The following is a 144,179-nucleotide window of genomic DNA, read 5'->3' on the forward strand; positions in this document are numbered from 1 at the left end:
CTATTGTTTGGTATTCCTTTTAATGTGACACTACTGATAGCAAAATATTACCTTTAGAGAGCGGAGAAGAGTGGAACTCAGCTTGCCCTTACACTTATTGTCCCCAAATGCTATAGCACTTTTATTCATACATTAAGTTACCTTGATGTTAACGTGAAATTTTAAATTTCCTCCAGAGGCTATCTCTGCTTTCTACTGTTACTGTATTGTGGCAATTTTGCTTTGTTCTCTCCAATTCTATTTCTTCCTTGCAACCTCAGTTTGACGCTCCTGAATACTTCTGATGTCTACTGCCTTGTCTTTCATCTTCTCAGCATATACACTGTTTGACCTTTTCCTCGAATGCTTAGCTTCTGTTTTTGTCCTTGAGGATTGATTTTATAGTAATTATGAGCAAAATGCTGTGTTCATTTCTTCTGATTAATAAACCAATCAATCACATTGTCTTTGGTTCTTGGTTATTTTAAGAGGCTTCTCTCTTCAAGCTTGGTTACATAAAGAAAGATAAATATTCAAATACAGACATACAGAGAATTCCTATAGAAATTTATCCAAAGTTCCTTATCTGAACAATGAATGGTAACACAGAAAATGATGGAGTTACCATTTTTTCCATTCCCTAAAGTGCTTAGGGCATTAGGATCCACTTAATTCTTTCACAGAGAATCTGGTTGAAAAAGATTACATTTGTTTCTTTGTTTTTATTAGGACATCTTTTCAATCATAGAGTTAAAAGGAAATTGAGAAAAGCAATAAAACCACTCATCTCTCTGTCTGCATGTATCCTTTGTAATCATTTCAGTCAATGTGCTCAATACACCAAAGAATGTCTTCGTCTTTTTTTTTTGAAGATTGTGTGTTTATACATACAATCGGCTTGAAAAAGTCTTTATACTGATTTTTTTACAAAAATTATAACCATTAATACAAATTGCTTGAATAAATTTATCAAAAAACTCAGAAGAGGTCAATTTTCTAATTTTATATTTCTTTTTTAGTAAGGCAATAGAAATATACTTAGAAACTCCATATGCGTTCTGTGCTAGGTAGACAAGGGTAAGTGGCATAACAATGAATAGACATTGATGTATACTCAAAGATCCTATATTCAGGCTTCCAATTCTCATCTCATTTAGAAATGAAAAATACACACAGCTGTGTATTATCAACATGTATTATAAGAAGACTTTGAACCCTGAAAAGTTTTCTGGCTCTTCCTTTTCATTGTTTCAAGTATTGAAGAACGATAATCCTTACTATATAATAGTTACAATAGTAATAATAGCCATCAGTATTCACTGATCTTGTTTTCTATGTATCATGCACACCTTGGTTTAAGTAAATCTCACCGTGAGAGAAAGTCTTGTTATATAGGCCTTTAACTCACTTTAAGTCATTACACACTATTGTAAAGAATTAAAAAGAAAAAGGAAAGCAAGAAAAACATTAATATAAGTGCAACAGATGATTAAGTTCAACAATGCAATCAAAGAGTATATGTTGTACAGCGGTTGTGTCCAACAGAAATAACATGACACCAATGCAAGATGCATATGTAACTTTAAATTTTAAAATAGTCACATTAACCAGAGTAAAAGAGCTCAAATCAATTATACATCTTATTTACTACAGATAACCAAGATACTATTGTTTCAATATGTAGTTGATACAAAAATAACTGAGTAATTTACATTCTTTTCTCCATACTCTGCTTCAAAATCTAGCGCTTATTTTATGTAAACAACACATCTTAATTCAAACTTAACACATTTCCAGTAGTCCACATGTGGCTGTTGGCTACTGTATTGGACACCACAATCCTGCAGTGAGAAGTGATTAGAACAGTGAATTTGTCGTTCCCTCAGCAAATCATATATATAACATCATAACATATGTGGTTTGTATGCGGTTATACTACAACGCATATTATATGGTAGTATATACGGGGGGTTTTTTAGGTGCATGTGTACACATATATGTGTATATACATGTGTGTATACGCAACGTATGTACACAACATAGTTATAAATGCAAATCAACTTTCATCTACTACTCAATCCAAAAAAATGCAGCAGTGAAAGCAGTTAAAGGTTTCCTTTTTAAAAAGAAAACATGGAATCTAATTAATGCTGAAAGAAAAAGATGGCTGTGTTGCAGTTATTAAGATACAGTGTATCAATGTTTCTTCAGATATTTACAAGAATTAGGTTAACCATAGGTGAATTTCTCTTTATGTGATGAGATTAGACCAGTGGTTCAAACAGGGGCAATTCACCTCTCCCCACACAAAGGACATTTGACAATGTCTGGAGACATCTTCAATTGCCAAGATTAGAGGGGTGCTTACTAGCATCTAGTGGGTTGAGGCAAAGGACACTGTTAGATATCCTATAATGCCCTGGACTGGGCCCTGTTATCAGAGGATGTTAAAAACAAAGAATTACCTGGCCCAAAATGTCAGTAGTGCTGAGGTTGAAATACTTCGGTTTAAACCCTATGTACTATGTAACACAAAATTACAATATTTTGTTATGATTGTCACTTGAAAGGTGAGAACACAAGCTCAGGGATTGTAAGTAATTTGCCCCAAGTCCCAATAGCTTTTAAATAGCAGAGGCAGGGTCAAGTTCAGGTCTGCCTGAATCATATCTAGAGCTCTTACCCCTACTCCACAGAGCAGCGCTGCTCTTACTCTCTGTTAAAGGTTACTTTTCTTGTGCTTTGTTTGTAATTTTCAGTTCTCCACAAACGTGTACGTTTGTGAAATCTAAAATAAAAATTAAAATAATCCCTGTAAAATAAAATCAAAATAGAATTCAAAATGCACCCTCCTTCATTTTTACTAGTAGAAACAACAGACAAAATTAACCTGTTCAAGGGTTATAAAGGTTTCTTGATGTTTACTCTTTACTCTCAATTTCTGTACTTCTCTTATTGCTGACCAGTACAAATTTCAGAAGCAGGACAAGCTTCAGCCCACAACTTGAGTAGCATTGCAAAAAAGGATAATGGAAATTACTTCTTTGATTAAGAACAAATTTTAAAGAGTATTAAATCAATTACAGTTTTAATTAGTGAACTCTCAGCTTTATTTTCAAGCAGTAGTCTTCAATTTCAAGCAGTAGTCTTCAATTCACTGAAAAAATTAGTTTTCTCTAAGAAAACAACAGGAGAAAAGATTTGTATGTATATCAATATGAGACATTCCTGTAAGATCTAAAATTTACAATTTTCAAAAAGATGGCTCTTTTTCTGGAAGTACAAAATGTTAAAAGAGAGAAAAAGGAGATTTGTGAAACATAATTTGCTTTAAAAATGAAAGAGCACTCTGAACAATTCTTCCAAAGGAGAAACAACTACCTATAACCCAGAAAGCAACGTTGATTTTTAATTACACTGCAGACGCTCTGCTTTACATGTCATTCTACTTAACAACATTAAATCTCATTTAGCTATAGTCTCAATATTCCTTTCTCTTAGAGATTCACTATGAACCCGTTAATTTTACTGTCATGAAAGGATCATAGCCATTAATAGCAGATAAGATTCAACGAGAAGCTTCATACGACGTTCAGATTGTTCCTGTAGAATTGACAAAGCCACTTCAGAATCATGTGCTGGCACTGTCAAAATCATTAAATCAATATTACTTGGGCATATGAGGATAATTTGATTTTTTGAATATTTTAAAAGATAGAAGGCTAGACTCTCTGATGGATGATCATTATGGACTGAGTTGTGTCCCCCTAAATTCATATGATAAAGTCCTAACCTCCACACCTCAGATGTGACCATGTTTAAAGACAGGGCATTTAAAGAGGTAACTAAGGTAAAATGGGGTCATTAGGGTGGGCCCTGATGCAATATAACTGGTGTTCTTATAAGAAGAGATTAAGACACAGACATGCATGTACACAGAGGAAAGACATGTGAGGACACAGCGAGAAGCTGACCATCTGCAAGCCAAGGAGCGAGGCTTCAGGAGAAACCAAACTTTCCAATACCACAATCTTGGACTTGTAACCTCCAGAACTGTGAGAAAATAAATTTCTGTTGTTTAAGCCACCCATTCTGTGGCATTTTGTTAGGGCAGCCCTAGCAAACTAATACAATGATTTAAAATTTTCAGCAAACATTACCAAAAATATCACTCAAGTTATCAGTCCCTTTATATTAGGAAAACATTGACAATGGCTTGAAACTTGATCTTGGACATCATCAATCCAAGCCACTAAATACAAAGAGGAAATAATGAGAAGCAGATTCTCTATAGTAATTAAATGCTAATTATTCCTTAAAACATTCAACATTGGTGCATTGTCAACGTGAATCACTTCGCTAATGATTCAAGCAGTTCTCATTGGGAAAACCTTGAGTCCAGAATAACACTGAAGAAATTCAAGCAAAATATGTAAATAATGTGAAAAGGAATTTTAGGAAGGAAAAATTCGCCTGAATAAAATCAACAGTGTAAACTACTAAAATCACGTGGTTTTATAAAATATTCAACGATAACTGGCATCGCTAAAATTGAATAATTTGTTGGATGCATTAAAATGATCCATTATCAACTTAATCTACTGATTTTTTAAAAAATTTTATTCTTCATACTTGCAGTGATTGAGGGTTTTTTAAAATGTGTTTTCTGAATTTATCTCTCTGGAGTTAAATTTGACAAAGTGATCTCTCTGAATAAATGACATTTTGGAAACAGGTTCTAAAACAAAATTATATTTTCACTGATGCAATATGTGAGAACTTAATCAATGAAATATCAGAAATGGCATTATTCACGGTTCAGAACTTTCTCACTGAGTAATAAGTAGTGAAAAACTGGTACATTTTGGATATGAAGAAAAAAAGGATAGAAACAAAGGAAGAGAAATTTGTCTACACTGATGATTCCATAGGCAAGGCTAATGTTTTCATTAATTGGATTTTCTTAATTTAATGTCCTGAAGTTGCAAATGGAGCAAGAATTCTAAATTTTAGTATGAATTTAATTCTCTCAGCAAAGTCAGAAAGAAAAACACATGTAATCTAATATAGCACCTGTGTTTTAAGAAATGACTCTTCCTTTTTAGGACAGAGCTACAAAGATAAAACATTAAATCAATTAGTTCAAACATCACAACTTTTCATTTCACTGCCTACGCAATTGCTCAATTCTTCTTCTTTAAGGCATTTTAATTGAGGCAATATCTAAATACTATCCTGGCATTTTCGTAAGAGTAGGAATTTTAATTCATCTAAACCAACAAGAAATATACCAATTTTACAACTTCCTTACTTTCCTCAAGTTCAGTTTAAGCAGTACTAGATAATACCATAAAATATTTCGAGAAATAGGAATGTGTCAATCTGGCACTCAGTATCACAGTCATTCTCCGATATCTAAACTACCATTGATTAGGTTATCTTCTCTAAATTTAGAAGAATTTAAGCTCAAATATTGGGCTAGTTTCATACAATAGAGATAATGTTCTAACAAGACAAATTATGTGTTTCAATACGGCATCCTTTCCCCTCCCAGACGGCTTTCAGTGTTCATAATGCCTTACAACATTCATGAATGGTATTTTCTGTGAGCAATCAATAAATGCTAGCATTCACATATTAAGACAACACAAACAGAAAGCATCTGTTTTAGAGTAAAGTTTGTAAAATGTGTTTGTAGTTTCAATTTTTCTCCCTAATTTATGCTTATTTTCTTCCTGGATTAACAATAGGTTTGAACATTCAATTTTTGGAACTGTATCAATAGTGTATTACAATAGTACTAGTTAAATTCTAAACACTTCCTAAGGTAATGAGACAAAATGTAAAATAATTGAAAGATTCATTTATAATAGCTTTGAGGTTCTGCTCTGCTAAAGACTAGCTAATATGATTGCTGTAAAGTTATTTAAGTAGATATTTCAGGGGCTTCCATCTAAAGCTGTCAGTTGACTCCATAAATTTGGAGTGGGCTTGAGAATATATATTTAAAAAAAAAACTCTGAACACTAGTTATTGACTAGGCTGAGATTAGCTTCCTGGAGTCACATCACAAAACTCAAGGTGATTTTGGCTTTTTTGCCTTGTGGATGGGCTTAGGTGGTGGGAATCTTGAATCTTCTTTCTATGCTAATCCAGGACATTCAATGGGACTTCTATTCTCTTTTGTGCTTTCTACTTCAAAAGGATTCTCTTCTATTTTTTTTCTACAAAATAATTTAGATCTTCTTCTTTTCCTGGACAAAACTAACTTATACCATCTATATTCTTGATCCTGCATGATTTCCTCATCACCTGGAAAGATATTCCCATTAATTAATCCCTCTCTTACTCATATCTAACATTGCCACGTCTTCATGTTTTTATATTCACTTTCCCATTCATTTATTGAATATTTTTGAGCACTCATTATGTGCCGAGCACAGTCAGGCACCAGATATACTGCTGCGATGAAGAGGATGGATGCAGCCCCTGCTTGCACCAATTTTACATTCTCGTCGGGGGCAGGGGAGGTGGGGGCACCAAGGACAAGTAAATAGGTAAGTCCAAAGTGTAGTGTTTGAAAGGGTAACATTGGCATCATCTGGGAGGATGCTGGAAATGCAGAATCTCTGGCCCTACTATAGATTTCCTGAGTCAGAATCTGATCAGATACCCTGGTTACGTGTGTACATGTATAAGCTTGAGAGGTGCTGGACAGGCAGGTAAGGGCCTCAGTCAATGTTTATAAACATTCACGGGGCTCTGCTATCTAAAATAAATAGATTTATCTATATCTGCATCCTCATCAAATCAGATTTGTCAATTCCGACCTTTTCTTCCATTTCCTCAGTTTACATTTCTATCAACTATACTATTCACTGTTTCTTGAAATATTCTTGGTTTTCTGCATCTTTTATTTTTTGCATTATTTATTTTTCCATGTTCCTCTTTAAATCTAGACTATTATCTATCCAGATCCCTCTTGAATAATACTATTGTAGTAGTAATAATGAGGCCAGTTAACTTTGGTTGAGCAGATACTGGGTGCCAAGCACTCTTCTAAAGTTCTACATTGATCAGTTCATTTAACACTCACAACACTTGAGGAAGGTACCTTTATTGTTCTTTCTACAGATGAGGAACTGAGGCACAGAGAGGTTTAATATTAACTACCCCATTACAAAGCCCAGCTGGGTTCTCTCAGTGGGAGACAAGTCATTCCTCCTTTATATATTCTCGAAGCTTTCTCTGTGCCTCACGTAAGGAACCTATTACTGCTAACTAATGGCTGTTTCCATATTTCTCTCATTACACTTCTGCTACACTTTAATCTCTTCCCACTATATGTTAAGCTTTTTCAGGATTTAAATATTTCACTGCCACTGCACATGTTATCATGGGATTTTCAACATTGTAAGGGCTCAAATATAATTGGAGGATTGACTTAATGTTTGACTATATGTTTCCTAGTATCAATTATTATGTGTTAGAAGAGAAAGTATATGAGACAGAATTTACTTTGCAATGTTGTTGCAACAGTGACTTAGACGTTGCTTTAGAAACTTTTATTTTCTGTTCCTAAGGATGAAATTTCATATCAATATCAACTCATTGCTTTCACTTATTTTTTCTCATTCATTACTGCTTTTCTTAATCACTTTTATCTCTCCTGTTTATGACATTAAATTAAAATAAATTATCCCACACTTTGTGTGGTCTAGTTGGCTGGAAGAATGTGACCTGATAATGCCCTAAGGAGCCCAAAATCTAATAGTGTAAACATATTTAAACAGATTACTATGCATATAATCAGTGAGAAGGTAGAATCAGGTACAGTGCACAGCGTGGCTCAGGAGAGGGAGTGATGACATCCAGCGATGACTTTCCAGAAGAGGGATGGAGCAAATCCTGAAAGTCTGTGAAAGTGTTGACATTTAAGACAGAACATGAAAGCCCATGGTGGCTGTACACGCAAACAGGTGCACCAAAGGAGGAATAATAAAATACACCAAATCGTGCATGGATAGAATCATGTAAAGGCTTGTGATTTCAGGAAACTCATGGAGTTTGTAGTATTGCTAATGTATAGTCAGTAGAAAGGGCATCAGGCAATGAGGATGCCATACAGGTAGAGACCAGATAATGAAGAACCCAAAGCTTGGGGCCCACGTGGTTCAAGTTGTATTTACATAATCAGTTTCCTGGCCAATATTTAGCTGTTTAATAAAATTTTTCATTTATACACATTTATTTATATAAATTCTGGTTGATCCCTCCAGGTGATTCTGGTACACACTCAAGTGTGAGAACCACTGTTGGATTTATCTCTGACAGAGATATGAGAAGGAAAACTGATAAAGGACTTTTTGTAGGGGACTGTGTTAGGGATATCAAGATAGTTCTGAAGAATGTAGGAATGAAGAGATACCAACAAAGTTCTGACATTAAAAGGTACATACTCGGTGTATAAGAAGAGAAGGAATGTCAATGATGCTGATAGGAAGCAACTGTGAGGAAAAAATTAGTTGTGTTGTTTGGGTTTGTTTTAAGTTCTCAAATGAAATGACGATTAGAATTAGAGGAGGGGTAGTTATATCTGATTCATAAGTGAAGAGGTCAGTTATATAAGGGCAATCAAATACTTTAGGATTAAAGTTGAATTATTTCACAATCACTGTAGAAGTTGGCATTTAGCGAGATCAAAGAGAGATTCCCTTCTTTTTTTCTGTGAATTAAAAAAGAACATTGAATAGTCTATATGTTGATGTGATAGTGATTATAGAGGTTTATACATTTGTCAGAACTCATAGCATACCATTAAATGAGTGCACATTGTTGTATGTAAATTCTTTCTAAATAAAGCTGATTTAAAAATGGAAAAAAAATAAATTTCAATTGAAAATCTAGTGGCAACCTGTCAAAATGAAGTTTCAGATTAGAGACATGAAGTTAAATAACTCTTTTTATATTTTCAGGAATATCCCATGCTTTTTAAAAATAGTGATAATTTTTGTTTTGTTTTAATCAGCAAATGAAATTCATATAGGCCATTGCAAACCATCCCTGAGGATAAGGACATATCACTAATGAATCTGTGGCTCATGGAATATCCTGGCAACAAAGTAAAGTTAGACAACCTTTTAACAGGCTTCATTTCCCCAGTTTGTTCTATACAATAATCAAAATAGTGAATGTAGGATTTCTTATGTAGGACTCAAGGAGGACTTAGAGCAGACAATGCTCCTGCAATTTCTGTGATTTGATAAAAATATTCATAAAACAGTATTATATGAATCCTTTTATTATTTGATCACATTTCAGAATTATAAACTGTTTCTTTGTTTTTTTTCTCCTGGTCAAATGTTATAAAATATATGAGTGAAATATATTTCTATAGGTGTAGCATAATAATTGACAACTTGATCCATAACAGATAAACTACTCAAATTGTCATCAGTTTCAAAGAAGATAAAAATGTAATGCCCTTGAACAAGTGTAACATATCTTGCATTCTAATGAATAAGAATTATATGCAAATTCACTTTATGGGGATGGGAGTATGAAATAATATATCCATGTAAATTTAGTTTATAGCAAATAGTTTATAAAATACTTGATATAAAGTTCTGCATACCACTGGTGGAAGACTGAGTATACACATTTTTTGATACCGTCCTTAACATCTGGGCATTAACATTTGGGTCAAGTGTGCCTCTCAGAGATTTATTATTCTTTTTCATCTTTCCTGAGTTATCTCATATGTAGCCACATAAATGGAAGGACAAAAACAAGTGAGCCAAGTATTACGAAAAAGGAATCATGAACTATTAATTTGAAAAAGGAACCTCATCCCAGGAAAATAGGAGAATTGGCCATCCTACCAATGAAAAAACACAACAGTAAAATGTAAAGCATAATAATGACACATGTTAAAGAAGTTTGAAAAATATATAAAATATATATTTTTATATAGTGTGATAATTCATTGAAAGAAAAAATATCAAAACAAAAAGAAGGCCATAGCTCTCTGATTAAAATATTTTAAATCTGTAAACATTTTACATGGGTAAAAAGTAGATTTTCAACTCTGTATATATCTATGGAAAATTCAGATTTTGGATATTTCTAGTGTTATCTACCTATTTTACTTATAATTCATATAAGAACAATTCACACTGATATAAATAAAGGTATAATTTTGATATTAAACTGTCCCCAATATATATTGTGAATGTTTGGATGCAAGCTCATTAAAAATGAGATTATTTCCTTTGTCTAGTGTTTCTTTTTTAGCTGACAATGTATTTTTTTCCTTTTGAGGAAGATTAGCCCTGAGCCAACATCTACTGCCAATCCTCCTCTTTTTGCTGAGGAAGACTCACCCTGAGCTAACATCTGTGCCAATCTTCCTCTACTTTATATGTGGGACGCCTACCACAGTATGGCTTGCCAAGCAGTGCCATGTCTACACCGGGATTCGAACTGGCAAACTCCGGGCCGTCGAAGCAGAACATGCAAACTTAACCTCTGTGCCACGGGGCCAGCCCCTGACAATGTATTTTTATAGTAATAATTGCCTCTAAACCACGATTACCTAATTTTATCATCTATAGTTATGTTTAGGGAAAATGTTTAATTTAAGATCAGTCTTAAGCTCTATCTAGAGTATTAGTTAGATATATGTCAAGTCTCAAAGTTCGTTTGATATTCAGTTAATAAAAGTTTATTCGGCACTATTGAAATAGTTGAAATAACCATTTGATAGCCTATTTGCTTTTCAGTAGGGTGCATTGAAATTTAATAGGAAAACAGACATTCCTCCTCTCTTCATACATTCTAGATTCACTGCCAGACAATAGAAACATGTATTTTAGTTTTATACATTTTATAATATGTCTACTTCTCTCTTTAAAAGACAAGGCTAGAACCTGAAACTCTTTTTCCCAGAAAACTCAGCCTAGAATCTTCCACTTTGCGTTTCCTCCATGTTCTGTCCCAGTAACGCAGGGAGCTGTGCCTCTTCCCCTTGCACAAAAGTAAGGTTGAATTTTAACCCATAGGCCTATTTTTTGAGGTAATGGTACCTCAGGACAAAACATACACGTGGATGATGGGAGAGAAGGCAGTAAGTAGAAAGGCAGAAGTCTAGATTTAGTCTGGAACAAAAAGAGGGAGAACATGTGTTAGGTGATAATTTGAGAAAATTCAGCTAATGCAGGATTCAGCCTACACTTCCACGTCAGGGTCAGCAAACTTTTTCTGTAAAGGACCAGATGGTAAATATTTTAGGCTTTGCAGGCCTGGATTTTATAATTATGTCTACGAGTCCTTCTTCCTCAATTATATAGTAAATAAATATATATTGGGCATTAAAACTTGCTATTAGCACTTTAGTAGAAGCCATGGTGAGTAAAAAGTATAATGTTTTTTTTTTCTTCAGAGAGTTTGCAATTAAGTAGAAGGAAGAAAGGCGGATTCTCACCAACTGACAGTCGGATTATAATACGGCTTGAGAAATTCTGTTAAGTGCAGCCTCTGATCGTACAGAGTTTAGTCTCAGCTGGGTGGAAAGGGAGGCAGAGCAAATCAGACTGAAGAAGCCAGAGAGACCTGGAACTCAATTCCGGCTGCTGCTCAGATACCGAGGCAACGCAAAGAGAGCTCTCTAGGCAAGCAGGACAATGTTAGCCCAGAATAAACAGCACATCCATGGAAAAAGCAGTATATTATAGCTATTAAGAACATGGACTCTGGAGCAAAAAATGCCTGGGTTCAAACTACAGCTTTATCACTTATCTGATGTGTGACCTTGGGCAAATTACTCAAATTGTTTCTCTTTTAGCATTCTCATTTGTAAAATGAGAATGATTATAACTCACTGTGTGATAGGATTATAGTATGGATAAAACATATAGATATTTATAAACCCTCAGAACTGTGCTGGATGCTTAGTAAGCTCTAAATAAATGTTTCCTACTATTATTACTGCATTATTATTGCTATTAAACTATAAGGATACTAATCTGCTTCAAGCTGACGTACATTTGTATGGGCCCAGGAAACACACTAATTTCCCTTTGTGTCTGAAGGCTAAGGGAAGTAAGACTAATGAAATTAAGCTATGAAAAATATGTAAGAAAACAATAGCTCTATTGTTTTTTCAACCGCCTCTGATATAAAATGAGCAAATGGCTTAAATCTCAAATATTTGGAAGGAAAAAAAAATCAGATGAAATCATTGGCCAGCACAAAAACAAAAATCATTGTGAGGCTAACTCCTCTCATATCTATGACTTTCTTATTCTTAGGTAGGTGCAAACAAGGCTTATTTTTTTGTTCTGCTTTTAATTAATCTTTTACTTGTCTGTGGAGGGATCACTTGTGTGGTGATTATTAATGTGTAATGCATGCATGATATATTCTTTCTCTCACTTTGTTTCCTCTATTAGAGAGAAAGGGTGAGAGTAAGAGATAGAGTGGGGAGAAGAGAGAAAGAGAGAGAGATAGAGAACAGAGGTTTGGGGCATATTAAGACAGTTAAACATAATGTTCCTGTACTTCCTAAGAAGAATGATTTCCTAACCATTTCTAACTAACAAATGCAGAATGTAAATGCCTGACAATTCCTTCCAGGATAGTTCTTCACAGAAGAGATTTCTGATTTTGCAATTCTAGCATTAACAAAAGTGAATATCACTTGATAGGACTTATTGACAAGAAGCAAAATATAATTTTTACATTGATATGCTTACTTTTGCCACCTGCAGAATTTATATATCCACAGCTATATACAAAACAGAAATAGTCCAATTATCATTATAATGAAGACTAATGATCATATAATAATAATATTTGGTTATAATTTTAAAGCTTATACAGAATGATAAATATACCTTGTGAAATAATACAAGGATTTTTCTTTTCCTCTAAAAAAATAAAATAAAAACTCTCTCAATAAGAAGTAAAGACCTGTATATTTTTCAAATAATAGAATATTTGATTCAGGGGTTCTCCATATACACAGATTTCCTTTTTTACCCAAGTCACTACCGTTTGACTTCTCCAAGGGACAATGACCAACTTATCACAGATCTTCTTCATCTATTTGGAGAAACATGCAAGGAAAAGCAATGATTTTTGTTAGTTTTCCCATTTGTGATGATTCTCTCCTTTTTTAATTTTTAGTTTGTTTTTGAATGATTTGCATCACTCCATTTACATTCACTACATTGCGAGCAACCTTTTGACTTAGCAGCCAAAGCAACAATGTCATCAATTATCAACACTTGGGATTTCCATTCAGTCAGAAAAGATTTAGTAAGCATGTAAGTGATAAGTACTGTATTAACCATGGGAGAACTAAAAGACAAGTAAATCATGGACCCTGACCTCCAAAGACTGACAATCTTTGAGGGGTCAGACATTTATAAAATGTACATAAATACGAGGGAGACTCTAATAGGCTTTAAATAAGTTTTTAGTAATGTGATTGGTGGGTATGACAGACAGAATGAATAATTCTGCACCAAGATTTGAAAAGACTCCACTTACTATCTAACACATAGTATATTGCAGACCTCAATGGAAGAGATTGATAATATAATAATAGCAATCAGTGATAGCTCTGTAGCTGAGGCTTAGATATCCCCACCTCCTGCCCTAGAACAAGCATTCATTCTTTACTTTATCATACTGATGACTAGGAAACCTAAGGAAAGGGGTTCAGAAGTCCAGACAGAAGTAAGACAGAGTTTTTGTCAGCTTGGGCTGCTATAACAAAATACCACAGACTGGGTAGCTTAAACAACAAACGTTTATTCTCACAGGTCTGGACGCTAGTAAGTCCAAGACAAAGGTGCTGGCAGATTTGGTTCTTGATGAGGGCTCTCTTCTTGATTTGCAGATGGCCGCCTTCTCAATGTATCGTCACATGGTGGAAAGAAAGTGATTGCAAACTCTCTGGTCTCTTCTTATAAAGACACTGATCCCATCACGAAGACCCCACCCTCATGAACTCATCTAAACCTATTTACCGATCACCGGCACCACTTCCAAATACTACCACATTACAGGTTAAGGATTGAACATAGGAGTTTTAGGGGGACACAAACATTCAGTCCATTGAGGTATACTCAAGGATATATTCAGTCCTTGAGGTATACTCAACGAGCTAGAGATGATGACTACCAACTAGTATAAAACTAATTTGATACTTTAAAAACATTTTGATACTTTGAAAACCATCTGCAGCCCATATGGATGGAAATAAGCCAAATGTATGCCCTGCTATGCTAAGATGGACCCCAAAGTATGAATAACATTTTAGCAGTTGTATATGTTATATGAAGCAGAGAGAGGTTAGGTTTATTGAGCACCTCAATATGTGATTTGCAATCAGGCGAATTACATAACCATTTCATTGAATCCATGTCAACTCTGTAAAATTGATATGTTACTATCTCAACCTGCTGCTTCCAAATTCCATCATTTAGCATCTTCAAATATTGAATTCTTATTAGATCTCCTGCTTTCTGTGTCCACCTTCTTTGGTGATCTATTTTGCCCTGCTTATCTTTCTCAGTAATTATGGTATAACACCCCAAGGTGATGACTCTAACCATTTCCTTAATTCAGACAGCTCTAGCTACAGAATGAAGAAGAGTGAGCTCCTTATTCTTGGCCCTTAAAGAGCACCTCATTATCAAATAGAATCTGCTACAGGTCCACGAACCCAATGAAGAAGCTTAATCCAATTCTGATATTGAAATTTTGGTGAGAGTAACTTGGAATTGGCACCATAGAGAAGTAATTTTTCCCTTATTTTTTAACCTTAACTGTAATGTAATCCTACATTTTGCTTATTTTTTTCTGTTGAAATAACTGGCATGAATCTAAACACAATTACATCTTTTGTCTGTTTTTATTTGAATAAATATGGCAGGAAGTACTTACTTTATAACACTAGCTCTGCAGAACCTATTTCCCTTCCATGTTCAAATATCATGAATATTTATGAACCCAGGGATGGAAGCAGTAAAATAAAATAAATTGGCTTGAGCCAAACACTTTTCTGCGATCTTTTCCAGTTCATTCAACTGACTGCCACTTGACCAAGACCTCACTCAAATGAACTTACACATTAAACTACTCACTGAAAAATTGATTTCCCAAATGTTTTCCAATTACAAAAATCACTTGGAGTTTCACCAAAGCATTCTGCAAAAGCAATCAGTATTGGTAAGACAATTTTTGTACAAAATTTTTAAAATAAAATAAAATGTCTGTTGGTTCTCAGGCCCTCAAGCGCCTTCCTACAGTGCACTCTTATAAAAACTTGAATTTTTGCTCTGAAAATTTTGTATTTCCTTCTTTGTAAGAAAAATATACATCCTCCTCTTGGCCATGCAACTTACATGGTCTTCCTGTGGGAAGAGTGTAATTAATGATTCCATTGTCAGGTATCACCATTTGGCTTTCTTTGGTCAATAAAATGTGGGCAGAAGTGATACAAGTCCATTCCAGGCAGAAGTTTAACTAGTCATTTTACATTTCTGCTAACTCTCTTGCTCTTTCCCTTTGCCATGAGAATAACATGGCTCAAATAGAGCCTGGTTTTTTTTGTATCAAGCTCCAGAATGAGGAGATATATGAAACCAACACATATGAAACTCATACCTAATAATATGCAATATGAATAAGAAATACACCAGGCTTATAACCCATGGAGATTTGTAAATGAAGCATAACCTGATAAAGTTAGTACTGGAAATGGGATGCTTTCATATGATGAGCCTAAGCTACATGGCCCTGGCTTGTGTGGTCAGGGGAAAGAGAAGGCCAAAATTATTATTGAATGTTGAAAAACAGTCTCACCATGCTATACAGATGTAAAATAGTTTGTGAAAACCTCACTTGTGATGATGAAGGCAGATAATGTGTTGAATGAATTTTTGTTAAAGAGGTTGGAATAAGTAATGTTATGGATGAGACTTAGTTGTTATTAGCTACATTTGACAAGCTACTATGAGAACTTAGATTGGCTTAGAAGAGAGTTGACTGGTTTATTAGGAAAGGAAAAGTGAGGGATCCGGAAATTTCAGGGCTTGCAAAATAGGAGATGAAATAGACAAAAGATAAAGTAAGTTCCAGTCACAGGGCAAAGACCAAATCCAGGGTGTGGTTGTCAGTGACTTTGTTTAAAAAAGGAAAGAAAAAAGAAAGAAAAGAAAAGTGGCACCCTTAACATTCTTTTAGATGGTAAAATGTCTCAGGGAAAAGAGACTGAGGATGTGGAGCTCAAAGGACCTGTATCTTAATTTAGAGAGAGAAGCCAGCCTCAAAAAGATTGTAGGCCAAGCTATTAGGACAATTAGCCTGGAATCAAACAAATATGAAGCTGGCAAAGTTTTTAAGTGAGCTGTACTTCCAAAAACAGCTACCAGCCTGAATTAAAAGATATTGTGACTGTTCAAGATGTAAAATAACCTTTTGACTGCCAAGTTTCAGTGACAGAAAGAAAGCTGAAGAAAATCTCTCAGGTCCTAAATAATAACCCATAGTTTAGGCCAAAACAGCCTTTAGTCTTAAAGAAAGCACTTCTCAAAGAGTGGAGTCAAGAGCCAGGAACCAAGGGGGAGGTTATTCTCAAGAACTAGACTTAAGGCCTAATCAAGAAATACTCCCCACTCCCAACGTTATGGGCTGTTACAAGAGCAAGATTTTATAAATTCTATAGGCAAATAATTGCTATGTGCCTCTAGTTCTTCTGGTTTCTGAATGGAAGTAATCATTACTGCCATTTTATCTCTATTTTATCAGTGTCTCTTGGGTGTTTGGGGGGCAGAACCTATGTTTTTTTCTTTTAAAATTTTAGGTTTCTTAATCAAGATTTAGCTGATGTAGAGACTATTGTAAGACCTTGGGTCTTTAGACCATCGCTGAGATTGAATAGGCCTCTTAGACTGACTTTCCTGTGGAAAAGTTCTGCATGCACTTTGCATGAGAAGGGAGAAAGGATACAAGTGAATATTTGTGACCAAAAATGTTGAGAATGGTGTATTAGTGGCTAGTGTATGGAGTTATCATTTGGCTAGTATATGGAGTTGGCTAGTTAACATATGGCTAGTATATGGAGCTATCATTTCCAAATATGCTCCCCTCCGTTTACCCGCGAGAGGAGCTCACATCCTTTCCTCTATCATGTAAATCTCAGTGTCTTCCATTGGGGAGGATGAAATTCACCAGCCACATTGTGAGGCTTGGCCATATGATATGGTTGGCCAGGGAAATGTGAGTTTAAATGACAGGTCAGTTCAAAGCAGAAATTTTAAAAGCCATTATATGTTCCCACCCAAAATCTTGCTCTTTCACCCCGTCCCTGAGATTGGGATAACATAAATATGTGCGTATTACTCCTGCAGACTTAAAAAGAAAACACGTGGAGTAGAGCTTCAACCACCCCAAAGCTGCCAACACGCAACAGAGAAACAAATATACTATAATTGTGGTAAAACACTGACGTCCTGGGGCTGTTTGTTACTATAGTTTAACCTTAAAAAACTGACGTAGCTCTATTTTCCCGACTGCATCCTGCAAGACTGAAATCCTGAAAATTACGTTTCACACATTACCTTTCCAGCTGGGTTCTGATTAATTACTGCCAATTGGGGTTACTTTCATGAAATTAGAAAATAGAAGGATGATAGAATACAGTTTTCTACTTCCAGCAACAGCTCCAGCAGTTGTGGCTCCTAGTTTCCTTCATCATCATAAGAAATGTGGGTCTTAGTTTCCCAAGAACACTACTTTCTCTCATCTATACCCTCAGCCCCTGGTTCCTATAGTCAGATGGCATTGTCTTTTTCTCATTTTCTCTTGCATGCCTAGGGAATAGTAAGACTTTCTTGCTCTTAGTATACTCTGGGTAACATCACCTTTCTTCTTATTTATTTTTGTTTTTCTAGTCCTTCTAATTTCTAACACTTCTGTAACAAATTTCCTATATTAAATCCCTTTCTGATTGAAATACTTAGACTATTTTCCAGACTACATCTGACTGATATAAACAGGATATCAAAGAAGTTTAGAGTGTCTACTGCATGTTAGTTAAAAGAAACAAACAAAAACACTCTAAAAGAAACTAAATCTTGGGGAATGAGAAGGAATTCACAGAGATGGAGAAATAGAACAGGGACAAACACTACTGCATGTCAGGCGTTGTGTACTCAATCAACCATATGAAACACATCACTCTCTAAACTGTAACTAGGAGAACACTTAGCTTCAGAAATATTAAGTGAATACCCCCAAATTATTCATCATTGACAGGGATAGTGTTAAAATTTATGTCTGTGTGACTTTAAAATATATTTTTTAAGCTTTCAAACTCTTTTAATAATACAAATGTGATCCAAGATGAACTAAGTAATATAAAATACTAAAAAATAAATGTTAATTCATGCAGCAAAATAAAATATTGTAAAATGAGATCTATACAGAAGATATGCCCATACATCAATGAAGCCGGGAAGATGTCCTAAAAGAGATATTGTTTGAGCTGAATCATAAAATGTAGGTAAAATCCATGTAGGCAATAAGGAACACTTAAAATGTGTAGGAGGGGCCAGGAAAGAAACACAAAAGGCAAACTAAATGTGATTTGTTTCAGGAACAGTGAAGTTGCTGGTTTGATGGAAGCTGGCATTAGATTATTAAATTAATGGGAGATAAAGTAGAAACATGTTACAGAGACAACTAAGTGCCGGGTAAGTTTTAGCCCCAGGCATGGAAAATGTGAGAGTTTTTGGAGTTTTCCAAGCAGATTAGTGAACATTTATTTTAGTGACAAGATGGAGGACAGAATGGATCAGAAGAAATTTGAATAGTATGTTAGTTGGTATATTCTTGCATCAATCAAACATTGACTTGATAACGCCCAAATCTAGAGCGCTGCCAGTGGACGTTAACATTCATATAATCACATGTTGAGAGTATCTAAGAGAGTGTGCAGTAGAGATAATCTGTAGACTTCATAAACATATAAAGCCTCCTGGGTAGATGTTTGCTGTGATCTTGAAAAACTAAGATGAAAATTCCACTTCTCTAGCAATTCTCCCAGTATTTTATCACCTAAGTAATTCTTCCTTATACATAGCTAAAATCCCCTTCACTTTAATTTGAATTCCTCTCTTTTCTTTCGGTTTCTGTGGCCATGTGTCAAAATGACAAATAACTTCCCGTAAACCCATATGCAATTATATTCCATAGCTGCACGGATGGCCCAAATCCACAATGTACTAACATCTTACAAATCCTTTCAGTCATTACTGATAAGTGCTTCACGCTTAATATGTGTTTATCTTATGTTGTAAGCATTTTGAAAACCCTGATTCATGTCTTCTTTCTCATTTGCATTATCAGCAAGCAGAGTCTAATATAGACTTGGTCATAAATAAGCTGTGTTAGGGGCTGAATTGTGTCCTCTTCGAAATTCGTATGTTGAAGCCCTAACCCCCAAAATCTCAGAATGTGACCGTATTTGGAGATAAAGCCTTTAATGATGTGATTAAGTTAAAATGAGGCCATTGGCTGGGGGGCGGGGGGAGGGTTTCTAATCAAATCTCACTGGTGTCCCAATAACAAGAGGAAATTTGGATACACGAAGAGATACCAGGGATGTGCAAGCACAGAGCAAAGACCATCTGAGGACAGCCCCGGAGGGAGGCCTCAAAAGAAACCAGACCTGCAAACACTTTGACCTTGGACTTCCAGCCTCCAGAACTATGAGAACATAAATTCTGTTGTGTAAGCCATCCCGTCCGTAGGATTTCATTATTGCAGCCCTAGTAAACTAACAAAATATGCAAAAAATACAGTAACTAATGTATATTATTTGATAAAAATCTAACGGGAAACTTAATATATAAATTAAGATAAAACGTAAAATATTCATCTACAGCTTCTCTATATACATTAAATATACTCTTAACTTCCCTGAATTTTTATACTTCCTCTTTAATTTACTGCAAGTTCATAAAATGAGTACATTATAAACAGTCTCAAACTGAATTTGGTAACTGAAAGTGGTTATCTATATTGCTAATTTAATTTTAAAGTTATATCTTCAGCATCTGTGTACTGCAGTGACATTTCCCAGTGACATTCCAAAATTAATGAGTTTTCCATGACAAGGGATTCTGATTTGACTTTCTTCATTATATACATGATGAATTTAATACAAACATAAGGCATGCCATAAATACATTTCAACATCACATCACAGGATATAGCATATAAGGTGTTATTTCTAAAGATCAGTAAGAAATTCATAAAAATTCAAATCAGGCATAAGTTTTGTAAATCATTCTGTACTTTTACATTGCTTGCATTATTATTTAACTGCTCAAACATTTAAATTCTGTCTCCTGAACCAGCCTGTAAATTTTTAAAGAATTACTTCTTGTATCATTCACTGCCACATCAGAAACATATATACTATAAGTACTCCATAGTCTCTGTGGAAAGAATAACTAATAATCCTAACAGCTCATGGCAATGAGTCTCTAAGGAATATTATTTTTTTAATCAAATTCTGATCTGTTTCCACCTCACAGTTTGGCATATTGTCCCAGTGTATTTGATGGTTTTTCCAATAATCTTTGAGAGAATGATGGATTTTGATCTCTTCAATGCAACACATTTGGTCATGGAGAGGAGGTAAATTCAAATTGTAAATTAGTCTGAAATTTCTGTAACTAATGGTGATGAATAAACATTATTTTGGATTTTTAATGTGCTTCAATAAAATTCAATGTATTCTTAAATATCAAAAAAGAACCTAGTGTAGTGGTTAAGAAGTGAAACTCTAGAATCGGGTTGCTTGCACCTGAACCCCAATTTCACCTGTGAATTTCAGCAAGTTATTTAACTATCTTGTGCCTTTGTTTTCTCAATTGTAAAATGGGGCTAAAAATAGTACCTACCTCATAGGGATGTTAGGAGTATCAGATGCACTATCTTCATAAAGGCTTGCTGAAAAATGTGTGGCACAGAGTATATTCCATAGAAGTGTTTGTTAAATATGTAAACACGTAAATACTGTATTATCTGCAACAATTCTAACACAAAAAAAGGTATTCTTTCCTTCTTTCGTTAGGTTTTGTCCTGCACAAATAATTCAGTGTCACATTTGTTAATGTGAAATGTGTGACTATGAAACTACAAAGTCAAACTTTACAATTTTTAAAATCACTGATAATTTGTTTTAAAGTTAGAAATGATTGCAAATGATGGAAATAAGGAGAAGTCACAGAGAGACTTAATTTCCCCAGTTCTTAAATTGTATTCCCTGTTGAATAGGCCAGTATCACTCCCTTTGATTTCACTTAGATTCACCAAAAAGACATCTAACCATCTCAAGTATTTCATTTTTCTACCTTTACTGATTTTAACACACAAAACTGAATAACTTGATCAGGGTGAAGCACCCACAACAGTGTGAGAATTCTGCTGTTTCTGCCAAAATTTTGCCTCCCAGAGGCAAGTCCAGCTACACTTAATCTTTGCTATTTCTTTGGTCTTCTGATCAAAGTTTGTTCTGGCTTTTTGAGTAAATGCATCGGTCATTCTCCTTTGATGAAAACCAGTTCACAGACAAATCAAATGTATCCTGCTCTCATCTTATGCAACTCTATGAAGAGTCACATAAAAATGGAATCCAGTTCTGGAATATCAAAGAATCATCAAGTTAAAGGAGAAATTGATCTCTAAGGGAATAACTTCTTATCGAAAAAAACACAAAATCCTGAAGTCCAAGGGAAAAAATACACTTTAATAATTGCCTTGCCATCATTCAATTTATTCTTTTTAGCTTACTCCAGCCTCTCTTCTTAAAGGTCTCCATGACAAATTGCTTTTACTAAGGTAGAACCTCTGTAAGTGTATAAGTGTGAGTGCATCACAAGAAAATTGGGAATACATGTAATACCACAACTAATTAAGCACATAAAAACATTCTCTTTAACATATTGGTTTCCATCTTGTCCTAATTATAAATTGGGTTAATACATGAAAATAACTTAATGTTATTCACATTTTTATCTTCTGTTGGATATAAATTCAAGGACGTTCCATTAAAACTAATCTGCTTAATATTATAAGTAAGAATATTTGGATGCTTATGAAATCAGTTGTTTAGTGGCATCCATTTAAATTGCACTTATTTAGCTTAATCCTGCCAAAAATAAACTAGATCTTTGAAATTTTGACTTAAAACAATTTTACAGTGCCCCTCCCAGAATTCAAAAATATAAAAATTTTACGCATATTAAGCATCTCTTTGACAGGGAGCTTATAACCTTGAAAGGCATATTATTCTAGCTAACAAGCAATTTCAAGGGTATATCTTCTATATTAAGCCAAATATCATGGCCCTCTCAGTGCAATTCATTGGTCCTAGATCTGTTCTCTAGAGTCATGCAGGAAATATTAAGACACTCTTTTACATGTCAGACTTTTAAGCACTAAATATGCTACTTTGCCCTCCTAATTGCACTTTTCCAGAAGGAATACCAGATGACAGTTAAAGCATATATTCAATCTTTCATTAATGAAAACGAATCAAAGAGTGTCAATTTGATGAGCTATCTGTGTCCAATTTGGATCCTTAGGGAAGATTTCAACCCTGAGCCACATTGATTTAATTAAAGTATTCTAAAATATTAGCTAAATAAGCCCCTGTTTAAAGTCCTTCAAATTCACTTTTAAAGTCAGTTCAACCCTTTAAACATGTTGTTAACGTTTAGATTCCTGTATCTCTGCTGTAGTGGCTGGGTTTTTTGTTTTTTATTTTCCTCCAGCTGTCCTCAATATAAATTGATGAGGACAGTATACATACAATATTGTAAAATGCTCACTCCTGTGTTTGGACTGCTGGCCAAGCAATTCTTTCCCATTGAACACTGGCAACGCAATGTTGTTTCTTTTATGAATTTCCATTTTCATGACTTTTCTTTGCAATTGGGCTGGCAAATGGGATCCTGGGAAGTTCTAAGGAGTCTACTAACTAGGAGGAGCCTTCGGAATTTATCAGGGACAGAAATGACACTAACTCAAATGAAAGCATTTGTATTACTGTCCTCTTCAAAAATAATAGCATGTTCTGGGGTTCATTGTTTTTGGCCAGGCAGAGTAAGGAAATCTTGCAAATAGAGGATGCTTGGGGATCATAAATGCAGTAAACTTTTGAAACCAAAGCATTTCAGGTAGCCATAACCTTAAATTAAAAGTTAAACTTAAAATACTTACTGGCCAACACACTATTATATTCCTCCTCAACCCTTCATATAGTTAAGCAACTACAGTACACTGAAGATTCACTGTGACACCAACAGCAACAATTTACAATCACCTTTGTAAATACCCAAAATCTATTTACACTGTACTGGTCAATATGTTGATTTGGTAGTAGAACATTTCACAGCTAACCTTTCAAGAGAAGTAAGCCAAATACCTTTAAAAAACCATATTTATTTGGTTTTACTTATTTAATTTAATCTTTAATTTAATCAAAGCACAGTTTAGTGAATTTTCTTAAAATATACAATTAATTGAACCTTTAATCTAAAAATTATTTATTTTGGTTTTAATCTGTGTATGTAAAAATTTTATTTATTATCTTCTAAATGATTTGTAAAATGTTGTCTAGTTTTAAGGACCTTCTATGCCTTTATCAAGAGAACATGTATTTGCATTTCTCCGCCCGGGGCCAACAAACCAACTGCCTGAGTACCCAGTAAAGTGACGGATCTTACAGATTTTTTTAAAGTGTTAGTTTTAATTGACCATACAATTAGTATAGGCCCTAAGTGTGATATTAATGTCACATATCTTAAAGGGAGTGTTGATTTTCAGTTGAATTTATAAAGGTATACTTTTCAGAATGCAAATTGCAAATGTTGGCTTCATATTCAGACTACACAGTAGCTCTGCACTCAGGTCTAGATGCAAAATTTGAAAGGACTGTTTACTTTTGAATAGAATTGGATGATTTTAAAATCTTTTCCAATTCTGAAAGTCTAAAATTTTTAGGAATTTAACATCAAAATCAGTACGAAAAGCAATGGTAGAAGAGCAAAATAATGGATATGACAATCAAAATCAGAGACATCCATAATACAAGACCGAGGCAGAATAAGAAGTCATTGGGTTTGGAACTTAAGAAAGCCTTCCTGAAGGTCTGCCTTTGGCAATGGGTGGGATCTGTGACAGACACAGCTGAAGAGCACCTGGAAAGGTGGAAGGTAAAGAAGGACACACAACTGGGAAATTGGTGGCTCGTTTGACAAACCACAGGGGGAAGAGATAAATTTAAGTTTAAGGCATGTATAAGGAAATAGTGAGAGAAATATCCAGAAATTTGAAATGAGACCGTATTTTGGAGATCACTAAATTGTAAAGAGAAAAGTTTGACTATTATTTATGAGATAATAGGGAAACACTGAATTAGAGAAATATGATTACAACTGCACTTTGAGCTGATTATTTTTTCAATACTAGACATGCTAGTTTGAATAATGAAGAGAAACCAAAAGAGAAAAAAAACTCAAGAGCCTGTTACAGTAGTCTAGGAAAGAACTAATGAGCTTTTGAAGAAGGATGTTGGTAATAGGAGAGGAGGAGCGAAGGGAGAGGAAGGGACAGTTCTCTATCCAATTCCTTCCAGGTTCCAGGCATTAGATGAGCTAGTATAACTATAAATTTTATTGTGCTTATGACAACCATATGACATAGATATTATTACTATCACTGAACAGATGAGGCTATTGACAAAGATTTTAAGGAATTTGTCCAAGTATACACATAAGTGACAGAATTGGTATTGGAAACAAATTCTAGAATTAGAATCCAAAGCTTATAACCATTATATTATTTAACCTGAGATTTTTTTTAAGCTATGTCATATGTTACTCTTATATCCACCCACTCCAGTACTAATTTACAATTATGAGCAGAATTTTTAAATATCGTTGTGTATGTATAACTTGAAACACTTTCCTAGGTGGTTCTGACATGGTTCTTTCATTTTTAGGGGAAAACGTGGAAACTTCAAGTTGTGTCAATTGGTATGGAGGGATAGAAAAGAAGATGAATTTGATATTGAATTTGAAAATTAAAACCCTATTTCTCTAAACTTTGGGTGGCATTAATAGATCTGGTAAATTCGTGAGGATGAGTTAGTTTCAAAGAGAATATAGTACAATCATCGTTGGGTAAACTGAATTTGAGTGCTGACAGATGATATCTATTCTACCATTGGCCTAATATAAAATAACAGAATTCACAATAGTATAAAAGAAATTTATTGGAAGATACTAACTTGCTCATAGAACTTACATTAATGGAAAGTCCTGATTCTAAAGACCTACAGAGGCAGGATCTATAGCCAATGTCATTATTGGGTTTCTCTAAAGACACCCCTTAGCCACTCTCATTTGGTAACCATAATACTTAAGAATGAACACAGAAGTACTGTAGCATGCTTTTCACAAAGAATCAGGTATGTCCATCAGCACATTTTTCAAAGATCAACTAGTATCTCTCATGTGACCACCACTTCATTTACTCGCCTCCAAAACTGAAGTACATTTCACTAGCAGAACTTGCATCATCACCCTGCATCTGAGGTGCAAGGGATTCCTGGGAAAAAAATTTCCTGACTTGTAACCTAGGAAGGCAAGGTTCAAATGAGGATTGTTTCAAATACAGACAGGGGATTTAAAGATGTTAGACAACTGAAAATGATGAATATCCATTAGAGCCCAGGTCTTAATATTGGCCATGTATTATTAGTAGGCACAATGTGCACACTTCTTCGCTATTTAAACTTCCAAACAATAGCATGCACCCAAACAAACAACACAACGGTTCTTTATGCAAATAAAAAGAGATCACCCTTTCCTATAAAAATAATCAATTTTAATTACTGAATCTACAAGTCCAAGATTTCTGAGTAATATCCATTCCTCCCATAGACCAGTCATAATTCAGTCTCAATATTTTTTACATTATATATGGAATACAGTTAACCTCTGCCCAATAGTTACTATAGAAAACAGAAGGGGAAGAAAAGGGGGAAAATGAAATGTTTAGATAGACAGACAGATGGAGGGATGGAGGAATGAGATAGATAGATAGATAGAAACAGATAGATAACAATATAGGTACCATGTTCCTTATTTCTGCAACTGATTAAAAGACCATAGTTGATATTGAGACTACATTTTCCAATATGTATTTCATGTTCACTTTACTCCTAGCTCGTGGCTTAGTTGGTCAATGTTATTTACCTGGAAGGGTGACTCAAAACAGAATTTCCTAAGGAAGTCCTTGGTTATTTTACATTTATTGTGATGCTTTTATTATCTATTAACTTCTTCAAAAGACATGGAAGTACTAGAAGATACCTCAAAGGATCCTTTGGGCTTATGTGTAGTCTTTCTTCCCAGATTGGGTGAGCAAAAAGCCTACATCCTCTCAACAATCAATTTTAGTGCCAGAGAGTCTGAAATAACCAGGCAGAAGTTTTATCTGCCAATTAAACGGAACTGTGCTGTGTCCTTGCGTAGTACAAACTAGCAGACCTCAACGTTATGAAGATTTGAATATGAACAGAATCACAAAACCTGCACCTTTTAAGTTTTAATGTTGGTACCAATCTTTACACTTTATCAGGGGTGCAATCTTGATTGTGGTTTACTACTTTGATGTGAAAAGAGACACTCCAGAAGTTTCCCCTTGGGTTGTTTATACCATGCCATAAGTCAAAAAGCCAACGTAGATACTGTTAGTTGCTGATTATATTTCTTCTAACCATATACTAGAAATTGAGATATAACCACAGAATATATTTATAGACCAATTTGGCCACTTTGAGGGAGACTTGGGCCAAACTCCATTCACCACTTACCCCAGAAACCTGGAAACCAGAGTTTTACACGGTTAAACTGGGAATCAGTGTTACTTCGGAATCAGTGTCAATCCCTGAACATTCTGTCTACGTGGCTCTTCTCTGGGCACAATTTTCCTAGTTACAGGTCTCTTTGGAGAAAGCTAGCTGGAAGGTTTATATAATGTTCGTGCAGTGTTATTCCAGACTCCCGCCTCAAGGTTATATTCAAGCCTCCCTTTTCCAAACTCTCTCTTAGAAATTCTCAAGAAGCTGACTCTTTGATAATGTCTAGTTAGATCTTTTTGCACAAAAAAAATTCTTAGAGATTTATTGTTTTTTATGTCACATTTCCTTGGTGCTAGGTACGAATGATAAATTAGCCACAACCAAAGAACATTGTGGACTGGGTCATTCTGGAGGGTATCCCGGCTCTGAAACTTATTTGCATAACTACACCCACTTTGTAGCAATTAACACCAGTGGCCAAGTGGGTGTAATTACTCAAGTAGATTTCAGAGCCACAGTGACAGAGGCCTCTGCCACCTCAAAGTCTATCATCTCCATTAAAATAATAAAGTCAATTTCAAGGCACCACCTGCTGACTGTATCTTTGGCTGAGGAAGGAGAGCAACCACAGCTTTTTTCAATGATGCTAGCCCTCACTGAAAATATGATGCCCGTTGCCTTGATGAAGAGAGCATTTTCTTCGCCCTCTGGGAAAGGACAAGTGGATTGCACATGCAAAGTTTATTCAAATATTTCTATTTCTATAACTCTTTAAGTTCCTTCTAGACTATATCAAAAAGTCTTTGTCATTACAACTTTATTTAGTGAGTAACAAAATTAACTCTAGCTAATTTAAACCAAAAGCAATTTTGTAAAATTATTTGGGATAGCTCACAAAGTCTCAAGAAGGGGTAAAAACCCACTCTGAGGCTAAGTAGTCAGAAGTGTTCAAGCAAATAGGGGTGCCAAATTGACCTAATAAAAATACAGGGCATCAACTAAAACTGAATCACAGATAAACAGCAGATACTTTTATTTTTTAACTAAACGTAACAATATTTGGGGCAAACTTATAGTAAGAAATTATAATTTATCTGAAATTCAAATTTAACTGGACATCCTGTATTTTATACGGCAGCCCAACCAAGTACAAGGGAGGTTTGCTAATGACAACACATCACTGCTTGTAGACACCTGTAATGACCACAATTGGAAGCCAAAACTTCTACTTCTATGGTCCTTAAAAATTCAGGTGGATTTTACAATACATCTTTTAGAAGATTTATTCTCTTATATTGCTCACTGTTGAATCTGTTTCGTTAGTTCATCTGATGTAAAACCTAAGTCGTATGTGTTAATCCAGTTTTATGGGGGCCTGGCAATGCAAGCTTTCTGTTTTCTGCTTTTAGATGACAAGATTCACAAACTGGGCAATTAACAAAAATAGAGGGTATTCAAAGGTAATGGGTAGCTAACCAAATGGACGTCCACTACACTCTGCCTGAGAGCTGAAAACGTAAGTCTGGATCCATTAGTCCATTAGATTCAATTAGAGGGAAACATTTATAACACAAATATTTTAAAGTTAAACAATAAGTAATTTATGTTCAAATAATAATTAAAATATCTCTTTGCTAATTCTCTCACATTGGCAAATTATTCAGCATTTGTGGATTGTCAGTTTTCTCCATTTTAGATTATTCAATGAAGAAATATTATACCAACTCACCAAAAATAATTTTCTAATAAAGAACCAATTAAGTCTTTAAATGTGTTATTTTCTTCCAAATGTTCAAACTCGTTTGCTAACTGGCTTTATTTTTAGATAAAGAGAATAAATTATATAATTATAGGAAATTCGCGGGCTCTTCTATTTTATTTTGCTATAGTGCATGAGAGAGAGTTCATATGCAGCTTTTCAAAGCCAGCCTAGAGGGTTTTGGTATTCAGAGATCTAAGTCAGGAGCTATCAGCTCACTGCAGCATTACATTGGGAAATTATATATTGTTCAGACAGTTCATTTCTATAGCATCTTATACTCAAAGTGCTTTTGCTTAGGAAAGGAAAGTAAAATGCCTTCTAATTATTCCCAGATCAAATATTGGCTGCATGATTGTTTGAGAGATACACAATTTTGGTTTAAAACATAGCTAGATGTTATGAAAATTAGAGAGTATCTCAGGATCCAACTACACTCCAAGTAGATAGGGATGTGAAATATTAGGAAAAATGTGGAATGAAGAATGATGGCTCAAAGTGGAAATGTATTCACAGGATAAACTCTCAGGAAATCAAAGTATTACTGAGTGTCACTCAACATAACATGGGTTTGATGATGATTACTAAAACATGTATGATAGCTAGGTTATTTAAAAATTGTCCCTAATTTTCCCTTGTTGTACCAAAAACTCCTGCAATGTGATGCCATCAAAAGTTGGCGTCCATTTCCCCACCTCATTGAATCTGGGCTGAACCTAGAACTTGCTTTGGCAAAAATGATGATGCTGAGATGACAGTGACCTTGGTCCAAATGTTGGCATTAGGAGGTACTGCACAGTGTGTTCACTTTCTCAGATCTATGACACCATCATTTGGGCAGGCCTAGGCTATCCTGCTGGAGAATGAGAAACCACATAAACCAGAGATGGGTCACCTCAACTGAAGTAATTCTAAGCCAGCCAACCCTCAGCTTACCAACCAGGAGACTTGCACTATTATGTGAGGCTCTAAGTACATGTACATCAGGTTGTTTAATATTTTGTCACTGCTCACTGATTCTGTTTATTTAATTTTTCAATCTTCTTTTCTAATTTTCATTTTGGTTATATTCTATGTCTTTAAATTCACTAATGTTGTGCAGTGTCAAGTCTTGTCTTGATCCTATATATTTTTCATCTCAGACATTTTATTTGTCATCTTTAGTAGTTTGAACTGGAACTTTTTATATCTTTCATTTCTCCTATTAGCATGCCCAAGCTTTCCTCTATTTATCTGAGCATATGGAATACATTTATAACAGCTTTTTTATCATTCCTATTTGCTAATTCTATTATCTGTGTCAAATCTAATCCTACTTCTATTGACTGATTTTCTTCTCACAATGAGTCAAATTTTCTTATTTTTCACGCTTGTTAAATTTTTTTAATGCAATTGAGAATTTTGTGTCTTTGGTGTTCTGTGTTTTGGAAGTCCTGTGTGTGTGTGTGTGTGTGTGTGTGTGTAATCCTTTAAATATTTTGAGGCTTCATTTCTTGGTGCAATTAGGCTACTTGCGAGCAACTTGACTTATTATTTCCAGGCTTCTTTTAAGCTTTCTTAAGGAGTTCCAAAACAGCACTTATTGAAGGGTGAATTATGCCCCACTACGGAGGCAATTCCTTCCTGAGAACTCTACCAATGCCCCTTGTTTCAGGAGGTCATTCCGTTCTGTCTGGAACACAAATTATTCCTGGCTCTGTATGATTTTTCTGCTTCATACTTCCTCTGAGTCCTTCCCTGGTTCAGGTAGTTTCCTCACATCTGCGCACTCAGCAGTCCTCAGATAAGACTTGAGGGGAATCCTCTTTGGTTATATGGTGCTCTGTCTGTGTGCAGCTCTTTCTGGCCCTCTGCTCCATTAATTCTAGACAACTTGACTTCCACAAATTCTGACTTTCTCACCCTCACGCAAGGAGACTGCTGGCTGTCTTTGGGGTGCCCTTTCTGCACTTCAGCATTGGGGACATGTAGAGCCCACCTCATTTTCTCCATCTTCGCAGGGATCACTGTCTTCCACTGCCTGTTGTCCAATATCTGAAAACTATTATTTCACATATTTTGTCATTTTGTTTTGTTTTATTTTTAAGGCATGAGGTCAAATCTGGTTTTTGAAACATCATCGTGATCAAGTGGAAGTCCCTTTTTTTCATTTTTCTTTCAATAGATTCACTTACTTGACAGGTCATCATCGATTATCTCTTGTGAAGCAGGTTGTCTAATTTTCCAATCAATCCAAACAGTAATTTCCTTGAGAGCAATGACATTTCTTGTTCACTGTAGTGTATTTTAAGGTTATTATTGGTTAGTTTATGTTTAACACTTGCCGCTATAAAGTAAAGAGAAAATTTGGTGGAAGAATATTTGTGGCACCTGGACTCAACAAAAGGATTGGATAATTATCAGAAATAAGGGAACTCTGAAGGCTTGGTTGCAGGTCTAGATCGAAGATTGGTCTATATGACATCACTGTGGTTGTAGGAGGGCCAGAAGAGCAAGGATCTGGCTAGACTGGTTTCTAAAGTGGGAACATTCAGTGGCAGGAAGGTGCCAAGAATGTCTTCCTACTCAAACTTTACATACATCAGGTTACTTACATAACAGAATTAAGCTGGGTCCTGGGCAGACAGTTTATGCATACTAAATTAAAAAATAATGAAAATATAAGTCCCTATTTCATTACTCTTCAGAAATTCTTCTTAAATTAAGTAGTCATATTCCAATTATAACTTCAATCCAACTAATTGAAACAAACAAAAAAAGAGAATTGCTTCTTTTATATGTGAGCTCATTACAAATTGAAAAGGTTATCTCAGCGAAGAGTTTTTCACCTCCTTATTTAAGATAAGACAGGAAGATGATAAAGATACTTAGCAACATCCCATATTGAAGTCTGATGGACATTTGTTGCAGTGCTACTTTGTCTTTGATAGTTTAAAATAATCTTTAAAAGTGTTCTTAAGAGAAATAGAAGATATAAATGTCCCTTAAGAAATGAGATTGCTGTGGGAGGTTAACTGACTCATCTAAGATCACATAGTTGATAAACAAAGATGAAATTAAAGCTCATTTTTTACTTCAAAGCCAGCATTTCCAAAGCACTTCTTTCTACATGACTTCTCTTCAGGTTGAATATGCTTTAAATTAAAATTAATTGAAGTATAATCTTGAGGCATAATTGCACAGTACATATTTTGTAAATCACATGTAGGGATGAATAATTTACAGAGTGAAATTCATTGTTTTCAAGTATAAAGTGTAGATTGTACAGTTCTGACTAAATCTATACAGCCATGTAATCACCATGTTAATCAAGATATAGAACATTTCCATCACTTAAGCAAGATTTTTCTTATCTCCTAATAATCAATCCCATTCCCCACTCCCTGGTCCTTGGCAACCAATGATATAATTTATTTCCTTATAGTTTTTCTTTTTTGCCTTTTCCAGAATTTCATATAAATAGAACCAGACATTCAAACCCACATGGCTTCAAAAATGAATTCTTCCAACCTATTAAAAAAGAAAGAATACCAACATTACCCAAAAAATTACATGAAAATATACTGAAATATATTACAAAATAATACATTGAAAGAGAATGGTGCATCATGACTAAGTATGTTCATAACCACATTAAAATAAAAATATTATCATGTGATCATTTTGATAAATTCAGGAAAAAATTAGACAATATGCAGAACCCATACATGCTCAAAAATACTAACACAAACAACAACTATAGGAACTATTGAAACAACTATTAGAAAATCAGGAACAAGACAGAATAAAATCTTTAATCTGAATTAGAGTATCTACGAAAACCCAAAGCAAAAATAAATCCCTGATGTGGTAAAATATTCCAAGCCTTTTCCCTGAGCATTTACTAGAAGCATTACATTCTACATTTTACTGGAAGATCTGAGAAACGCAATAAGGTAGCAAAGAAAATAAATTTATAAAGTTTTGAAAAGTGAAATAAAACTCATTATTTTTAGATTCCATAAACATTTAAAAAACTACAGTTCATGCATCACTTGATGACAGGGATACATTCTGAGAAATACATCATTAGATGATTTCATTGTTGTGTGAACATCATAGAGTGTATTTACATAAACCTAGATAGTATAGCCTATCACACATCTAGGCTATATGATACTAATCTTATGGGACCACCATCATATATGCAGTCCATTGTTGACTGAAATGTTCTTATGAGGTACATGACTATATTAGTATTAATCAATCAATTTCAAAGTGTTACTGTTAAAAGAGCAACCTAAAAAACTTATGTCTACATACCAGCAACAACTAATAATTGAATTTTTTTAAATGGCATTTTTTTCTAAAGACTAGTTCATCCAACAACAGCAAAATACACATCTGTATAAAGATTACATGGAACATTCACCAAGATAGAATACATTCTGGGCCATAAAACACATTTGAACAAATTTTAAAAACAGAAATCATACCATGTCTGCTCTCAAACCACAATGAAATGAAACTAGAAATCAATAAAAGAAAAATAACTGAAAAATTTCCAAATACGTGAAGATTAAACAATGCACTTCTAACTAACACATTGGTCAAAGAAGAAATCTCAAGAGATATCAAAAAAGATTTGAACAAAATTAAAGTGAAAACATAACTTATCAAAATTTGTGGGATGTAGCAAAAGCAGTGCTTAGAGAGAAAACTATAGCATTGAATGCATATATTAGAAAAGAAGAAAGACCTAAAATCGATAATCTGTTTTCACCTTAGGAAACTAGAAAAAGAAGAGAAAATTAAATCCAAAGTAAGCAGAAGAAAAGAACTAATAAGAATTAGAGCAGAAATCAATGAAATGAAAAGCAAGAAACGAATAGAATAAATCAATGAAACCCAAAGCTGTTTTTTTTTTTTAAATATCAGCAAAATTGATAAGCCTCTAGCCAGGCTAAGGAAAAAAGAAAGAGGACATAGACCACCAATATCAGAAATAAAAGAGGTGACATCACTACAGATTCTATGAACATTAAAGAACAATAAAGAAAGACTATGAATAACTCTATGCCCACAAATTTGATAACCTAAACAAAATGGATCAATTTCCTAAAAAACCTAATCTGCCTGAATTCACACAGGAAGAAATCTGAAAAGGCCTATTTCTATTAAAGAAATTGAATAAAAAATTAATAACCTTCCCAAACAGAAAGTCCCATGTCCAGATGGGTTCACTGGTGAATTCTACCAAACATTTAAGGAAGAAATTCAACCAAATCTTTACAATCTCTTTCAGAGGATAGAACCAGAGGGGATAATTCTTAATTCATTCTTTGAAGCCAGCACAACCCTAATTCCAAAACCAAAAACATTAAAAGAAAAGAAAACTACTGAACAATATCTCTCACAAACATTGATGTAAAAATTCTCAACAAAATATTAGCAAATTGAATCTAGCAATGTATAAAAAGGATTATGAACCATGACCAAAAGGAATTTATCACAGGTATAAAAAATTGTTTCAGCATTCAAAAATCAATTAAGATGATCCATCACACCAACAGGCTACAAAAGAAATATCACATGATCATATCTATAGAAGAAGAAAAAGCATTTGAAAACATCCAAAACTCATTCATGATAAAAACTCTTAGCAGACTAGGAATAGAGGGAAACTTCCTCAACTTGGTAAAAAACAGCTACAAAAAGCCTACAACTGACATTATACGTAATGGTAAGAAACTTGAAGCTTTCCCACTAAGATCAAGTACAAGACAAGAATGGCCCTTCTCACCACTTCTTGTCAAAACTGTACTGGAAGTTTTAGCTGTTGTAGTAAGACAAGAAAGGAAAATAAAAGGTATACAGTTTGAAAGACAAGAAATAAAACTGTCTTTGTTTATGAATGACTTGATTGTCTATGTACAAGTTCTGAAAGAATCGACAAAAAAACTCCAGGAACTAATAAGCAATTATAATAAGGTTGCAGGATACAAGGCTAATACACAAAAGTCAATCACTTTCCCATATTCCAGAAAAGCACAAATGGAATTTGAAATTAAAAATACAATACATTTGCATTTTCACTAAAAAAAATGAGATACTAAAGTATAAATCTAATAAAATATGTACAAAATCTATATGAGGGAAATGACAAAACTCTGGACTGAAATCAAGGAAGAACTAAATAAATGGGAAGATATTTCATGTTTATGGATAGGAAGACAGAATAGCATCAAGATGTCAATTCTTCCCAAACTGGTCTATAAATTCAATGCAATCCCAATCAGAATCCCAGCAAGTCATTTTATGGATATCAACAAACTGATTCTAAACTTTACATGGAAAATCAAAAGACCTAGAATAGCTAACACAATATTGAAGGAAAAGAGCAAAGGTGGAGGATTGACACTTCTGACTGCAAGACTTACTATGAAGCTAGAGTAATGAAAAAAGTGTGAAATTGGTGAAAGAATAGGCAAATATATCAACAGAATAGAATAGAGCCAATTAATGTTAGATCCGCATAAATCTAGTCCACTGATCTTTGACAAAGCAGCAAAAGAAATACAATGTATACAAGATATCTTTTCAACAAATGGTGCTGGAACAACTGGACATCCACAAGGAAAAAAAAAGGAATCTAGACACAGAAATTACACCCTTCACAAAAATTAACTCAAAATGGATCCAGACATAAATGTAAAATGCAAACCTATAAAAGTCCCCGTAGATAACATAGGAGAAAATCTAGATAATCTTCAGTATGGTGATGCCTTTTTAGATATAATACCAAAGGCACAATCCATGAAAGGAAGGATTTATAAGCAGATTTCACTAAAATTTAAAACTTTAGCACTGCAAATGACAATGTCAAGAGAATGAGAAGTCTGGGGGAAAGCTATACACTAGGGGAAAATATTTGAAAAAGTCACATCTGATAAACGACTGTTATCTAAAATATACAAAGAACTCTTTAAAAATCAACAATAAGAAAATCAGCAACTGGATAAAAAAAAATAGACCAAAGAAGTTAAGAGACCTTGCACCAAAAATGATATTCAGATGGCAAATAAGCATATGAAAAAATTCTCCACGTCACACGTCATCAGGGAAATGGAAATTAAAACAATGAGATATCACTACACACCTACTAGAATGGTCAAAATCCAGAACACTGACAATAGCAACAAGGCGAGGATGTGGAGCAATGGGAATTCATTGCCGATGAGAAGGCAAAATGCTACAGGAAACTTCCCATCAAACTGTGGGAAGACAGTTTGCTGGGTTCTTACAAAACTAAACACAATCTTACCATATGACAACAATAACAGTCTTTGATATTTACCCAAAGGAGTAGGAAACATATCCACACAGAAATCTGCACACAGATGTTTACAGCGGCTTTATTCATATTTACCAAAACTTGGAAGCAACCAAGATAGCCTTCAAAATGTGAACAAACTGTGCTACCTCCAGACAATGGAATATTATTCAGCACTAAAAAGAAATGAGCTATAAAGCCATGCAAAGACGTGGAGGGACCTTAAATGCATATCACTAAGTGAAAGAAGCCAATATGAAAAGGCTACTTATTGTATAATTCCAACTATATGACATTCTGGAAAAGATAAAACTATGAAGACAGTGAAAAGATCAGTAGTTGCCAGGGGGTTGGGAGGAGGGAAGGATGCATGGGCAGAGCACAGAGGATTTTTACGGCAGTAAAAATACTCTGGATGATACCATAATGATGTATACATGCTATCCTACATTTGCCCAAACTCATAGACTGCACAACACTAAGAGTGAACCATTATGTAAACTCTGGACTTGAGGTAATTATGATGTGTCAATGTAGGTTCATCAAATGTAACAAATGAGCCACTCTAGTGGAGGATGTTGATATTTGGGAGGCCGTGCATGTATGGGGAAAGGGATTATATGGAAAATCTCTATACCTTCTGTTCAATTTTACTGTGAACCTTAAACTGCTCTAAAAAATTTGTCTTAATTAAAAAAAGGATAATTCTTATAATAGCACCTAAACTTATTAAATAATTAGAAATAAATCTGAAGACTAGAACACATCATTGAGAGGAATCAAATTAGCCCTAAATAAATCAAGGGATACAACAGTATAATGGATTGGAAAACTAACTATTGTAAAGATATCAATATTCCCAACTGAATATTTGTAAGTGGATATTTTGAGATGTAACTTATTTGATCTTATATGTCAGTATGGTCACAGACCATGAAAGTAGTGTAGAATTGGAATTCAAATTCAATCTTTTTGTTTTGAAGTATGTAAGGAAATATTACTTATACCTAGATCCATGCAGTGTTTTTTTATAGATGTAAATGATGATATACCTTGTTCACATTAATAAGTAGATGGATAAGAAAAATTTTGTCATTCACTTGTTTGGATCTCTGTTATACATCCCAAAATAACATGATGATGTACCATCAAAAATTATTATTAATGAACTCTCCACTGACAAATCAATTTGTTTTTACATCAATATTGTTCAAATCAAAAATGGAAAAACAACTGATTTGCAAAAGGATTTGTTGCAGTCATTTGAACCATTCATTTCCTCAACACTTACATGAATATTGTGAATTGCTCCTCTGGTGCCTCTGGGATTTTTACATCCCAACACAATCTACTGTAATAAATTAGAAGTAGATGAGAGGTTTTCCTTTGTTTTGTGAAGTGGCAGAAGGGTGATTTTTAAAAGGGAGATGGAAAATGCAAATCTGCATATTGATGTAGACACTCACAGGCAGATAAGATGTAGGCAAAAGTATATATGAAAAATGAAAATTTGGGTACTGAATCCCTCACTACTATTTGTATTCCTGAAACTCTGGGAACGTTTTTATGTACTCCCAGATGTAAACATATGCTAGTTTTATGCCCACTGTACTAAGATAAACTGCATTTTCTCCTGCTTTGCTTAGCCACCTTACTTCAGCTCACTAAAATAATCAGGATCTTATAGTACACATGGGATTTCCTCCCACCAATACTAAATTCACCTGAAACCTGAGCATAGTTTTGTCTTGAGGGGACAGAATAGACACACTGACACTTTGGAATCGTTTTCAGCCATAAAATACTATTAAAAAGGTCCTAAAGATCAATAATCAAAATCTGCTTATATATAAATAAAACAGGAAAGGCTTTCCTAGAGTTCAAAGTTGAAGAATATGTTCTATATCTGTATTCATAATTACTTTAAGATATGTTGATAAGTGTGTATGCCAGTAGTCAGAATACGTAATATATAATTATAAATGCATCTGAGAACATTTATAAATTTACATATTAAGTACTAAACTGTTGGTTTTCTAAATATAGCTACACATGTGAATCACCTAGAAAGTTAAAAAAAGAAAAAGAAAAATACAGATTTCTGGCTCACACTTCAAATTCACTGAATCAAAATCTCAGGGAATGAAGCCAGATAATTCTTAAGCACTAGTTTGCTTATATGCATTTGAGAATTATTCCTCAATGCTATATTTCCTTGTGATATATAAGTAATCACACACAAAATTGTCCAGTAATTTTCAGGAGAAAGTTGCTTGCACATGATACAGATAAACAGTAGTACCTATCATTATTGAGCTTAAAGGTTGCATACCCATCTCTACTTGCTCCTCTGTGAATGGACAATTTTGTCGAATACCCACATAAGTCAGTGTACAAAAGAAAATTAAAATGTATTTTGTTTCAGAGTGTGTCAAAGTATACTGGCCTTCAGTAATTCAGATTATTATAATACAAATAGGTATAGGCTTAACTGTGCTAATAACTATTAAAGAAATTCAGCAAAAATTGGCTTTGGAAGAGAGTGTTAATATCTGTCATTCTCTTAATTGGCAAATCAATCATTGGACTGTTAAAGTACATGTTTATGTAATAAGTATTCTCAGTCCCTTGCTGTCACCTTGATAAGTATGTAGTTCTTCACATTATGGTTGATTTTAAGTGTTAACGGAGACAATTTTACAAAAGAAATTGTCACTATTTTCTATTTAAATTGGGGTCTGGAAGGCTGTGTGTAACAGCACACCTGATAATTGGTTCTATTATGAAGCACTGTCAGAGCAGGTTTTCCAAGTTCCAAACAAAACACTTAACACTCGTTTCCCAGCAAAAACTGCAACGTAGTGCTTTGGCAGCAAAAAATCCCAATTCTAATTGCATAGAGTAAATCCAGTTACGCCTTACATAATCCAGATGCAAACGGACGCTCGGAGGACTGCCTAGCAACAATGTGGCGGTACTTCATATTTGGGAGAGGAGGTGGAGAGGGAAAAATTTTTTAGTCTGAATCTTAGAGTAGAAATTAAATATTTCTATGTAAATGAACTTAATAAACTGTCTTTTTAATAACTCAAATAGTGCATCCAGCTCCTCTGTTACTGCCTTCAAAAATACATTATATATTTGACATTCAGGGTTTTTAACTTTTTTCTAAAATCAATTAAATTTTAATTAATGAAGTTTTGATGATCAGATTTCCACCAGCACAAAAACCAAAAATCTTAAATGGAATTGTATAGGTCGTTCTTGATGGGTGGTCTTAGGCAAAAGAATCAAATTCTCTAAGCCCTGGTTTCTTCATCAGTAAAATGTAGATAATATTCAATCTGCCTCATGGGGTCTTTAGAGGCTTAAATGAGATTATACATGTAACAAGTTTAACAAGATGCCTAGAGCGAGTAGTAATTCAATAAATGTTAACTACTATCTGATTTCAAATTATCATGGATGCTTGCATCCTACCAAATGTAATTTTCAGACCCATTCTTCTAACAATTCATTTTTCAGTGCTTACAACATGTCTCCACTTTTTGGTACTTTGACATAAAGATGGATGAAACACAGACCCCACTCGCCTTGGCTGTGTTCCATGGAAGCAGAGCCAGAGTTGTGGATTTATGAAAGTGATTTATTAAAGAATGCTTTTAGGAAAAAGTCTTATGGGTGTAAGGGGCATAAGCTGGGGACGGGAAGAAGCTATGTAAAAAGAACTGTTAAGAGAAAGCCTAGATTTAGGCTGACCCCTAGGGGCTCTCTGTGGTATGAATTTCAACACAGTTGGCCCTACCTGGAGGTAAAAGTGCTGGGACTTTGTACCTTACCCTAGGAGGTTGTTAGTACCTTCAATCGCTGAGGACAGATTGTCTGAAGAAGGCTTCAGGCATAAGCCCTTGACGAACTCCCTTCGCCTTCCCACTGATAGGAGGGTCTCAGGGAAGAGAATGAGGCACCCCCAATAGCGTTTACTATGCTACCTTTAGAATCAGTACCAGTCAGGTGAAACAGGCTTCACGTAGGATGGTGATGTAAATCATTTTATTGTGAAAAGTGCTCTGACAGAATACCAGTCCATAGTGCTTGCAAATTTTCTCCCTCAGGCTGTTTTGTACCACTGAGTCTTTGCCCCACAAAAGCCTAACCACCCACACCTCACCTCCAGCCTGGACATTTCATGATTTTCTTTCAGGACTCAGTCTAAAGTATTGTTCGTTTCTGAGAATCTCTCTAACCTCGTTCTCAGCCTCCTTCTTTGTCTGCTAAAGGCACCTCTCTTAGTCCACTCAGGTTGCTATAACAAAAATATCATATACTGAGTGGCTTATAAACCACAAACATTTATTTTTCATTTAGTTCTAGAGGCTGGAAGTTCAAGATCAAGGCACCAACAGATTCGGTGTCTGGTGAGGGCTGGCTTACTGGCTTGCTAGTTTGCAGATGGCCGTCTTCTCACTGTGTCCTCATATGGTGAAATGGGCAAAGACTCTTCTGGGTTTCTTTTATAAGGTCACTGATCCCACTCATGAGGGCTCAACCTCATGGCCCAATCACTTCCCAAAGGCCCTACCTCCAAACACCATCACATTGCTGTTAGACTTTAACATGAATTTGAGGGGGACACAAACATTCAGTCTATAGCACTACCTGTGTACAAAGTTCTCTCAAACATTTGTCATACTTTACTGTAATCACTAGTTGATACTTTCTGTTTTTCTAACTAGACTGAATACCCTGAGCATAAGAAGAATATCTTCATGTTGATCTTTGGTAGGCTTGATACTTACACATTCTAAGTGACTTAGTAAAGTTTTGGAGAATGAATAAGCAGATGAATGAATGAGTAAACTAGCATATTTCGTATCACTATGCATATCTATACTCTTTCTTTGTACACCTGTAGTCTCTCTCAATTATATGTGAAGTGTACCTACTTATAGCTAGACTGCCATATGATATTGGATTTCACTTTATGATATTCACAGTCTCTCAATAACCAGCAGGTGAATTCAATTCTCTGAAAATTTTCTGGCATTATTTCCACAGCTCTTTAGTGCACCCATTTAGAAAAGGATTAAAAAGGAAAAAGAAGAGAGAGATGTTTTTACTAGAATTTTATGAGACAGAAGGAAAGTCAAGGTAAGGTTAATTATAGAAAAATAGGAGACAGCATGAGGAATAAGTGGGTGTTCTAGGACGTTACTTGCTAGAAAGAGTTTCTGCCTAAGCAATGGGAAAAGAGGACATCCTTGCATTTCCCTGAGAAAAACTGCTGCTCTAGATTCCCTTGGAAGCTTAAACTGATTCTCAAGAGATAATTATTTAACATTAACATCTGTTAGGCTTGTCACAATAAAATGAGTTCAGGTTTTATACTCAATTGGAAACTCATACTCTAAGAAATTCCAGGAAATTTACATAAGGACTTTATATTTCTATGACCGCATGAGAGCTTACATCCTATTTTCAGTAAGTCTATACTTCTTCATAGGCAATTTTCATATGCTTCCTTGTGTAACAGTTATTTTTTATAAACTTTATACCTCCTGTGCAGTATTCTGACATCCTACAAGACCAAGAGCATTGATTAACATACAAGGGTCCATAGAACGTGTTGAGTTGAATTGAAAAAACTAGTGATCAAACTGAGCAACAATATTTTTTAGTCATAAGAGTCTTGAGTAGGAATGAAAATGACTATTTGTGTGTCCTTGGTTTGAACGGTGCTGCTTGGACTTCAGGAAGAGTCTCTAAATCCTCAAGAAGCCTCGAGAAAGTGGCTTAAATGTTTTCTTCCCTGAAAAAAGTTGCCAGGCTTTAGATTGCTAATTATCCAGAATAAAACATGCATTTTTGTACACAGCTGCTTCAACGGAGGATCCATGCAAGTGATGAAGGCAAATAAGCATGGATTTGATACAAGGGAAGACATCCACTTTGACTCAGTTTTCTTAAAATTATTTCCAATAGGAGCGCTCCTTGTGAGCAAATCAAATCCTCTTTTTGAGGAAGCATGAATTACCAGTGAAAAAAGAGATGTATGTCCTTTGGTCTGACCATTATGCCAGCTAAAACTCAACACACTTACCTGCTCTTTAAGATAACATGTTTGCTCCTTGTAGCTTCAAATTTCTCCTTTCTACAAGGACAAAAGTCCTATTGGATTAGAGGCCCACTTTACTTCAGTATGACCTCATTTTAATTACATCTGCAACAACCCTATTTCTAAATAGGGTCACATTTTAAGGTACTGGGCCTTAGGACTTAAATATATCAATTTTGGGGAGATATAATTCAACCCATAACAGAACTCTTTCAGTTGGCTCATATGCCCTGACATACCTCCATCATTGTCGCTATTGTTTCTGGCACTACAAGATGCTCCAGACTTATCTTGTATATTTCCTGCTTCAATTCTAGAAGCAGCCATTTCTCAAAAGAATCCTGGCTCCTTTTACTGGAAAATGGTATTAGAAATCAAGATCTGAGTGCTAGGCATCCCCTTTGCTACTGGGTGTCATATTTTAGGCCCTCTCATATGGCAAAGCAAAGAAATATATGTTTGTATACTAACCTGTGCATATACTCATATCTATAAGCATTACTGCACTTGTATATAGAATAACTTAAACATGAGTTCTTACTGTAGTGTCCAACTTTCTTCCATTACCACATGAATTATTCTAGTACCCCTCCTTGGTGTGTAACCTCCCACAACATAAGTGAAAAACTTGGCTTCTGCTATCTGCCATTCATTTACTTAACTGTTTACTTCCAGGATACACATAAAGCAGTTTCAAAATTATTAACCCATACCCCCTTGGGAAACAATTTTATCAACTATACTGTAGTGGTTGTTTGCAGTCCCTTTTGACATTTATCTTACAGACTTCATTCATTTCCCAAGTTACTTAGGTCACATTTTATTCCCTAATTTGAGGAAATTATTAATAAGCTGCTATAAACATTGATGTGCTATAGACTTTTTGTGTGGACATAAAGTTTCAAGTCAATTAACCAAATACTTTAAAGCATGATTGCAGGATTGTATGGTAAGACTATGTTTGACTTTGCACAAAATTTCCGAAGTGTTTTCCAAGGTGACTGTACCATTTTTCATTCCCACTAGCAATAATTGAGAGTTCCTGTTGCTCCACATCCTCACCAGCATTTGGTATTGTCAGTTTTCTAGATTTTTGCCATTTTAATACTTGTGTCATGGTATCTCATGGTTATTTTAATTTACAAGTCCTTAATGACAAATGGTGTTGAGCATCCTTTTATATGCTTACTTGGCATCAGTACATCTTCTTTAGAAAGGTGTCTCTTCAGAAATTTGCCCATTTTTCAAGTGGGTTGTTTGTTCTCTTATTGTTCAGTTTTAAGAGTCCTTGGTATATTTTGGATACAAATCCTTTATCACATATGTTTTTTGCAAATATTTTTTCTAGTCTATGGCTTCATTTTCTTAGAGTATTTAGCAAAGCAGAAGATTTTAATTTTAACTATGTCCAACTTAATTTTTTCTTTCACAGATTATGCTTTTGGTGTTGTATCTAAAAAGTCATCAACAAACTTATAGTCACCTAGATTTTCTGCTATGTTGTTTTCTAAAAGTCTGATGCTGTTGCATTTTACATTTAGGTCTATGATTTTTTTTTAAGTTAATTTTTGCAAAAATTGTAACATCTTGTTCTAGATTCATTTTTTTTCATGGGGGTATCCAGTTTTCCTAGCACCATTTGTTGAAAAGACTATCTTTCTCCATTTAATTACCTTTGCTCCTTTTTCAAAAATCAGTTTATGTTTGTGTGGATCTCTTTCTGGGCTGTCTATTCTGTTCTATTGATCTATATGTCTGTTCTTTTGCCAATACCATGCTACCTTGGTTACTATAGCTTTATATTAAGTCTTGAAGAGAGATAGTGTCAGTCCTCTAGCTTTGTTCTTTTTCTTCAATACTGTGTTGGCTATTCTAGGTCTTTTTTGCCTCTCCATATAAGCTTTAGAACCAATTTGTCAACATTCACTTATTGATTCTGGGATTCCATTGAATCTATAGATCAATTTAGGAAGAATTGACACATTAGGAATATTGAGACTTCCAACTCATGAACACAACATATCTATTCATTTATTAAATTCTTTGATTTCTTTAAGCAATTTTATAATGTTTCACATATATATATATCACATATATATATATTTTTTAAATTTATGCCTAAGTATTTCACTATTCAATGCTAATGTAAATGCTACTGGATTTTTAAATTTCAACTTCCAATTGTTCATTGCTGGTATATAAGAAAGCAATTCACATTTGTATATTGACCTTATATCCTATGCCCTTGCTATAATCACTTATTCTTTCTGATACCTGGACCATCTGCAGTTTGGTTTATATCTTGAAGTATTTCATGCTCTTTCACCACAATCATCTTTTTCATCTTGGATAGTCCCCCCAAAGACCAATCATGAGACTAAATTAATTATGAAAGTCAGTCAGCGCAACTTAATCCAATTAAATTTAATTGCACGATCCCCTATATTCCTGATCATCCTCACCTAAGGGACATGTTGCCATCATGTTTTTAAACAGATTTTCTGAACCAAACTATTTTCACAAATATGACTCTCAGAAAAGACATCTTAGGTATGGGAAGACTGAGGGAAGTTATATTTATCTCATTAACCTAAAAGTTTGTGCCAAACCACATGATTGTGGGGTACCCACAAAGCCTCATTGATAATGGAAACAATCCTGCCAAAGGGAGCGACATGTGAACAAACTGCAGAACTGATTAATTGAAAAAGATAAACAACATAGAGTTAAATTTTTGTATTAAGCCATAATAGAAAGCATTAAAAACCAAACTCTAAACTTAAATTATGATTGTTAAATCACTGCATAAAGATATTTCATGCAAAAACACTGACATAAATAACAGGCATGAGACAGATTGCATCATTTTCCTATAATGTGAAAGGGTAATTCCTGATTTAGAAATGGAGAACAGTATCACTGCTAGAGAACTCAAAAATTGTGTGATTAAATTTGTGTAAAAAGAGGTGCAGCCAGATAGTATCATTTGCCTAAGAGCCACACAGCCAGTAAGTGGCACAGCTAAAGTTGAGATTTAATCTGTACTCGTCATGCTCTATCACTATAACACATGGAAGACATATATATAATATACATTATATATGTGTAACATATACATACATATAATTTTTTCTTATGGAAAGAGTGATTTGGCTATGTAGAATCACTGGTGGGTGAATTTATTTTTAGTAAATTAACAACAGGATTGCATATATCACGAACTTGGAAGGTATCAACATAGGCTATCATGATCAACTGTGTGCTGTCAAAAATGGACGACTCCCACTAGATAGTTAGTTGACTTCTTTAGAAATCTCAAAGAAGGTGGGTTTCATAACACCTTTTTAAAAGTAACGTTCCCATGGTGTTAAATAGCAAGAACTCGAGCTGGATGGGACTATCATTGTTCTGAATCTTGACCTCTCCACAAGGACAAAGAAGAAAAGTAGAGCTAGATAACTAGGCACTAACAATGGGTCATTCTAACTATACAAAGGGGGAGAATGTCAAATGCTTCTTTCCTTTTCTCCCTCATGCCCAGCCCACTCATCAAGATTGCTGTGTGAAGGATGCCTGCTCCAGAGGAGGAGGAAGACCCTGAATCATTCTTCAACTCCACCTGTACTGAAGGAAAAAGGGAGACGAGAACAACCCAGACTAAATCAAAAGGCCCTCAAAAAGCAAGGTGAGAAACGGCACATTGGAACAGACAGATTTCAACCCTTGATTTCTTTCCTTGAAACTCTCAGGTCTGGCGTCACTTTCTATTTGTGTACCTTAGCACTTTGTCAGAATCCTGCAGCCAGAAATAAAATAAATTACTTCCAAGGCAGGTTTTGAACAGTGGCAAAGACAACTCAGGGGAAAACAGTGGTATTATAATTGGAGGAAGGATACTCAAAATCACTTTTGCACATCTGATTCTCAGAAGGGATAGTAAGCACCTTACCAACAGAGCACAAATACATGCAAATGATGATAGATAATCTCCTTTCAGATGTGGATATGGGGTGCTGATGTTGTATTCTTTATTTAAGGTAAAAAAAAAAGTCTATGGAGGTCTGGAGGATGTCAGAATGTGATATTATGATTCAGACACTTTTCCTATTACATTAGTTTAGAAATTTGTTTTATGAATTCCTAAGCTGCAATGTGTGTACTCTCTATTGATTTTGACACAAAGTATCTGAATTCCGCCATTTGTTTTAGCTCCTAGTTTTTTCATCAATTGAATGTTTAGATCAAACAAATCCGTGAACCAACCCACCAGGCACAGCTTTGGTTCTAGCACTTTCAATTTGAAGCAATATTTTTTCTATCTGATAAATGTATAATAATTGCCTATCATAGGAGATAATGTAGCATGGCAGCTAAAAGCAAAGACTTCGGAGTCAGATGGCCTGGGTAAAATTCTGTTTTGAGCTTATGAGCATTTTGACTTACTTAAACTTTCTGAGCCTCAATGTCCTTATCTATACACTGGGAATGATAACAACAGTATCCAACTCATAGGGTTGTTATAAGCATTAAGTGAGTTCATTTATGAAATATATCTTCACATATATAATTGTCCAATGGATAGTAGCTATGTTTTTCATTACATGCAAAAATTATTCTAAGTGCAAAACTTAAAGAGTGTTGACAAAAAATAGATCAAGGAGACCTCACCGCTTTCAACTCCATTAATCAAAAAGACATGTTTCCTCTCTTCGAACAATAAGGAACATTAGAGAATCAGACACAATATAATATCAAACATATTAGAAGCATTCAAATCAAAGCTATGGAAGGGAGTTTGGAGAGATATGAAATGGAACATGAATTTACAAATAGAAAGCACATTCAGAGTGTTATTAGAAATAAAAGAGTGTAGGACATATCATTCTGAATTATTAAGCTATTTCAATTTTGCATTTGAGTTGTGAAAATGTCAATGAATTAACTCTTTTGGAAATTGCTAGAAGTACTTTGGGGTTATTAACATTATATAATTGTGTACTTACAGAGTAATCAGTTTTCCCTGGAGGAATAGTGAAAACCACTATCATTAGGTTAAGTGGCTTTTTATTTCTAGTGGTATTAAGAGCTATACTATGAAACAATGATGCTCTGAATAGAAACACATAAGAGAGCAGTGGATGTGGAGTAAGAAAACCTGAGTCTTGCCTAGTTCTCTTACTGACTACATATTTAAACTTTGGATGTTCCAACCCAAGAATTCTAGAAAATAAGAGGCCTATTTTAATAGAAAGTTTTTCTAGAAGATTAAATGAGATGACCCATGCTAAAGTTGTTTGCAAAATCCAAAGCCTTACATAAGCTAAGGTGTTATCCTCTGAAAATAAAATGTAAACCCCAAAACTACTTGAAATCACCTTATAAAATCATCTTACTTTTTTCTCAGGGCTACACACATTGCTCACTTTATTCTCATTAATACCTTGTGAGTCCTCAGTATGAATATTATTGTTTTTATTTTGAAGACGACAAAACTGGAACTTGATGAATTTAGATGATTTTACCAACAGCACTTGTCCTGAAGAGACAGAGGCAAAACCAGAAAGGAAAGACTTAAGATACAAAGTTCAAGCATCTGGTCATACACCAACTGCTTCTTTATTGTTTTTGGTAGTCTTCAAGGTGTGTTGAAATACTAACCAGAGGACCCATGTCATATTCATCCTATTTCCTGACACCTACACCAAAAGGGGTAAATATCAGGCATAACAAGGTTACTCATGGATTGACTGAAGATTGTAAAATACTACAGTCAGCCAGTCACTCAGGTGACTCTCAGGCATCCTGTGTCTCTTGTTTTACATTCTTTTCAACTTTACTTCCCATGATTATACATATGCATCAGAGTGGTGTTGGTGAGGGTGACCCTGGTGGTAATATTTCCATACAGAAATGTATTTAATGTCCATAAATTCCACTTTAGGCTTTCAAATGGTCAAACAGCGATCTCACCACAAGTTAGAATAAGCTGTCACAGTGAACTAAGAATTGAAATTCAAATCAGAAAACTTGTATTCTAGGCCAAACTTAGTCCCTGATACAATCTTCTAGGCATCAATATGACATAATAATCATAAAAAACTTTTAACGCCTTTTTTATCTGCCTTATGATTCTAAATTAATTTTCTGAAATAAAAAGTCTCAGGTAGTATATAAAAGATATTTTAACATATACTAAAAATATTCTCTACTACACTATACTTTACAATGTATGCTATACCATATAAAAAGAATTTATTATGCTTTTCTTTTTCTAATGTATAATTCTACATAAAAATTTAGGCTAGCTAAATCCAACAAATCCTTAACTAACACAAGTTAAACAAAGGCAATTTAAAATATGCTGTTTTTAATTTTTAAAAATTCTTTGGATGAAGATACGTTTGTATAATTAGATGAGATAAAAGATAACAGTCCTAATATACTACTACTAAAATTAATGAATTAACTATGAAACAACTGGAATTATAAGTATTCAACATCAATAGCTTTCTCTATTTTAAAATTATGTACTTAGAAAAGTGCCCATTCTCCAAAAAGTGGGATATATATTTAAAACTATTCCAAGTATAATCACTGAAAGTATTCTTTTCTTCAAAACTTGAATCAAATGACATTAGAGTTTTTAAGCAGTTATAAGTACTCAAATAACTTCTCAAAAATATATGAAAAATAACAAAAAGAATTTGACCTACCATATGTCAAATATATTATAAGCTATATTAATCTAATCAATATGGTATTGGTTTTGTGGGGGACTGGCATTGGCCACCCCAAGATATGTCTCTTTGGCATGAGGATTATTTGGGGCTGGTTACTTTTAATAAACTGCAGATGGAAAGGAACTCTGAGAGGCAGAGTTTGCTTACCCTTTGTTAAGAGATATTTACATTGTAAAGGAAATCTCCATCTGTAAAGGTGTCTCCCTCTCTGTACCAAGAAGAAGGGGGGATGACCTTATCTCTAAAAACTCTTAATCAATGCCAAAGGCAAGGACTTAAATCTGTATTTGTTTACTGTACTTGTGTGGTAATCTCCCATGATCAACTCCCCCCACCCCCAACATCCTCCTTTGTCTTTAGCTGAAGATGATATTTAAGGTGGGGGCTTCAGCCATTTTGGCGAGTTGCTCAGCTTGCCTGGGACTCTCCCATGTATACATGTTATAAAGCTTTGTTTAATTTTCTCCTGTTACTCTGTCTCATTTGAATTTAATTCGTTCTCTGGCCAGAAGAACCCACAGTGGGTAGAGAAAATGTCTTCCTCCCCTACAGTTTAAAAATGATGCTAAAATATTAGTGTATTTAATATAGCATGAGGTGATATTTCAATTCACTGAAAGATGAATTATTTTATAACATTCTGGAAGAAAGTTCATCCATCTGAAAGAAAATAACAATGTTCAACTATTAACTAACTTGCGCCATATACACCAATAAATTATAAATGTGTGCAAGACTTAAATGTTGACCAAAAAAATTAAAAACAAAAAACCACTATGCAAGTTAAGATCAAGGAGAGCTTCTTAACCAAGCTTGAAAATCCAGAAGCTAAAAAAGAAAACATATATATTTGAAATATAAAAAATTAATAGTTTTTTTATGGTGGTTTATTACATAAACCAAACCAAATAATATAGAATAGATTTGGAACATAGATTTGCAATCCAGGTAAGACAAAAAGGATTATTATCTATTACATATAAAGAGCTCTTAACAAATTATGCAAAAAGACATTAACCTGATTATCCAATGGGCAGAGCACACAAATAGACAATTCACTGAAGAGCAATTCCAGATGGCCAATAATGTTTTTTAAATGCTCCCGTTCACAATTTGGAAACACAAATGAAGGTAACAATGACCTATCACTTTATGCTCATCAGGTTAGTAAATAATAAAATGAGTCATATTATTTCTCCTGTGGATGTGAGGCACAGGGTACTGCCATATATTCGTCTTACAAATGTGAATTGATACAGCCCTTTTTAAAAGAAATCTAGCACATCTATAAATAATGTTGAGTAAAAATAAAGAAATGGCATTTGTTTATATATTAGAATTGTCCTTTTATAAAACAAAGTAATCCCAAGATTTCTTATGTTTCAATGCGTGTGGGTATATGTGTGTGTCTACTGATGGTTGTGCACACAATTACATGAACATGAAGAAAACATTTTTTTAGGTTAGTACATTTCTTTAGTTTGTCAGAATCATTAAAATTATGCTTTAAAAAACAAAGAATATAGGAAACAGTGGATTACTCTTCTAATAATACAATATGTAACAACTAAAAGTTTACTTAAAAATATTTGCTAAGAGCTCTGATATGATAATAACAAAAGACCCCCAAACACATGCATTTTTCTTAATTTACAGTGCATCATATTAAACAGAAACGTGATATACAGTTGTCTGGCTTCGTTGGGAGAATGAGTACACTAAGCAGATAAGTAAGTCTATGGAGACTATTATAAGCCCAAATAAGGGCTTTGGTTCATAGTCTAAGTGTGATGAGAAGCCACAGGAAAGTTTACATGAATAAACAGCTATATCTACATTTACAGCAAGGCCTTTGCTTGAATATTTATGTTCTGCATCTTGAGTTACCTCTTCTGGTTCATCTGTTGTTTTTTAAGAGTCTATTCTTGCCTCTCTTTCCTCTTCTCTTCCCCATTCCCTTCCCTTCCCTACAGTTTTTCCCTTTTTTAAATTCTTTCTTTCCTGCTTTTCTCTTATCATGCTTCTTCCCTTCCCTCTTTTCACTCTTTCCTTTTCTTCTTCCCTCTTCTCCCTTTTTCTTTCTTTCCTTCACTTCTATTCTCCCTTCTCTCTTCTTTTCCTTCATCCTTTCCTTTCTTCCCTTTCACGGAGGGGTCTGTGTGTCAGAGACCATGAAGCAGGGTGGTACAGCTGGAGAGCAGGATGGCAGGCAGCAAGGAAGCAGGAGATGGAGGAGGTCATCTAGAGGCATCAGCGTCCCCAGTGGCCAAGAAAGCAGGGCAGTCAGAGAAGGCGGAGGCGAAGGGGCAACAGTGTGCCCAGGAGAAAAGAATTGGGACAATAGGAGGTGGGCTATAAGGATTTGCTAGTGTGACTATTGGCCAAGGAGGAAAGTGGGAGGTGAGTAAAGAGGGAGGTTCCCATGAAAGAGGCATCTGATAGCCCAGAGAGCAGCTTAGAATGAGTGAAGAGGCCATGGAAAGAGGTGGCTGGCCTGGTTGGGATATCAGTAACATGGAACAAATAAATAAAATGATCAAAGAATATGTAAAAATATTGACTATAATGTGAGCCAGGTGTGTCAATGTTAGGGAAGCATTATAGAAGCATGAAAAGAGAGAAGACTAGAAAGAAACCTGAGGTGTTGGGTTGGAATTGTAGGTATTAATATGAACTCTTAGATTTAATTAAATTAATTAACTTATTTATTTATTTTGCCTTAAACAACAGAAATTTATTTTCTCACATTTCTGGAGGTTAGAAGTCCAAAATCAAAGTGTGCGTAGGGTTGGATTCTTCTGAGGACGCCCTCCTTGGCTAGCAGATGTCTGACTTCTCCCTGAGTCTTCATGTGGTCTTCCCTGTTTATGTCTGTTTGTGTCGAAATTTCCTCCTCTTATCAGGGGATCAGTCATATTGGATTAGGGCCCACCGGTATGACCTCATTTAACTGCACTATTTCTTCTTTTTTCTTTTAGTTTCTTTTTTGTATTTAATTGTAAATTACATAATTTTTTTCAAAATTTCAGTTGTATATTAATATTTGTCAGACACCATATAAATGTGCCCCTTGATCCTTTGTGCCCACCCTCCACTCCTCTTCCCCCTGGTAATCACTAAATTGTTCTCTTTGCCCATAAGTTTGTTTATATTCCACATATGATTGAAATCATACAGTGTTTGTCTTTCTCAGTCTGGCTTATTTCACTTAATATAATGCTTTCAAGGTCCACCCATGTGGTCTCGAATGGGATGACTTTGCCTTTTTTTATGGCCGAGTAGTATTCTATTGTATGTATATTCCACATCTTCTTTATCCAATCATCAGCTGATGGGCACTTGGGTTGCTTCCACGTCTTCACTATTGTGAATAGTGCTATTATTCACAATAGTGAATATTGTGAATATTCACTATTGTGAATAGAACATAGGAGTGCATAAGTTTCTTTGTATCATTGATTTCAAGTTTTTTGGATAAATACCTAGTAGCAGGATAGCTGGGTCATGTGGTATTTCTATTGTTAATTTTTTGAGAACTCTCTGTACTGTTTTCCCTAGTGGCTGCAACAGTTTGCAGTCCCACCAGCAGTGGACGAGGGTTCCCTTTTCTCCACAACCTCTCCAACATGTGCTATTTTTTGTCTTGGTGATTTCAGCCATTATAACAGGCATAAGATGGTATCTAAGTGTAGTTTTGATTTGCATTTCCCTGACGATTCGTGATATTGGGCATCTTTTCATGTGTCTATTGGCCATCTGTATATCTTCTTTGGAAAAATGTCTGTTCATATCCTCCGCCCATTTTTTTATTGGGTTGTTTGTTTTTTTGTAGTTCAGTTATGTGAGTTCTTTATATATTATGGAGATTATCACTTTATCAGATATATGATTTGCAAATATTTTCTCCCACTTGGTGGATTATTTTCTCATTTTGATCTTGGTTTCCTTTGTGTTCCAGAAGCAATTTCATCTGATGAAGTCTCACTTGTTTATTCATTCTTTTGTTTCTCTTGTCTGAGTAGACCTAGTATTCGAAAAGATCCTTTTAAGTCTGATGTCAAACAGTGTACTGCCTATATTTTCTTTCAAAATTTTTATGGATCCAGATCTTACCTTCAAGTCTTTGGTCCATTTTGTGTCTATGTTTCTGTGTGGAGAAATATAATGGTCTACTTTCATTCTTTTGCATGTGGCTGTCCAGTTTTCCCAGCACCATTTACAGAAAAGGCTTTCCTTTCTCCATTGTATGTTCTTGGATCCTTTCTTGAAGATTAGGTGTCTGTAGATGTGTGGTTTTATTTCTGGGCTTTCAATTCGGTTCCATTGATCTGTGTGCCTGTTTTTGTACCAGTACCATGCTGCTTTGATTACTGTAGTTTTGTAATATTTTTTGCAGTCAGGGATTCTGATGCTACCAGCTTTGTTCTTGTTCCTCAGGGTTGCTTTGGCTAACTGGGGTCTTTTGTTGCACCACAGGAATTTTAAGATTCTTTGCTCTCTTTCTGTGAAGAATGTCATTGGGATTGCATTGAAGGATTTTATTTTTTAATAAATCCACACATATAGATGTATACATAGGTTAAGATGTCACTGTAGCCCTTTTGGTTCTAAAGGATTGATAAATTGGAATTGAGAATGAAAGAATCAGCTGACATTTCCCAGAATTCTCTTCTTCCCAATGATTTTAGAGACATGTTTTCTTTGTTTCAGCTATTGGCATTAAATTCTAACTCAAGTGAAGAAGAGAGGAAATAGTATGATTTCACTCCTAAGTGGAAGATGAAAACAACAACAACAACCAAATACATAGATATAGAGACTAGATAGATGGTTACCAGAGGTGGGGTGCTGGGGATAGTGAAAGTGTGAAAGGAGTAAAAGGGCTCATGTGTACAATGATGGATGGTAATTAGTCTTTGGGTGGTGAACATGATGCAGTCTACACAGAAATCAAAATATAATGATGTACACCTGAAATTTATATAATGTTATAAACCAATGTTATCTCAATAAAAAAATGAAATAAATAAAAACTAAAAAAGAAGACAGGAAATGGTATAGGTAATCAAACTTGAATCCTTATTTTGTCATTTACCAACTACAGCCTGGGTTTATTTGAAAGATTAAATAAAATGAAATATATAATTTATCTGCTCTTTGGATGTAGTGAATGTGATTTTCAAATAAATGTCACCTCTTTGATTCATACAAGTCTACAGTTACCTAAAACAGTGGTTAGTGGCAGTATTTTGCATGGAGGAGATGAGGCTTAGGGAAGTTACATGACTTGATGAAGATCAAACAGCTAGTGAGGAACAGAATGCTGGACCAGGGCCCAAGCTTCTTTATCACTAGCACAGCAGCAAAGAACCATATTAATTTTAATTTACTCTCAATATTTTCTGAAAACCAAAGGCCTTTTGCTGTAGGATTTAATAATGTTAATTTTTATTATTTAGTTAATTAAACACTTCTGTGGAAAGGATAGGATAGCTCTGAGGACCTCTAATTGATGTGAATATCCCCGTGCTAAACTTCATTCTACAAATCAACCTATAATATCCAGTAAATGATGATGGGGAAAAAATGCTCTCTTTGGTCCACCAGAATGAAAAAGTCCAAACTGGCATTTTGGGATTTTCTCCTTATCATAGCAGTACACAGGCAGCTCACTCTGACCTATCAAATTGGAGACATGGGGGTTATTGAGGTGTTCTTATGAGAAAGGGTGAAATAAATTTCCCATTGAAAACATGTTGATAAAATGTTGGCAGGTAAAAGTTCTGTGGCATAGAAAGAAAATGTGTTTGAAAATATCCAAGTGAATGGTCATGTTTTAAGTTAACAAGTAATTCCCTGAAGCCTCCCTTGAAATCAGGAAACTGCTCATCCTGCAGATTGCGTGAGGAACTGGATTTCTAAAGCAAAAATGTCCTGTGGCCCAGAATAAGTGCAAAGCTGTGCCAAATTTTTTTAATGTCTTATATAATCTTGTTTTGATGTAAACAATAGAGCCCGATCTTATAATAACATCCAATTAGTGCGATGCTGACAATCACTGTGTCAGGTAGGCAGAAGGATAGAGTCTGCATTTTTCACCTTTGATCAGAATCTCATTATTTGCGAGCATATTTCTTTGCTTTTATCATCAAAGCACATTAGTGCAATAAAAAGAATAAATAAGGTGATACAACACGACAAATAATGCCATGGTACAGGAAGTTAACAATACGCTGTGGTAAAATACTATCACCTTTCACTGATTAACATACATTTGGAAGGTAAAAAAAAAGCACAGCTGTTTAACAGAAGGAAAACTTAATAAACCAGTGTTCAGAATTAAAAGTGATACCAACTTGGAGAAATTTCTAACATTTAAAACAAAAGGATGTCTCAAATATTTTTCTTACTATCTTTCTCTCTCTATTTCACATGCACATACACACAGAAATACAATGTATGATCAATATAATCATTGAGCTCTATGATTCCAATTATCATTTTTCCGTTTTCTACGTCTATCTATCTATCAATCTATCTTTCTGTCTTTCTGTCTATCTGTCTATCTTTCTCTCTTTTATCATCATCTATCTATCTAGACCCTCTTATTTTTTTTAATGAATTTTCTTTCTCATAGAAATGGTTTTCCCCTTCTTTCCATGGTTCATACTTTCCCCTACAGGGCAGTGAACACAATTCCACTTATATCCCTTCCTGTCTGTCCTACTCAGCAGGAAGAATTGACTCTCTTCTTTACTGGCCCTGTAAATGACTAAAGTGCATTTTGTTACAGGCCTCATTCTGCCCCTCAAAGGTACCAATCCAGTTCTTACTCCTTTCTTTCACCTCCTATCTTCATATTTTAAGTACACCAAAGCTTGTCTTTTGAGAAAAAAAGCTAAATAAACGCTATTCTCCATCTACCAGCTTCTCTGCCAGTGACAAGGTAGGAGGGAATATTAAATAAAGCTATGGATGAGAGTCTGCTCCACACAGTTAGCCACTCTACATTTAAAGAAGTCTCTCTTAAACCTTCTGTCCTAAGAAAAATTTTCCAAACCAACCTTTATGAAGCATCTTTTGGAAGTGAGGGGGTCAGAGCTATTCTCGATCACATTCTGGGTCAGCCTCTTTTAAAAGCAGAATCTAAAGACCTATTTCATTATAGATTTGCCTGTAAATAACTTCCCTAGGCAGGGACATAAGAAGGGAAGAGAGGTAAATGGGGCAATTCAAGAACACACATACCTGCACAAACACACATCTCACATACACGCACACACACACACACTCTGATGTGATAACAATATTATTTATTTCATTCTTTGATACTTTACTGTCATTCCTTTCTCTATATTCTCTTCTCCTATTTCTTCTTTGACCCAACGTGTGGCTGCCTTGTCTTTTCTACACAAACCTCATATCTGTTTCTTTTTTTTCTTTTTAAGTGGAAGGTACACAAATCAGCTGATCTAGAATGGTAGTCTTTCTTTCTTAAAATCTGGTTCAAATAGTACATTATGCATTCTTCAGGAGTCTGTAGAATGAAGGGATGAAGAGATGGTTGCAGGGGTATCAGTACTCACCCATTCGTTAAGCTGGTTTGGATGATTTATCATTATTTTTAAGTGGTACACATACAGTAAATATATTCTTCATATTTGATATATTTCACTCATTCGCACATGCTTTCACACACATACATAACTTTAAAAAGAAGAAATTTACTGCACATTTTTTATTTTTGCCAATTTAAAGTAGAACTACCCAGAGGGTACTGAAGGATCTTCCTGTTTGCGTAGGCATGGATAATGGAGTTTTCCAAAGCACCTTACTAGGGAATGCCATGAAGTCTGCCTCAAGAAATATTATCATAAGTGTTCCCCACTTGCCTTGTGGAAGCCATCTGTCCTCAGAGAATTTTCAACCTAATTGGAACTGATACTTTAATGCCATCAGAGTGCCAGATCTACCATATGAGATTTGAAGAGAGAATGTGTAAGAAAACCTTATCCTGCTCAGTAAGCAATCTGAAAAGCATTGTTATGATGAATTAACCTAAAAATTGATTCACAAAAAAATGCTACATTAATGATTCTAGTTTTGTTTTTATTTTGAATAATCTATTTTGTAAACAAGACTGCTTTAATACATTTGGAAAAAAACATAATCAATAAATAACAAAGAATTGGAATGATAATGTCTATCTTCTAAAATAAATGTAAATTAATGGTAAAGAGGAAACTCTAGATGTTTTATTAAAAGAAAGTTCTGTCTTTTCCTTTGTAATTCATTCACCAAATAAGTTTGATGTGAAAATGATTTGAGAGCCCTGAGTGATGACTATAGAGAAGTTAGAATACTTGGATTGTGACTATTTTACTACTATTCTGATGTGACATTAGTCTTTAAAAACCCAGTGAGGGGCTGGCCCCGGGGCCAAGTGGTTAAGTTCACGCGCTCTGCTTTGGCAGCCCAGGGTTTCACTGGTTGGGATTCTGGGTGCAGACATGGCACTGCTCATCAGGCCACGCTGAGGTGGCATCCCACTTAGCACAACCAGAAGGACTAACAACTAGAATATACAACTATGTACTGGGAGGCTTTGGGGAGAAGAAGAAAAAAAGAATGAGAGAAGATTGGCAACAGATGTTAGCTCAGGTGCTAATCTTTAAAAAAAACAAAACAAATTACTCATTCTCTATCTATTTGTAATCATAATAGAGCCATTTGGTACAATGCCTGTGCCATGATCGTCACATATAAAAGGATTCCTTTGTAATTGAGCTTCAGTAGGACAAGTCTTCCAAGGGGATCTGTTTCTCAGGAAGAAGGGGCAGAGAAGACTAGCGAGTCCAGCATCCACCTTCAAGGTTTTTCGTTTGGAACTAAAAGAGGCCAAGACAAATAGCATTCTGAAATTGCACTTAAACAGGTAATCCTCTCCAGAAGTTTTTTCTTGTTTTTTCGCTCATTTGTTTTTTTGAGGAAGAGCTAATGTCTGTTGCCAATCCTCCTTGTTTTGCTTGAGGATGATTGTCACCGAGCTAACATCTGTGCCCATCTTCCTCTATTTTGTATGTGGGACACCACCTCAGCATGGCTTGTTGAGACATGTGTAGGTCTGCACCCGGGATCCAAACCCACCGACTCCAGGCTGCTGAAGCGGAGCACATGAACTTCAGCACTACACCATGGGGCTGGCCCCTCTCCAGCAGTTTTTACCTCCAAGATATTGTTTAATCATTTTCCTATAACAATATCATACCAAGTCAAATGACCACAATTTTGTCATGTTATTCCTTTATGATATGCATTTATTACACATGTGATATGCTGCTTCAGAAATCTGCAGAATTCTAGAGATTTTAAAAAGGATTGCACATGTGAAAGAGTAATCTGATTTACTTCTTTGACTTTTTCTTCATGTACTTAATAGGCAAACAGTTTTCACCTAGAAAACATAGATAATGGTGTTTTAAATAAAATACCATAAAATATAAGGTGTTTCTCTTCCATTTCTATTTCTCTCTTGGATAAACAACTGAAAACTGTTTGAATACCAACAACATATTTTAGTAAAGAAGAAGTAATAAAACCAATTTACTCACTACATTACATGGTGATCAAAGGAACTTGTAAAGAATTAGATTTTTTAAAGAGTTATTATTAACTCTGGTGATTTTAAAACATTTCATAAGGGATAGAAACGGAGAAAATATAAATTCACCAGAATTAATTAAATAAACACTGGTTCTTCTGTAAAACTCAATATGCTTACCCTACTTTCAACAGGAAGGCCAGTGACAACAAAAAAGCTGAGAATTCCAGAGCATCCAGAAACAGTCCTCTAGGCATTGCTGCTGACAGACAGAAAGCAAAGCATTCCTTGCATTTTCAAGACATGCAGGATCATTACAGGGAAGTAATTGACATTCAATATATTTTATTCAAAACATAAAGCTGTTTTACTAGAAAGTAAAATCAATAAGACACTGGATCACAGATTTGAGGGTAAGTGGGTTGAGAATGTATTTATATTTCCCTTATGAGAGAGTGAACACTCTCAGAGGCTAGACTAACATTTTTTACTGGTTTTGGGGAAAAAACCCAAAAACATGAGATTTGTTTCTTTATAAATATTTATATACATAAAAGAAGTCTTAAATCCCAGCACTTCTACCCAAGCATTGATCAGTGATCTACGGAAGATCCCTAAAGCCAGCTTCAAATAAATCGCTCTTCATCCTTTCTTCAAAACCAACATTTATTGTTATGCCCATTTTCCAAATAGTTATATGGCTTCTGTATACTCACCAGTACAACAATGGCTAGAAAGCCTTTCAAAGAGTCTAACTTAGATGCTCACAGAGGATGGGCAGCTTGTCCTTGGTAACAAACACATGGTGGTCTAGTGGTCAAGATTCAGTGCTCTCACCACCACGAGTTGGGGTTCATTTCCTAGTCAGGAAACAAAACTACCTTCTCTTGGTGGTCATACTGTGGCAGCCATGTGTTGCCATGATGCTTAAAGCTATGCCACCAATATTTCAAATACCATCAAGTTCACCCATGGTGGACAGTTTTCAGTGGAGCTTCCAAACTAAGACAGACCAGGGAGAAGGACCTGGCCACCTGCTTCAAAAAAATTGGCCATGAAAACCCTATGAATAGCAGCAGAGCATTGTTTGATGTAGTGCTGGAAGGTGAGAGGATGGTGCAGAAAAGACCGGGCAGGGTTGTACCTTGGAATCCATGGCACTAACAAAAAACCAACCACACGGTGTATAGAAGTCTTTAATTTGAAACAGTATAGTAAGACCTAGGGAAATGAAAAATAAAATTCTATTTCCATTAGCACACAGAAGGAAACCCTTCAGAGAATTGATTAGTTAGGTTTGCTATAGTAATGCTGCAAAGCAAACAACCACAAAGCCTTCATAGCTTAAAGAAATAAATATCCGTTCCCCCCTCAGTCATGAATCCGTAAGTTAAATATTGCTCTTCTGGGTTTGGCTGGCCTCAGCTGGGCTTTGCTGAAGCTTACAAATTTAATATAAGTCTTCTCAAGTGTCTCTCCATTCTGGGACCAATAGCAATGTTGAGTGTGCTTTTCTCATGGTAGATGCCAGAAGGACAAGAGGCCAAGTTGAAACACTCAAGTATATTTAAAGCTTCTGCTGGAATTACATTTGCTAACATTCAGGGCCCAAAGCAAATGACTGGCCAAACCCAGCATCACTGGGGCATGAAAAGCTATTCAGCTTACTGTACAGGGATCTACAGTAAAGTCGCACAGCAAAGTGAATAGATGCATTTTTTAATATAATAAGGACAGAGGACTAGTGAGCAATGATCCGATCTACCACTAAATGCTAATGATGGAATCTCCAAAGCCAAAAGGTACTGAATTCCTGAGGGGTACGGAAATCCTCAAAGGGCACCATTAATACATGGCAGGGATAACAGACCTGATTCCTGCCTATTGTGAAGATTAAATGAGATAATAAGGTATAAACGTAACTTCATTTCTTCTATAAAGTATTAAGGCCTTGAAAATAAAGATTTACACAAAATATCAGTTTATTAGGATGGTTTGACACTGTCCAGATTTCTTTGAAGCAAAGCATTGCTTAAAGAGCAAACTCCCTTCATTTAGAGGTAAGAGTATTCTATTTACAAACATCTTTCTATTTCCAGGAGCATCTATCCTGCAAAAGTGAACCTATAATTTCCTTGCTAAATTGAGTGCAACCAGTTAGCAGAGTGGAACTGCAGATTCACTGTAACAATTCTGTCACTTTTTCTCACCATACTTTGCCCATCGTGTGATGCTATTTTGATCATCAGAGTCTAACTAAAACCCAGTGATATGCCAAATGCAGACACTCTTATAGGAGGCAAGCCTGATGTATATAAGAATGAGTGGTTATTGCTATCATTCATTCCTAGCCAGATTGCAGGCATAAAAATATTTTTCAGGAAAAACAATTTCTTCACTATTCTATCAAAATGAAGCAGGGGAAAGAATTCCTTAGGTGATATGGTAGAATAATCTCAAATAAGCAACTAAAAGTCAAAAGCAATGAGTACTGTTTACCGTACCGAAGTTAACATTAGGTACTCAATAAATAATGGTGGAAGGAAAGGAAGAAGGAAGGGAGGGAGGAATAGAAAGGAAGGAAAGAAGGAAGGAATTATACTTTATTTGCATGGATCTGTGCACCTAAAACAGTGAAACTTGTGTGTATGTCTACAAGAATCTACTAAGTATGCGTAGTTCTAACAATCATTTAAGATGATATTTAGGGATAAAAAAGAAAATGGGGAAATTTGAAAAAAGAGTCTTTAAAAGTGGTTTGATTCTTAAATGTATACCTTGAAATATGATTTTGAACAAGTCAGAAATTTGGTTAAATCCTGTGTATACCACTCTGTAACTGTTGGTGTGACCTAACCTAACTATCAAGATAAAGTAGCTGATGTTCTCTGGGATCCTTTTAGATATTCTCACATCACGGGCCTTTGTGCTTCTCCTGTTCTATTGTTAAAAATAGACAAGTAAATCCAGATAATTATATTTTACTTTTAGAGCAAGAAAAGAAAGAACATTAGATCTGGAAGTAAACGCTCGGAGTTTGAGCCTTGGTGCTTTCAATTATTACTTTTGTGACGATGCTGGGAAAGACACTTAAATTCCCCAGGCTTAAATCCACCCTTTACTAAAATGAGAATAAAAACACATATATTATCTTCCTTAGAGAGTGGCAAGACATTCTAAGGAGATAACTCTAAAAGCTCTTTGCAGATTGTAAAACACTGTTCAATTGCAATTGTTATTGTAATCTTTCAATCCAACTTTGTGCCTTTGGTCTGGATTCTGGATGTTTTAACAATTTGTTGTAGTGTCAACAAACAATTCAGCTCTAATGATAAGAAAGGCCAATTTTTACAGAGGAAGAAAATGAATTGTATACCATAGGGTCACACATTTGGAACCTGTTATTTTCAATAATAACATGTTAGGGAAGCATTCATTATCGACTAGAAATAACTTATTTCGGCAGTTAGCTGTAGTAGAGTTCATGCTGAGTGCTAAGATGCTGACATCCAACAGAAAGAGAGTAAATACAGCGAGCTCCATTCTAGCAGAAGACATTCATCAGCATGGTTTATTTGTGAGGCACTGTATTATTTCTTCTCAATCAGCAAGTTCAAAGTAGGCTCTTTTACAGCAGGAGGGGTTGTACAGCCATTTCTCTCCCTCTGCACTGCTCACCTCTTTGCCATTCACAGTGAATCTAAACTATTTTAAGGGCATTTCTCTTTTAACCCACAGGTCTGGTTTAATACTCAAAGTCACCCTTAGGTTAGAGGATATAAACTCAGTTATTTGAATCTAGGAGAGTAAACCTGCTTTCATGAAGATCTCTGCTTTAGAGTCAGATAAATGTCTTCAGATGCATTTGTGCCGAGCACAGCCAAAGGATATGGGGACAGTTAGGAGATTACATTTCTATGTTCCCTTCCCAGTAGAGAAGTTTATCCAGGGACCTATATCCTCTTCATTTCTCAGCGGGAGAAAGAGTATTAAGACTTCGAGCCTAATAAAATGCATAGCAAAGCAATTTCATGGGTAAGACAAGAACTGGGTTTGTGGGGAAAAAATAGCACTACGTCTGTCCATCAGACTTACTTTAAGAAGGCCGTTGTGCATTGCTATCAAAGATCTTCCTCTGGAAGTAATGTATAAAATGCTGGGATTATCAACAACAACAAAAAGATTGAGCTGGAAGTGAGGAGGAAAATCAGGGTTTCTAAATTATTCCGATAGAAGTAAAAGAGAGAGAGGAGATGCAAGACATTAAGAAATTACTTTCACTGAAAACTTAAATGCTGGAAATGTACAATAGATTTGTCTGTTAATCAGTACTATATAAAATGCAAACTAACAAGAAAAACCCTACAATAACAAAAATGACCAATAACAATACACATACCCACGATTACCATAGGGTGATTTTAATGCACTTTGGACATTTTGATCAGTGGAAAGAGAAATAAATATGTTGAAATATAATATTGAATTTTATGTAATTTAAATGCACAAGTATACAAAATCATTATCTTAAAATTATTTTCTGCCTAACAATATATTTGTAATCTTATCATTAATAAATCTATTTTTTTCCCTTTTGCTGAGGAAGATTTGCACTGATCTAACATCTGTTGCCAATCTTCCTCTTTTTGTATGTGAGCCGCTGCCTCAGCATGGCAAAATGGTGTAGGTCCACACCCAGAAACTGACCCTGGGCCACTGAAGCAGTGTGCCAAACTTGACCACTAGGCAACCCACCAGGGCTGGCCCACAAATCTCCTTTTTGTAGTAAATAAATTATAAATATATGGTTCTGAGATTTCAACAACAAAATAATTTTGTTTAACAAAAGTTTGTAAGTAATTTTTTGTGCCTAATCATTTCAAGTAACTTATAAACTCATCAAAATTTTAACTTGCCAAAAACTTCTAAAAGTCCCTTCAAATTAATTCTAAGAATTTGGTTAATACCATACCAGGTGGTGGTCTACAATAAAAATGAGTTTCTAGTAGGTTTAGCCTATTTTGAATATTATTTTTATTCAACAAATAATTATTAAGCCCTAGTGCTCAAAGCCTTACCATGGCAAACATACAGCCAAGTGGATGATTTTTTAATAAAGATATCAGAGAATTTGGAGAAATTGATCCTATCCAGTAGTTAAAATGGCCTGTGATAGTCCCCTACTCCTCCCCACCTAACCCATATAAATCTCTGTTTCCAGATCAAAATACGTTATTTGGGACTGATGCGGGATCGGTGAGCCGAGGAGTCAAAAGAAAGATTTCTTAGACTCTCAAGATCTGGCAGTAGTGCTCTTTTATTTAGAGAATAGTGTGGAATAGCATGGGGACAGGACCCATGGGCAGGCAGAGCTCCTGCTGCTGCCGCTTCTGCTGCCCCCGCTGGCATGGGGACAGGGCCCATGGATAGGCAGAGCAGCTGCTGCTGCCCCCGCTAGCATGGGGACAGGACCCATGGGCAGGCAGAGCTGGTGTGTGGGGACAAGACCCACGGGCAGTCAGAGCTCCTGCTGCTGCCCCCGCTGGCATGGGGACAGGACCCACGGGCAGTCAGAGCTCCTGCTGCTGCTTCTGCATGGGGACAGGACCCATGGGCAGGCAGAGCTCCTGCTGCTGCCCCCGCTGGCATGGGGACAGGACCCATGGGCAGGCAGAGCTCCTGCTGCTGCCACTGCTGCTGCCCCTGCTGGCATGGGGACAGGACCCATGGGCAGGCAGAGCTGGTGCGTGGGGACAGGACCCACGGGCGGTCAGAGCTCCTGCTGCTGCCCCCGCTGGCATGGGGACAGGACCCATGGGCAGGCAGAGCTGGTGTGTGGGGACAAGACCCACGGGCAGTCAGAGCTCCTGCTGCTGCCCCGAGTTGAGGGTTAGGGCTAATTTTATAACGCATGGGTACGTGACTTATTTTTACTGGAGAAAAGAAAAGATGATGTAAAAAGTCATTAAATGATTTCAGTGCAGATGGGGTCGGGTTATTGTGCGGTCATATAACTTTAGATACGAATCTGGCCATATAGATCGGCATGTAGGTGAGGATGCCCTGGGCTTCTCTCCCTGGGGCGGTCCTAATTCATACCATAAAAAAGTCCACTGGGTCGTATAGTTTGGCATGTAGGCCAGGTCACCTTGGGCTTCTCTAGCTGGGGCAGCCTTAATCCACATCAGGACCAACCTGGTGGTAAAGTTCGTGTGCTCGATTTCAGTGGCCCACCCAGGTTCAGATCCCGGGCATGGGCCTACACATGGCTCATTAAGCCATGCTGTGGTGGCATCTCACATACAAAATAGAGGAAGATTGGCACAGATGTTAGCTCAGTGACAGTCTTCTTCAAGCGAAAAAGAGGAGGATTGGCAATGGATGTTAGCTCAGGGCCAATCTTCCTCACCAAAAAAAAAAAAATGCTGTTTGGAAGCTTTTAGAAATTAAATTCACTCCACATAGTTTAATTCTTTTTTCCGTGGTAATATTCTGTGTCTTCTTGGGAATGTAGTGTACCATGTGGACATTCAGACTGATATGAGATAATAGAGGTTCAGTCTTGGTTCTACCACCTACTGGTTACATGACTTGACTAGTTTTCATGAAAATCAAAGACACTGGCACCTTTGTTATAAGTATTCAATGGTGCAGAGCACTTAGTACATAAGCTAGCATATAGTGTGGAGTCACTAAGTATCAGTCTTATTATGGATAGTGATGTTTTAAAAATTCTAATATGAATAATGTTTGATGACTAATATATAAATCTGATCTTGCTTTTGTTTTTTTAAGTAATTATTCCAAGGCAGTTTATTTTATATGTTTCACTCTTGATTTTTATGTTTCCCTAACTCCCACAGCACCCACAAAAAGAGCCCGCTCAGCTTTTGGCTACGCCTTCAGTGAGTAGCATGTCATATTGTTAAGCTGACTGATTGTTATCCATGTGTAAATTATCCCAGAAAACAATTCAGCTTTAGTTTCGAGGCCTCTGGGGTGGCATAGATATTTTATCTTTTCAAATGGGAGTAATGGTCAAAACAATGGTCTGGACTTCCTTGAAAAGTCTGCCGTGTGTTCTTCAATTATATCAAAGTGTCTGCAAAGTGCTATGGCACTGGTCCAGACCAGAAAATACTCGACCCCGTGCAACCATAGTGATCTCAATCAATTCCTCTTCCTCTTCAAGCCACTCCTTGGCATAAGGCAGTCATAAGTTTTGATGGATTGTTTTTCTCTTCACGTTATGGAGAGTCTTAGTGAAAAGAATAACAGGCCCATTGCAGTGGTAACCTCCTGTTTGCTGCCAAGGGGATTTGAATAGAATGAATCACACAGGAAGCTTCTCGATTTAGCTTCACGATTAAGCCAATTATCACAGTTTAACATTTTAGAGACACTGATGTGTGACCTAAGTCTATCTAATCAGGCTGGATCTTAGAACTTTTTCTAGGAGCTCTGGGATAAGGCTCTCCTCTCTCCCCTGGAGTTGATAATTCCAGTTTGAGAGGTTTAAAACTGCTGTATTGCAGTGGCAAGTGCTTAGAAATTCCAAGGGGTCATTAAGTGAAGCCTGAGGATTAGGTATTATCAGAGGAAACAGAGCTGTAAGATGAATTTGGTTGGCATCTTTGAGTCACTGATAAAGATCTCTTGGGAACTAGAGACCCCGTGATAGCACTGCAGCCTTATTCTCTAATTATTCAAAGCTTATTCACTGTTAAGACTTGCCAGGTCATCAACTGCTGTGTATGTATGGTCAACTAATGTCAGGTTATAAATCAGCCATAAAAATGGCTTAAAACAACAACCATCTATTCTTGTTCGTCCTTAAGTAGCTCAGCAAGTTGGATGGTCTTGGCTGTGCTCAGGTGAGCAAGTCTGCTTCAAGATGGGGCTATTGAGCTGGGCTTGGTTTCTCACTAAGAGTTGGACTCAGGTCTGTTCCACGCATGTTCTCTCTATAGCCCAGGCTAAAGGAACAATAGTTTCCTATGACAAAGTCTTGTGATGAAGAGGTACAAGACAGCAAGACCAATCACACAAGTACAATAGAAGGCTCTGCTTGTGTACTTCCGTATTTGACTGCAGAAGGTACCTAAGTGTGCTTTCAGTGGATGATGTGGGCTGAGGAACTCCTTGATATAGTTAGCTCATTAGAATTCATAAGAATCGAAATCTTAATGTCTGGATTCTATTCCCAGTGAAGCCACTTATTTTATGATCTGGAGCAAGCCATTTTACCTCTTTACATCTTTTCCCTCCCCTCTGAAATGGAATTAGCAAAACACCCAGTCAAAAGGTTGTGAAGAGATAATAAAATAATGTAGGTGGAAGGAGAAGAATGTACCCCAATTGCTCTGTGTAAAGGAATGAATAACCCTAAATATCTAAAGTATGGAAGAAGCCAGGCTTTCTGTTATTGGAAAATCAAGATATAAGAGAATTACTGTTCTTTCTAAAAAATAAATAAAAATGGTGAGGCAGTACAAGGAAGGAGGATTATCATTGGTTGTCTATCTCCACAGAACTAGACATCGTGCTAGACAGTGTGTATTATCTCATTGAATCCTCACCTTTTTCAAGATAGAAAAAAGGAAAGAAAGGAATATTTATTGAGGTATAGTACTAACAAAATTCTCAACAGCCAGTTTTACCTTAGAGGCACATGGTTCAATCGAGAGTCAGTTTGTAAAAGAACAGAGGTTCCAGAATTTTTGAATAGCATTTCTCATTTCCTTGAGCTTGCATCACACTTCTGCCACTAATTGGCTCTTCTCTCCTTAGAAAGTGAGTCAATCTCTCTGGACTTTCTTTTGGGTAAAAATGAAATAAATTATATTTATTGCAACACTCCACAAGAGTTGTAGAATAAAAGTAGTGTGTGCTGTTAAGTGGCACAGAGTTAATTCTTAATTAGATACCCTTCCGATTTTACTTAATTTATCTCTGATAACCAAAACCTAAGCATGAATTTGTGTTCCTCATTTTCTTGTCCCTCTGTAAGTAGCTATGTAGTTGCAGAAGGAATTTGATCTGGAACAAAGATGTCTTGTGAAACACAGCAAATGTGTGAGCTACAGTCTTCCTTCTTTAGACAACTATAATCCTCCCCACCCAAAAAAGAGGGGGGAGAGTAGAAATTGATGAGGATTTTTAGGCTGCTTAATTTTAAAGGAGGAGTTTTAGGCTGGTTACTTTTAAAACTACAGATGAGAAGCAGGCTCCAAGGAGTGGAATTTGCTTGTCCCTTTGTTGGGAAAGATTTACATTTCTAAGGAAAACCTCTATCTGTGAAGATGCCTCCCTCTCTGTGCCAGGAAGAAGGGGGATGGCCTTATCTCTAGAAACTGTTAATCAATGCCAAAGGCAAGAACTTAAGTTGTTTACTGTCTGGCAACCTCATGTAACTGACCCCCCCCCCCCAAATCCTCCTTTGTCTTTAGCTGAGGATAATATTCAAGCAGTGACTTCTGCCATTTACTCAATCCAGTTTGATTCTTATCTAAAAGTTGTGGGACCGCCAAATAGCTGGACCCTATGGGCACTGATACCATTTTAACTTTTTTACATATTCTTTGTCTTGTAAAGAGATAACTCACATACCTATGCCTTAAATTTAGCTCTAACCCTCAACTTGGGGCAGCAGAAGCTCTGACTGCCCATGGGTCCTGTCCCCATGCTATTCTATTCTCTAAATAAAAGAGCACTACTGCCAGATCTTAAGAGTCTAAGAAATCTTTCTTTCGACTCTTTGGCTCACTGACCCCGCATCAGAAATGGACTATGAACCACCTATAGACAGCCTATAATTGATCAAGGCAAGAGAAGAAGAAAAATATATAATATGTATCATATTATCTTCTTTCTTTCACTGCATTTCTCTAGATTACTAAAGTGTAATTTGTACATTTTCCCCCTAATATTCTTGAATGAAGAGATAAAACCAAGCTTATAAGGCTTTTAAGCACTGTCAAAAAACCCAGAATTATATAAAGCATATTATTTTACCCAAACAAATCCTGCTTGTTGACAAAAGCAAATATTTTCTTAGTTCTAATAAAATGTTCAAAAATAAGATAACGTCACAAATATTTCTACTGTAGAAAGCACCTCCCATGAACTGCAGATCACTTCACCCTTCTCCTTCCCTGGAGAAGGTAGCATAACTAGTGGTTAAATCCTGGCGTCAGCAGTTGTACAAGTCAGGGCGAGTCAGTACTAGCTACCACGTAGAAAAACACTGAGATCACAGCACACTGACACATAAAATTTTATTTCTCTCTCAAGAAAATCCACGTCATCCAGTGGGAGCCCTCCTCCAACTAGTTAGCGTGCCTGGTTGGAAGTGATGACACTCACCTTCTCTCATATCCTGATTTTCCAGAACTTAGTCATGTGACCCAGTCTAATTTTAAAGACAACTGGGAAATCCAGGAAAACTGTGTTATTTCATGAGCACTAATTGTCTTTGCCACAGGAGTAAAACACACTTGGCTTGACTTCTAGTTTACCACATACTAACCGTGAGATCTTGGGCAATTACCAATCACCCCCAAGTCTTAGGTTTCTCAACTGTGAAATGGGGATAATTGCTGTTGCTTCTTTGGAATGTCTTGAGAGTCAGACAAGATATTGCAAGAAAGAGCTTATCCCAGTGCTTGTCACAAAACAAGCTCTAAATAATTGGCAGTTGTGATTATCATGCTTACAGTTAAACATTTGGTTCATTATTATGAAGATGTAGGTGCTTCTCAACTAAAAACTTTGCAAGGGTAAGCCCTAGAGCGAGATAGAGAGAGTAAGCAGCAGTGTAAAAGTGGGGGAGCTACTTTGGATCGAATGGCCAATGAATGCCACTCTGTTGAAATGACATTTAAGCTAAGACTCAAAGAATGAGAATGGTAGGAAAAGAGCCTTCCAGGCCAATGACAAATATATGCAAAGGCCCTGAGGCAAGAAACAGCTCAGTATCTTGGAGGAATTGAACCAAGAACAGAGTTGTTAAAGCTCAGTGAGACAGATAGAGGGGGATAGATAGCTAGGTAAAGTGGCACAGAATATTTCAGGAGAGGTAGGCAGTACCCAGAGCACAGAAACTGAAGATCAAGGGCTTAGTAGCTAGTTGACACTTTCACAGTAATTAAGAAGCCTCCTAGACTTGCGATCTTTACACTCCATCGTGTTTTCTTCTTAGAGTTAGGGCAGAATAAAAAGCCTCTGTTTATATATGATAGAGCTTATGAATGCTTTTACAAGTATATTCTTCAGTTCTCAATGTACCCTCTGAGGTCACTAAGACAGATAATAATCCATCAAAACACATGAGAAATGTATGCTCAGAGATGTTGACTAAAATATACAAGATCATATAGCTACTAAGTGGTGCAACAATGGTGTAAAAGGAGTAAAATTCATACTAGCTTCGAGGTGGGATAAAGACAAAGAAGTACCAGCAAATGCTTCTATTTTTAAGAGCTGATCTGCTAGAAGAATAGGAAGATGTCAACCCATGAAAAATATTCTTAAAAAGTAATAATATCCAAGATGGAAAGGACATAGTAAATACATATTATCATTTTATTTTAAGATTATAATGGGTCGGTCTAAGGCAAATGAAAGTATGCATTAATTACTGAATCATTTGTTAACTATGAAATCACCTACCAGTTTTGCTTAAAAGAGAGAGCATTTACAGCAAGTGGTGACTAATATCTCATCTGGCCTATTCAGATGACCTAATTTTATAGATAGATAGATAGATATAGATATAGATATAGATATGCAAAAATTTATATGTATATATGTATATGTATACATTTATATGTATAAATATATACACACATATTTCTCCTGGCCAGTGCTTTAATAGAAATTTTTAAGCCCATCTAAAGCTGTGATAGACAATTTATTTTTGGGGGAGTGATAGAAACTTTACTTTTTCTAAATTGTCACCATATAAATTTCAGTAAAAATTAAATTAGTTGTGCACGATGTGGGCTCTGCGAGCCAAGGAGTCAAAAGAAAGATTTCTTGGACTCTCAATGCCTGGTATCAGTGCTCTTTTATTCAGAGAATAGCATGGGGACAGGACCCATGGGCAGTGAAGGGATGCAGGCATGTGACAGGGCTTATTTTTACTAGACAAAGGAAGATGATGTAAAAAGTCATTAAAATGGTATCGGTACAGGTGGGGTTTAGTTATTGTGTGATCATATAACTTTAAATATGAATCAGGTCATATAGATTGGCATGCAGGCGAGGACGCCATGGGTTTCTCTCTCTGGGGCAGCCTTGATCCACATCAGTACAGATGCTAGAAACTCAAAATGATTTAAGTTTTTGGATTAATTACATTAAGAAGATTCTGCATACACGTGTTAGATATACAAAAAAGAGAAGCAAAGTAGAATTCGGAGCTCCATGAGAATAGAGACACTGCTTTACTTAGTTCTATCCTTACAGAGAACCATATGTCTGATACATCTCAAGGGCTAATAACTAATTGATGAGAGAATTATTGACATATAAAAGACAAGATTGTGATATTTCTGTATAAAATTACCAGCTGCAGATACTATTCAAGATGATTTTGCAGGTTACTTGATGCCTAGTCAGCAGTGATTTTTTTTATTTTACACTGCATAAGTATTTTCAAACACAGAGTTATCTAAGTTCTGCCATTAGGTGACGTAATGAAAGACGTCTGAGCTTCTGATTCACTCAGCCCCAGGGTTGGGTTTCACAACTTCCAGGATCTTGACCTTGAGCACATTGTTAAACTTGTGAAACTCAGTTTTCCTCTCTGTAAAGTAAAATTAACACATCTACATCCCATAATTGTGTCAGACACCTTATCAGGTACTAGAAGTACATATCATCCACATGGGACTTAAATTGCAATTAGATTTAAGATTATAGTACAGGTAAAGGATATTGCAAAATACCTTACATGCAGTAGAAGTCTATAACGGAATATCTTCCTGCCTCTTACTGCCACATGAGCCATGCCTTGAGATATATTTGGTTATTCTAGAACTTCTTTGGAATTAACAAACTGGACATCCATCATGTTGCCAAATATAAGAGGTCTCACATGTAATCATGCTTTGAGTTAAAATTTAAGAGGAAAAAATGGCTACATATTGCCCTTTCTAGGGACATGAAGGTCATTGTTAGAAAATAGGACATTACAAAGTCTTAATATGGACAATAGTCTTTGCCATCCTACAGAACATTTTTCTGAATGGCACAAATAATGCTTTTTACATAAACAAAAGTTACACAAGATCAATCATAGTTCGGAACTTCTGTCTCACCTACAAAATCAGGTGAAGATTTAACTTTACCAGTAAAACTGTAAACATCAGAGCACAGCAGTGGGCAACAGGGCAGTCAGGGAAGGCCAGCAACAATTACACACGTAAAGTTGGGCCTGAGTGTCTAGTTCACCTGAGGGGAAAGAACATAAAAAGTTTCTCACCTGAAAAGGATTTTTAAACGAAAGTTGACAATAGCTGGCAAAATGCATTTAGTATTAATCAAGCCCCAAACTTTTGAAATTGTTTGATATGTTTGATGAATCCAAAACACTGGTAAGGTCACCACTCCTTTCTTCCCCCATGACATTGGTATTTACTGGAAAATTCTCATTCAAGTAATAAACAATTATGACACTGTTGACATCCACCCTCTGGAAAATGCATTGCAGTTGTAGCCCCTCTTTTGCCCCAGCCCCCTTGGAGCTTAGAAATTTGTCTTTATGTTGAAGGAAAAAGCCTTCCAGAACCAAGTTAAATGATAGTGAAGAATATTGCCAAATTACAGAGTATACACATCTATGCACTCATGCATTCATTCATTTATTATTCACTTATTTACCTGTCCACTTATCCATCTTTTTATGTGCATTCATCATCAAACATTTATTTAACATCTTCTGTCACCAGTAACCACTCTAGATATTGGACTAAAATGATCCCTCCTCTTCTGAAACTAAAAACTCTAGATGGGGAGAACTGAAAATAAATTAATAAATCAACAGAACATTGAAAATTAGTTCAAATTTGTGTAGGAACCTAACAGGGGACTGAAAATCAAACAAATTGGGGCATCCAGCAGCAGCAGAGGGGAGTTCTTTAAATAAGCGGTTGGGAACGCCCCTTTAAGGAGATACTATTTAAGATGAGACCTGTTGAGTTAAAAAAAAAAAAAAAACAGTCAAACAATGGGTCAGGAAAAGAGCATTTTCATTGGAGGAAGTTGGTTATTCAAAGTGCTTGAGTTGGGTAAAGGGGAGAACATCCATGTAATTGAAGTATGAATAACAATGGGACAGTGACTCTAGGCAAGATGGAAATGAAAGTTAGGGGTTAGGTTTATCAGAACGCTGTAGGCAGTGATAAGACATTTGGATTTTATTCCAATTCCGTGGATAAGTGTAAGCAGTGGAATAGAATGATAGGATTTCCATTTTCAAAATATTACTTGGGCTGCTGTGTGTAGAGTGTGGGTTTATGAGAGGCCAGGGCGGAAGCTGGGAATCCAGGCAGGAGCTCCTGCAAGAGTCCAGGAAAGTAATGATACTGACCTGGATGTGATGATCGGGGTGCTGTTAAAGAGTTTCATTTAGAACACAGATAGAACAACCCAAATTGGCATCATAATTGATAAAGTCTTGGGATTAATCTTTTCTAATTGTTGCATTTTATCTGTGTGGAATGGAAGCCCAGAGAGTTGATGTCATGGCCAAGGTCACAAAGCTGGTTCATGGAGAGCTATGGCTCTGCTACTCTGGTTTCCAATTTAGGCTTAAATTCTGGTGAATAGATTCAAACAAGAAAACTGGTTGTTCTGCCATAACTAACCTTGCTGAGGTATGTTGACAACAGAGGTAGAATTTAAATTCTCATCATTTAATTAATATGATGATGATGATGATGATGATGATAGGAGCATGCTTTTAATTGCTGGTTATCATATGCCAGATTCTGTGCTAAGTCCTTCTTATCTAACCCACACAATTCTATGAGAAAGATACTAATAGTTGGTCCATTCCACACACTAGGTAACAAAGGCTGAGAGAGGTTTAGTAAGTAGGCTAAATTCACAGAGTTTGTGAGTATAAGATCCACATATATTTCATTCTAAAGAATACAATGTTTGCTAATAATGAAAATATTTATTGTTATTTATAATCGTATTAAAAATCAAACAGTATATTTGATTATGAAAGAAAGTTTAAAAGTCACCTAGATCTCACAACCCTGAAATAAGCCCCCAAGATATTTTGATAGCTTTCTTTCATGCTTTTCTTTATTTATTCACACGCACATAAGTAGTTTAAATTAATTATATAATATTTGCTATCTTTCTGTCATGGAAAGTTTATATTTAATCAGTCATTTTACATTGTTCTTTCTTATCACGTCACCTTTTTTGTCTGACAGTAAAACAAAATTAGGAACCTAGTTTCTGTTCTTCCTTGTCTTTTTCATGTTAATTTAACAAATTACACACATAGGCGTGCACACACACACATACAATTATTTCCAAGGCTCACAGGTAGATTGCGTTGTCAGTGTTGCAGTCATGGGTCATAGGGAAGCTGAGGGGTAGTTTTACTTAAGCTGGATATAAGGTTTTGGGGATACACATACGCCTGTGGATGCCTCTGTAATACAGACTGAAGCCAGAGTTGGGAGGATGGTGAGCGTGCCCCAAACCCCAGGGCTGGCTGTCTCTAGGCCATCATTTCTCATTACAGAACTCCACAAAGTCAGAGAAGTCTGAATTCGTACCTAAACTACCAGTGTATTATAAACATATTTTTTCAAAGTCAGAGGAAAGAAGAAATTCTTTTCAAACACTTTTTAAACATGATTTATAACTTTTAAATATTTTAGATCTCCAATTTTACTCTTTCTTTATTCATACTCCTCAAATATTAAGCTCAAGCCTGATCACGTGATCTTTTAGAACCTACAAACATTGAGTGCAAAAGATGAAGTAGTATTATATTACAAGGTCTTTTTAAGCTGGTATTCACTCTTATTAGTATTTTATACCCTAGGAATTAACAAAATGCCCAACTCAGAAGATCTAAAATCTAAAATATATGTTGAATTATTCACATAACAGTACTATAATCTATAAATTCTTAAAAGGTAACTATTTTATTGTATTTTCCAGTCTATATCTCCTGATAGTAGTCAAACTCATGCTTGCACTTTAAAAAAATAATATGTATATAGGCTATGTCAAAATAAGTAATCCACTGAGGGGGAAAAGTAATCAAATCATCTGTTTTGAACTTTCTCACTGTACTCTGGTGATACATATACTTTCAGATATTTACAGTTGTAGCACTAAAAATATAAATAATCTTGAAGTTCAATTCTAGTTCACAGACTTAAAAGGCAAGAAAATTAGTTGCGGGGCTGGCCTCGTGGCCAAGTAGTTAAGTTTGTGTGCTCCGCTTCTGTGGCCCAGAGTTTCACTGATTCGGATCCTGGGTGCAGACATGGCACTGCTCATCAGGCCATGCTGAGGCAGTGTCTCACATAGCACAACCAGAAGGACCTACAACTAGAATATACAACTATGTGCTGGGAGGCTTTGGAGAGAAGAAGAAAAACAAACAATCCCACAACTAGAAGGACCTGCAACTAAGATATACAACTGTGTACAGGGGAGATTTGGGGAGATAAAGCAGAAAAAAAAAAAGAAAAACAAACAAAAAAAAGATAGCAACAGATGTTAGCTCATGTGCCAATCTTTAAAAATAAGAAAAAAATCTGAAGTGAAACCATTTTGCTTTTTTCCTAACCAATTATATTCCAGGATGCCAAAAAGCAAAACAACAGTCACTAGTGCAAAAACTTGGTTTAAATTCCACCTATTCCTCATGTAGGTGCACCTGAAAAGCTAAGATGTACAACAAGGAAAATGGCAAATATTTTAGATGGAATTTCTAGAAGAAAATGGTTTGGAGTTTGAGAGTTCAATAAAGCAGAATTGAAGCTTTTGTGTTCTTCTTTTAAAACAAATTGTTCTATTCTCTGACTCTGGGTATACATATATTAGAGTCAGAATAAACTAAATCCTTTCCTTTTTATCACTTTTCCAAATTCTTTGCTGTGATTAACAGTCACGTACTGTGTAAGACTTAACGTCTATTCATGGTGCTAAGCTAAGCCAGTGCTTAAGGCTATTATCAACACTGATGTTAAAATAAACTTAGAGTCATTTGTTTTAAATGACTTCTTGTGGATCACTTAACTCAACTGTTGACAAACATAGTAGAGCTAATGTATAGCTCCTGAAGCTTCTCCCTGCACAATTATCTAGAAGACCTTGATATCAATCTTCTTTATTGTGTCATTTTGTCAAGCAAAGGGTAGTCAATGGTTCTGAGAAATTCTACTACTCCTAACAAATAGCAATACAGCTAAAAACTTCTGAAGCTGTTATTTACACAGTTTGGGGGCATCTTTGTCCCCTCAAATCACAGAATGAGTTCACCAAAAGGTAACAGATGATGGCTAGGAGAATCACGGTGCAGGAACAAATGGTGCAGAGTTCTGAGAGACTGTTTGCTGGCGAGCTTCGTGCGTTGTGTCTATGAATTGTGTATCCATTACAAGGAAGCAATTTTGTCACTTGCTACCTCTCCCTCTTTCTCTTATCAAATATCAAAACAAGTATGAAATACATCATGTGGAATTTTGTGAAAATCATGCTGCACTGCATCCAGAACAGCATTACCTAGAGAGCTTCTTAAAAGTATTAATATCTAGAATCCACCCTTGATGATTTTGAGCTGGTCAATTTTGAGAGGAGTCCAGGAATCCATATCTTTGATAAATAACCCAGATGATTCTTATGCCTCCAGCGTGAGGGCTGGCTTTTGAAAACAGTAGTCTAGATGACCTCATAAATAACCCCTGGAAAAGCACAGAGACGCACTGCTCACACAGTTTGGCTTCATTGCCCATAATAGGAATTCAATACTTAAAGTCTCTAAATTGGTCATTTGCTCAAACTGCTCAAGTTGTGAAAAATCTGTAAAACCTAGCATGTTTGAAAATTGCTGCATCATTTGAAGTTTCTATATTTTAAAACATATCATTTTAAGCATTCACCCTCAAACACCTTCTGATTCAAGCCTCATTAGGAATTTTCTCTTATGCTGTGGCTACTGTGATGAGCTTTATTTCCCCATGTCTGAATTAGTTTTTTAAGAGACTGAATATCATTATGAAATGAGAAAATATGAATCAATGCAGAAGAAAAAATTCTTTTTCTCTTCCCTTCAATGTGTGGTAATATGCTTTCAGTATGCGTGAAAGCCTGATAAATAAATTAAAAGACAATTTCTAAATTGTGTATTGATTTTTATGCAACATAAAATAAGGCCATGTATCTGATGGAGAGTAATGTAAAGGGCATAAATCTTTTTTAAAAAGTGAAAACTAATAAAATGAAACAAAATTTAAAAACATAGCACCATATAGTAAAATTTACTAGTGGCCATTTTCTCTAGATCCTGAGAACATTAACTACTTTTAAATAATTATTAACAGAATAAACACAAAGTCATTACAAGCTTTAGTCATTTCTCTAAAACACAGGCTTCCATTTAATTTAAACAGTGAATATCCTGGGAGCATACAATTCATAATGTAGTATGTTCTATTTCAAAAACTCATTAAATTTCCATTGATGACGTTTGCAATGTTCATGGCAGGTTTTCTGTTTAGTTTTCTTTTTAACACCTTCCCCCAAGAGAAGTCACCCATGGGTAAAGCCATGCCCACAACCCAAACATTGCTATGTAAAACAATTAGAATTACATATGAAAGTAACTTATTACCATGGAGTTTCTGCCTAACACAAACTGAGAGCAAAAGATAGGCGATTGTTTAGCAAGAAAGACAAGCTACACTGTAGACGTAGTCATCCACATCTTTTGCATATTTTAAAAGATTAATGTTCGATTTTTTTTTAAATTAGGGCCCATCTTTAGTCATTAGGCACCCAAACCGCACACTGACCCCATGGGTGATTGAATTGGTTAGGTTTTCATCCTGACTGGTCAATTCCATATATTTCTCTTTGTTTACTATTTGAATATATCCTGCTCATTTGTGAGCTTCGACATAGGAACGTGATTGTACTTTCTCTGCCATTCCAACCTTGTTGCTTACAGTGGTGTCCAAGGATGACTTTCTTTTAAACTCACAGATCACATATTTACTAAGACTAGAAATGCTGTTGGACAGTAAAGTACAGGAGTTATTTTTCAGTGAAAACTGTAAACCTAGCTTTTTTCAGGGTGACGACCAATATATAATAGCAAGAATAGGAAGATAAAAGAGGCTTTCAAAGTGCTGAAGCAGTTGATTGGGTCACTTAGAAAGTAAAGGTCCTTCTAGCCAGAGAACCTTGATCATCTGAGGGCATTCCCTCATCACACAGATAAGGAAACTGGTGCAGAGAGATTTCAAGGCATTAGGATCTCCTAGTTTAATGCAGAATTAGGAATGTGATATAATTCATGCAAATGATAGGTACTCTATAATAAGTACACGTGGTGGATGGATGAAAACAGCAAGACCTTCTAAAGAAGGGAGGTTTCTACTCTACAAGTGGTTCTCAAACTTGTTTTCCCTCATGTGACATACGTCAGAGATAACATTCAGCTTGCGACCTACATTCACTACAGTGTGCTACACTGATAAGCATCATGTTATACAAAATTCCCAGGAGCCCAAATTTAATTCCAACTCATTTCTTCCTCAACCCAAGTTACTGAGCTTCATATCATTGTGACATAATATCATTTTTGAGAACTATTATACTACTTAATGGTACTAAAATGATGAACTAACTCAAAGTTAGGTGCCTAAGGAGTTGCTTTTATGAAATTGGAGTAATGCATTGTCATAAAAAAGACTTAATTAGCATAAACTATTACTTTTTGCTTGTAGATGTTATTTCTAAACTTTAAATCCACACTCCTCTACTCTGGTGGTTTCTTAAGGAAGATATTTTGTGCAATAAGGGATGTATGAGTCTAAGGTATTTCCTTAGATCTAGATCCAGTGCACATGGCTTTGGGGCTATCATCATTCATCACAGCAAACAATGAGTAGAGCTATCAATAAAGCTTGCTTTATTCCACAAAATTTGTGAACCTGAGATTTGAAGTATAAGTTGTAATTAGGATAAAAGCAGATTATTTTCTAATAATTATAAAAGCAACATCTTGAAAATATTCAGAAAAATATTTCTAGAGAAAAATGCCCAAAACATCATTAAATTAAAATTTAATAACTGGTTATCTATATAATTAAATTTACTGAACCTAACCTGAGGTATTTCTATAGGCTCATTGTGCCATTAAGTTGTCTTTGGTTAACTTTCAAGCTTAGTAACTGGTAAATTGATCTAACATAATTATGTTTACTTAATTGATATAAAAGTGTAAAAAGTCAGAGATAAAGTGATTTCATTAAGATGTAAATAAAATTGCATTTATCACTTGTATGTGCATGTGTGCACATATACACATATAATTGATATACACATGTTAAAACATTTAAGTAATATAGAATTCAGAAATATATGAAGAAATGTATAAAGAACAAGTCAATGTCCTGTTTCAATCCCATTTCACAGTGAGCATTGCTCACTGGTATCATCTTCTGAGAATAAGAAAATAGCAATCAGAACTTTCTCAACATGCAGACTTACAGCTAGAAATAATTCTGAAGAAACATTACTTCTAAAGCAATCAGTCTACGTTACCAGTCATGGAATTTTGCTTCACCAAAGATCTATAGTAGAAAAAAGGAAGCGGACATACCTCCATTCATACTTTCATTAAGCACTTGTCCATTGTTAATTCCCTTAGATTTGACCATCGGACTAATCCATACGTAAGTAAAATCTGCATAATTGTGATGATAATATTTGCCATTTATGGTAGAATAATATTTCTTGGACTCCTTGAAAGCAAGGTCAATTGCAATTGTTGCACTACTTTTACTACGAGGCTTGCTTCTTTGCTGATATTAAAGGGTATACGAGTTCCTTGCTGTAAGATTGCACAGTGCAAAGATTATATAAACAAATGTAAGTCACTATGAAAATCTAGTTTATTCCACCTTTTACCACAGTTCTAAACATCCACAATCCTCAAAATGTGGACGCTGTGACCTCATTTAGCATGAGGGAGTTTGGCATTCTTATTTTTAGGCTCAGAAATAAATGCTGCGACATTCTCTTATTGCTCCTCTTAGATTATTTTTCTCATCTGAGTTTACACAAGAGCAAAGAAAGTTTTGCCCAAAACTGTGGTGGAACAACTGAAAAACTCTCAAGGCAATTCCAGGGTTTAGTGTGCACTGAGAAAATGTTTCTCCATAGGGACAAAAAGCTAAGCCAACCCAACAGAAAATGTAGACCTGCCACATTCTCTGGTTCCATCTCACCACCGAACAACTAGACAGAGAGAGAGAAATACCGCACTCTGCATCAACGTACGTCAATACCTGCTAGCTAAGTTTAAAAATGAAATACAGGAATACTCTAGAGAACTTCTTCCAAGTAAACATAACTCTAGTAGAAGGCCTTATAGTATTTAATATCCAGTCTTCCAGAACATTCCTATATCTTAACAAAACATTATTCAGCCAATGTTTATATAAAAGCATTTTGTATTTTCATTCCCAAAATTCAACACAACATTGATCACAAGATGATTGTGGTAAACTCTCAAGTTATTCCAAACACCTTTGGTCCTAAGACACAGTTATATTTACACATTTTAAGAGATCTCTGAGTGCCAAAAAGGAATATGCCTCTTGGATGTTAGTGAATCTGAGGCATCATAGTTTCACAAAGAGTGGAAACAATTTTCAGTCATCGTGTGCTTATCCCGAATATGTTTCTGCAGGGCCTTTCTTATATCACACTTGATTTTACCTTCTGCTTTATGGGTCCCCAAAAAGTTGAGAAGGTGCTAAAGGAAACTGTGAGAAGAAAGCAAAGGAAGTGAAAAAAAAAGAGAGAGAGAAAACATTTAACAAACCATATTAATTGGTAATCAGAAGGCAATATTTTAAGAATTTTGTATCTAAAGATAACAGTTTGTTACATATAAGCACTGATTTCTTGTGTTTTAGTGACATTTTAGGATGTTGATTGGAGGTTGGAGCTGATGTTTGAATGCATTATAATTTTTTCTCACTTGAAATAAAAGGAAATGGGCTTCCTGTTAGAGTCTTCCCTCAGAATATCTGATTTCCAGGAATAGATTACTGTCAGGAATCTAGAAATACCTGATATGTAAACCTAGGGATTATCACAAAGTAATGTATAATTTACATAGTATTTCTATCAACCCACTACTTATTTAAAATTTCAAAGTCAAGTTTAAGTCAGGTTTTAAATTGTCATATATATTTTATACTGTAATATGATAATGAGATTGTAAATAATCTGATAAAATTATATACTAATCTGCACTGGTGACTGAAGAAAATTAATTTAGATTTTGAATAACAACTAATTTCTATTTTATATCTATAATTCAGTCTTTTAAATTTAAAAACTATATTAATACTATATGATAAAACTTCAGTATACAATATATCTGTATATATTTTATTTACTATTTCAGAGATAATTTATGTAGTACTTCACACAATATTTGTGGCGATACCATGCTTAGCCAGTATCTGCATTACGTCAAACAAGCAATGAAATAGTAGATAATGTGGGTCAAAATTTCAACATCCCAGATGCTCTACTTAGTAACAGTAAGACTAGGCAAGTTGCATTATTTGTCAGTATAATATGGTTGAGATAATAAGAGTGCCTAATACACAGGGTCGTTTTGGTTGAAACTGTAAAACAATTTATACAACAGTTAGCTATTATTGCAAATTGCTGGCTGTCCAAGTGAATGATGTTTTTTAGCTCTGATTTTTTTTAACATAATTTTCCTTGTCTGTGCAATAGAGATAATATAACCCACCTTGAAGAGCTGTTGTGATGATTAAATACACAAATGAACATTGCTTTTTTAGCATAAAATCTGAAACAGAGCAAATCCTTTATAAACGTGATATTTTATTTTTAATAATGTCATTGTGAAAATCCAGTGTACTAGATTTTTCATTGTCAAACAGATTGAAAAGGCCTTTCTTCAGCCGTTTATACTCAGCAATAACCCACGGATGGCTTTTGCTATGTGAGAACAAACCATGCCCTGGGTCAGATTCTGACACAGAAATGTCACAGGGAATCTTCACTAAATAAGACACACCTTAACCCACAGGGACAGGGAAATGCTGGAAAAGATAGACAAGACCACTTAAAACCGACCAACAAAAGCAAAACAAAATAAACTGGCATGAAGCCGTAACAGTAAACTTTTAAGAACACAGTTATTATTATTATTATTTAATTTCTCTCTCCAATTCACTGGTTAAATATATTTGCCTCTGAATACTGGTGCTCGGCTCTTGCCTTAAGAGAATTATACTCCTCTTTTCCCTAAATGCTTCATTTTGATCTAAGATGTGAATATATTCCCAGGCTGCATTTTCAAAGAGGGCATTAGAAGGAGTCATTTATTCTATTGATAAGGAGATTAATTGTAAAACTCATTTTTTCTATCAATACCAAGTGACAGCCATTTTGCAGAGACATGGTGACAGATGTGAGGCGACACCTACAGAATTATAACCGAGTTTCTATCTAGTATTACACCTATTGCAGGCAGCAAATAAAATTTTATCATATGAAAGGCTAGCATCAGATTATACCAGCCTTTTAGTAAATATAGTTCATAATGTACCTTTAGCTGTAAATATTTATCATTACTAATTGCGTGCTTATTTAATCTTTAGTTTAGAAAGCCAAACACATTGTAAGGAAGCTATTGTAGTAGGCAGTGGACAAAAGAATGAATATATCTGTCCCAACTCAGCTCTTAATCTGTGTGATCTTGGATATAACACATTTCTCTGTGGTTATTCATTCCATGGGTAGCTTTGTCTTCTATAGAATTAGGGCATCTGAGTAGAGGGACAATGAAGTCTTGTTTAACTTCGGCATTTTGTTATTTGGTGAAGCTGGGCACTGCGGAACAGTCAATGTGATTCAGCTTTAATGAGTAAGTATTGAGCGCATACTATGTGCCAAGCATGATATGTACTAAAAATAGGGGAAACAAACATGTGGAGTGGTCAGCAGAAAATGTATGAACTATACTGTGAACTCTGAGGGTACGTGTACGCTCTGATGGATGTAACAGTGCACAGACCAGGGTCTCTGTATTATTTGGTTGAAGGGAATTAATATATGTTGGATGAATAAATGAATGAAATAATATATTTTATTATGTTTATTTCCAATTTTTTGTCATGACTGAAAAATTCCATAAATCACCAATATCAAGTAAATTAAGAGAAATTTTCAGAAGTGGCTCAATAATGGAACAGAATTTTGGACCTACTTTTCTCTTTTTTTGTTGAATTATAATTGACTTACAATACTATATTAGTTTCAGATGTACAACATAGTGACTCGATATTTTGATACATTATGAAATGATCATCATAAGTACAACCACCATCTGTCACCACACCAAGTTATTACAATATTATTGGCGATATTCCCCATGCTGTACACAACATCCTAGTGACCCATTTATTTTACAACTGGAAGTTTGTAGCTCTTAATCCCCTTTATCTATTTCGCCTGCTCCCCCACTCCCTCCCCTCTAGCAACCACCAGTCTGTTCTCTATATCTATGAGTCTATTTCTATTTTGTTTGTTTCTTCTTTTGTTTTGTTTTTTAGGATCTAATTTTCAGGGCAACTGCAAAGGAAAGAACCAAATGTTCCACCAGTGAAAGTCACTGTGGAAACAGACGTTGTTGTCAGGAGTGACAGGGGAGATTTTATGACAAAGAATTTTAGCCACCCTTCTGAATTTGCAGCCACACTCATGCCTTTTAAGATCGACATCAATGGCCTAATGACTCCTTATGTTGTAAAGACACGTGTAACTCTTATTTTTGAGGAAATGAAGATTTAAATCACTGGTTAAACGTTTCAAAACTTTTATCATTGACATTATGGTACTCTTTATATTAAATTTAAATTTGCTACAAAAGATATTTCTTTTCTGTACTATCTATTACATATCTATGAGGCAGGATGGTACAGAGGAGATATCTGATACAGGCCTTTTGAGACCTGGATCTAAATCCTGGAAAATATACTTAATGAAATCATTTATGAAAGTCATAGTCCATAACAGGTGCTCAAAAATGGTTAAACTCAAAATCTCCAAGATGGGAGTTCTAAAAAAGAAACAAAAGATGATGGTCAATACTACACAGAACATTTCTCTCTACTCCATTTGTTAAACAGTTAAAAGGTCTGCCCTTGATCGTTCCTTTTTTAAAAGATCTATTCTATGTTAGGAATTAACATGAGTTATGGAGAAAATATGCCCACCAAAAGGGTTAGACACTCATCACATCAGTGACAATTTATAAAATGCACAAAGAAAGGATGATTAAGTCTCTTAGAATCTTCAAAATTCCCTTGCTAATTTTATTCTTAGGAAAAAGAAAATTTGATAAGCTTTTCCAATTTCTATCTATCATAGATGCTTGAAGAATTTGACTCCTAATATTGGTTAAGATCGTTAACTTACTAGTTGGTGCTGAGATTTTTCCACATACAAATCTTGAATCCAAGTCATTTGTGCAGATCGCCCTGTGTGAATCTGACCTTGAACTATAACTTTAATGCAAGAGCAGCAGTTGTCACCTTGTGAGGCAAGCAGGACAAATTTCTTGTCTATAGTTCAGGTCAGCACTGTCACCTGAGCTTTGAGACTGCACGTGATTCATTATGAATGCTGTCAGAGAAGCACAGTGTCCAGGCCCAAAAGCCTTAGGCAATGATTTGTGCTTGGTTCAGCAGACCAAATACAGTCCACATGCTTGAGGCTCTTCCTAGGGCACAGGGACATTTTAAGAGATTTCTAAATCTTGTAGAAATTTAGAGCCCAGAGGGCATGAGTCATTACATATTCAACTGCCTTATCATGAAAAACAGAATCTTGAAGCTAAGAAAGTTTAGTATTAGCTCCAAGTCACATGGCTAATTATTAGAAGAAGCCTTGGGTAGAGTCTTAATTCCTGACTATCTATTTCAAAATGCCTTGCAATACAGCCCTATTAAAAGAAGAAAGTAATTTTTATGGAGATATGTGGGACATATGACCATAGTTTATAGACAGAGGATCCATAAAATAACAAAAGAATCATAAATTCCATTTAACTTCTAACTCATTCTCTTGCATTTCCAAGGTACTTTCTAGGACACCCAGCAACCAACATAAACCCATTCTTGCGAGAAGTGGATTTCAACTACTAAGGAGAACCGTGTCAGTGGACCATGGGACATGTGCACTTCTGGTAAGGTCTGCTGGAAAAATAAACTCAATAGTAATAGGATAATAGGTGTTAAAGGAAAAACGCTCAAAAACTGCACTTCAGGTGTGTCTTGGTCCGTTCTGATTGCTCTGACAAACATTTACTTCTCATCATCCTGGAGGCAGGGAAGTCCAAGATTAAGGTGTTTGCAGATTTGGTGTCTGGTGAGAGCCTATTTGCTGATTAGTAGAGGGCCCTCTTCTCACTGTGTCCTCACATGATGTAAGGGGTGAGGGAGCACTCTGAGATTTCTTTTATAAGGGCACTAATCTCATTCATGAAGGTGGAACCTAATGACCTAATCACCTCCCAAAGGCCCCACCTCCAAATTCTATCATTGGAGGTTAGGATTTCAACATTTGAGTTTTGGGGGAACATAGATATTTAGTCAATAGCAAGATTCATATTCAGGGTTATATAGAGGTCATGGGCAAAGGATGAAGAACTACAGGCAGGAAACCTGTTTTAAGACAGAATCGGTGTCTTTACAAGATGCCTGTTCTTGGCAACCAAATGAGTGATCAGGATCCTAGTGTTGAAAAATCACAGGTAAGTGTAAATTTAAAATAAAATAATTAAAGAAAGGAAAAATAAAATAGAACCACTAAAGTCTTCCACAAGAAGAGGGAATTGGAATGACTCACCTTCACATTTAGGTTTAACTCTCAATACTACGTCCCCTTAAATGCTACACTCCACTCACACTGAACTTACATTTCCTCAAGAATTCCCATTCCTGTGAGTCTTAGAACATGTGATTCCCTCTTCTTGTAAATTCTTCCCAGCTTAGTAAACTTCTTCATCTAACTTCTGCTCATTTTTCAGAATACAGCTCCAATCTTACCTCCTTTAAGTAGAGTGATTATATATGTCATTCAAAGCAAGACAATTTGAAGAAAGAAGATGTGTTGTTAATAATCACATAATAATAGGTTTAAACCAGAACTATCCCAGGCAAACTGGAAGGTGAGGGCGCCATTATCTAACATCCTTCTCAGCACTATAGCCTATAGGGAAGAAGTGCAATTATCTCAATTCTGTTAGCAATATTCTTCTCAACAAATCAACCTGTGCAAATTAGCTTATGTTTCATTGTCCATCATTTTATTCTGGTTCTATACAGATGTGCTCATTGAGACAAGTTTCTTTTCTTAACATTTTTACAAAGCTAAAGCTTTTAATTTGTAGAGAAAAAAATGTAGCTTATATTTAGTTTGTACATTCTTCAAAGCTTAGAAAGTATTAAATAAGGACTATGTAAGTCCCATGTATAAGAAAAAATTCTCACCTTACAAGTAAAAATCATTGAAAACTAAAATGTAAGATAAAAATGTATCTTCTGAATTTGTTCTTCATTATCGACCCTTTTTATTAGATATTTGATTATAAAGAATGATTTAATTTAAAATTTTGGTTAACTTCTATTGAAAATTTCAAAATAGCTTTTTAATGCCCTTAGCTAAAGGAAATTATGCTTGGCGAGTGACATAAAGGAGACTGATACAGCCATTTGTCCAAAAGACATGCATTATGTGCCAGCAAATAGAATTCCTCATGAGATAATGAAGGTCATAGTTCCCTTATCTTCCAGCACATCTATTAATCTTTAAATGATGTGTTATGAATCTCTTGACAATTATGACATCTGAAATTTCAGTTTTCATCTTCCCGTTGCAGATGATATTTTATTTTGAGAATAGTGACAAGTAACATATAATTGCTATAGAAAACAAAAGGAAAATATTTCCATCTCATCCGTGGGCAAATATATGTAGATTTATAAAATAAAATATACTGCATAGTATAACATTAAAACTATCTGATTATAGAAGACAGCACATCTGGTCTCTTTAATCACTGAATCTCTCTAACTGTTTGATGGATAGAATTTCATTGAGGTGACTGAAAAGCAGATTGTTATTCCACACTAAATCATCACAATAACCTGCAATAACAACAGCAACAACAACAAGAAAATATTCCTAGCCATTATTTGTTGAATTCCTACTATCAGCTCTATTTGTCCTTATAAAAAATCCTTATGGTATAACAATGTCATCCCCAATTTTTCAGATGAAGAGTCTAAGGCAAAGAGGGATTAAATAGTCTTTCCAAATGTCCACATAGCTAGTAAGTAAATAAATATAAGTATAATAAGATAATTATAATAAAAATAAAACAAAATATTGACTATAATTTGTGTAATGCTCCCTACGAGCTAGCCAAAACTAATCTATATTTACAAAGACATCCTTAGTGTAAATAGCATAGTCCCAATTATCCAGATAAACATACTAAGATTTAGAAAAAGTTAATAACTAACACAATAGTAAATGTGTAATAATAATAACAGTAAGAATCAGGATGATTATGACAAGCTTGAACAATTAGTGTGGGCCACACTCTGTTTTAAATGCTTCTCAAAAATATAGTCATTAGTCATCACATAATCCCAAGAGATGTTGTTATTCCTGTTAAAATGATAAGAAAATGAAGCACAAACTGGGATGTCCAAATCCAAGTTTCATGATGTTGATTGTTATACAATACCTCACTCTTAAGAGGCCAACGTGTTCAAAACAGTAAATAATAGTGGTAAAAATTTTCAAGTTTCCAGTTAAATTCACAGATCTCATTTTACTCAGGTTTTTAAATAATATATCACCCTCCACCAATTATACAAAGTCTAAACTAGTTCTAATGGCTACTATCATGGTGGAAGTTCATTTGGCTACCTCTTTACATTGAGCATCCATCTGAAGATCGCTAATATAGGAAACATAATGTTATACCTACAAACTTTTCCATGGAGTCTGTTTACAAACATACCTAATCGTCAAAACTCCTTGTCAGTCCATGAAGGAAAGCTCAGATATAAATTTATCTATTTATCAATTAATGTATATGGTCCTTAGCGCATAAACAAAATTATTTAGATTAAACTGGATTAGGAGATCTTCATTCTCATGAATTTGTTTCATAAAGACCATAATAAATGGGTAATCTTATATATGGCCTTTTCTTGTAGTCATGTATTATCCTTAACAGTTGCCTAGTAGAAAAGTTTGAATGTACGGGTGGCTCTAGTTGATCACTAAACCATCCCAAAGGAGGCTTCCAGCAAGAAAAAAGAGGGGGGGGGGGAGAGAGAGAAATAGAGAATCCTCAGAGAAAATTCTCCATAGAGAAGGTACATTAGCACTACTATTACTTAATAAATTAAAAATGCAAATATTTTACCAAATGAAAGAAATAAGTATTTCTTCTTTTGTCTTCCCTCTTCTTATCAGGATACCAATAATGTTAGTCTGATTTGTCTATTGTTCAGGATACCCTTGCACACTATCAAAATCTCCTTTAATAAATATATACATATCTTTTGAACATGCACCATTCATTGATTCCACAAATGTTTATTGAGTATTCAATGGGAGGCAGAAATTATTGAATATAATAAAACACAACCCCTAAATACCTGCAAGTTGTTAAGTTTTGTAGAAGATGTTAAAATCACTAATGATAACATGATACAGAACACTATTCTTCAAAAGGAAGAGATAAAATGGGAAACAAATAAATGAAAGAGATAAACCAGTGGGAAGAGGTGGATCAGGCAAAATTTCATGTATAGATTTTATTTCCTTTAGCGTTTCCCTTCTAAATTACAAACCCATTGAGGACATAATTACAAACCCATTGAGGACAAACTCCAAGTTGGAATTGTCATTTTACCCTTCAGCAAGCCCCCACACAAAGTTTTACTCAATGTAAACACTCTCCATATCTGCTTAATAACTGCATAAACTAGAAAGTCACTATGATTTGCATGCAACCACAACAGCTTTGCTGGAAACACAATCTTTCAAATATATTACATACCCTTCAACACAGTTCTGTATGCATAAAATATAAAATTGCTCCATAATTAGAAAAGTGTCCCTTACTGGCTCCTCAAGAATATGATGAACAAAATTGACACTTACTTAACCTGCATCTATCTTCTAGATTGGGGAAAGTTAAATAATGGTGTTTGTTATAACTCCTCACACACTGTGTGGTTTTAAAATCAGGTACAATACTTGCTTTGACTTAAAAGAAAAAAGAAAAAATAGAAAATAATTGGAAAAAATCAATCACGCTTCATAAGATGTAATAAATACCAAATGATTGGCAAATATAAAAATGTATTGACAAGTTTAAAAGTTGAAAAAATAAAAATAAACAATATTTGATATTTGCAAAAATTGTATTTGATTTCTCCTCTATTGTAACAGAGCCTTAAGGTCTTTGAAACTTCACTTTGATCAATGTAATGAAAGGAAAAAACAAATTAAAAAGGCAAAACTACAGCAAAATACACACACATACACAAGAATATCTTAGTACATGATTAAAATCATTTCTAATGAAAATGGTGAAATAATACCTGCAGATATTAAAATAGGATATAATGCACATCACAGGAAATATTAAAAATTAGCAATTTTGTATAATAAAAAGTTATTGAAGAGTCACACTCCAATAATGTAACATATATGATGTAAATGGTAGGAGGATGATTTTCTGTACATGCATACGTATGTTTGTGTGTGTGTGTAAGTGTGATGGGAGGAGAAATAAGACAGACTCATAGCTACTTTTCCTGTGATGTCTACTTTCATATGGAAGATATAGGGTAAACTTCATAAGCTGCCATTAGGAGAAAATAGTACTATAAGGCTTAAGCTGTTGCATTTTCAATATATGACAATATAAATTACAGTAAAGGTGGGAACAAAAGCATGAGGTGTTTCTCAGCCTTTACAGCTTGCTCAATGCCTTCAGAATTATCACAAACCTCATAGTTTATAAAATTCCTATCAGAGAATAGAGGACAGCTAATTCCCAATGTCGCAAAGAAGAAAGAAAAAGTTCTTATTCTATGTAACCACTGTCAATTATGTTGGAGTAAAAGTTGGAAACACAGAACATCACAGAAAAAATAAGAAACATCAAGTTGAGTCTACAGATCTTGACCATGAGTGAGCACATTTTAATTATTCCCCTGCAAAACAGCAGATGTTTTTATTGCTTGAGGGAAATGGAACAATTCATGAAATAGACATTGCCAGCCTAAGTCTGAAAATGAAGTGCAGCAAAATCCAACCCATGCTATGCAGAGATTATTCTGACTTCAGTGATGAGAATTGGATGTAGGGTCATGGATAGAACACAGGTTGACCAGTTAAATTTTTGCAATCATCTCAGTAAGAGACGGTGGCTTGCTTCAGGCACCAGCAGTGAAAGTGCTGAGGAGTGTATGGATTCCGGATCTCAGAGAATGAGCTGATTGGATATGATCTGGGCTGCCAGTGGAGTAGGTTGGTGTGGGAAGAGAAATCAAGTATTCACTTTGGGACAAGATTTTGAAATAATCAATTTGATATATAAGTTGGAATTTTGGGGAGATACCTGGGTGAGATATTTACACTGGCTCGAAGAGAAGCAAACATTAAAATTAAGATTTGGGTGGAGACTGATCTCAAGAGATGGACAAGCCATGCAACAGAAAACGCTAGCCCATTTCCAAACCTATTTCCTTTTATTCCAGGCCACACACCTAGATTAGACTTCCTGGCCTCTCTTGAAGTTATATATGATTGAATTCTAGCTGTAGTGATACTTCTAAGCCAGGGGCAAATTAATTTCTCATGTATGATCCTTTCTATTCCTTCATTCTCTGCCAACTTGATAGCAGACATGCATAGTGGCTTTGGAAATCCTGTGTTGAAGATGGTTGTGGAAGACATTGCTTGTGTTCCCCATATCCAGTTTCTTCTTCTTTAGATACCTGGAAGACTCTATTTCCAAAACCCCCTTTTCCAGTTGTGGCCAATGAGTTTTAAGCAAAAGTGATGCTTGTTATTCTAGACTGGAGAATTTAATTGCTAATGTTTCACTTTCTTCTGCTACAATGATCACGGGGGACCAACAAGATGGCAGAGCTACAGTATGGTGGAGGTTTCTTCAGCCTGGATCACGTGTTGAAAACTTGCCCTGGAGAGTTGCTCAGACTTACAGTGGACTTTACATGAGACATGAAACTTTGCCATATAACATCAAGATTTTTGAGGTTGTTCTTTACCATAGCATAATCTGATACTTCCTGAATAAAACAATAGTGGTATTATAAGATAGAAGAAACACTGCAGTGCACTCTAAAAGGAGAAATTCTCCTATTAAAATTATACATTATTTGAAATTGTATGCTTCCCAATCCTGTGGTTTTCTCTGGAGTTATAAATAAAATATTAAAAGGCATATTCTTTAAACCTATATAAATTACGAGAATAAGAAAAATATTTTAATAGGATCTAATTTTGGTTTGGGAACTTAAGTTTAAATTTGGGCAAATAGGCAAAATATTGAATTCTGAAGCAACCACTAACTAGCCCTATATGTTCATCTATTAGTAGTGTGTTTACCATAAATTAGAATGAGAATTAAATGAGATGATTCATGTAATGCACTTTGCATAGTGTCTGAGATATACTTAGAAAGATACTATCTAATAATGCTTAATTTATCTTAATAATACCTAATTAAGATAAGTATTAGTTTTTCAGAGATAAAATGTATTCATGGTGGGAACAGAACATTTCAGAGGTAAATTACATACAGAGCTTTTTCTGAATCCTATTTCTAGTATTATTTAGTTTAATTCCATAAATTAAGTGACTAACACTGTTATTAATATGAATTAAAAATTCATTAGCATCAGAAAGAATATTCTAGCGACACTAGGAGTATGATCTCATTCAATAAACATGGAATACATAGTCAGTGTGAAGACCTATAGAATAAAGTGGGATGTGAGATTCTTTACTTAATAGCACCTTTCCAGGGTTAATTGAAGTATAAGTCTATTTAGAATTAGAGGACAATCACAGACAACCTCTTATGAACATCATTCCACATTTTATGATTATATGAGATTGAAGAAGTCTTGAACATAAAGAGATCCTACATGCATTGTTCTTAGAAAATATGTCTTAAAAAAATTAAGCAAATTACCCAACAGGCCTGATTGTATACATGGTAATCTCAAGATTGGACCAGAATTCAAGTTTCACTCCATTCTGCCATGATTTCCAGTGTATACATATCCCCAAATTGGCTAGTTAGTAGAGAAAAAATTGTAAATAGCTTTTTTCTAAAGCCATAGAATTAAACAATCTTTATTAGATTACAGACTCCTATTTAGTTCTCAAAAGTTAGTATCTACCACAATGTTCAGAAAAGTGCAAATTAAACAAATATCAGCTGAATAAGATAAGCAGCACTACTATTCCTGCGATACTTACACTTCTACCTGTAGCTGCTTTACCAAAATCTAGCAAGGGAACACCACATTTACAGGGAGTAACTGAGCACTAAGTAGTAACTGAGACATGTTAAAGGCTTCAATACGGGACTAATAAGTAAAATATTTCATATTTTGGACAAGAAAAGTGCTGGCACATAATAATTGCTTAATGGCACTTGAAGAAAGGCACAGGAAGTCTTGTTTCAAGACAGCATCATCAAAAAGGCTACTCTCCAACTCAGCAAGGTATTCACTTAATATTTATTTTAGCTTAGAAAAAAAGGGGGAATTACTGGCTAATGTACAGTCATGAATCATTAAACAATGAGGATACATTTTGAGAAATGCATCTTCAGGCAATTTCATCATTGTCTAAACATCATAGAATGTACATACATAACCTACTACACACCTAGGCTACCTGGTACTAGTCTTATGAGACCACCATGGTATAAGCGGTCCATGGTTGACAGAAATGTAGTTATGCAGCACGTGACTGTAATTGAAGTCTACTTACTGCTGGATGCAGGTGCTCAGATAAGACTACCAGAACTTTGTCTTTCCAGTCTTCTCCATTCTACTTTCCTTTGTGATGGTTTCATTCTCATGCAGACTTCACCCACATGGGAGCCAAAAGGCTACAAGCAGCTCTAGACTTACATCCTAAAAATTCAGCAACCCCACCAGAAAGTGAGCCTCTTGTATTAGAAGGGAGAATGGATTCTTACCAGACCAAACAACATGCGCTTATTATATCAAGTTAGCTATTGTAGTAACAAGAGTTAGAGAGGTTCTGGGGTGTTGAATATATTTACGCAGTCATAGGCACCTAAGAGAGCTTAATTTTTCTACTCTTTGCCTGGTAGTGGGTAGGCACCGTCGGTTGGATAGCTCTTTGTTAACTAAAGTAGTTTTCCAAGAGTGTTCTGGGTACTCAGGATTCAAGATGAAAAGAGACAACCACTGACATGAAAAGTGTATTGTGTAAAAGGGAGATAGACTTGTAAATATATGATTACAACACCATGACATCATCCTTATAGTGCAGATGTTATAATGACTGATTGGAGTTTAGGATAGTGATGTCAAAATCTGCCTGGGTCTGGAGAGCTAAGCTAGATTGAAGTATGTGATTTTTCCAATATAGTCTTATAAGTCATTAAGCTCATATTTTGAGTCTCACGTATTGACTAATAATTCTTCTTCTGAATGATTCAAACCTTAGGAGAAGAGAGGGGTGATTTTACGGCCCCCGTGAAGACCCACCATTCCACTGAATCAATCCCTATATCATCTATTGAGCCAAGAATTCTGTTTTGGGAGATGTTACAAGAGATGTTTTTTGGAAGGGTATTCTTTCCCTCCGTGAAGGAAGATCACCTACATCTCTCTTCTGTTTGTTTGTTTTGTTTTGTTCTTCTAAGAGTAACAGCTATATCATTCCTAATTCAAAACCATATTGCAATTCTTTCTCTTTGTCATCAATACCCCAAGGTCTTGATAGAAGAACTACAGAGTCACAGGGACGGGAATTACCTTATCAACATTAAAAGAGCATTGCTGTCAATTGCATTTCCCGTCTTGCCTTAACGCTAACTGTTCTTTAAGTGTACTCTTCAGTTTCCAAATGCCCTGACAGTTCTCTCAGTCTTATCCAGTAACTGTATTTCAGCCAGAGATTACCATCTGCTCATGACTGTCTGATACGTCATATCAAAACTGGCCTATCTTTTGGTTCCCCAAGTATCACATCACCTGCCCTCCCATGACTAGACAGCCTAGAGGTTCAGCTCTACTTTAGTAATAATAAGTTGCCAATAATGCCATACTTCCTCTGGACTAATTCCAAATTCTGATACTCTTTCAATATCTGTAGCCCTGTATGAGCATCTTTAGAATAGCCAAACCCTGCCTAATGGGGCTCCAATTCTGCCAGTCCATTCATTTCTTGCCTTCCAACTGTACAATAAAATTTCCTTAGTTTTTAGAGGACGATAGACTTTAAAGTGCAAGAATGAATCTCAGATATTGGTTAAGAACCCAGATTCTGGAGTCACAATGCCTTACTTCTAATTCCAATTCAACCACTTACTAGAAACATGACTTTAGACAATAAACCTAATCCTTCTATAGCTCAGTTTTTTCACCTATAAAATAGTAACAAAAACATCATCTACCACATAAAGTTAGTCTGCGGATTAACTGAGATATTGCATCTTATATGCCCTGGAAAATGACATGCCTCCAACATATATTTGTTCTTCGTATCAAACTTTTCTTGGATCAGTTTTTATTTTCATAACTGCAGCGGCTTAAATGATTTGAATTCAGTGTTTTTATTTTGTCTTATCTACAGACAAGCAAAGGATAATATAACAAATATCCCTTTGAACATCACCTGGAATTTAAAAACTATTACTGTGTCACATTTGCCTCAGATGTTTTTTGAAGCAAATAAACCATAACCTTTAGTTGAAGATTTTATTTTTCTCCTCCACATCTCATTTTCCTTCTGTCCCAGAGGCTAATGTTATCAAATAGTTTGTTCTTCACACCCAGGTTTGGTATTTTGCAACAGAAGCATATATCATACATGAAAACCACACAGTATTTGTGTGGTTTAATCCTGTATATAAACATTAACATAAGTTAAGAATCATTGTTAAACTTTCTTTTTTCACTCACCATTATGATTTGAGACCTAACTATACTTGAAACATTTGATTAATTCATTCATTTTAATTTAATATACTTTTTTATATGAATATTCCATAGTTCATCCACAACTCCACTTAATATTTAGGTTATTTATAATTTTTTCCACGCTTACAAAGTAAGATGCAGCAATAAACATACTTAGCCATGTTTCATTGTAAAAACATGCAAGAAATTCTTAAGGATATATAAGTTGTTAAATTGCTTTTTCATATGGTCTACACATTTTCAACTTTACTAGATATTGTCCAATTGTTATTAAAGTAGATTATCAACTGACTCTCCTACCTAAAGTGAAGAAGAAGTCAATTTTACCTTATGTTAGCCAAATTTGGTATCATCTGGCATTTTATTTTTTGCCAATCAGATGGGTAAAAATAGTATCTCTTAGTTATATTAATTTGTCTCTTCCTGATTACTAGTCTGTTTGAGCATCTCTCATCTGTTGAATCGTTTAGAGTTTCTTCTTATACCAACTGCCTCTTATAGCCTTTTCCTGTATGGAGTTGTTTTCTCATCTAGTACTAATGAAATTTTTGTCATATACTAAGTGTTCATATATGTATGAGTTTGATTCCGATGTCATATTCATATCCATTAATTAATATCTTTACCCCTGGGCCAATATTTTAATATTTAATTAGTTTGATTTATAATAAATCTTAATACATTGTAAGGCTGATTTTCTCCTCATTTTTCTTCGTTATAAGAATCTAGTTATTCTTCAGCATTTATTTGGGGATTACCTAGCCTACTCCCATTAAAACTCTTATTAGAATTTTTACTAGAATTGCCTTGACTGTATAGGTTAATTTGGAGAAACAAAATTTAAAGATCATTTTTATAAAATATACAGTGTAAAAATATGCAACTTTTTTTTTAATATAGTGGGTTCTGACTTAAGTCTTCAGTTTCTACTTTTCAGGAAACTCATAATAACTCCTAATCAGAGTTTCCACGTAAATAATTTGTGTGTGTCTCATACTGAGCTTGTTCTACGCAGTTTGTGCTGTGTCTCCTTCATGTTTCAGGGCAGAGATTATAGTTTTATTAGTGCAGTTGCTCAAACATTGTCCATAGATAGTGAATTTGTCCCCCCCTTCCTGAATCATCCCCACCATGCATCTATTGTGATAGATTGTTTGCAAAGATGGCTGTGAGAAGTCCCCTGGTTCCTATATGCAATCTTCTTCGTAATGTGACTTTGCCACTCCTCACATAAAAGAGGTGAAATCTATTTCTGCACTCTTGAATCTAGGCTGGTCCTATGACTTGCTCTGACCAGATGTTGTACGTCTTCTCAGACTAGGTCTTAAGAGACCTTGCAGCTTCCACTTTCATTGTCTTAGAATGTAGTACACCGTGTGAGGAAACTCAAGATGACCTATTAAAGGATGAGAATATATGAGGTTGAGATGAGCCATTCCAGACAATTTCCCTCATCAAGCCTCCAGTCAAACTTCAGATGACTGTAACCACATGACTAAGATCAGGTGAGACCAGGACTGCCCCACTGAGCACTCCCCAAATGACCAGCCCACAGAATTGTGAGATAAGTGATTGTTGATTTAAACCGTTAAATAACCCATATTCCCTCAAACTTAAGTTATACTAAAAAGTAGTGTACACCATTCTGTACTCTTTTCAATGCTCCTGTAAACATAATAGTTGCGCTATTCATTTCTGTAGTATTTTACAAAACTTCAATACTTTATTATACGCTAACTACCTCTTGCTTTTGATGTCACCAGCTAAGTGTGTATTGTAGAAATCCTTCCCAATTGTGTCTTATGGATCTAATTCTTTCTTTTAGTAAGGGTTGCATAAAATTGCATGGTGTGGATGTGCCACAATCTTTCCAATCATGCCATTGACAGTTTTTACTATTACACTGTGAATATTCCTGCTCACCTGCCCTTATTTGCTGGTACATTTATTGAAAGGAGATAGATTCTAATAGTGTGTTAGCATCAAATTCATTTATGCCAATGCTCATTTCTCACAACTCTTTTTCCTACTCTTTAACACTTCATTTTGAAGTCTCCATTTTAGTTTGTTATGCAGTTAGTGTTCTCTTTCATAATATCTTTAGATTCAATATTTGAGTGATATATGCTCCGAATTCTTACAAAAACACATTTTTTTCCTCCATGACATGCAAGCAATGTCTTGCTTGTCTATGGGATTTAGGACTGTATTCCTTTTATCTAACGAGTCTGTAGTTATCATTGCTGTGTTTCCCTCCTTGTTGTGTTACAGTTGAGAAGTTGACTCCTGGCAATAGTCTCCTCCTTTGAAAGTAATATGCTCATTATGTCTAGAAGCATAGCAAAGGTTGATGGGTTTTTTATTTTATTCTTTCAACCCAAGAAGATGATACATCTCTGCATTTACTATTGTGTTTCTTTACTTTTTCCCAGCAATGTTTTTAGTGTAGTTATCTTATACATATTTTCTTAGATTCATTCTTAATTTATTATATAATTCTTGGCATTATTTAAAGTGAAATTTTTAAAATTTTATTTCCCAAATGCATGTTGCTAGTATACAACAATACAATAGGATTTTGTCCATTAACCTTGTACTTTGTGGCCTTGTTTTATTTACTTATTAATTCCAGTAATCGGTTAGTAAATTCATTAGGAATTTTTATGTAAACTAATATATCCTATGCCAATAGGGGGAGTTTTTACTTCTTCCTTGCCTGTCTCATGGATTTTATTTATTTTGTTTGCCTTATTGTAGTGTTAAGGACATCCAGTGCAATGTCAAATAGAAACAGTAACAGCAAGCATCCTTGCCTTCTTCCCAATCTTAGGGGGAAAGAGTTCAGTGTTTTAGTATTAAATATGATGTCAGCTGTAAGTTTTACAAAGATTCTAATCATCAGATTAAAAAGGTTCCCTGCTTAGTGGCTGAGCATTTTTAATCATATTTGATGTTAAATTTTGTCAGGAGCTTTTTTCTGCATTTATTAAAACATCATAAGTTCTTACATTTTTATGATCATAATATGCCTAATTTACATTGGTCAATTTTCAACCTGGAATTGCTGAGATAATTCCTATTTTAACATGGTATTTAGCCTTTTCAAATATTGTTGGATTTTATCTGCTGTTTTGTTAAAGGCTTTCAGTCTATGTTCATGAGGGATAATGCTTTATAATTTTGTCAGAACTTAGGGTTATTCTGGCCTCATGAATGACATGTGCAGTGTTTCTCCTATATTTTCTGAAAAAGTTTGTATAAATTTGGCATTAATTATTCCTTGATGTTCACACAAACATCTGTGTGAAACCATCTGGGTGTGGAGTTTATATGATGATAAGTTTTTTTAAAAAAGTTCAATTTATTTAATACATCTAAGGCTATTTAACTTTTCTGTTTCTTCTTTTGTCAATTGTGGTAAATTATTTTACAAGGAATTAGCTATTTCATCTAAATTGCATCAAGTTGTTCATAATATTCTCTTTTTACCCCTTTAATATTTGTAGGATCTGTAATAAGAACCACTCAGGCATTCTTAATATTGATAATTTCTGTTTCATCTCTTTTATTTTCTTGATTTGTCTAGATAGGGGTATGGCAATTTTGTTGATCTTTTCTTAGTTTAGTTTTAGTGATTTTTTTTTTCCTCACTTTAAAATATGATGTTCATTTCTGCTCTTACATTAATGATTTTCATTCTTCTACTTAATGTTAAGTTCAATAGTTCTCCTTAGTCTATTTTCTGAAGGCAGAATATTAGTTCAGCGATTTTAGAACTTTCTTTTTCTGTAACACAACCACTTAAAGCTATATGTTTCCCTTTAATCACTGCTTTGATTGCATCCCACAATTTTTAATATATTTTATATTTATTGTCATTCAATTCAAAATCTTTTCTTGTCTTCTTTGGGCCATGACCTATTTAGAAATATATTCTTTTATTTCCAGATATTCAGGGCTTTCCTAGATATCTTACATACCACTCCATATATTTATGTAATTCAACTGAAATTGTGTTCCATTTTTCCCCATCCTTATTTATTATTTTGAGTGTGTGAAACTTTAATGTGATTCTTTCGTACCATCATATTTTCCTTAGAAGTGCGGAATTTTGGAGCTGTAACTTACATATTGAAACTTTCTTTTGCTTTGGTTTAATCTTGTCTTTGTCATTAATGCAAACCAGATTTTTCCCACATTCTTCATGATGGATGCTTTTCTTCATCATCTATTGGACGTGAATTGCCCACTTCTAGAGAACACCTCTGCCAATACACTGAGGATGTGAAGTCCATTACTGAATCTTTCTCTCATAGTTTTATTCATGCTTATGATATTTAGAATTATGCCAGCAGGTATACTTTTTTTGTAAATTTTATGTTCAAGTTGGGAAGATTTCATTATGTGTAATAAAATATCATTATTTAAAGTACTAATTAGCTTGCATGACAGCTACTTCGAGCTAGTTTACAACATCTCTTCATAGACTGATTGCGTATTTTTGAATTTGTATTTTACCTCAAGATTGAATATTTTTTAAAAAGTTGTAACTACTCAATTTAAATTTGTAATGTTCCAAAGTACATGTAAAGAATAACTTAAAAAAAGAATATTCCAAATTGATACTCTAACTCACAGGTGACCTCATTAATGAAGATTTTATCGTGTAAATTGCACAATATTCGGTGACCACACATTGTGCATCTCGTTCTGCATGCATTTGTTAATAAATCCATTTTACTGTAAGCCTAAATATGGTCCAGGAAAAAAGTAGCATATCACTGATTATTTCAATTATTTTGCATAAGTATTTATTAAATGCTTAACATATGTTAAATATTTAAGAAACACAAAATAGGACACAGTCTAAATCATTTGTTTTCCAATAGAGAAAATAATGTCTAAAATACAAGATTTGCAGAAGTGAAGAAAACAGAAGTAATGTTAAATTCTGTCAATATGACAGATTAAACAACCTGCTAATCTTTCCGGTCAAATGTCTCGAAACTTAGGATGAAATATAACAAATATCTTTTTAAGTGCTAAGCCTAGCTAACCAGAAGCGAAGGAGAAATTTCCTGGGGTCAGAAACAAAAAGCTAACTAAACCAGGTATGATTTTGGCCGATGCTACAGTTTCCCTGGCCTGGGAGCAAAGGGGAGGAAGTGTTTTTCTCACCTAAGGGCCAAAATTTTAAAGCTCATGTGCAAAGATGAGCCTTGTGCCTGTGCGAAATGGGCACAGAACTACATGCAGAAACTGGCATGTCTGAAAGCCTGCATCCTTGGTGAAAGATTGAAGGACTATAGAAAAACCCACTCCTTGGCAACGGAGAGATAATAAAGAATTTGGAATATGGTACATGCCATAAAGATAAAGAAGGACAGCTATTTTGATATGGGCTCTGAGTGAACAAAAATCGGCCTCTGAGTTTATAGCTACAGCTATGTACCGTCTACGGATTTGGAATTTGAATTTTCACTACTTGAGTTGTCTAGGAACCATATGTGGAACAGTTTGTACAATATTCTTACTGTATTTGAAATCTCCAATGTGTCTGTAGTTATCATAACTTTATACTTCTAGTGTTATTTGTGCCATACAGTTTTCTTGATCATTCTTCATAGAGGTTTGTCTATTTATCCTTAAAAAATAATTTTGCTTTTGTTCGTACTCTTTATTATATCCTTGCTATCTTTTATATTTAACACTAAAATAGAACTTTTCTCCCTTCTATATTTTCTGTTTCTTCTTATTTTTATATATTCTAGAGAGGATATAGCCCTAAGATCAAGTTTTTATTTATTCTTGAATTTCTTATATTTCTCTTTTTATACCATGTATAACATGTGGAAAATATGAGACAAACTTCAAGAAAATAAGATGACCCATCCTAAAAGGACAAGATCTGAATAATGGTATTCCTGACAAGAGAACAGAAAAAATAGAGGCGAAGAAAACTTTAAAGTCAACATAAAATATTTCCTCAAATGAAAGCATATGACTTCCAGATTGAAGCCACTAGTTTTCCAGCAAAAATAATCTTTCACATTCTCAAACAAAGCCATATCACCTGGAATTTAAAAATATAGACTTTATAGTGAAAGGAAAAGAATCAATAAATAAAACAAGACACATACAAAGCATAAGGATAAGGCTGGCATTGGGTTTCTCAACGGCAACACTGGAAGCTAGAAGAAAAGACACATGCCTTCCAAGTTCCATAAAGAATTTAATGAATATCTAGTACTCTGAATGCCCAGCCACTATAAAACTGTCAAGTATTGAGGTAGAAAAACGAAGTAGAAAAAGGCATTCATGCTGTGCAAGAAAGAGTTAACACAACCAGCTGATACTGTTGTCTCCGGGGGACCTCCTTAAAAGACTCATCCTTAGGAAGCCTCCTAGGAACTTGGCCTGTGGAATGTTCCCTACCCTGAATTGATTGGTTGTTTTGTGTGACTGGGGCACTGAATTCTGCCGTACTAGCCTCCTAGATTGTGTAAACAATGTGATTTACTGTGAACACCCACTCTCCCTCTTGGAATTTTGGTAACTGGGGCTGGTTGCTCAGAGTGCCTGCATGACTAGCCTTCAATAAAATCCCTGGACTCTGAGCTTTAAGAGAGTTTCCTTAGGTAGAAACACTGGACACGTGTTCTGCATTTCATTGCTGGAGGAAGATGCATGTTCCAGGCAGGAACTTTGGAAGCCTGCTCCTGGACTCCTCCTGACTTTGCCTGATGCCTCCTCCCCCTTCCCCTGCTGATCCTGCTGTCTACCATTTCACTATAATAAACCATACTTGTGAGTACAACTGCCTCTGAATCCTGTGAGTCCTTTTAGTGACTCACCAAAGCATGTGTGGGCATGGTATCTGCGCCCCCACAAACACCTAGTCTCAAAAGTTAACACTCATACATTCTTTCTCAGGAATTTCCCAAAAGATGTGCTCCACAAAACAGGTAATTTTATCAAGAACGGGGAAGGAACTGGATCCAGGAAGTAAATGGTTTAACATAGGGTATAGACAAAGAGAATGCCCACAATAATGGTAAATGTAGGGATATGAAAACTACAGATCAAGCCCAGGGTAAAAAAGTTCACGTTGAGAAAACAGCAGAGGGCCCCGCTGAGGGATCTCTAAACCGAGTCTAGTTTGGTTATGACTTAAGGATAAGAAAATTATTTTTTTAACTAAATGAATTAGAAAACAATGAACTCATGGAAAAAAATTACATACCTCAGCAACGAATAATTTTCAGATATCAACAATGATGTAGATTCTGAATATTGATCTAACTCAAATCATGATGTAATGAAATTAGTAGGATGGTTGGATTTACTTGTGTGTGTGTTTGTGCATGTGCCCACGTGCACATATACATGAATGAGGTGTATTATAAGTGCTAAAGCCTCTTCTTCATTGAGAGTAATAAATAATATATAAAAATTTAAAAAGTAACATAAGAAATATGAATACATGTGAGAAATATGGAAGTGAATAAAAACTTAAAGCATCGTTGCCTCTGTGGAGCAGGAACTAGGTTTGGGAATAAGTAAAACATGGCACTTTTTTCATTAGCGACTTTGTAAAATTATTTGACTTTTTAAAGCATATACATGATTTGAAAAAATGAATTAAATCTATACTTTAAAAGAATAAAAACATAATTAACAAAATGATTTGGATATATATTATGTGTTCAGGAAAAGTTATGACTAAAAGTAAACTGGAGGTTTCAGCATCATTGGTTAGATCCCTGGAAAATAATTCATTGATTACAAACATAAACGCAGTCATTCACAACAAAATTCTTGGTTTCTCTCTTGCATACATACATGCACACACACACACGCATGCCAACTATCTAATAAAGCTGTGGATCACCCCCACAACACTGCGAACAAAAAATGAAAAGCTTCAAATATTTAAGGCAATTTTTTTCTTCAATTTGAACAACTGTTTGTAAAGCCTATACTTATCAAGGGATTGCTTAAGTACAATGTGTCCAATTGTCTGCCATATTCATATTTTATGCAATATTTTTGTTAGGAAGAAAATGTTGCAGTCCTTCCTCCTCTACCACTTGTGTGCGTGGGTGCATGTGCACCCACACACATCCTTAATCTTATCTAAATTTACCCGCATCTACACATATCCATTGACATTAGTACTTACATCCTTCATATGGGTCCTCTTAAGACTTCATTCTTCCAATTATTTTCATCCTCTCTCTCTCTACTGATTTTTAACCATGATTCCACAACAAGAAATACAAAAATACGTTTTATTAGTGCTATATCTCCATCAATCTAAAGTTAAATCTCTATCTTTTCCTTCCCAGCCGATTGAATTGAAGAGTAATGTATATTCACTGACTCCATTAAGACACGCATAAGCAGAGAAGAAAAGGAGTCCTAATAAAGAATGCTGACTTTATTTCATAGACAATGGGTATTCTAGTAAATGTAGGGTTGTATTTTATGAAAATGACTGAACAAAATGGAGAGGAAGCTTTGACTGGGCGAGACTGCAGCGAGGAGCCACCTTAGAGGCACATAGAAGCAATTCAGACACGAGCCTTCAACAAGTATTAGTACTATGAATGCAGAAAGAATAAAGATCTCAGGAATATTAGAGAGGAATCAATGATAGTCAAGAATTCTGTCAGGTTTTTCATTAATAATAATATCTTCTTCGCAGGATTACTGTAAAGACTAAAGAAAATCGTAGATTTAAAGCACTTTGTAGATGGTCAATAAATATTACTACTAGTACCATATAATTAGGCATATACGCTGTTGAATAAGGTACTTTAATCTTTGAATTAGAAAGCTCTTCTAATTAGCACAGTGATGAAAATATGGATAAAAACTATGTGAGATTCTGTCCCCTTTTATTATCTAAGTAACATATAGCTTTCCTCTCAAGTCCAGGTGTGATTCCTGAGTGAATAAACTTTCCTTTAGAAGGCCCCATCTTCCCTCTACTTAATAAAATCTCCGTAGTGCAGAAGAACAAGCATTGGATTTGGAAACAGAAGAAAGGAATCTAAATCTTTGCTGTATTCCTGGCTACCTATTTGGTCAGAAGAAATTCAACTAAACTATTTGAAAGTTAATTTCCTAAACTCCCGAAAGGGAGTAAGAGTCCCTGCCTCCCAGGGTTTTGAAAAAGTTGAGTGAGAGCAGGGTGAAAGGTCTAAGTTGGACAGAGGCCCTTTTTCCACTGCAGAAGAAGGGCTTTCCATATTTACTGATAGAAGACACTTTGAATAAATCATTTGTTTTTCTATCAAATTTTTATTAAACATAAAATTCACAGGTTTAAAAATTGCAGGTTAATTCGAAATTTATGAGCTGAATTTTACTAGAGTGATGGAACTTTGACACCTTTTTATTCTATTCTTAGTCTAAAAGTGTGCCCCTTCAGCCCATGTTTTATATTTGTTTGACTACTCCTATAGTAAAAAATCTTTCTAATTCCTTGGTTGTTTTAGTTGCCTGTAGCCAAGTCTTCTCTTTCTTGAGGTACAAAAGCCAAAACTTCATGCAGAATTGAAGAGCAAAGGAATAGGTTCATTTTCTTTTCTTCTTTTTCCCCTAAGGATACTCAAGAGATCGTTATTCTTTTATTCTGAGAAAATATCCTGGGCCAATAGCAAATGAAAGGGTCTTTTCCCAGGTCACATCCACCGCTTAGAGGTCTTAATTTCATCTGTTTGGTCTGAATTATTTTTGACTAAAAGTAAAAACTTTATACTTGACTGCTCCAAGTTCATCTACCCTGGCTCTGGCTCTGAGCATTCACACAGACCTGTGAGCAATTGCTAAAGGTTTATTCCCGTTAGCTTGGCACTTCTCAACCCAGGAGGCCATACTTTCATCTGTAAATTTGATCATCTCATTAAGTGCTCTTTCTTCCAGAGCTTTTGTATTAACAGATAGTTAAATAAGTCTTCAGAGCCCTGGCATTGATCCCTGGAGAATACTACTCTTAATAACCAGTAAGTCAAAGACAAAATTTTTTCCCTAAATTTTTTCTCATCTTTAAAAGCTAGTTGCAGCTTCATGGTCAAATGCTTCTCCCAATTTCATAATAACTGTGTTTATAATAGGCATTTCTATTGAACCTGGAAACTCTAGCCAAAATGGACTGGTATCTAGCTAAAAATGTAAGACAAATCATCAGATGTCAGTAACCACACTACAGTGGAGCAATTGCCAACATGAGAGAAACATATACTGCATCTCTGATCAAAAACTTTCTCTGTTTATGGAGTCACAGTAATGTATAAGCTTCCTGGTTTCATTTATAAAATACCACTCATAATACCTACCTCAAAGGCAACAGTAAGGATGCATATATAAATATATGTATGTACTAGTACATGGTAGGCTGCCACTAACTATGTATTAATTAACAAATAAAATAATGCAGTGCAAATGACATGGGTGAAGAACCACTGTGCCTGCCTAACTCACAAGGAAGCAAATGCATTTTTCTTGCTCATTAATCTACGTAACAACAGAAATGGGGTCACTTCACTTGAATATGTTCTTACAGAAAGGACAATAGATGGATAGATAGAACCTTAGAAAAGAAGTACAGATTAACAGTTTTCTTAGCAGAATCTATTGCTGCTAAGTTGCCAACCCAGAGTCTTATGAGCACTAGTTGAATGATTTCAGTGTTGATGTTCACTTTGAAATGCTATGGAAACAATATGATTTTTGGAAAAGAAAGGGTTTAATGGTACCCACAAGTGCACTGTAACTTATAAATACCCTTAACGTCTCTAAGCACCTTACATATGTACAAAAGCATATGGAGATATGCTGGGATTTTGCATCATGCAAACATATACTTACAGCTATCAAGAGATTTGTAAACAACAGAAAACTGCAGAGTTCAATTCAAATGTCACCTCCTCATTGGCACTCTCTCCAGTATCTTCAATCAGAATTAATTGCTCTATCTTTAGTGATATTATAGCACTTAGAGAATAATTCAAATATGGCATCTGTTGTTGTACCTATTTGTAGTCGTGAATGATTCCCTCAGTACACTCATGTGTCATTTAATGATGGGGTTATGTTGTGAGAAATGAATCGTTATGCAATTTAGTTGTTGTGGGAACATCATAGAGTATACTTACACAAACCTACTACATACTTAGGCTATGTGGTACTAATCTTATGGGAGCACCATTGTATAGGTCCACCGTTGACCAAAACATCATTATGCGGTGCATGACTACAGATGGTTACCAGGCAAGAGTTCTAGCTAATTTACATTTTCTGTATATTCTATGAGGTTCTGAATGGAAGACTTAGGTCGAATTATGTATTTAACACATATTACTTGAATTTTAGTAAGTATACAACCACTTTTTTTAGTACTATCATTATGTTGGGTCTTGTTAAGCTATTGTTTCATTCAATGTATCAAAGTTCATGGACTGTCTTTAGCTAATTTTATTCTCTAGACTTTGTGTTTCTTTTTTAAAAATATCAGTTTACTGAGGTAGAAATTTACACAGAACAAAAATCACTCTTTTTTAGGTGTAGTTTTTGGAGTGTTGAAAAGTGTATACAGTCATAATCACCACTACAATCAACATACAGAATATTTCCACCACACACACAAAATTTCCCTTGTACCACTTTGTAGTCAATGTCCTCAACTCAATCCAAGCACCTGAAAAAACTTATTCTATTTCTACCTCGGCTTTGCATTTAGAGAATGTCGTACAAGCAAATTCATACAGCATGTAGGCTTTCCTGTTAGCTTTATTTTACTTGGAATAATACTTTTAAGATTTGCCCATGTTCTTGCAGGTATCAGTAGTCCACACTTTTTGATTGTGCAAGCATATTTCTTAGTTTGAATTCATCCCATTTTTATCTGTTCACCAGTGAACAGACATTTAGAGTATTTCTGGTTTGGGACCACTACAAATAAAGCTGCAATAAAAATTCAAGTACAGGTCTTTATGTAGTCATATCTTTTCATTTCCCTCAAATAAATGCCTAGAAATGGGATTGTTGAATCACAAAGTGTACACTTAATGAAATAAGAAACTGACAAACAGGTTTCCTATATGGTTGTACTGTTTTGTTTTCCCACCAGCAATGTATGTGAATCCTAGCTTTTCTCCATCCTCATAATGACTTGGTTTTGTCATTTTTTTAAAAAATATTGACCATTTTAATAGATGGGTATTGTATTAGCTTGCTAGGGCTGCCATAACAAAATACCAATCTGGGTGGCTTAAATAACAGCATTTATGTTCTCATGGTTCCAGAGGCTGGATGTCCAAGATCAAGATGTCAGCAGGTTTGGTTTCTTCCGAGGCCGCTCTCCTTGACTTGCAGATGGCCACCTTCTTGTTGTGATCTCATAAGATCTTTCCTCTGTGCACACATGTGCTCAGTATCTCTTTGTGTGTCCAAATGTCCTCTTCTTATAAGGACACCAGTCAGATTTGATTAAGCCCCACTCTAAGAGCCTCATTTTAACTGAATCATTTCTTGAAAGGCCCTGGCTCCAAATATAGTCGCATTTTTAACTATTAGGGATTAGGGCTTCAACATATGAATTTGAGGGGGGCACAATTCAGCATATAACAGACACTAATCTCATATTGTGGTTTTAATTTCAAATTCCTTGTTGGATACTGATGTTGAGCATCTTCTCAAGTGGTTGGACGCCACCATATCTATTTAATAAAATGTGTTTGACTCTAATGCAAAATTTTATTGATCTTTTTGTTTTCTTACTATTGATTTGCAAGGGTTAAGTATTCTGGATAAAAGTACTTAATTAGATATGTGCTTGTTTTGCAAAAAGTTTACTTATGTCAGTGACTTGTTTATTCATAATTTTTACATCATTGTCCAATGAACAGAAGTTCTTAATTTTCAAGAAGTTCCATTTATCTTTTTTTCTTTTATAGCTTATGATTCTTTTTTCCTTAAAAAGTGGCCCTGAGCTAACATCTGTTGCCAATCTTCCTCTTTTTATTTCTTCTCTCCAAAGCTCCCCAGTACATAGCTGTATATTCCAGTTGTAGGTCCTTCTAGTTCTGCTGTATGGGACGCTGCCTCAACATGGCTTGATGAGCAGTTCTGGGTCCGCACTCAGGATCCAAACCAGTGAAACCCTGGGCCACCAAAATGGAGCATACGAACTTAACCACTCAGCCATGGGGCTGGCCCCCTATAGCTTATGATTTTATATGTAAACACTTATTTAGTCTAAGATCACAGAAATTTTTCTCCTACATTTTCTTTGAGAAGTGGTATAGTTTTAGGTTTTATATTTATATCTATGATCCATTTTTATTTAATTTTCATTGGTCTAAGTACATATTCATATGTAAAATATGAATATCCAATTGTTTGTTGAAAAGATTATCCATTTTCCCATTGAATTATCTTGACAACGTGGTCGAAAACCAATTAGCTAACTATATTTGTGTGGGTTTATTTCTGGACTTTCTATTTTGTTACATTGATCTATATGTCTATCTTTTTCCAAAACACATTTTCTTGATTACTTTAGTTTTATATTAAGCCTTGAAAATCAAATAGTGTGCCCTTCAACTGTATTTTTATTTTCTAAAATTGTTCAGCTGATTTAGATGCTTTGTGTTAATATATAAAGTTTAGAATCAGCTGTCAATTTCTACAAGAAAGAAAAGCCTGCTGGAATTTTGTCATTGCATTTAATAGGTAGATCCATTTTAGAAGGATCAATATTACAACAATATTCAGTCTTCTGAAACATGAGCATGTTACACCTATTCACTTTTTGTGCCTCCTTTGATTTCTATCACTAATATTTTCTAGAATTTAGCATGCAATTCTTGTTTGTACTGTTTTAGACATATTCCTAAGTATTTCATGGTTTTAATTGGCATTGATTTTTTAATTTCAATTTCAACTTCTTCATTTCTAGTAGTATATAAAAACACAATTGATTTCTGTATTTTGACCTCATATCCTGAGACCTTGATAAAATCACAAGTTCTGCAGCTTTATTTATAAATTCTATGGGATTTCCTGTGTATAAATCTAGCCTCAGTGAATTAAAACTGTTTCATTTCTTCTTTTATAATTTGTACGCCTTTTACATCTTTATATTGCATCACGTCACTGGCCAGGACCTCCAGTTCACTACTGGATTGGACCTGCAAGAGCAAAGATCCCTATCATGTTTCCCATCTAAGGGGGGAAGTAGTCAGTCATTCTTTCACTATTAAGTATATTGACCACAGTTTTATTCATGGATGCTTCTTATCAAATTGAAGAAATTTTCTTTTTTCCTCAGTGTGCTAACTGTTTTTATTACACAAGCAGAAGTTGGATCTTATCCTATTCTTTTTCTGCACCTATGGATATATTCTGTGTATGTGTGTGTGTACAGACTTCTAGTTGGAATCATTGTAGGAGTTAGCCAGTTTCTTGACTCTCCTTCAGGGTTAGAGGTTTTTTAGGTTCTACCCTTTCCCCAATGGCAATTGACTTTTGTGTCTTGGGATAGGGTTTTATATCCTTCCTCCAGAAGCAAGTGGCTAGAGGCAGATGTATTTTGTTTCCATTCCTCCCCAAGAAGCACTTGATCTTTGCCTAAGCATTATAGGTTGGAGCATGTAAAGCTCCTCCCCCAGTGGCTTAAAGTCTTTATTTTATATGAGAAAAGAAGGGATTGGGATGTAGGTGGAGCCCTTTGCTTGCCCTTCCTCCTTCAGGCAAAATCATTTCTATCGTGACTGCTCTGTGAAGGAGGGCTCTCTATGCTCCTTCTCTGATCTTTAAGGTGGTTTCCCTGGGGAGGTCTATAGGGAAAAAGCTCACAAGAGATTATGAACTTCCCTTCTGCTATTCCAAATCAATTTTAACCCACATTTGGCCTTTAATAATTCATTAAAATTTTAGCTGATTCCATGTTGCCACTTGTATGGGGGAGGCATCTTTCCCTGTTCTCTGAGAGAATTTATAAAATTCTTTTCAAATGCACATGGAACATTCTGCAGGGTTGATCACATATTAGGCTACAAAATCTGCCAAAGGTGAGATTATGTGTGGTCCCGTCTTTCACTGGTGGGGCTAGTTCCTCTTTTTACTTTGGTTTCCTTGCAACTTCAGTTCTCTAATGGACTCAAGGAAACATTTGATTTTTTAGATTATCCATCTTTTTCTCACTGTCGTGGGAGCAATCTTTTTGCAGTTTTCTACTTCCTAAGCAGAAGCAAAAGTTTCAACAACATTTAAAAATTAGCGAATTATTGAAAAAACCTAAAAATTTAACTTTTTAATTTTCAAATAAAAAAATGAACTCAGTGGAATAAAGTAAAATACAACTGCAAAGAAGGACATTTAAAAAACTCATATTGATATTCCAATTGTCAAGAAACAGCCATTAATGAAATAAATAAAACATTAGGTTGAGAGAAGGTATAGAACATACAACCTACTAATTTGCTGTTCCTGATAATGAGTTGATCTTTACTCTGACAAAACTTTATGGTACGCAGATAAAACACAATAATTTGACTTCTCTTAGCATTTGTGATGACAAGCAATGAAAATAAACTTCTGTCTACATTAATAAATATTTATTATAATATTTACTCAGTTCTAGGGCTTCTGATTTTAAGTTCTTCTTAAAACACCCCAGAATAAGTATGAAAATAGAAAAGAAAAAAAAATTCCAAAAGATTTGACCCAAATAAGGTCAAAGTTTATTTCTGGGAATAAAAGAGTTATTTATCACCTTTTTTGATTCATGATGCAAATAACATTGTTGCATTAAAAAAAGAAATGCAAGAGATCTCATCAAGATGGCAGCATAGGCAGACTCTGAACACACCTTCTCCCATGAAACACAACCATGTTACAACGATTCTTGGAAAAATTACTTCAGAAAGAGAACTGAAAACTGGATAAAAAGAACCCTCACAACAAAGGACAGTCCTGACTGAGGTGGAAGAGGCAGAAATTCCTCCTGGAGAGAAAAAAAGCCCCCTTTGTGAACTGTGGAGCTTCACAGCTGGCCAGTCAGGAGCCACTCTAAGGTATGAATCCCTCCCTGGAGGAGTAGACCCCTGAGCGGGGGTCCTGTTACTGCTATAAGCATCCTCAGACTCAGCACAACTGAGATGAGTGTCCTACTGTCTGGCTTCGCTTGCTGTTAACTGCAATGGGGAATACTCCCAGAAAAGCAGTCTAATGAAAGCTGAAAAAAACTGGCTCTTACACAGGGCCCAGACACAAATTACCCTGTCTCAGAGAACAATCTAAAATCACCAGAAAGAAAGCTGCATAGTCCTTTGGTGAAACGAGACTCACCTGGTAGGCTCTGGGTGCATCTCAGTGATAGGTGAGACATCTCCAGAGACTGAGACATTGGTGGCAGCCATTGTTGTGACCTAGTACAGGAGTGCTGACACACATGCTGGCAGACGCCATTGAAGTTCTTCCCCTGGCCTGTCAGCCCTGCGGTCTGCCACACCCACTAGAGTGCAGATTTAATCTGGTTTAGCCAGGGCAGGCAGCCTGCCCTAAGGAGCAGCCTCACCCAACAGCAAGCCCTCAGGCTACTTGTCAGCCTGCAAAGACTGGGTGCCTTGATCCTCTATAGGCAGACAAGTGCATGCACCTATGTGGGGCAGGGCCTGTGTAAGGACCAGGGGAACTGTGGGGGGGCATTGGTGGGGAGGTGGGGGCCTCTGCAGTGGGGTGTCTTGGTTCACTCCAGGGGATCAGGAAGTGTGCAGGGACAGGACTGTGTTGATGTTGTGTGTGGACTTGTGGGGGGTGGGGCTTATCAGTGGCAGAACACCTGTGCTTCACAAAGAGCCACAAAAAGGGTTAGCCCCACCTTCCAAAAACTGAAACAATTGGGTGCTCCCATGCCTGAGGCCAGCCCTACTCAGCTGCAATCCTAAGAGAGCTGACAACAGCCTTACAGGCCTGAGGCCTACAGCAACTGTAAACCTCTGAGCCTAGCAATCAGCTGTAGTGGGTGCCTACTCAATTAAGAAGAAAACTGCAACAGGAGTGTGCTATTACACCTTGTAGCCAACAGTGCTGGGGCTGCCCAAACCTGATTTACAAACAGCCAGTGAGTGAGGGAAAGCCTAGACTCCCTGGTTACTTGCAGTAAGAACAACCCTGTTGTAGCAGAAGGACACAAGTAGCCCATATAGGGGTCACTCCTAGAACATTTGGGCTGATGATGAGAGGGAAGAACACTGCTGAGCCTCAAAAGACATCTCTTACATAAGGCCACTTCTCCAAGATCAGGAAACATAGCTGACCCACCTAATATATAGATATAAGCACAGAGAAAGAGGCATAATGAAGAGGCAAAGGAATACATTCTAAGCAAGGGAATAGGACAAAACCCCAGAAAAAGAACTAAATGAAACAGAAATAAGCAATCTACTTGACAAAGAGTTCAAACAAAAACTCATAAGAATGTTCACTGATATTGGGATAAAATTGGATGAACACTGTGAGAATGTCAAAAAAGAATTGGAAAATATTTTTTAAAAAACAATCAGAAATAAAGAATACAATACTGGAAATGAAAAATTCGCTAGAGGGACTCAATAGCAGAGTAGATGATACAGAAGAACGGACCAGCAAGCTGGACAAAAGACTAGAGGAAATCACCCAAGCTGAGCAGACAAAAGGAAAAAGAATTAAAAAGAATGAGAACAGTCTAAGGAAATTCTGGGACAATATCAAGTGCACTAACACTTGTATTATAGGTGTCCCAGAAGGAGAAGAGAGACAAAGGGCAGAGAATCTCTTTGAAGAAATAATAGCTAAAAACTTTGCTAACCTAAAGAAAGAAACAGACATCCAAGTACAGGAAGCACAGAGAGCATCAAACAAGGAAAACCCAACGATGCCCACACCAAGAAACATTATAATTAAAATGTCCAAACTTAAAGATAAAGAGAGAATCCTAAAAGTGGCAAGAGAAAGGCAACAAGTGACATACAAAGGAAAGCCCACAGGTTAATAAGGCAGACTTCTCAGTCAAAACCCTACAGGCTAGAAGAGAGTGGCATCATTTATTTAAAGTACTGAAAGGGAAAAGTCTACAGCCAATAATACTCTATCCAGCAAGGATATCATTCAGATTGGAAGGAGAGATAAAGAGCTTTCCAGACAAGGAAAAATTAAAGGAGTTTATCACCAGGAAACTAGTTCTACAAGATATGTTGAAGGGACTTATTTAAGTGGGAAAGAGAAGACCACAAATAGAGATAAGAAAAATATCAAAAAAAAAAACCTCAACAGGCAATAAAATCACTTATTTATCAAGGCAAAAATATAGTAAAATTAGCAGATCAACTACCTATGAAGATAATATGAAGATTAAGAGATAAAAGTAATAAAATTACCTATTTCAATGATAACAGGGTAATGAATAGACACAGACAAAATAAGAGATTAGATATGATTTCAAAAACATAAAATGTGGGCGGGGGAGTAAAAGAGTAGAGCTTTTAGAAAGAGGTCAAGCTAAAGAGACTATCAACTCAATATAGATTTCTATATATGTAGAATATTATATAGGAACCTCATGATAATCACAAATCAGAAGCCTATAATAAATAAACAAATAAGTAAGAGGAAAGAAATCAAACATATTACTAAAGAAAGCCATCAAACCACAAGGGAAGAGAGCAAGAGAAGAAGAAAGGAACAGGGAAGAACTACTAAAACACCCAGAAAAAAAAGTAACAAAGAGGCAATAAACACATATTTATTAATAGCTACTTTAAATGTCAATGAACTAAATGCTCCAATCAAAAGGAATAGGGTGGCCAATTGCATAAAAAAACAAGACCCATATATATGCTGCATACAAGAGACACACTTCAGACCTAAAGAGACTCACAAACTGAAAGTGAAAGGATGGAAAAGATACTCCATGCAAATGGCAAAGAAAAGAAAGCGGGGTAGCAATAATTATATTAGACAAAATAGACCTTAAAACAAAAACTGTAACTAGAGACACAGAAGTGCACTACATAATGGTAAAGGGAACAATCCAACAAGAAGATATAACACTTCTAAATATCTATGCACCCAATATAGGAGCACCTAAATATATAAAGAAATTATTAACAGACATAAAAGGAAAAATAGACAGTAAAACAATAATAGTAGGGGACTTTAACACTCCACTTATACCGATGGATATATCATCCAAATAGAAGATCAATAAGGTAACATTGACCTTAAATGACACATTAGACCAGACAGACTTAGTAGATATATAGAGAACATTTCATCCAAAAACCACACAATAGGCATCTTTTCAAATGCACATGGAACATTCTGCAGGGTTGAACACATATTAGGCTACAAAACAAGTCTCAATAAACTTGAGAAAATCAAAATAATACCAAGCATCTTTTCTCACCACAAAGATATGAAACTAGAAATAAATTACGCAAAGAAAATCAGAAAAGCCACAAAAATGTGGAGATTAAACAAAATGCTACTGAACAACGAATGGGTCAATGAAGAAATCAAAGGAGAAGTCAAAAAATACCTGGAGACAGAAAAAAGTGAAAATACGACACGCCAAAATCTATGGGATACAGCAAAAGCGGTTCTAGGAGGGAAGTTGATAGCAATTCAGGCTTACCTCAACAAACAAGAAAAATCCCAAATAAACACTCTAACAGAGCACCTAATGGGACTGAAAAAAGAACAAACAAAGCCCAAAATCAATAGAAGGAAGGAAATAATAAAAATCAGAGCAGAAATAACTATCTATTTGACTTTACCATTGAATATACTTTTGACATTTCAAACACAATTTGACCACTAAACTCTTGGCTTTTTTTGTTTCACATTTCTTGTTTCACTTGTTACACAGTAAATTGCACCATCACTTCCTAACAGCTTTGCCCAGATGTTAGGATTGATCTCTGATCCTTGTCTTTCTCACCTTATGTCATACTTTCATATGGAGCAGCAAATTCTATTTCTCTTCCATCAAAATTTGTCTTAACTTTGAGTTCTTTCCATGATCTCTACTGTCAACATTCTAGAGCAAGCTATCACAGTATCCTGCCCAAATTAATCCAATAGCTTTCTAACTAGTCTTCATACTTCCACACTAACCTCTTATGCTGATTACTCACACAAACGCCAGAGTGATTTTTTTAAAATATGAATTAAGGGGCCAGCCCGACGGCTTAGTGGTTGAGTTCATGTACTCCACTTTGGTGGCCCAGGTTTGTGGGTTTGGATCCCAGGCATGGACCTATACATTGCTCATCAAGCCACACTGTGGCAGCATCCCACATACAAAATAGAGGAAGATTGTCACAGATGTTAGCTCAGGGGCCATCTTCCTCAAGCAAAAAGAGGAAGATTGGCAACAGATGTTAGCCCAGGGCCAATCTTCCTCACAAAAAAAATAAAAAATAAAAAAATAGAATATGAATTAAATAGTTTATACTCTCTTCCATGTATACAAATGAACTACAATAGCTTCCAGTTATATTTAGAATAAAATAAAAATTCCTGACCAAGTCTTAACAGGGCCTCTGTAACATTACCATGTTATTTCTCCTAAATCATTTCCTCTGCCTTGTTTATTATACTATTGACACACTAGTCTCGTTGTTTGCAAATACACCAAGCTTGTTCACACCTCAGGGCTTTTGTACTTGTGTTCTCTTGGTCTAAAACACTTTTGTTCCAGATATTTACATATTTCGTTTCTTCATTTCAATAAACTGTCTCATCAAATAACACTACCTTAGGTCTGGGATTACTTCACATAAAAAGTTACACTTAGTAACTCTCTCTCATACCCTGCTTTACTCCCTCATAGTTAGCACTCCCTGACATGGTATCCCATGCTTATTTGTACACTTGTTTATTGTCATTCCAACACAATATGTTCTCCATGAAGACAGGTATTTTCTTTGTCTTGTATACCATTATATCACCACAACCTAGGCTAGTGCCTGGCACATGTTAGGTGCTCATAAAAATTTGTGAAATACAGGAACTATTGTGTTAGTTTCCTAGAACTAATAAAAATTACCACAAACTGGACAGCTTAAGACAACAGAAATTTATTCTCCCATAGTTTAGGAGGCCAGAAGTCTGAAATAATGGTGTCAGCAGGGTAGGTTCCTTCTAGGGGGGGTCAGAGGGAGAATCTGTCCCATGTCTCTCCCCTGGCTTCTCATGGTTGCCAGCAATCCTTTATATTCTTTGTTTTGTAGACACATCTCTCCAATCTCTGCCTCCATCTTTACATGGCATTCTCTGTGTTTCTTCACATTGTCTTCTCCACTAAGCAAGTCTCTGTGTCCAAATCCCCTTCTTGTCTGTACACCAATCATTGGATTAAAGCCCACCCTAATCCTGTATGACCTCATCCTAACTGAATTGCATCTGCAAGAATCCTATTTCCAAATAAGATCCAGATGAGGCTCTCAGTGGACATGAATTTGGTGGGGGAGGTGGGACACAAGTCAATCCAGTACAACTATATATGTATCATATCATAAAGATTAAAATTTTTCAATACATACCAGAATAATTTCAGAATATACTTGGAGCCCATGTCTAATCATTACTTAAAAATCCTGGCAAAGAACTGAAAGACTTGAGTGACCCTCTTAGTGCCTTTTCAACCCTCATTCTTTCATTCAAATATTCTTTAATTAAAAAAATACATTATTGTGCGTTTCTATATTACATCTATTTTGCTAAGTAATGGGGACACATTAATGAGCAAGACAGAGATGGTGTCTGCTCTCAGAAAGCTGACAATCTGTTGGAGTGACAGTGTTATTTTTCTTCATGACATTTGCTATCACCTGAAATCTTTAACTGTTATCAGTCAAGTATTCATTAGTAAATAGATGGCACGGTCCAACTGAGTAATATGAGGAGAGTTTAATAAAAGAACAATTTAAAAGTTTTAAGGCAGGTTTTAGGATAGCGATCAAGAAATAATACAGTACCACAGGGATAGTAATGACAGAGATCATTTACCATCCTCTTTGCCTGAGGGGCAAAGAGCAGAGAAAGGGTGAAGAAAAGGGCTCTTTGATAGTATCTCCATATCTAGAAGACAGCTGCAGATTATAACCCTAGTTCTATATGTTCATTTTTTTAATAAAGTGCCTTAGTTTATTGTAGACAAATTTCTATCTTTATTTTGCAATACCTAAGCTTTTTAAATGTTTTGAGGTGACAATGTATAACAAAAAGTAGAACAAGTGAATTAACCAACTTGTGAGTATCTTCCTCTTACATATAATAGAAAAGAAGCACCTTGAACATGGAATTGTTAAATCATCTCCAAGCAATACACATCAACACTTTTTCACTGTGATGGCAGTGGAGGGCAGAAGGAAGTCAAGGGAAGGATATATGCAGCTGTGTTCATGTTTACTTTTTGATTAACCGTTAGCGTATGTGTGAATTTCTTTGGGCCATACTGTATGAATAGATTTTAAAATAATTAAATGGTGACATATCTCTTGCTGGTGTTTTAAGAATATCAATTTTAGAATCATCTAGAAACATTATGCTTATTGCATTTTATTTCTCTGTCTCATTATAAATTGAGCATTAAGAGAATACAGTATTTTAATTGTAACTCAGCCAACATCCATTCAGAGGTCTGTTATCATTTTGTCTTTTAAGAAATTTTTGCCTCCACAAAAGGCTGGGTTACATTTCTTACCTGATTGATGTAGTGTGGAGTATTCTTGATAATCAAACTACTCATGGCTTTGGGACTCTGAATTCATAAATATTATGTGAAAAAAATTATATATACTGCACTATCTCGTAGAAAAATGTATACTCCATTGTGTATATGTACACACACAAAAGAACCACTTGCAAATATGGAGATACCAGCAAAGACTAGAAGGATACATCACAACATAGACTGCGTGTAATCATTGATGATTTTGTGCTCATTGCTTCTTGTGCCTCCCAGTTTTCTATAATGTGCCCGTATACTTTTAAAAGATGGGGGGAAAAGTATTATTAGAGAAAGTCAAGGTAAAGAGTGCTTAAGACAAATGAGCAGGTTCTTGAAGATTATAATAGTATGGACTGTAGGGGGAAGTTGGGATAAATAAAACAATTTCATACAACGTGGTGGCTAACGGTGGAATGAGAATGTCACAAATAGAAAAGAAGACATGAAATATTTGAAGCTGCAGTTATGATATTTTATGTTTTCTAAAATTGTTGCTACGTTTTCCCACAATCCTGCTGACGATGGACCTTCTAAATTCCTCCCCTCACCATCCCATGCCCACCTCACAGTAAAGAATAGCTCATTAGGCTCATGATGATCATCTCCAAGTCACCACTTCACTGTAAGTAGAAACTGTTCTCGATGTGGGAGCAAGCTTCATCACTGTGCCAGTTGAAACTCTTGGACTTGCGTCTGCCCTAGGCCCAGGGTCTGAAATCCCCTTACCTGTTTCCTTTATGCAAGTGTGTCTTATCAGGGAGGGAATATGGTATTTCCTGGAGATGTGTATATCTCGGCTCAAAGAAAATGTGAAGGACCTTTGCAGAAGTTCCTTTTAACATGTCCACTTTATATATTACTCATAGGTTTCCTGTCTAGTTCCATTGGAACATTCTTTACCAGAAAAGAAACCCCGAGGTTCCCTGGATATATACCACTCTTCAAGAGGTATTATTGGACAGTGGAGTACTCAGGCTTCAGTGCCAGATCACTTTGGCTTAAATATGCTAAATGAGAAGAATAATAGCACCTAAAGTACAGACTAATAAGAAAGTTGAATTCACCAACAGGAGTCAACTGCCCATCATACTGCCTTGGCTGAATTAAGTACTTGATAAATGTTAGTTTATCACACATCCATATGTGTAAATACATTCGGGGAAGAGGAGAAATTCTACCCATTCTGGTCATTTATTTTTAGGTTCATTTGTACTTGTATTGGTCAATCATCTTCATTTTTAATTCACATGTTCTATTCATTCTTTTGTCATTATTCAAGAAGCTTTAAATGAGATACATGCACGTGTATGTGTGTGTATATATATTCTTTATCTATCTAGAACTAGACATACATATATATTCTTTGCTCTAGATTCATTATTATACATATGCATATCCATTACACATATAGTATAACGATTCTGAATATGTATATACGCATATATAATACAATAATTCTAGAAGAAAGATTTTATATTATAGATATCTATCTACCTATATAAGCTATATGCATGTAGTATAATAATTCTAGGATAAAGATTATAAATCTTACTAAGTAACATACAGTCAAAAGTGTCCTGGTATGGCAACTTGTTATTTGTATGGTCATTTACAACAAAGCTTTATGATAAAGTGATTATTAGTGTTTCTCTCTATTAACTCAATAAAATAATAAACATTTCCACATATGTTTTCACATTAGACTATGGCAACAACTAACTCCATGACATAATTAGGCCAGGCATTGTTATGCTCTTTTGGTTTACAAAGGGGGAATGTTGACTAAGAAGTTAAATGATTTGCCCAAAGACACACAGTTAATAATGGGTAGAAACAAATTATTGTTGGAACATCTGTTAGAACAGCATTCCTTTCAAACAACCATGTTTCTCCTTGTGATTGCCAATACCAATAGATGTACAAACACCAGCCCCTTAGGAACCCAAAGCAGACATCAGTAGTCTTTCGTTGTGCTTCTCCCTAGTCCCCCAAGTAGTCCTAGAGGAAATTACCATCAAGTTACCCAAGAGGTAAAGTAATAGGAAATCTATTTGCCTCCCATAGTCTAGATGTGGTGTTGGCAAACATTTTCTGGAAAGAGCCAGTTAGTAAATATTTTTTAATTTGCACGCCAAACATTCTCTGTGGCATCTAGTCACCTCTGCCTTGGTCGTGTGAAAGCAACCACAGGCGATATGTAAATAAGTGAAGGGATTATCAAAGCCATATAGTGGGGCAGGAGGTAGATATGGGTCCCCACCCCAGATGATCTCTGAGGAAATTTTCCAAAACCAATATTCCATGATTACATCCACCTGCTAAAAGACACCAAACTTGCATAACGGCCCTCTGTTTGGCATACCATTGCCAGAGTGATAATCATCATTCAGAGTACAGCTTTCATTTTTGAGAATTTAAATAAAGTGAAATTTTACAAATCATGCTTTGTAAGTAACAGAAACCTAAAATCAAACTGGCTCAACTAATAAAGAAAATTACCTGGCTTACTAACTTAGCATAAAAGAGGTAGATCTGTCTATTTTCTGGCTTGGGTTGATTCAAGAATAAAAAAATATGGCCAAATAAAGAAATAAAGCAAAAAACGAACTAAATCAGAAAGAAGTAATATGAACTGTATTTCTGTCATAAAAGAGAAATTTATACACTAAAATATACCACAGTGAAGGGAAAATGTGAGTGCTGAATTACTACTGTGTTTATTCTGGTCAAGTCTTTTCATTCAGAAACGTGCCCACACATCAAAAGTGTTTGGCTGCTCTGGCATCATGTCTCTTCAATGTACTCTAGCCAAATAGAATTAAAATGTCCTATATTACTTATCCATCAGTGCAAGGGTGATAAACTTAGTAATAACCCCTGGTCTTCACTTTATACTAAAGTCTAACATTTTTGTAGACTAGTTGTTGACTTGGGAAAGCATTCATGATAAAATGCCAAGTCTAAAGAACAAGATAGAATAACACAGAATCATCACCATTTTGTGTGTGTTTGTGTATCTCTCTAGATATACATATAGACAGATGCAGACACAAATTGACTTCCTCCACATCCATTGTCCTTCTCCCTCCAAAAGTATTCTGATCCTCCATTGGGAAATTCACTTCTTCCCTACTATCAAGAATGTGGTCTGAGGGATTAATTCCTAGGGCTAGAGCCCGTTTGGCTTAGCATACCTCATTCCTCAATTCAAAATATTTCTTTCACAAATGTTCGTTTAGATTACGATGGCTAAGACAAGAAGGAAATGTTTATTGAGACTTCTAGAGAGAAAGGACATTTCTTCTTTGTTGGTGTTGTCTTGGTTTTTACTGTTGTTTATTTGTTGGTTTTATGTGCTTTCATAAGAAACTCTTTCCACTTGATTTACACAGGAAAGAATGAAGGCTGAGGAAATAATAGCATCCATTCTCCAGATACAAAGGTAGGACTCTCCTGTAGAAACCAAGCTGAGAAGTGGAGAGAGAGAAGCAGAGACCTGGCCACAGTGCTTTTATTCTTGAATCAATCCGAGCCTGAAATTCAACAGGTCTACCTCTTATCTGTTCAGTTAATCAGCGGGGCAATTTTCTTTATTATTTAAACTAGTTTGATTTTAGGTTTCTGTTACTTGAGAAGTATGATTTGTAAAAATTTACTTAATTTAAATTCTGAAAATAATGAAAACATTCTGTCAATTAGCATACATTGATTTTTGGTGAATATTGAATTGTTTTGTGAATTGTGTCTTATTCCATGTAGGAAAGGCAATGTAAAAACATCTGTTTCCTGAATTTCCTGAGCATATGTACATTTCAGACCAATTACCGCACTTGAATTATTTTACCATAGGCTGCAGTTGTGTTTGTTTAAAGCATAAATACTAGGTAGTGCTGTTCGAGTACTGATGCAGGTTATTTTATAAGGCTGTAAACTGCATCTTTCTTTGCCTAAATAATGATGGTAATAAAGAGTGTATGTCAGTCTCTGTAAGGTTTTCAGTAAAATCAGTGCCTTCAAATTATTTTGAAGTGGAGGAAACTTTGAATTTATGAAATATTTATGAGAAATCACATCATTTCTACAGTGGTTCTCAGCTGTGACTACAGCATATGGTTTCTAAATTGAAACAGGTGTGTGAGAACAGGTGGTCACAGTCAAGCCAGGGAAGAATTGGAATTTATCGTGGGGAAGCAACATGATAAAATACCACCACTGGCATTGAAGGCAACTTGCTGATTTGATCTCAGGACCTACAAGATGCTCACAGGGGCAGATACTTATGACAGCACTTGAGATGAAAGTGTTCGCCTACTCGAATCTCACCTATGGATGTTGGGAAGCAGTCAATGTCATTTCCCATGATGAGTGAATGGGAGTGAATCTTCATATTCAATGTGAATAGTTTGCAACTCAATTGCGTTAAAGGAAGAAAAGAATAAACTCTTCCTCTTATGTCTTTTAATACAAAACTTGTTCAGATGAGGTCTAGGGCCACTTGCACCACTTGTACCTATAGTTATCTGCACTATTTCTAAGGATAATGCTACATATGCTGCCCTATGTCCACATACTACAAGCATCAGAAAATTATGCCCTTTTGCGGGAAGGGGTGGGTATAATGCCCTCCTGTTATTTCCGTAAATATCCTTAAAATAAGCCATCTTAAAATTCCGTGTTGCGTATGGAATAAAGGTAACAGATAGTGTTTAGACTTTTTAAACCTCCCTCCCCACCCTATGGCCAGTACCTTCTTCTATATTTGGTCAGAACTTAGTAGTCCAAACTTATGGAAAGGAACTGAGGTAGAAGAGCTAAAAGAAAGTGTCTCTAGATGGATTTGAAAAGAGTATCTGTACTGAGATTTAAATATGAGCTTTTATCATGTTCTAGAGATTTACAAAGTTTCAAATCAATATTTTATGAAGTTGTATTTCAAAAGACATCATATAAAATCTAGAGAGCAACTCATCTTCCCTATCCTTGTTCTAATCCATATTCTGGTATATATTCAAGTGAGAGTGGATACCCCTACCTAGAAAAGTCACGCAAAATCTCAGGAAAATTGAACTGCCTTTCTCTATTTCTCCAAACTTCTTTCTACAATTACCTATTTTGTCTTAATGTAACTAGGGGAGTTAATTTTAAGAACGAAAGAAGACAAAAGAGTTAAAAGTAACAAAAGGCTTTATCATCATGTACTCTCCTTACTGAAAGAAAAGCAAATGTAGCAGACACACAACATTGAGCTTACTCCCATACACAAACGCGCGTATGCACGTACACACGCACACGCACAGACATGTGTGGGCACCTTGCCACTAAACATCTCTCTTCCTAACTGCTGGGAATTTAACAGCTGACAGCTCCCAGATGATTCCTGTCTCCCAACAACTGCCCTGGGATATAAAGAGTCACCTTCCTAAAGGCAACACCCCCTTTCCAGAGGCATCCCACCTCCAGTGAGGAAAGAGCTCTGCGGGACCTTTGCAGGTAAAGCTCATCTTGGCGTGACTCCAGCATAGCCTAAAGCCTTCCTCTACCCATTCCTGCACTCCACTTGGTCACAGATGTTGATGCCAAGAGCACTAGCTGATAAGCTTCCTGCACGCAAATCTCTGCCTGCATAGTTAATACCAGGAGTGGTCTAAGGAAGCTGACTGGACCACCTGTTGACTGGCTGCCAACAAGGACCCCCTTCACTGGCAGCAGGGGATGGCACAGATGTTTCTTGGCATGTAGTGGCAGTGAAATTTGTTAAAACTTCTACTATTAGGAACTGGTATGTGCTGGAGAGGAATGCACTGATGGAAGTCAATATACCAGGCTTTTAAGAAGCACATCAAAATGGTATTTATAAAGGCAATGGAATTGGATCACTGTTTTGAGGGAAATCAATGATTTGGAGAAAAAAATACGAAAGATTGAGGATGATTGATCAGTAATTAAATCATAAGTTCTCCTTGGCAGTGTATAAAGAGACTCTCATCTTGTGAAGCCAGAGGACAGAAAAATAAAATTTAATCATAAAAGTAACAGAATCTCAGAAAAGGTTGAGAAGTTTGAATTTTTATCCCAAAGAGCTTTGCTGTACCAACAGGGTTTCTATATAAAATATGGAATTAGGTAATAGAGCATATTGTTTCCATGAGCAAGATAGAAATATTAAGAGTATTTCTCAATCTGTACAAACAGAAAAAATTAAGGATTGACGATCAAGAAACTAAGAGTAGCCACCTCAATAAAAAGTTGCAATGCTTTGCCTTGTTTCTAAATTCAAACCTATTTTCAGATCCAGAACCCACCAACTGAAGCTGTCGAGTTTCCAGAAGGAAGGACTTTGAGGATCCTGGCATTGACTATTGCCATCTCAGCCATTTAGCAACCCCAACTGCAGTTGTGTGGAATGAGGAAATTTTGCTAGAGCATATTAGCACAGCCTCAAGTACACAACATGGAACCAATGATCTTGCAAATATACTCTAGTCCATACCTAGCAAGCATGAAGATCATAAGTAGTATTTCTAAGTGTTCACATGGGACAGATAAAAGACATGATAGTATATCTGTAACAAACGGTCCAAAGGGAACTGGACCAAGTAGAAATCCCACAGATACATGGCTTCTTATTAATGGGTCCAGGTGAACAAGATGTGACAAGTAGGTTTGGAATCCTTCGAAGACAAAAATTATGTAGAGGATGGGAGATAATCCCTAAAAAATTTGAAGGCTGACTGTATCAGTGAGGTTTGGGGCAGGTCTGGAATTCTAAAGCATGCCAGGACATCCCCTCCAATATAAAGGACAAATTTTTGCATTTTGAACCTTATATCACTGAGAATGAAGTACAATACCTATTAGGCCTTTGGGTTTTAGAGGTTAGATATTCCATCTTTGGGAATACTAGTCTGACCCATATATCAGGTGACAAAATGCTCCCAACTTTGAGTAGAACCTAGAAGGAACATGCTCTCAGACTGTGGTGCATGAAGCCTTGCCAATATGACCATATAGCCATATGACCCAGTTGACTAGTATTGCAGGTATCTGTGTGGGGAAAAGAGGTTGTACACAGTTGATGGCAAGCCCTAAAGAGAGAATCATGCATAGATTTCTAAAGTTCTGGATAAAGGTCATGTCACTTGTAGCAGAGAATTACATACCTTTGGAAAAACAGTTTATGGCATAATCCCAGGCCCCAGAAGAGACGGGACTATGGGAAATCAAGTTACTATTAAGTTAAAACTTCCTTTCTTCTTTCCATCTTGATCTGGTATATCAGTTAGTGTTCCACAAGAGAAACAGAACCAGTCCCTGTGATACATACGTACATGCATTTGTATATACATGTGTATATCTATCCATGGAGAGAGAGAGAGGTGAAATTTATTGCAAGAAACTAGCTTATATAATTTTGGGGACTGACGAGGGAAGTCAGAAATCCATAGGCCCAAGTCATCAGGAAGGGTAGGTTCAAAATTCTCAGACAGAAGCTGAGGCTTCAGTCCACAGGGAGGGTCTTTTCTTCCTTCTCAGGGAAGTCTCTGTTCTGTTCTTAAAGCCTTTGAATTTATTGGATCCAATATACCCAGATTATCTAGGATAATCTCCTTTACTTACAGTCAACTGATCATAGATGTTAATTACACCTACAAAATACTTTCAAAATAACACCTAGATTAATGTTTGATTGAATAACTGGAGACTATAGCCTAGCCACAGTGACACATAAACAGACTATCACACTTGACTTTCACCAGGCCTACTACTTCTTAAGGTCAAGTGCATCTAGCAGCAATCCACTGTGGTACAGCAGTGGTACATTCAGGATTACATGTGAGCAAGGTGGAAGGGCATAAGCAGGTGGCCAGGACCTCCATGTCATCCACCACTATGTTATCTGTGACTCATCTCTAAATGGACTAAACTGCCCTCTAGCCCCACTCAGAGGTGGCCCTGAAAACCAACAGAGAGGGGAAATTCTCTCAGTGGATAGATATTTGGATAGTTACCTGGTCATCCACTTTGAGTAGAATGAGAAGTGGCCACTTTTTAGAATGTATATAGACTTATGAACATTGGTGAATGACTTGGCTGAAGGATAAGGGTCTTGGAAGGATTCAAATGGGAGGACAATGAAGTCTGTGGAACAGCCATATTGAAAATAGGCATGAACTGTGACTATCTTTGCATTACATGTCAAAACCCATCAGAAAACATCCACCACAGAAGAAGCACTAGACAACTAAATGGATTAACTAGGTCAACTGGCATCATTCAGATTTTGTCCATCAGCCTCCTCAGTGCTGGCACAATGGGCTCATGAACTGGGTAACCATGGTTACCAAGGATGTTTGGGTCCAAGAACATGGGTCCCCTCTCACCCCTGCTGTTGGTAAAGATCAAACTGCCAGCAACCAAGACCCATGCTACTTCCCCAACATGGCACCATCCCTCCTGGAGTCCAAATAGCCACTTGGTGGATGATTGACTCCATTAGACGTGGTCTACTCTAAAAGGATCAGTAATTCTTTCTGATTGGCATTGATACATATTCTGAGTATGGTTTTGTCTTTCCTCCAAAAAGGGTCCAATCTAGTACCACTATTCAAAGACTAATAGAATGGTTGACCTGGACTGACACAGGATCCTAAATAACTTTAAAGCCACTTTACAACAAAAGAGGTGCAGACATGGGCACATCAATGTGGAGTCCAGGTTGCTATCACATGCTGCACCACCTTGAAGTTGCCGTCTTCCCAGTGATTGCCCTCATCTGAAGAGAGTCACTTCATCCAAGGTCATGCCCCCTTTTTCCCCTTCTTTGGGCAGCCTCCATTCAAAGACTAGTCATTGCAGGAATGCAAAGACTCATTGGTTGGCTTATACTTTTATTGTTACTCATCACAGCCCTGCATCTCCCTCTGCTCGGTCTTGTTTTATCCACTCCTTTCTCACTGTTGTTGATCCTAACAATAATGTTGAGTAACATTTCTGCATGTAAATTTCTATCTCATAATCTGCCTCCTGGAAAACCCAATCTGCTACGGTAGACTTATACAAAACTTTATAATTCACTTTCAGATAAAAGCAAACTGTTCACTTAACCTCAAAAGGGGCAGATCTTATGTGTTCTTATCACAAAAAAGTAACAATAATAGTAATAATAATAATAATGAAGAGGGTGGGAGGAAATTTTTGGAAGTGATGGATTTGTTTAGGGCATCGACTGGAGTGATAGTTTCCAAAAAAGTTATTATTTTAAATAAAGTAAAAATTTGTTTATTAAAAAATTAGCTAAAATCTTTGTTGTAGCATTTACTTACAAATATAAACAAGCTATTCTTTTAGTAGACATGAGAAAGACTATGCAATCTTTTATAAATAAAATAACTTATAAAGTATTACTTAAAACAGTGTCAGTTTCATGAGGATTAAACTATCAAATTTGTGAATTTAAAACAAATATAGACATTAATTTAGCATCTACTGGTGCTAGAACTGAGATTACCAAAAGGACTAGTCTAAGCTCTTGAGTAGCTCACACACACACACTTACACACAAATAAAACCTCTACAAAAATAAAAATAATTTAAAGGTATTGGATACATAATATGTGTCAGGAAATATCATCTAAGAGCTTTATAAACATTATATAATTTATTTCTATGGGTAACTATGAAGTATGTGGACTATTATACTATTATATATATTTGTATTACACTATATGCTCATACTATGATACTAAATATTGAAATACTATATACTGAAAGAAGAACCAGATGTGGGCTTTGAAGTCAGACAGCATTGACTTAAAATTATATCTCTGTCACTACCCTGCCTCTATAATCTCTATATGGAATATATTATAGTATGTGCCAATAAGAAAAATGGATTGGACAGATTTGGTAACTTTCCCAAGGTCGCACACTTAGCAAGTGGCAGAGCTGGGATTACAGCTGTAGTCTGCCTCAATTTGAAAGCATGCTTTCAAATATTATGCAGTAAATTTAATGAGAAAGAGGAATGCAATAAAAATAATTAAAATATATATGCTAACTATGCAGTGCAACAGAATACAACGTACACTTGTAAGTACAATTCAGTTCATGAAGTTTACAAATTATCTTTCAAAATTTGTCACAAAAACCCTTTTGTTTTACAGAGATGAAAGCAGAAGTTCATAATTGCTTTTACCAGTAATTTATGTACTTGGAGGATTTTAAACTCAGTTTCTCAAAAATAGTCACATTTTGATATATGGAATGCTTGCTGAAACATTAATTCTTTGAATACCTAATCCAAATTTTTACCAGCCAATTAACAACATGGTGCCAGGAACTTGCATCTCTCTCATTGCTGAAAAATAAACAAAATTTATCACTCATTTATTTCCCACTTCAAATAAAGTAAAATACATTTTGTAAGAGATGTTTTCTGGGTCTAAAGTTCACTTGGAACTTAAGTTAAATAATGTCTCTAGAGACTGCACAAAAATGTTTACCAAAATTCAGACATCTTTATAAAAGCCCTAAAGTGCTTTTGGGTTTTCAGGCAATAGCCTTGAATCTCACGCTTCACAAATGTGTGGTAAACACATTGCATTTTAAAAGAATATCAAAGCATATTTCAACCATTGTTAACCCTTCAGAATCTTTCCTAGCCTATAAAGGCAGAATATCATAGTTGAATGTCCACCACCATAAATAATTGTGGCTGCTGGTAGTTGTATTTTGATTGCTTTGATGGTTAGCTGCTTCATGGTGAAGTAAATCATGTCACCCCTAATAAGCTATGATGATAAATTATTCAAAACTCTATGATTTAATCTCACGATAATTCAACAATTTTTTTATTGAACACTTATTTTACTCTGGGTGCTCTCCTGACTGTTGCTGGTAAAGTATTACATAAACTACGCACTCCCTACTTCATTGAGATTATATTCCAGTTTGATGGAGTTATAGAAAACAAGTAAATGAAGAATCAAATTTCAGATTGTGATGAACTACAGTGAGAATAAAACAGTGATGTGGAGAAAATAACACACGTGAATTGACTTCTATCATAATCTCTTCTGTATTTTAAGTTCTGATTTCAGATCTAAGAACTCAAACCAGAAATTGCCATCTTCTAAATGTGACTCTGGATACTATAAGGTAGTATTTTGAAGTGGTACATGAACCTATATTACTTTGCGAGCAATGCCATAAAAAAATATCACAGACTGGGTGGCTTAACAACAGAAATTTATTTTCGCACAGCTCTGGAGGATAGAAGTCCAAGATGGAGATATCGGCAGAATTCATTTCTTCTGAGGCCTCTCTCCTTAGACTCCAGATAGCCACGTTCTGTTGTATCTTCATATGTTTTTCTCTGTGCATATGCATCCCTGGTGTCTCTTTTTTTGTGGCCAAATTTTCTCTTCTTATAAGGACATCAGTCAGATTAGATTCGGGCCCACTCTAATGACCTCACTTTAACTTAATCACCTCCGTAAAGCCCTATCTCCAAATACAGACACATTTTGAGGCACTGGGGGTTAGGGCTTGAACAAATGAATTGGGGGGGGGGGTGGTAAAGGGCACAATTCAGCCCATAACAAAACTCAATGTGTTTTTTTGCAATGAAGCAGAAGCATTTTATTAAGGATAAGGAAATAACATAGGGACAGAGGGAGTGAGGAATAACAAGAACATATGCATATGCATGCATAAGCACAGAAAATTAGACCTTTCAAGGGAATTCTATGTGTATTATCCTGTATATTTTTATAGCTAGTAATTGGCTTAACGTATACCAGAAGCATGGTCCCTGAAATCTAAAGTTGAGATCTTTTCCAACATTTAGGCATATTTCAGCTATTAACATAGCATGTGTCATATATAACTTGGTTGCTCAAGTTGGAATGATAGCAGTAATCAATCCTTCTCTGTAAATAGGACCAAGTCTGAGCTAAGCTAGGGCTTGTTACTTATACAGCGTTTTAGAACTGAACGACAATTGTGGGACATGAAACCTAATGATTTCCAAATTGTGCTCTGCAGAGCTCACAGAAGAGCCCTTCCCAACTCCCTTGAATTAGAGAATTCCACAAATTTTCTCTTTGACAGATTGGGTTTCTCAGTGAGCTTCAATTTGAAGTCAGAGCCCCATGATTAGTCATAAAAAAGTATACAATGGTCTGAAACCATTTAATGTTCCAGTAATCTTATTTTACTGCTCAGGAAATTGTGCCCCAGAGAAGTTTGCTGACTGTCTAAGTTTAGATGGCTAGGAAGTAAAAGAGCAAGGCTCTAAATTGAGGTTTCTCTTAACTCTCAATTCTAGTCCCGTGTTTGTTCAATTCTGTGATTTCTGTACCTTGTTCTGTTACAGGAGTGAAAATGAACTAACATATTTTGAAGGCACCTATACAATACTAGGAAATATGTGTGTGTACACATGTATATACATATATATAATACATGCATGTGTGTATATAAATATTATGAACGTATTTATGTACATATACACATGCATACATATGTATGTATATAAATATCACTCTCTATATATGATAATCATTGCAATACCATAATTCTTGCAACACTATGAGTTTACAAATGAAGAACGTGGAGCTCAGAGAGGTTATATAGCCTTTCCTAGGTTATAGAGGCAGGATAATGACAGAGATATGATTTGGAGTCAACACTGTCTGACTTCAAAGCCCATATCTTGTTCTTCTTTCAGTATACTACTTCCTCAAATAGTAAAACTCCATTCTCAAGTTTTGGTAACTTTTGGATATGACTTTCTGTATGATATAAGCATGAGATGTGTTTATGTAATTATTTAGACACAAATATGATTATCCAAGTTCTTCTCCCCACCTTTCAAATTGCTTTCCAGAATGTTTCATTGAGTGTTGACCTCAACCTGTTGAATCAACCAGTTGAACTATATATAATTTTACAACACATTAAAACAAAGATAATTCTTGAGTCAATACTTTTTAGGTTCTCAATAATGCAAAAAAAGTTGAGAATCTTGAACTAAAACATTTCCCTTTAGTTTCAGACCAGACTTCCAGCTTGATAATCTGCCCAACTTTACAAGGAAATAAGAAACATTAATACAGAATAACAAGTTCATCACTCATAAATGAACTGAAGGGTTACACAGCCAGCCAAACCAGAACCCGTTGTGAGACACGTCAGGCCAACTGACGAAGCAGTAGGAAACAGAGCAGGAACAACAACCGCTACCAGAAGAGAAGGCATTGCCATCTGGCCTATCTGATGTCTCCTCCATCCTCCCAGGACTGTGGCTGCTCGATGGAGTGAAACAAGCTGGAAGAACTTTGGGGAGGGAACCTGGAGAAATGAAAGTTCCCATTCACCATGCAGGGCTTCACGCCACTGATTTGTGTCTGTCCTGCCTTTGAAGAGCTGATGATCCAATGAGTAATATATGGAGCCAGCATGGCTGTGAGAGGATTGATGCCAGGAGGGTCAAGTGTAGGGAGTATATAAAAACTGACAGTTCAGAATTAACAGAGCAAAAGAAAAGGGAATTAAGTGATAGGTAATTTGTTCTCTGTGGCAGGGATTAGAGCAGGTGAGAAATGGCTTCCAATTCTGATGCATAATCAGTTATCAACTACTTTATGACAGAAATAGGACCTGATGAGTTGATATTCAACCTTGATTTTTAACGTTCCTCACTTGAAATAGGGACTATTTTCATACATATTATGTGTATGAACGACTATAGTTACACATCAGTGTTTCTCAACCTCAGCATTATTGACATTTGGAGCCAGATAATTCTTTCTTGCGAGGAAACGTACTGTTTATTATAGCATGTTTAGCAGCATCCATGGATGGATTTCAGAATCCACTGGATTTCAGAAGCATTTCCTTACAGTCTTAGCAACCAAAAATATCTCCAGAAATTTCCCCCTGGTAAACATAACTCCTGGTTCAGAACCACTAGTCTAGGTCATCCAAATAAATGAACACGCAAAGTGCTTCCACCACAATTATGCTGCCCAGCTGTATCAAATTAGGGCATGATAATATTATTTACCCAACGAGGCATTCAAGTATTGGACCTATGGCTCATCAAGCTAGAAAAGTATTGGGTTTGGCTCTAACAATGGCATCTATATTCATTACCAGGGTTAGATCTTCATAGGGGATGAGTGAAGTAGATTCACTCTGGGAGAAAATTGGCTGGATATTCACTCTATTTGGCCTCTTCTTTCATAATAAAGAAGACAGTTCACTGAGGTGTGATACAGGCCCAAATTTTCATATTGCTATCCTCTATCCCCGTTTGGATCTCTCTCTCTAAATGTTGAAAGAAAAGGAGGAGTCCAGTATAAATAATAGTTCCATTTGTGCAACTTGCCTGTTAACCAAATCGAAGTTAATATTATGCAACTTTTCTAAAACTCATGCTACCTTTCTGCTCTTTTGAATTAATTTTACAATTGCAAGATTTTAAGGGTCCGTTATGGTTCATACATATTTTAATCTTATTCATTATACCCCTAACTTACTAAAAAAAATTATTAAACGTCAATACCTTAGTTCACTGAAATTCAGATATTTTTATACTCAAACACATGAGGCTTTCAGCACAACAAGGTGAATCGGACAGCAACAGTCAAAGTACGTTCCATGCAATGTGAAAATGACCTGCCACACACGGAATGTTCAGTACAAAGAAATATTTCTCTTCTCATGTATAGATAGCACTTGAACATGTTCGCAGAACCACTCATTTCAAAAATATTCAGCCTAAGTGCATATCTTTAATGTTTAGGGGGGAAAAATGTGTGCAATAATATTTCACTGATTTCTTGAGTTAAAATGTCAATAAAATTTCATTAAGTAATATGGATGATAAATCCACTTATAGAATGCTGTAGCTTAATTCACAGAACAAATTAAGGTAAATGCAACCTTATCTGTTATCTCACCCTAAGGTAAACGCAATCTGGTGAAATTTAAAAAAAATGTTTATTTATAATATGAAATGGAAAAAAATCATGAGTCTATGTGTAAAAATGGTTTCTATGAAGGTTTTTACTATATAGTTTGTAATTGCCAGGTAAAGCAATGAATATATGTGTATGTACGTGTACATTTATCTCTGTGTGTATATGTGTATGCATGTATATATTTATTAAGCACATCAAGATGAGCTTATGAGAAGTAGTATGGAGTAATAACTATTGGATGGTTTTGATTGATTCTCACCAAATGTGAGGATTTTTACTCATCTAAGACAAACATTTAGACTACATTTCCCATGCTTCCTGACAATGAGATGCAGTCTTTTGATTGAATTTTGGCCAATGGTATGTAGGCAGAAGTGTTGTACTCAGATAACTTGCCCTAAAACTTCTTGCACAATTCCCCCACCCTCTCTTGGCTCATGGGCTTGTGAGATGCCCTGGGTACAGAAGACTGTGAAACTCTGGAAGACTGTAGAGCACCTAAATGGAGGAAACCCGGGCTATGAATGACTGTGACTTCGAAACCATGGGTTCTCCCCTCCTCCCTACTATATTAAGTTGTAATGTGAACAAGAAATAAACTTTATTTTGTTAATCAACTGAGTTTCGGGAGTTATTTTTTAGTGGCCTCCAGAAAATGCTTAGTGTCTTGCCCATGTCCCTAAGACTTACCACTTCAGAGATCTCCAGGCTGAATTCCAATTACCAGGACCCTTGCAGTCCTTTTTTTTTTTTTCCTGCCTCAAGGCTGTTTGGCCACCAAAGCCTGCCCATTCAGAAGTTCTAGGGAGTTAACTATCCAGAAGCCGTCAACCAATGACTGCTAGGATTTTGTGCAAAATCTTCCCTCTCCCTGGACCCTCCTGTGGGACACCTCTGAAGCAAGTCTTCTTCCCTGCATCCCAGAATTTCCCCAGCAGCATGAAGCTCCAGTGACCCACCCAGGCTCCTAGCTGAATAACACCCTTTGCTGGCTGCCTGCCATCCCTTCCCTACCTTGTATCCTTGCTCCTCTTCCAGACCATCTACACTCAAATCCTTGTCTGGAGTCTGCTTTTAGAAAAACCCAAACTAATGCAGACATTTAGCTTTTCCAGACTGTTATAAAGAGTTTTATATCCAGAAACACTTGAGTCCGATTTGACCTGAACTCTCCCTTCCCAGCTTTATAAATGTGAATAACACAATTACATTTTCTAAAGGCCCATCTTTTCCTCCAAAACATATGGGTAATAATAGTAATTATTTCCTAGTGTTACAACGAAGGCTAGAGGTGATAAGAATGACAGCTTTACAAGCTGTCTAGTATACAGTGAGTACTGTCTAGATTATGCCACGTTTGTTATTTCTACACAGCTAGATAATGGTGGAAGTGGTATTTGAACTCAGTGGTACCTTGTTAGTAAGCCAGTATACTTCCTCTCATGTTATGCCAACGTGTGATAATTACCATACTAAAGTCATTTCTGAAATGTCTTATTTCAGTTTTAATTTTTATTTTGCATCAAAGTTTTGCATGCACAAAATTTAAATAGTTTTACAAGGTTTGTTTTGAGAAACAGTAATTGTCATCCATCTCCTATCCTGGTTTCCTCTCCCCAAAGACAGCCACTTTGATTCTACTAGATAATTCTTTTGATATGTATCTTTATTTCTGTACATGACATGCTCACATTGCTATTTAATAATTTTTGTTTTAGGCATGATTTATTGATGTCCCAAGATGGAGGATGAGGTTTTAGCTCCTTTTCTCCTCCTGCCCTCCTCACCCATGCACATCCTTCCCATGCCACTAAGCTCACAACACAGCTACACCATGATTTCATATTTGCTCTATGTTAACATACTGAGTGACTATGTGTGAGTCACATAATGGTGACTATGTAAAGCTACACATAATTGAACCACATTCATTGCCTTATTTTTCTATATAATCACTGTCAGTTCCAAACTCTTTTGTCCAACTGTCTCCTCTAATGACACAGAGACCTATCAGGTTTCTTACCCATTTCATCTTCTTAGAGAAAACTCATGACATTATCTGATGTGCGCAGTCTACCTAAGGATAGTTCACAGCTGTCATCCAGGTATCTCCCTTCACCTTTGTTCTGGGGATTCCTTTTACTTGCTTTCTGTATTGAAAGACCAGTTTCCTATATTCCATCTCTTCTGCTTTATCGTTTTACTTCTTTGTTTTGGTTTAATACATTCTACAGTAGGCTCCTGAAGAAGGATAACTGGGAGATAGACATAATTAGATAAATAGATACAGATTTTCAAGTTATGTGTCTGGAGGTACTCTGTACTTCCTTATGCTTAATTGATAATTTCACTAGATATAGTATTCCAGAATAGACCGTTTTTTCCTTCAGAATTTGAAGTGTTCATCATCTTCAAACTTTTAGTATGACACAATTTTTATTCCTTTTTTTTTTTTCGTTTGCAGGGAAAGATTTGCCCTGAGACAACATCTGTTGCCAATCTTCCTCTTTGTTTATTTTCCTCCCCAAAGCGCCAGTACACAGTTGTATATCCTAGTTGTAAGTCATTCTAGTTCTGTGTGAGCTGTTGCCACAGCATGGCAACTGACAGATGAGGTATGTGGTGCTGCGATCCGGAAGCAAACCTGGACCATCTAAGCAGCCAGACGGAAATTTAACCACTAGGCCATCAGGGCTGGCTCTATTCCTAACCATCTTTGTATGAATTATTTCACTGCTGTTGTTATGATTGTTTTATCCCCTTCCTCCATTCCCAGCTCATAAGATCTCTTTGATTCAGAGTTTTGAAATTTCATCATAATGTTCTTGGTGTGGGACTAATTTCTAATTTTGTTCTGAGTACTAGGCCCCTTTCAATCTGAAAATACATCTTCTCTTTTACATTGACACTTTCTTTCTTGTTTTATTGACTGTTCTTTCTTCTCCCTCCTTTATTTTTTCTGGTCTTTTTAATCTTAAAATGTATTTATTCATATCAAAACTCCTAGACTGGTTCCATAACTTTCTTGTCTTTTATTTCTTGTTTCCTATCTATCTGTCTATTGGGGAGCTCTAGTGTCCAGTATATTCTACAACTCTATCTTCTAGCCTTTACACTAAGCTTTTCATTTTTGCTATATTCTTCCCCAAGAATTCCTTGTTATTCTCTATCTCATTTTCTTATTATATGTTTACATTATCTCTGTTCCTTCTCAGAAGATATTAATAATAATTTTTTGTCTTATCTCCACAAATAGACTTTTTTCTTCAAATTAACTTCTTTTTTCCTGTGTGTGGATTTTATCTTTTATACAGAGGCTTTCCTCACTTATATGCTAATCCTGGGCTGGATTCTCATACTTAGAAGTGGGAGATCCCAAGATGTTGAAGAGCAACAAGCGCATCAGCGGGATGATTGACATTTGGCTCCCCTATGAAGAACTTTTAGACTTTTGTTCTAGTACCCATCAGTTTCTTGGGGTACACTCTGCCCAGAGAGAAACAAACTAGAATTTGTGTTATTAGCACCCAGCAAGCTGTCTGTAGCTGGTCTGCTATGCAGTCCATATACATTGTATTTTACTTTCTCCAGAGATTAAACCTTGAGTCCTTTGAAAGGAATAGAGGGCACAGGCATGGAGCCACACAAAATGGTGGCAAGGATTTGGGGATCCAATTTCTTTAATCAACTTTTGACATGTCCTACTGCTTTTAGCTTTTTACTCCACTTGTGAAAGGTATCTGATGCTGGGAATTTCTGAGGCTTCTAGTAATTCCTCAGTGTAATTAAATTGCTTCTCAGCCTTCCCCACTGCTGGTTTAAGATTCAGTGTTTTGAGGTCTGCCATGTTATTTTCTACTCATCTACATATTTTTTAACTTCTATGATTCTTTTTTATTGTCTCTTCTTCTATTCTTTCATATTTGTAGTTTTATTTTTATATAATCTCATTACAATGAGTTCAGTATCTTCAGGAGGGAAAAAATGTATATCTATAAAATTAATATGCTATCTTTACAGAGAAAGTCTGCTTGAAACTTCATTTGACATGTTTTCACAAGAAGAGAAGCTAGTATAAAAATGGTCCATCTCTAAGTCTAGCTAATAACCATGATTGGAAGCTTACAGACCACGTTACTTTGTATGTGAGTGTACCATAGCATTAATCCTAAAAGTATTTTATTTTATTTATTTATTTATTTTGCTGAAGCTAACATCTGTTGCCAATCTTCCTCATTTTTTTGCTTGAGGAAGATTAGCCCTGAGCTAACATCTGTACCAATCTTCCTCCACTTTATATGTGGGTTGCCACCACAGCATGGCTGAGGAGTGGTGTAGGTCCACGCCTGGGATCCAAACCCACAAATCTGAGCTGCCAATGTGGAACATGTCAAACTTAACCACTACACCACAGGGCTGGTCTGCTAAAAGTATTTTTAATATGTGATTTCAAGAATGAGATGTACACAAAATAGAAGCCAATTCAACATGCCACACAAAAAGAATTGAGCATCGTGGCTCAGAAATGTTGATGGGTTCTCCTTCCTTAATGAGTAAAGGCCAAAATCTGACAATTAAGGTTTGCTACATTCACACTACTCCAGGAAAACTAAACTACTTAATTTTTCCCATAGCTACCTAGAATTTTCCCAGCTGTAAGACTGTGTCCATGAGTTTCCTCTACCTTAGAATATCTTTCTTAATGAGGATATTCAAGACTCTTCCGGAAGCAATCTTTTCCAGATTCCAAAACCCAAATATCAATACATCTTGATGAAAAAATGTTATGATTATTTATGCATCTTTATCTTCCCCTACTAGACTATCAACTCTTTGAGGACAGTGGCAATGTTTTATTTAGCTTTTCATTTCTAAGCCCCCTCCAACATCCAGAACTTAGAAAAGAATGCAGCATAAATGTTATCTTCAATAAATTTATTGAATAACATTGTAGGAACACCATGTACATCAAAATTGTGTTGCAAAGATTCCTATCTGCTTAATTCACTACATAATCCCTGACCTACTTAGCAAGGAAATCTTGAATATTATCTGGACATATGGAAAAATAAAATAAAGAGTACTTTCCTCACCTGCACTTATAGTAGTCTGTGATCATCCAACTAAATTTTAGCAAATAAGATAGAGATCACACAGTATATCAGGAGATAATAAAGATGGATGCCTCATGCTAAAGAAGTACTGTTTCACTTTTAAAAAACTGTTTTTGGAGAGTTTTCTATATTCTTTGTTAAGTATATACACTGAAAATATTTTTTCCTAGTGTATAGCTTGCATTTTCAATTGATTAATGGTTTCTTTCAGTGAGCAGATGTTCTTAGTTTTAATTAAGTCCAATGTATTGAATTTTCCTTTTATGGTTAGTGCATTTTGTGTTCTGTTTAAGAAATCTACCCAAAGATATCAAGATATTCTCCTATGTTTTCTTCTAGAAGTTTTTTAACATTCACGTTTAGGTCTATTGTCTTCTAGATTAATAATTGTTGTTTATATAGATATTTGATTTTCCAGCACTATTTCTTAAATTTTTTTAAATCTTTCTTTCATTGCCAGTCTACTAAGTTTTCCTGGAAATATTTCCTAATAAATCACTTTCAAATGAACTCTTATTCCAGGACCTTCTTTTTCAGAAACCAACCTAAGACAACCCTTGCTCCTGAAGAACGATTCTGCTGGGTGTTGTATGCAGATTTATTTTGTTTTCTTGACCTTTTGAGGCTAGTACACAGCATTGCCTCTCTGTTCTAAATTGATGATCTTGATATGCTGTTGTCAGTCTAATAATTGCTTCTTAACAGTAGACTGCTCTTCCTCCCTGGTTGCTTTTAAAAGGTTTTCACTGACTTTGGTGTTTGCAGGATCACGCTGCTGAGTCTAGCACACCCTCACAAACATGATCCCGAGATGCATCTGTGGGTTGAGCTCAAGTTCTAGTTGCTCTGTTTTTCATTTTTCTCTTGGCTTTCAGTTCTTGGAGAGATTTTTTTCCTTCCCTTTTTTGCTTTCTTCCTTCCTTCTGTTTTTCCTTCCTTCTTTTCTCCCTTCCTTCTTTTCTTCCTTCCTTCCTTCCTTCCTTCTTCCCCTCCTTCTTTCCTTTCCTTCCTTCTTCCATCCTTTCTATTTAGCTCAGGTAACATTTAATTGATTTGCTAAGCTTCTTAAACTTGAGCCTTTTATAATATTTGGAATGAAATCCACCAACTCTCTTATAAGAATATTTTCCACAGATACCTTTAGGCCTTCATTAGAAAGCTATTTCTCCCCATTGGTACATTTGGTTACCTCATTTTGCTGTTTGTTTCAGATTATCAAAGCTTATAAATAGGTGTTTTGGAATCATTTGCTCAGTCATTTCCTCAAATCATATTTGATTGTATCAGTTAACATACGGTTTTAAATGTATGTATTATAAATATCTGTAGCCAAGTCATTTGAAGGCTTAATAAATTTTTAACAAAGTTTGTACATTTTTTAATAAAGTTACTAGTGATACTTTATTAAGTAGTGCAATGACTTTTTATTTTTAATGTGTGTGCCCAATTTTGGAGTTGAGAGGGCTGTTGGTATTAAATGTATGACGTATACTTTAAAAATGTTACCTTATGCAGCATTTCTAAGTACCAGAGGGTTACATTCTTGAGGGTTGTCAGTTTTTGTTATCTGTCATAAACCTGGAACCAGAAGTTCTGCACTAACTTTAAGGCTTGGGCATCAGGGCCATTTTTTCATCACTAAAGCCTGTTTGAGAAATAAAAGTTTTTGCACATAATTGTTCACACAGGCTTTCCCCAGAACCATGCACTTGCACTGCCCAGGGGCAGAGGGCATCATGTTTAACTGCCACTCTTGCAGAGACATTACATAACTTGCCCAAGTTATACGTTAGCGAAAAGATAGAGACAAAGCTAGCATTCATGGTTCCTGTCTCTCAACCTTGAGTCTTTTCCATATCCTGCCTCATTGCTCCATTCTTTACAAGGTCGTGGGCTTCTGCCTTTGAAAGTGGATCATGTAAGAGAAGAAGAGGAAGAGGATGAGGATGAGGATGAGGAAGAGGAAGAAGGGGAAAGAGAAGGAGAGGGAGGAAGGTGGGAAGGAGGGTGGAGAAGAAAGAGAAAAAGAAGGAGGAAGAGGAGGAGAAAACATCTTCGGAGATAAAGAAATTTTGATTACTTGCTTGGACATTTACAGAATCCACCTGTGTAGCAGAGCACCACAACTCGTCCTTGATTCAGCCTCGGCTCTCTCTTTCATAAAACAATTGTAGTAGCAACTTTTCAGTGTTGTTTTGATAAATAGAACTAGTATATGCAAAATGATTTTGCATTTTATACACAGAAGATAATAAATGAGCTATTTTTCATACATTATAATTACTTATATTAGTTAATATAAAGGGCTTAAAGTGGTTTATAGTGGTTATTAAAATTATTTATTGAGAGTAATGCCTTTTTGAATGCTTTTCTCCTGGTCTGATACAGTATATATATATATATCATAAAATGGCCACATCATTTCAATAAGGCTTTAGCTGAGTTTTTGCCAATGTCATGCTCCTATATGATTTGCTAGTGAATATTTTTTCTTAACCATTAAAATGTAAATAAAGTCATCCTCCTACATGTTTACAAACCCCAGTTTTTAATCTCCAAACAATTTTGCTTCAAAACTTCTTAAATGCACCATGCTTTTTTACATTCAAACTTTCTTTCAAAGTTACTAAATGTGGTCTAATTTAGCTCTGGATTCTTGATTTCCAAAATTCAGTCTAGTCAAGGCAACGTTCACTTTTATTGAGAAAAAGCCGAAACTTGCCCAGCTTTTCACCCGCACAGGTACTTGAAGCATGATCTCTTTCTTACAACCCTCGTAGAGTTTATACATACGACTAGTACTTCACACAGAATTCAGAGGAGGGAGAACCAGCCCCTGATAAAGAAAACATTGATTTTCTTTTCCAACCTCTTACACTAAAACTTGCTAACTTGTTTCACTCTTGTCCTACACAACAGTGTTGGCTTAAAGGTCTTTATAGATTTTTTTTCACATAACAACAACCACATCTTTTGTGCTCAAAATGCCATTGCACCTCATCTTTGAGAATAAACGGTGCCTGCTTTGATTCTGCAATCTTTTATCTTGCTTGCCTTTTATCAAACTGCCTCTGCCATCAGCCATCCAAGTCATCTGATCTCAATCTTCCCATTTCACATTGTGCTGTCGCTCATTGTGCTTGTACTTTTAATCTCGGAGTATATCTTATCAGGCAACTCTTCTCAGATAATCCTTTGACATTTGTAATGAGGCTATTTTTCAATTTTAATAATTACCATTGCTTCCATTATTTCTTTATGGGGATGCAAAATTTATAATAAAGTAGCTTCATAGTTTACAGAGCATCATTTTATAAAGTCCTTCTCCTATTCAGGCAATGGGTAAATCCAAGAATAAATTAAATAATATTTTATTCATTTATTCACTGCTTTATACTTTAAATATGGTTTCAAGTAGATTAATTTGTTTTATCCTGGTTACAATCCTGAGACACACAGAAGAGATTATTAAAACGTTTTTGATGTTTTTTAAAGATAAAAAAACTATAATGCAGGGATTTATGCAGCTCACCAAAGCTCTCCCTGGCAGAAGATGCAACTGACATTAAAGCTCATATTTTCTGGCTCTTTATCCTCTATGCTTCATATTATACTAGTCATTGCATATTCCCATTATAAAGTACATGCTTTAAAATTTGAATACGGAGATTATCAATACAGATTCTCAATGATATAAAACCTAATCCTAATTAGGTTTCAAACTATGAATTTGGCATAGTATAGTGAAAAGTAAGGGATTTGTAATCAAAGCTAGATTTACACTCTGATTCTATTAATTAATCACTTAGTTACCTTGTATCCCAATATTTATACATGACTAATAGTATCTGCACTATAGAAGTTCTTGTGGGGACTGGAGAAACAATGTATTGAAGAGTTAAGCGTGGCATTTGGCAAATAGCAAATAATCAGTGGATGGTGCTGGTATTATATCAGCCTTCTCTTCAGTCAGTCCTTGGATAATTTTTTAATTTAGAAAAACATTTTGAATTCTAAGCTCTAATTTCTTCCCATCTACACACATGTTTCTAACTCCACCTTGCTGCCATTTTATTTCTATCAAAATCTCTTTTTTGTTCCCTTGGTCATCTCATGTATAATCCATACAATGTCAGGATTAGAAGGGAAGTTTGAGGTCATCGGACCCAACATCTTAGTTTCATAATGCAAGACCTGAGTCCCAGGTAGGTTAAATGGCTCAAGCAGGGGGATGGATGACTGGTACAAACTTTAAATGTGGCCTGACCTGGAAGTATGTGTATTTCATAATGGATACAAGGCTTTAAAAAGAGAATGAAACTGAGAGTGAATGTGATTGCACCATCTTCCAGGAGAGGATTCTTGGCAGAGGGAGGATGTGCTAGAATCATACATCTCAGACCATCCCCCTTTCACCTGTGTTAAAGGCTGTCCCTCCTCTTATTGGATGCCCCATTTCCAGTGCCTCTCTCATGTCTCAAATGCTCATCTAAAGAGACTATCTAGAATGAGAAATGAGTGTAAGGCAAAAGAGTATCTTCAACAGTAGTCCTTAAGCAGAATTCCATTGTATCTATTCCTTTCTCTTTGCTCTTCCTATTCTCTATCTCACCCTTGGTCACTCTTTCCTTCTGGCCTCTGATCTTGTCTCATTGTCAACTGTAATTATACACAGCAATAGTCTCCAGTTCTGCTCACTCAGATTAAGATTGCCTTTCACCCATTGAGCCCACTGTCTAAGTCATTAGCTTTCAAACTTATTTGACTATGAATTGCAGGAAGAAATAAAATTTACACCATACAGTACACACAGAAATACATACACACGCAGACACACACATACAAGCAGTTAAAACAAAAGTTTCTTTAATACACTTACCCATGTTATATACAGTGAATTTTCTGTTGTGTTCAATTTCATTGTTTTAATGTTAGTTGCCCACTAATTTAATTTAGTATCATCCTTAATAAGTTAGAAACCACAGTTTGAAAAATAATTGTCTAAATGTAGGCATAAAAGAAAGTTATTCACTTTAATGTAAATTGTGTTTATTTCTGGATAGTAAATTACTGAATGATGGACATTTTCTTTTTTGTACATCTCCATATTACTAGAATTTTAAAGTAAATCATTATTTGAAAAATAATAAATAAAGTTGCAAGCAAAAAAATCAATCAAAAGAAAAAATTGGGATTTGAAGTTCAGAATAAGACTATTTGTTATCAGGTATATAATTGTTATTATTAACCTACCAGGGATCAATTAAAACACTACTTAAGAAGATATTAAACTATCAGAGATAAAGGAGGAAATTTGTTAGGAGAGGAAAAGAAGTTCTTTCTAACTACTAGCCCTCCTTTACTTACTATTCATGTCTCTCATCCCAGAGCCATGAGGCTGGGACAGATGAGAAGTCCAAACACATTTAATACCAATTATTAAGTAACAAGGGAGTTTAAATGAATATTTCATACAATATTCTGATAACAAAACCAAGGCAAAGGAGGAAAAAAAACATTCAAAATCCAAGATAAATCACAATTTACTGAGTTCCTATGACATCTCACATAACAAGTCACTTATTCTAGTAAAAGTTACAGCCAAAGTTACAATTTTAAGCACTTCATTTTATTTGCATATACATTTGCTGTATTTCTCTAACAATTTATTAAGTTTATAGAAAAGCAGATTCTGCTTTCCTTTACTGTTTAGCCAAACTTGAACACACTCTCTCAATGTACCCTTTGCTGACCATGCCCCCATCCCTAACCCTGAAGAGTACATGTGCTGGGTACTTGCCCATCCTCTCTCCCTCTTCAATAAAAATGAGGGAAATAGTCTGGATTATCCAGCTGTATTTAATCCAATGGGTCTATGACACAGCTTACTTCTCCAAACCACTAATACAAAGCTATCAGGATGAACACAATTTTTCCTTTTTTTTGAAACTGGGGAGGTTATACTAACTGGTGGAGAGAAGAAGATTTAATCTCATAGACATGGCTCACTGAATGAGTCCGGAGGTTTTGCCACAAAATCAGTGACAATACCCACCCAGCAGCAAGAGGGCAAACAATTGAAAATCTCTTTGATAAATGGTTCCCTTTTCCCACTTTCTATCTTTACTAATCTGAAGCCATATTATGTGCAAAATGACCAATCTACAGTTACCTTATATTGTACCAAAGCTGGTCCCAAAGAAAAAAGTGCCACAAATTCTTCATTTCAAAGTATTTATTGGATTTGATGGAAAA

The sequence above is a fragment of the Equus przewalskii genome, chromosome 3 (assembly GCF_037783145.1).
Source record: "Equus przewalskii isolate Varuska chromosome 3, EquPr2, whole genome shotgun sequence".
Classification (NCBI taxonomy): Eukaryota; Metazoa; Chordata; class Mammalia; order Perissodactyla; family Equidae; genus Equus; species Equus przewalskii.